Genomic DNA, 144,179 nt, shown 5'->3' on the forward strand with positions numbered 1-144,179 from the left:
CTGGAGTCATCCTTGTAGAGATCTGAGCTGGCTGATGTTATTTGGTGGTGGCATCTCCATTATGGCTTGTACCTTTGCTGGATCCACTTCAATGCCCTTTGCTAAAACTATGTAGCCTAGTAATTTGCCTGATGTAACCCCGAAGACACACTTCTTAGGGTTGAGCCTGACTTGGAATTTCTCCAATCTGTCAAAAATCTTCTATAAGATGCTTAGATGTTCTGCCCGGGTAAATGATTTAGCTATTAAATCATCCACATAGTCCTCCATGAAGGTATGCATCATGTCATGAAAGATTGTTGTCATTGCTCATTGATAAGTTGCCCCTGCATTCTTTAAGCCAAAAGGGATGGCATTCCAACAGTACATTCCCCCAGGATAGGTGAATTCTATTCTATCTTGATCCTCTGGGGCTATCTTGATTTGATTATACCCCGAAAAACTGTCCATTAGTGATAGCATTGCATGGCCTACTGTGAGGTCTACAATTATGTCGATACTGGGCAAAGGAAAGTCATCCTTTGGATAGGCTTTGTTGACATCTCTAAAACCGGTGCAAATCTTGATACTGCCATCTAGTTTAGATACTGGTACGATGTTGGAAATCCATTCAGCATAGTCGATAGGTCGAATAAATCCGATGTCTAACTGTTTCTTCAGCTTAGCTTTGACTATGAGTGCTACATGTGGATTCATCTTTCTTAATTTTTGCTTGACTGGTTTAGCTCCTGGAGTAATGGACAAGTGATGAATGATTAATTGTGGATCAATCCTGGGCATATCTGCATATGACCAAGCAAAGTTGATTTGCTTTTCTTTGAAAAATTGGATAAACTCTGATTTTTCTTCCTCTGTCAAAGATTCTGCAAGGTGTATGTTTTTTGATGCTTCTGTTGTACCAATGTTGATTGATTAAGTGGGCTCAATAAATATGGGTGATCACTCCTAATAATGTTCGGGAAGAGTGTCAAGTCTCCCATCTTTAGGTGCCTTAAAAAGGTTTTCACCCTCAGATGCGTCCTTTGTTTTTACTTTTTTGTGATCTAGTGTTGCCATTGACTGGTTTTCCGCAATAGATCCTTTATTTTGTTCATCTTTATGACTAAGAGACTTGGCACTCCCTTGATTGTAGATGTTGTTACTTTGTTCACTGGTAGACTATGTTTCCGGGTTAACGGTATATAAGTAATGGATAATGAATTCATCATTTGGGAAAATTGGTATGTCATGATTTTTAGGTTCGTCCTAGTCTATGAGGTCAGGAAAGATAAGTGGTAAGGAGTCATTAGGTGGATCGAGATCAGCTATTGTAAGTGTCAGGATGGAGGTATCATCGTGGTTGGCTGGGATATTAAATAAGTTAAGTATTTCGTCAATGACTTTGATGGTATCATCTTCTGTGTATACTTTCTCGTAATGTTGCTGCTCATTTTCTTTGGCATCATAGATATTCTATGGACCAAATTCAAGGAGTTTAGATTCTGTGTCGTGTTCTTTTTGAGAGATGGGTGTATGACTGTCATTTGCAGCAATATCTTCAGTGACATTAGAACAACTGCCCCATTCATAGTCATTTGAATCAGTCTCAGAGGTATTATCCTACATTCTGGCAGTACTGTGGACAGGTATGTTGTAGGGTGAAAATAGGTCTTTGATGATTGATACAAGTCTGATAGTTTTCTCTGATTCTGTGTCAGATCCTGCTTCCACTCTTTGTATTTGTTTATATACTGTCTCTCCTAAGGGAGGAATGATGTTATCAGGAGGTGATTCCTCTTTGTTGGACACTAGTTCTTGAACATGATGTACTTCAGCAGTAGATGCTTCCTTCTTTTGATTGATGGGCTTCTCTTGATGTTGCTTTCGTTCTTGATTTTCACGTTCTTTGCATATTGTCTCTGCTGATTCAAATAGTGCTTCATGTCATGGGTCCTCCTTGTATTTCTTATTTGCCTTCCACTGAGGTTTTTGGTATTTGTTTGGTGTCTTCCTTGGTGGTAGAGTGTATTCATAGCCCAATCCTATTTTGTCTTTACTGAATTGTGAAGGAGGATCCAATGGTTCTGTGATGCCTTCCTGATGTTTACCAATAGGTCCTTTGCCATTGTATCCCATTTGTTGCATGATTAAGTAACATTTTCCATATAGGTGTGTTGGTATAGCTACCTCCATAGTAGTTGCTTTGTCTTCTTCCTCATCCTTATATAGCCAACTAAGGATGTCTTTTTCCTCTGATTCATGTGCTAGAGTGCCTAGTTGGATAAATTTGCCATCAAACTTGGTGATGGGTTGTGTTGCTTGATGTGTTGATGTTGTAGGTAATCCATGAGATTTAGGCGATGCTGGTAAGTTGGCTAAACACAAAGGTTCCAAAGAGTATTCTCCCATGCCTTGCTCTTTGATTTTCATTTTCTGCTTGAAATCCATAGATAGCGATTTAGACTTTTCTTGCTAAATAGTTGGTGCTGAGGAACTTTGTTTTTCTCTATTATGTGGAACCAAGCTGTCTTGGGCTGCCCCCATAGCATTACAATGTTGAAATGGGTTATAATCTATTGATATAGAAATCTCCTGCCCATTGTAGGGGAACTTAACACACTGATGATAAGTAGAAGGTACTGCTTGCATTTCATGTATCCAAGGTCAACCCAATAAGATATTATATGTGAGGTCTATGTCTAAGACTTGGCACATAGTGTCCTTTTGTATTGGTTCTACTTGAATTAGTAACATTATTGTTCCTTTGGATGATCTTTCTTCATCATCATATGCTTTGATAGTGATCTTTTTGCATGGATCAATAGATTGCTCAGAGAAGCCTAATGCACGGACAAGTTTCAAGGTACAGATATTGAGTCCAACTCCTCCCTCTATTAATACTCTTTTGACTCGATGCTTGTAGACCAAGACTTTAATGTGGAGTGGAGTATTGTGTGGATGGCTCAATGAGATATTATCATGCTCAGAAAAGGTAAGGTTATGAGGCCCTGTCATATGAGCCACCATGGCTTGGAATTTGTCAGCATCCAGATCTTGAGGTACATTTGTTTCCAATAGTGCTTGTTTTAAGATGTCCTTGTGTTTTGGCGAAAGTTTTAGCAACTCCAGTATAGATATTTGAGCAAGAGTTTTGCATAGTTGACTAACTAGATCATATTGAATTTTGGGTATGGTGTTTGTTGTTGACGTATGCCCCTTCAAGACATATTTTTGAGCTCAGGTTGTTACATTGACAGAATCATGTTCGCGCTTGCCTTTGATTGTGATGACGTTCACTTGATTATCCTTGGCTGATATATGATTGATGGTGTTATTGTATATATGATTGATACGAGCTCCACGTGTATCGTTTGAGGTTGAATCTCCATGCTTGTTGTAGTTTGGAAGAGGATTCTTAAAGGCTCCATGGTCACCATTTGCCTTGAGACCATCGACTGTTAAATCGCCTTTATCAATCATGTCTTGAACAATGTTTTTCAGTCTCATGCAATCATTTGTTTGATGACCTTTGTTGTGATGAAAATCACAAAAGTGTATCATTCCACCAGGGTGGTTTGATTTGTGGTTCAAAGTTGTTGATCGTTGGTAAGGAGATAATTTTGTTTGCCAAGAGTTCTCTGAATGCTGACTCCAAGGATTGCCCTAGTGGTGTGTAAATGTGTTTTGGAAAGTTGTTGGTGTTACCTCGTGAGTTTGTACTTGGTCCTCGATTAGTGTTATTGCTTTGGGTATTATTGGCGTTGTTTGCGTTGAGATGATCTTGATTGGCATTTGGTGCATAAGTGTTAGTGCCTTGGTTAGCACCTTTTGGATTCTTTGTAGCTTGAGGATTACCTGATAACTCTAGCACTGGTTGCTTGGATTTTGCATCATTTGATTCGTTTCCTCCTTCATTTCCAGTGTTTTTGTTTCTGGTCCAGAATCTGGATTTGTCTAAGTTGTTGTTTGGGTTGTTGTAGCTAGATGAATTTGTTCCTTCTTTGAAAAATTTGAATGTTCCTTTCTTGACACATGCTTACTCTACCTGGATGCCATTTTCAATCAATTTGGCAAAAGATGGTATGCATTGAAGTTTGATAATGTAACTCATCTCACTATTCAATTTGTCGATGAAAATTTCCATCTTTTCTTTTTCGGGCACATCTTGAGGATATCTCGAAACCATACATCGCCAACATTGAAGGAATACCATGAATGTTTCATTGTTTTTCTGCTTGGTATTACAGACATCTAGCTTAGTGATAGTATGTTGAATGTTGTAGGAATATTGAGTTATGAATTTATTGACTAATTCATCGAATGATCTGACAAGAGGTGTGATTTTGAATAACCATTCCATTGTTTGTCCTCCCAAGCTTCTTTTGAATAACCTCATCAAATAGGTGTCAACATGGGCAAATTCAAGACTCATGGTGCAAAATTCTCGAACATGATCATGAGGGTCGTTTTTCCCATCATATTTGTCAAATTTGGGAATATCTGAGTTTGGGGGAAAAGGCACCATGTTTAACCGTCTGTCAAAAGGATAAGGACAAATTTCAGTCAAGGAGTACCGTATTGTTGCACCCTGTTGCATGTCTTGCATTTCTCTTTGCAACATTTGCATTTGCTGAGTGAGAGCAATCAACGGTGCATTTTCCTGCCAAGGGAAGAGTTCTTCCCTTGCATTATTTCTAAGCTGAAATGGTGTGTGGTGGGGTATGTTTTTCTCAGGGATGTTTTGCTCAGGCAAATTATGTTCTGGTAGATTTTGCTTAGGTATGTTTTGTTCAGAGTCACATGCTTCCTCCTCTCTATGTCATTCTTGATAATCATAATGTTGAGATCTTGTCCTAAATATGTCAGTGTCAAAGTCTTCAGGGAGTTTAACTCCTTTGCTTGTGAGCATGAGTAGATATTTTTCTTTGTCATTCTCCATGAGTCTTTCCACAAGTTTTTGAAATGAAGCGCTTTCTTGACACTCTTGGGGGAGTTCCTCAGAAATTTTGGTGCCTTCTAGATTGGGACACTCGAAAGGATTTGATAATCTTTGATCCATGTTGGACTCTGGTTGCATTTCATTTTGTTTGTTTCGTTGAGAGCAAGTGACAATGGGCATCTAGTAGAATCTTTATGTGATAAAAGGAATGAACTCCTCTTCGATGTTTTGTTCAGGGGTTGGTGGTTCAAACCACGGTATGTTGTAAGTGATGCACTCTTTGGGGAATAAGGCCGGATTGATCTTTCCTCCTTGATTTAGGCGTTGATTGAATGTTGATTTTTGACAGCGTGCTCTAATCCTCAATGGTTCCTTGTCAAATTCGTTGGTTTTGTCTTGAAGATACAAGTGGATATGATGAAGGAATGTTTGATGAGATTTGAAGAGTTGGCGATTGATGTATAAAAATTATTCCATTTGGCAAGTTTTAGAGAACTGGGTTGTTTGTTTCCTCAACTTAGTGTTATGATAAATACTCTTTCTTCTCAGAATATGAGGATTAGTCATGCACAAGCGATCAATGGTTTCCTTTGATTTGTTTTGGATTTAGTTATCTTGTTTTGAAACTCAAGTCTTACTTTATCAAATGAAGGTTTAGATGCCCCCTCACGACAAAGCGTGTCAAATGATATGGAATAAGAGCTTTCCCGATATGGAAACCTGATTTTGATAACTTGGAGTTTAAAACAAGTGTGTTTTTGGATAGAAATCCTTTTGATTGAAGGACCTGTTGATACTTGTGATGATGTTTCCTGATTTTGATAGGAGAGATGTGTTTTATCTTGCGACTAGTTTTCAGATTTTGACAACTTTGTTTTACAGAGAACTTGCTTTGGGAATAGTTTTCGATACTCTGTTTTGATTTTCTGTTTGATGAAGTTCAAGCTGAGGAGAGAAAGCTTCCTAAATTGTTTTCAGATTTTTCAAAAATACCTTTTGTTTTTCCCCCTTATTTTCTTAGTTTCTGCTACGCGCTAAGACAGAGATGCAATGCGCTACTAAATTTCCTCAACATGCTAGAGAAAAGACTCCACGCGCTAAGCTGCCCTCTGTGACGCACTAACTAGTTTGTTTTGAATTTGTCTTGGTCTAAAAGGTTATGCGCTAATATGGGCTGCCAATGCGCTAACTGTTGGTTTCTACGCGCTAATTCTTGATCCCTACGCACTAAGTCGTTGCTTCAGCGTGCCATAATATTTTCAAAAAGCGCTAAGTTAAAACTGTTAGTGTTGGATTTTGATGAAGCGCTAAAGTTCATAATGAATGTGCTAAAGTGAAGTTCGAGTGCGCTAAAGGATGGTTTCTACGTGCTAAGAAGTTGCTCTTACGCGCTAAACTGCCCTGATAGTTTTACTTGGTTGCTTTTCTGCAATTTTTGGAACTTTGTTTTCAATGATGATGGATGATTTTCTGAAGTAATAAATGAAAGCACGGCACAAAAGAAGCAACCATTTTTCTTAATCTAAACAATGAGTGTATGTTCTATGAGGATGTGTTCAAATCCCCAATGTTTTAACAAGTTTAGATACAACAACATACAATTCAATTAGACTCTTTATTCAAGGGTCATAAGTAATATCATAGCCCACTAGTCTCGATACTCCGTCAGCTCAAACAGCCTTGTCACCCCCTAGGGGGTGCCCATTTTTTTTCCTTTTGCCAAAAATTAACCCAAAGTGAATTGCTTCACAATTGAGTAGTTATCTTGGGAGATATATGGTCAGCAATTTTGAGGGCGGATTCTTCCCCACCCTTGCACTATGATATTACAAATGTTTGGATACTGACTCGGCTCAAAGTTTCTATATTAAAGTTCGTAATCAGGCTTCCCGTTCGGTTGTCAGTGATAAACTCCCTCAGGAGGCTTCCCAACCTTTAGAACAAAGGCTTTACGTATCTCAAGGATATTGGGGGAAGGCTAATCGTTGCACGCAACCGTTGAAAAAGACTTTCGTCACTTTCCACTTTTGATTCTAGTGGGTTGGAACACTTGGCGTCAAAGTCATTTCCCACTTAGGTCGTTCCCTTCACACCGGCAAAAGAATAGCCTTAAGAGTTTTTCAACCCCTCAGGAAGGTAAGCCTGATAAAGGATTTAATGCAATAAACATTGAAAGCGTAAGAGTGGTCTGGTTTTTTTATCACCCAGTTAAGGGGAGAGCATATTCCTTCCACTTTCGTAGCAAAGCAAACAAGTGTTCTTTTTAACTTTTATTGCAATGATTTGGTAAAATCTATATGGAGATGTTGCTCCACAAAAACATGGTGTTTATTTTATCCCTTCAAAGCAATGATTTTTTGATCTAGGAAAAGAGTCTGGTCAACAAAGCAACTTCGATGTTTGGTCAACAAAAGAAATTGATTAAAAGGAGAAGATCTTCCCTCTTTAATTGCGAATGAATTTGGACATGTGTGATTCTTTTAATTTGCAAAAATTGAAGTGGATCTTTTTATGCACTAAAGGATGGTGAAGTTCTTTTTAAAGCCCTTTGTTTGCAAAAATAGAAAGATTGCCTTGTTCTTTTTAGGGCCCAAAGTAAAAAAATTTCTCCTAAGAAAGCAAGAAAGATGTTTTTTTTTTGTTCTTTTTATTTGCCCAAAATAAAGATGAGTTCAATTTTATTTAAACAAGAATTAAAAGACTTTAAATTTTAACTAACTTAGTTAAGTTAGAAAAAAATTTAAACTATTGTAACTCTTAAGCTAAAACTAAGCTCCACCTGCAAGAAACTTTGTCAGAAATCCTACAAAAAGATCAATTAAAACAATTAGAAAACATTAGCTCTTGTGGACTTCTACAAGTCTATATTTAATCGCGGTTACAATTTAATTTTTTTCTTCTGTCTGTGATGCGCTACACAAAAGACTGTACGCGCTACAAGATAACCGGGATGTGCTATCGGATAGACCCAATGCGCTGAAATGTTTTCTGAAAGTGTTGCTCTATTAAGTTCCCACGCTGAGACCTACAGGAAAAATGTTAAAAAGTATATGCGCTAAGTGATGGTCTGTACACGCTAGGAAGTGAGTCCCACGCGCTGAAAAGTGAACCGGATGCACTGGAATGTTAACCAGATGTGCTAAGGGATGTTCCCCACACGCCGATTCTTGTTTCCCGCGTACCTGCAAAAGTGGTTAGATTCAAAAACCGATTTGATTAATGGGTTTGAGCCCCACTGTGGGCGTCAGAAATGTATGTGGGAAAAGCGAGGCTATGAAACTTAAAATGTGAAAAATGTTGTTCAAAGGGCTTGTCCACATACCCACGAGACTTCTTGGTGCAAGTTATGGAGTCATGAAGAATGACTCAACTTCCCAAGGTAGGTTCCATGGTTCTCTATCTCACAAGGTCCCGCAAGCCAATACCTTTGCTCTCAGATCACTGAGCAAAGTGACTTAGGGATGACAAATGCAAGAATGAGGGATGCTTTAGATTGATTTTAACATGAAATGCATCCTATTTATGCATGATTCTATAAATGAGTTAAACTAGATTATAAGATGACAAGGTTAGTAGCAATACTATCCTAACATGATATACTAGTTAATGATTTAAGCTAATGATAACATAAATACTCTAAATGCTTATTAGATTAATACCTATTATAAAGAGAGGCTAGATGTATTGATTAAATTGAGCATAAATGAGATACTAAAAGCTTGGATGATCTTTTGAAATAGAGGAATGAGAGCTCTGTTTATAGGGAAAATAGGGCAACGGATGGTCAAGATTGGAGGAGTTAATCAAGGGTCGGGATTGAAAGTTATCAATCCATGTTAACAATTTCCACCAATGAAATGATGACAATTGTCAACATAAGACTGCTTGAGAGGAGAGGTAAGAAGCATTAAATTCTTGAGAAGACCTCATGGTTACCTTAGAAGGTTAGGGTTAAGGTTAGGTTAGGGTTATCCAATGGATAAAGCTTTTACCCAAGGGGTAAACTCTTGTGCAAAGGTTAAAGGGATAACCATGGTCAAAGCAATGAATGCTTGCTGAGACCCCTGGGTTAGATGAGGGTTAAGTTAGGCAAAAAGTCTCTAACCATGCCACTAAGGGTTAGTTAACCATTAATGGTTTGGAAGACTTTGGGGACAAATTTGTAAGAGTCCTTCCAAATTTGGGGGTATTCAACAAGTTAGCTTGTTGAAGGCATAAAGGCTTTAATGCCTTTTGAAGACTTTACTCCAAATTTGAGAAGTGACCTCCTCAAATTTAGGGAAAGGGGATAATGGATGGGTTTAGGCTAATTGATTAGGATTAGATGAATTCTAGAAGAAATTAGGAAGAGGGTTAGGATGCAAGTGGGAGATGTAGGAAAATGCAAGTGGGTGGAGAAAATTGAATTTAATTAAAATAAAATTAATTTATTTCAATTTGGTTGCAAGTTGGGAAATTAAATAAATTAGATTTATTTAATTGGGGTAAACTATTTAATTAAATGTTAATTTAATTAAAAAGTAGAGAGAAGGGATTTAATTTAATAAAATGATTTATTCAATTAAATGACATAAAGGACTTAAGTGAATTTAAATAAATAAATTGAATAATTTATTTAATTAAATAGAAGAATGTGAGTGATTTAATTAAATTAGATTTAACTAAATAGAGGAATAAGAATAAAATGAACATTAAATATTCATTTAGGAATATGGTCATTTTTATACCTCTACAGTTATATAAGTGTTTATAGCTACCACTTTGTTATTCTTAATCATTTTCGGCACAAGGAGAAAATTTCCCTCCCCTACTACCTGTTATGTTCCCTAAATGTCGAGATTATGGATGCTATCTCTAATCCCAAGACTAACCATGCTTTACATGAGGGTCTTATGGTGGTTCTATACAACCATATCAAGAACACCACTGTTCAACAAGCTATATATGAGGTATCTGAGTCAGATGAGTATTTGTGTGATTCGGATGATGAAGACGATGAAGGATACAAAATAGAGGCGGATGTCGAGGTGGACCCCCATACCACCGAGTTGAGAAAGCGTAAAAGGAAAACTGGTCAAGAGGACCAAGGTAAAGGGTCGATCCATCGAAAATAGAAGGGGGAGGATGATGACAGTTGGTACGAGGAAGAAGAGGAGAATGAAGATGACATGGAGACAGACAGTGAGGAGGTTCAAATTATCTCAAGCCAGAAGAAAAAGCAGAAGATGTTGAGAGGTGAGGAGTTGGGAGCTAAGAACCGCTTGCCCCTTTCTACCGGCTCCAACGATCAGAGTAGGGGCTTGGCTGGGGAGAATACCCCCAATAAGAAAATTAAGACAACAGAGTGGAAGGAGGTGGGTCTGGAGGTGAACTTGGACCCTATGGGAGACAAGGCTTAGGATGGCTCCCCTCTGGACTTCGACCTGTGTATCAAAAATGGTATGTACTGCTTCAATAAGGTCTTCTTTTGGGTTCAGAAGGAAATAAAAAGCATAAAAGCCAAACAGGTCCAGGAAGCTAGCAATCTTGAAGCTCTGGAAGCTATTGGCACTGAAAAAATCAGCTCTCTACTTGATTTCTTAAGCGAGCTGACTAAAGCTATCAGCAATGCGAAGGAAATTATAAATGCCCAATGCAATAGCTTTCAAACCCTGGAAGATAGAGCTAGGGCAATTGAAAAGAAGATTGAAGGGATTGAGAAGACCCTCAAAAATATTGGGGAGCAGAGTTACAATTTAAAGGTCGCCTCTGATAGTATCAAGGTCCTTATCAGCAAACAAACATGTCCAAGGGGAAAAGGCCATCGGGGACACTACTGAGGAGAAGGATGGAACCCCTGAAGATAAGGAAGTGGGTCCCGAAAAAAGAACACGTGCAAGTACCAGAAAGAAGCAAAACCACAGAAGGGACATTGAAGATATCAAGAGGATTGTTGTGACAATGGAGCAATTGGAGCTGGAAGCTGCCGAATTGCTAAATAACTTCACCTAGGCTTGGTTGTTCTTCTCTGCTTTTTTTGTTGTCTGATGTTTAGTTTCTTTGTGTTGTGTCTTTCTGCTGCTGGGTTTTTGTTTTCGGCCAGTTGTCTTTAATGTGGTTGTTGTCTTTTGTTTTTCTAGTGGACTCTAATGGCTATCTTTTGAATATTTGATGTAAAGGGTTTCAGGGGCCCTTCAAAACCAGTTTTCCCCTAATAAAAAGCATAGAAGAAAACTTAGAGAATGAGTGTCAAGAAAGAAAACAAAAGCCAAATAAAAGAGACTTGATAGATTAAAAAGGTAAAAACAAAGTTATGATAGTAACAAGGCATGGAACAAGCACCACAAAACCAAAACAATCACACCACACAATCAGGACAACCAATATATGACATAGAAAATGATGATTATGATGATGAAGAGGAAGAAGAAAACTTTTTCCTAAATCATAAACATGATCAAATATTGGAAGAAGCTAAACATGTTATAAACAAAGAACAACAAAAATAAAAATAGCATAATACCTACTTCTTAGAAAGAGAAGCCTCTGCATTAAAAAAAATAGCTTCAATAACATAACAAAACAACCTAATTTAAAAATTTAAAATATTTTGTAAATATTGGAACAAATAAAAAAAAATTAAAAACCTCACATTAGAAAAATGACAAAAATAGATAGGTTGTGAAAATCCAAACCCTTATTGATCACCACACACATTAACCACAGAAAAATCAAACAAGTGATATTTCACTTATGCCTAGATGTTAATATGCACCCAAAGAGGTTCTAGGACAACTAGGAAAGAAAACACTAGGTGAGACCTACTACAACATCAGTCTAGCAAATGGTTCGTCAATAGGGTCCATAGGAACTTGGGAGAATGTAGAAGTTAACATATTGCGAGTAAAAAATTGTAGATTTTGTAATCATTACTAATATTAAGACAAAAAAATATTTTAACACTTTCAATGCATTATTAGGGCTATAGGAGTTTGTAAATACACTAATGGTATTGTAGATTCAAGAAAGGAAGAACTATCTCTTGCAAATGTTGATAGAATAGTCCACATACCCTTGGATACAAATATGGATAACAAATATAGGAAAGAAATAGTACCAAATGAACATGAGGATGAAGATTCTAAAATTGTGTGTTTGTTGAAAAAATTATCCAAAATATAATGTATAGAAGAAACCAGCTTCAAAAGAGAAATAGAAGTTAAAAGTAATAATTAAAACACTGGCAACAACGATGTTTTAAATGTTCAAATTAGAGAATAACCAAAGTTAAAATCCTAGAAACTTAGAAGCTTAAAAAAATTCATAGAGTATAGAATAGAGAAAATATGTTGCAATTTATTGTAGACAACACCATTCCATTGCAAATCACAATACAATCATCTAGATCCCATACCACAACCACCATAAAATAATCACGCCTTTTGAACCACATTTCACAAAGAATTTCACATATTGAATTTACCAAAATACTCATGAGTGGGGATATTAACACGCATTAGGAAAATATGAAACAAACAATTAACAAGGAAAACTTGATAGCATAAACATTATAGCATGCACTAATTTGCAATATAGCAAGCTAGTGGAATACCCATAGAGACAATATTCCTTGATGGTATGCTTTCAAAATCTTAATAGAAACAAGATATAGGAAGGGGAATGTGAGTTAGTTTCTAAATATGATGGAATATACCCTTATCGGTAATCTTAGAATGAGTCATTACCAAGAGTTACAACTCCTCCACAATTTTTCTTCAAATTCACGAACTTTCTCTTGTGTCTAATCATATGACTCAAACATTCATTATTAATGATATACAGATTCTTCTCCTTCGGAGCATGTAATATAGTTTGAGAAACCATGAATTTTTTCTATCTTTGTCTTGGTTTCTTCTTCCAAACCTTCACAGTTTCAATCCTCTAATTTATTGAATTAATTTCGCGAGTCTTCATTTTTTATTGATTTATATTTGTATTTAGAAAACTGCTTATTTTAAGGTTGTGTTTCAATTTTCATGGATCACCAATCAATTTTAGTAATGAGGGCTCTTTGACTATCTTGAAATGGTCGAGCGGCATTGGACACATCTCTAGGCAAGGGGTTGACACTGGTAGTCGCTCCAAACTCACCCAATATCAAGACCAAAATACTATATTCCATTTGAAGAAGATATACAAGAACAACTTTCCAACCAATAAATCCATTTCATATGTCTTTAGGACAAGGCACAATTTTGAAGGTGGGGTGATGTTGATAGAAGTTATAGAAAAAGTACCAAAAAACCATTAGAACCTACCATAAATAGTTGTATATGAAGTGTAAAGCACAAGGTTGATTAGGACCAATAAGAATAGCTATATTTTGTAAGAGACACATCCCTAATCTTATGTATATATACCAGATAATAGAATATGAAAGTAAATAAGTAAGAAAATAGAAGAGAAATAGATAATGAAAGAATATTATAAGCAAATTTTTTAAATATATGACAAATATTAATATATATCTAAGAGACAATTAGTTATGGTGCATATTTGTATTTAAATTATGTTTTATGTACATTTTAATTTTGTTATAGTATCACACTTTACTATTTCATATCACTTACCCTTTGATTATTCTCATACTACCATCACCGGGGTATACAAATAACATTAAGAATTCCTAAGGCTCAAAGCTCCACTTTGCTTGCTAGAGCTTATGACGTGAGTAAGCTATTATATTTTGCAGCTTGTTCTAAACATTAAGTGCACTCCTACGCTATCAAATTTCCCTTAGTTAACTTGTTTTCGTACATGTGACCAATAGAAAGTGGAAAGCTAATGCATATGATTATGCACTATCAATCATTTCCCTCCTTTGTTCATTTCATCTATGAAATCATGACAAATATCTCATACTACTTTTTTATATTGTATGATCTAAAATTAGCTCACACATGATTGTTCACATTGATTAAATGACTAAGCAAGTTTATTATTGCTCCCGTCGCAAGAGTTGGTCTAATTGTAGTGAGTGAGATGGACTACCCTTTTCATGTGGAAGAAGTAGGCGAAGGATGTAGTTGATAGTAGGTGTAGAGATCTAAAAAATGATTAATGCATTTTCATCTTGTCATGTCATCGACTTCTCATCTTTTTTATTCTATCGGTATTAATTAAATAAATTTTAATTATTTAGTTAAGCTAATATTTTTTCTATTAATTAAATAATTTTATTATTTAATTATTTCACTATCCTTTTTTTTTATTATTAATTAAGTAATTCATCTTTTGGTCCTCGATAATTAAATAATTTCAAAAATTATTTAATTAGCTAACACTTCCCTCTCAAAATTAGATAAATTCAAATATTTTATTTAATTTTTCCACCTCAAATAAATAAAATTAATATTTTATTTATTTTCTCTAGGCATTACATCCTACTTTATCCTTCCACCTCATCAATCCATGTGCATTATAGGTTCTACCCTCTCTCAATTTTTCTCAATCATTGATCCTTCTAATTAATCTCCACCAATGATCAAATGTTATGTGTGACATATAAATAAGACCTTTACTCGTTCATTTCTCCCTAGCTATCACTTTTCAACACTTATACAATCGTCAAATTATCAAGCATTATCATTATCAAGCATCAAGCCTTCATGCCATCATGATGATATCAAATTTATGCTACAAATTCTAAGAGTAAATCAATATCAAGCATTCAAGCAAATCTCAAGTAAGAATGGAGCAATCTAAGGTCTTTTCTATGGTATTATTGTTTACCATTTGATTTTATTCATAGATCTTATGCTTTATTGAGTGATTGTATGAATGTGGAATGTGGATCTTGCATTGCATTGATTCCATCATTTTGATTCATATTTTCATAATTCACAGTAGGTCGTATGTTTTCTTCATGGATGATGTTATTTGTTGTTTTATATGAAAGAGAGATCTTCTAGATGAGCATTCACACATTTAAATATTCCACAAGGTTTTCTACTTCCATTGTCTCTAAGTGAGAATTTTCTTCTAGTTTTCCTTAAGAATAGTTTCTTATTCTTTGATAATTATAACTATTGTAGCAGGTAAAATCTACATTAATTCTCTCAAGATTTCCTATACTATGTCCAGCCTCAACATAAGATTCAAATGTATAAAAAGCCAAATATGACCTATGATGTTGAAGTGGAAAGTTCAAAGTTTTCCTTGTTTTTTTTATGTTTCTTTTTTAAAAGTTGAATTGTTTTTATGTTTCTTTTTTAAAGTTGAATTATTTTCAATGTTCACAATGAATTCAAGTTGAGGATTCTTCCACATTAGAGTGTTCAAATGTTTGGATGTTTTAATTCTTGACTAAATTTAGATTGGTGTTTTCTTTAAATGAATCAACACTATGACTATTTGCTAGGTAACAAAAATTGCATGGGCCAATATGACAACCTAATGATGGTTTGATAGGTCCAACCTATGACCCATTTCATCTCAACTTTATCTAACTTGATCCTTTTTCTTCCTAGATTTTTTTTCGATTTTATTTAGCCCCTCCTCCAAGTACTTGCACAAATCTAAAGACCTTTTGTAGAATTCGACTGAAAAGTCACTCAAAGATTGTAGGGTCACTTATGTGGCTTAACTTAAGTTTTAGGGCTGCTTAGACAACTAATCGTAGAAAAATGAGTGACCCAAATCCTCAAAAGGGGTGACCTTAACATTTTTTGAAATGTGTGATTGCTTTAGTTATAGCCATTTCTCCACCAACTTATCTCATGGTGAAGAGTTGATTATAGTACAAATAAACCACACGCCCCCTTCTGTATATGGGTAAGTTTATGGTTGTGTAAGTGGAGATGACAATTTGTTGTTCAACAAGATAAGGGAGGAGCATCTTGCACACCTACAATAAATTTTCACATAGTTGAAGAAGTGCAATTTAATGTAAAGGGAACTTGCATACATGGATTTGTTAGAATCAAGGATCATTGAGAGGGGGGGGGGGTGAATTAGTAATCTGTCATAAATCAAATCCACAAAATTATTCTTTATCCACCGGTTAGCAATGTATAACAGTAAAGAACATAAACAAGCAATAAATAAACCACGGATCCACAACACCAAAATTTTTACGTGGAAACCCAGAAAGGGAAAAACCACGGTGGGGCTAGAACCCACAATATTCATATAATATGTCCAGGAGTACATAAATATTACATAGATAGGGATTGCACTTGCATTCAGGCTCACTGCCTAGAGCTCACTGCTCAAATACAATAACTCGGAAGGCTACAACCTTCAGGGAAGTCTCACTAACTTACAATTTGATTACAGTGAGGAAATACAATGAAATGAACTCTGAAATAGCATCTGATAATACCAGAATGAGTTCTGGTTAAGCACTAGATCTCTTACTGTCCTCTCTTTGCAAATACTTTTTTTTTGTCTCAATAAGCTACCGAATTATCTATGAACCAAATGCGCATGTGAAACTGCACTCAATCACACCAAAACTAATCACCACAATAGTAATACACCAAAAACTAGTTGCCAATTCGATCTTATATATCTGGTCTTAACAAAAAAAATCTCCTTCAAGTCGGCTTCAAGAAGTGTAACGTGTAGCTTCAAGTCGGCTTCAATATTTAACAAAACATAGCACCAGACCAAAAGAATATAATCACACACTTCCTAGGGATCTTCCCATTCATCGAGATCACAAAATCAATCACCAAAATCACCGCAATCATCAAAAATATTTTCGGACCAAAACATTACTGAGATAGCCCTGAATTACCGGTTAACTTCCTACTGGTTAACTCCTACTTCCAGATAGGAGGAATCATGACCGCCGAATCGAATCTCCAAGAAGAGTTGCCATCAATGACAACCCTAGACCAATAAGCAATTACCGAAAGTCACTGGATGAGTGTCAATTGCCAACAATCTCCCCCTTTGGCATTGATGGCAATACCTGTGAAAAATGACTAAGTGTTGAAACCTATGAAACCTGTACACCAAATCAAGTATAAAAGAATTCTAAGGCTCCCCCTTAGATCAACAACCCAAAAATCTGCATCACCAAACTGTACACTCCATACACAATCAGCCTATGCATTTTTCACCTTATTTCTCCCCCTTTGACAGTAATGTCAAAGATAGGATGTGCAACTAAATATTTTGTACATATATACACACACCGAATGATCAAATATATACATGCTTAAGTAAATCTGCATATGCAACCTCTAGGAACCCAAAATATGTATTCCAACCTACCCGTAATTTCTCCAAAATTGAAACAAAACCATTCAAAACATAAGCATGGAATTATATAGCTGCAATCTCAGTTGGAGTCTCCTGAGACATATTTTGAATGCAGTCCATCTTATGGTACACTAAGGTGTCTAACCAAGGGCCAATTAGGTTCCGGAGTTCACCAGTCTGCCTAACCATTTTCTCCTTCTCCTTCTCAAAATTCCTAATCTTCTCCATAATTGTCAAATTTTGGCCTTCAATACTGTAAGTTAAGTTAGCCATAGGGTCATAAGCATGAGAAATATGAGCTAACTGACCTCTACAATTATCTATCTGCTTGTCTATTTTAGTAATAAAATTTGTCAAAATTAGACAAGACTTATAAATTTTATCGCCTTCCATTAAGGCCTCATCAATTAGTTTTAATTCCTTATCAAGTTGGGCCTTATCATTGCTAATCATTTGCAAAAATGTTTGTACTTAGGCATATTTGAATTTTTCCATAGCCTGCCTAGTTGATGCGTTGGTCAAAGAATCAAACTGAGAGAATATGTGATCTATTAAGTTCTAGAGCTTACTAGATGAACTGGCATTAGCATCAAGTTGTAGTTTCGGTACCACCTGATCCAAAACTGAAACTATTTTCTCAATGAGTCTCTTCTCTTCTGATTCAAATTGCACTAACTCCTGACTATCTTGTGCTTAGAAAGCACCAACAACAATCATCCTTTCTGTCGGAGACATTTGATTGAATGGCTTGTCAAAAATGATGTTAAATTGAGGAAAGCTCCCTTGGCTTTGTATTTTTGATGTGTCAATTGCCATGAGGATCAGAATTTTTGTTACCTTACCCTTCCCTTTATCTAGTTTCTCTTGTTCTACCTCTTCCTTTTTCTCAGCCTCCTACCATGCATTACCTTTATTCTCTATGGGTGCCTCTTGTGCACCGGTGTCACCACTTGGGGCACCAACCTCTGCCTCAGCTGATTTTTCATGTGCCTTATCTGCCTCAACTTCTACAGAATCCAAAATTTGTTGCTCTGCAACATCCTGAGTGTCCTCCTCCTTATTTACATCATGCACCAGAGCATTCTCTAACTGAGTGGTTGTGTCATGTGAATCGGATTCTACAAGTCGGTTCTTAGTGAGAAACTTCTTCCAGATTTCACTTGTTTCTCTCCTTATTTCCTCTACTCTCCCTACCATTAGGCTGTTGACCATGTGTTTGCTCTTGAATTCCTTTTTATTTGCTAACAAAATCAATCTATCAATTTCTTCAATAGTGATACTAGTGCACTGATTGACCAATTCATTTTCCTTTATTTCGCTATCCATCTGACTTGCAGACTTTCTCCTAGCATTAATCAGACTATACAGATCTTTCAAAAGATATTTTTTTAATTCAATTAATGCTTTCCTAAATACATCAATATACAAAACTGCAGCTTCCTCAATCCGCCTTTTATCCTCATCATCCATATTTTCATAATATACAGAAATGTTTTTCAAATTTTCATCTTTAATAATTTCATCTATTAATTATTGAGTAGACAAAGGAGGAATAATATGATACTTGGTTTTAACTGTCTCCATCTTACTGGATTCAATTGCCCTATCCATGTCTGATTTAGTTCTTCCTCCTCTCTTAGTCTTTCTTATCAGAACAGGATCATACTTTTCCTTTTTATCCTTCAACCCTTTCTTCTCAGCACCGGATTGAGGTTTCTAGATCACCCTTGCAAATTCACCTTTCTTTGGGGCCTTTGGAATGTCTGCATCTGACTTGGTTTTAGATGCCACCAGGGAAACTACAACATACTCTCTGGGGTTTCTGCTTCATCCTCAGAACAACTTTTCCCTTAGCAGATGAACCAGAGGGTTCTGATTCAATCGGAGGTGTCTTCACCGGAGCGGGAGAAGACCCTGTCACCTTTTCTTTGACTGGATCTAGTGCAGTCTTTTGTTTCTTTGCCTTTTCTTTTGTATCTCTTGCAGCTCTGACTTTTTCTCTCGGGTGACCTTCCTCAATGAGGATTTCCTCCACTATCTTAGCCACCTTCCTTTTTCTTGTCGGTTCAATGAACTTGGTGTGCAGTTCCATTGATTTTTCTTTGCAAGTCCCAAATTTTTCTTCTTTAGAATCTACCGAAGCGTTCAACAGGTGTCGTGCGTAGGCATCTAAAGATCATGCATCAACCTCATAGCCCATAGCCATGATCCACGCCGACTGGGGCTCAACTACCTCCATGAGACATTCATCTTTATTTACCATAAAATAGATTGTCCCCTCATATTTCTTGACAATTTCCTTGGGGATTTTGACCCTTTGCTTCATCTTGTCCTGAAAAGTTTTGAAGTATGCCCACAATGCAGCATTTTGATTGTCCCTAGTCCTAAGATTATCAAGACCCTTCTTTATTTGTTGGGCCACTGGTCTGTTAAAAACCCATTGTACTCTACCGGTTCCGGGAATCTGATTTAAGAAGTAAAATGCTAGACAGATAACCAAGGAACCAAATTTGAAGACATGCTTTTTGTCTTGCTTAATTTTATTCAAATTTATCATCAATTCCTCCAGCAAAACACTACACAGATCATAATGAGCATCTTCTTTAACCATCTGATAGGCTGCATGGATGGTTGTATCGGATACTAAATTCAGTCGGTTAGATTGATATACCTTATAACCAATGATCATCGTAGCAAACTTGACATCATCATCCTTGATTGTGTTAGGATAACCGGTGAACAATTGAGAGGGGGGGTGAATCAGTTGTTAACAGATTATAACTTTTAATCCACAATACAACCTTAAACAAATCAAGTACTGGTAAAGTGCATACAGATGTTGGTAGGAACAGATATCAGTAAACAATACAACTTAACAATCAACCAGATAATCAATGCAAAGCAACCATACCACATAACACCATGATTTGTACGTGGAAAATCCGGAAAGGGAAAAACCACGATGGGAAGCCTACCCACAGTTAGATGATACTTTTGCAAAAAGTATGTGATACAATGAGGGGCCTGCACATGCAGGAAGGCACACTGCCTAGAGTGTGTTGCTCATTACAAAAGAGTCTCACTGACTACAGAGAGGCTACAACCATCTCAAGATAAATGGGCAAAAATCCAATAAAGTGAACTGCCAGAAATAACATCTACCATGCCTGATTACAGTCTCGGTTAAGCTCAATGTTGGAGGACTAAATCCTCTTTTGAATCCAATCCGATCACTAATGATCGACCAACTGCTCTGCCTGAATGATATTACAATATTCACACATTACATTCCTTGACCATGACCTTTTCATAACCATGATACATTACAAAGAGTTTCTACCTCTTATTTATACAAACCCTAAGGCCTAAACCAATTAGGTCAGCCACCTAAAAGATATTACAATAAGATCATTACATAATTCCTTATTACAATGATATGCCATGTCCGCTTAAGACCAAAACAACAATAACAATTCCATAAATCATCTCGAAACATCTCGATAACATGTAGAGTGCAAGTTAGCATGATACTGGTCCATAGCCTAGATAGCTACCAGACCTATTTTGGGTCCACCATGCCAAAGCAATGTCTTCAAGCAGTTGAAGTATGATCAAAGAACATCTTCAGCATCCTGAAATCCATGAATAAAATGGACCGACACCAATTATGCGTCCTGTCATGATTCCTCAATGAAAGCTTTGCCGGTAAAGCCTTAAACCAGTGTCGGTAAGGGTTTACCAGACTGTATGTTAGCATCCGATTACCAAGACAATATCAAATGACCAAAACATGATCATGGAGCATATAACACATGAAATCAAACATGCTTCACTGATCCAAACATGTCGGAAGTGACCAACAAATAGTCTCTTATGCCGGTAAAACTAGATCGTCTACTGGTAAAAATGCCCTTAGATACTTAGTTTGACAAATAAAAATTCCTTTGTCAGTTTGATTAATCTACAAACCTAAGAAAAAAAAATCATCTCACCAATCATGGACATTTCAAATTCATTCTTCATGTTGTTATCAAATTCCATGCACAATTTATCTTCTCCTCCAAAAATGATATCATCAACAAATGCTTCAATAATCAGAATATTATTGTCAGTGATCTTATAATATAAATTAGTATCAGCACTGCCTTTAGTAAAACCAAGCTTCACAAGATATTTATCCAACCTTGCATACCAAGCTCTAGGAGCCTATTTCAAACCATATAAAGCTTTCTTCAATCTGCAAACCATATATTTATCATCTATCAGTGAAAATCCATCAGGCTGCTCAATGTAAACTTCTTCTTCAAGCTCAGCATTCAAAAATGCACATTTAACATCCATTTGATAAACCTCATAGTTCTTATAAGCTGCATAGGCAAGAAATAGTCTAACAACTTCAATTCTAGCTACAAGTGCAAATGTCTCACCATAATCAATTCCTTCCATTTGAGAATATCCTTTACAAACCAATCTAGCCTCATTCCTTACAACTTGACCATCCTCATTCAGTTTATTCCTAAAAACCCATTTAGTTCCAATAACATTCTTATTTTTAGGTCGAGGAACTAAATACCAAGTCTCATTTTTCTCTATTTGATCTAATTCATTTTTCATAGCCTTTAACCAATGTTTATCCTTACAAGCTTCAATAACAGTTGCCGGTTCAACTTGAGAAATAAGACATACCTCTTCATTTGCCAGTTTTCTTCTTGTCATAACTCCCTTGTTCCTATCTCCAATAATTTGATTTTCAGAATGATTTAATCTTACATACCTTGGTGTCTTTTGAACTTCAGGTTCACTGCTCTAATCATCAGCCACAGTTGAATTTTCTAATTGTGCCGGTGTAACTATCTCAACTTCCTGTATAGGTTGAAGCATTGTCGATTCAGTTATGATCATTTCCACTATTGGTTCCCTGTCATATGATATAGAATGATTTATGTATTGTTCATCCACTTTCACATTAGCATCTCCACAATTTTCTGCAATCTTTTGTTATAACATCTATATGCTTTGCTCTGAATTGAATAGCCAAGAAATATCTCTTCATCGCATCTAGGATCAAACTTTCCAATTGAATCATCTCTTTTGATATAGCATTTACTTCCAAAAATTTTGAAATATTTAACAGTAGGTGTATGTCCAACCCATAGTTAAATGTGTAGACTGTTGTACTCACTGCTTCTCTACAGTAGATATGAGGCAATTCGACTTCCATCATCATAGATCTAGTTGCATCCAAAATGGTTCTATTCTTTCTTTCAACTACTCCATCTTGCTGAGGAGTCCTAGGTGCAGATAGTTGTCTCCTAATCCCATTTGTCTCACAATAACTGTTAAATTCATGAGAAGTGAACTCACCGCCATGATCTGATCTTAGACATTTGATTTTCAATACAGTTTCAGATCTTGAATTTCTCAAAAGCTTTAGACTTCTCCCTTAGAAAAGTCACCCACATCATTCTAGAATAGTCATCAATAATCAACATGAAATACCTATCACCTTGAAAGATTCTAGTCCTTGTTGGACCACATAAGTCAATGTGAATCAAATCAAGTAAATCATTAGATTTATCAAGTATGCTTTTAAAAGAACTTCTAACTTGCTTACCCAATTGACATTCCTTGCATACCGGATTATGAGGCTTCATAATCTTAGGTATATCTCTAACTACCTTAGTTGAACTGATCTTAACAATACAATCAAAATTAACATGACACAACCTCTTATGCCATAGCCAACTCTCATTAATATGAGAAATTAAGCATGTCTTATAACTAGTGTTCAAGTGGAAGATATTACTTCATGTATGAATACCGGTTGCAATCTCCAAACCAGTCTTGTTAATGATTTTGCACTTTCTATCTTTAAACTGAAGTTGAAAACCCTTATCAACCAATTGACCAACACTCAAAAGATTGTGCTTTAAACTTTCTACATAATAGACATTATTAGTATTATGCTTTCCATCCAAAGAAATAATACCTCTACCTTTGATCATACATGCCTTGTCATCTCCAAACCTCACTTGACCGCCATTGTATTCTTGCAGGGACAGAAATTTCCCTTTATCTCCAGTCATATGATGTGAGCATCCACTATCCATTACCCATTCATCCTTATCTTCAACTTTTGTTGCCAGGGCCTTTTCTTCATTTTTGATAGCCAGTTCCAGTTCATCTTCCTTCAAAGCATAGAACACCCATTCTTTTCCATTGCCATATTCACTAGCAGAGTCTTCTGTCGGTTCATCTCCAGAGTCATCAGTTACTCCTTCCTCATCTTCTATGTAGCATTATTTACTTTTCTTGAATCTATATCTATTTTGGTTAGGCTTAAAAGATTTCTTAACTCTTTCCTCAAACCTTGCATTCCTTTTAGTACATCTAGATGCAAAATGACCAATTTTATTACATGCAAAACATTTAAAAGGTGTTTTTCCTTCATACTTACTTCCAGTTGGTCCTTTAGGTACTCTTCTAGCAAATAAGGCTTCAAGTTGGTCAAGTTCTTCATTTTCTTTCCTCATGTCTTCCAATTATTTGGCATCTAGGGCTTTCCAATCACTTTTGCCGATAGATGTTGATGATGCATGAAAAACAAGTTCAGACTTTACAGCTTCAGAAGATCCAAATTCAACAAGCTCAAAAGCAGATAATTTCCCAATCAGAATGTCTCTGTTAACTTAAGTGTTTGCCATTGTTCTTAACTCATTAATTCTACTTGCCTTTATCTTGTAAGCTGGTGGAAGGGCTCTCAAGACTATGGAAACTATTTCATCTTCATTTAGAAATCCTCCACAACATTGAATTCCCATAACAATCTCATTTACTCTTTCCATAAATACAACAATTCTTTCATTATCTTCCATTTTCAAGTTTTCATATCTTACCTGGTAACCATCAAGTTTAGCAATTTTGACAGTAGGGTCACCTTCATTCAAAGTTTGCAATTTGTCCCACATAACCTTAGCGACAGTAAGTGCACACAAGAGGGTTTCTCTAGTTCTGCAATCATTTTCAATATTCTTATCCAAGTCTGTAGGAGCAGGATTGCCAAATGCCAGATCATAAGGTGTGTATCCTTTCTCAATGATCTCCCAAATATCTTTGCCAAGACATCTAAGATGAGTCTCCATTCGAATTTTCCATATCCCATAATTTGTTCCATCAATCTTAGGGATTTCTCTTCTAAAAATAGTTGTCGGTGGATTAGAAGTGTTAGTTTCCATAGGATCTACCTCAAGCAGTTAAGCTTCTGCAAAAGAGGACCAAAGTTCTAATACCAATTGTTAGGATAACTAGTGAACAACTGAGAGGAGGGGGGTGAATCAGTTGTTAACAGATTATAACTTTTAATCTACAATACAACCTTAAACAAATCAAGTGTCGGTAAAGCACATACAGATGCCGGTAGGAACAGATACCGGTAAACAATACAACTTAACAATTAACCAGATAATCAATGCAAAGCAACCATACCACATAACACCATGATTTGTACGTGGAAAACTTGAAAAGGGAAAAACCACGTTGGGAAGCCTACCCACAGTCAGATGATACTTTTGCAGAAAGTATGTGATACAATGAGGGGCCTGCACATGCAGGAAGGCACACTTCCTAGAGCGTACTGCTCATTACAAAAGAGTCTAACTGACTACAGAGAGGCTACAACCATCTCAAGATAAATGGACAACAATCCAATAGAGTGAACTGCCAGAAATAGCATCTACCATGCCTGATTACAGTCTCAGTTAAGCTCAGTGTCGGAGGACTAAATCCTCTTTTGAATCCAATCCAATCACCAATGATCGACCAACTCCTCTGCCTGAATGATATTACAATATTCACACATTACATTCCTTGACCATGACCTTTTTCATAACAGTGATACATTACAAAGAGTTTCTACCTCTTATTTATACAAACCCTAAGGCCTAAACCAATTAGGTCAGCCACCTAAAAGATATTACAATAAGATCATTACATAATTCCTTGTTACAATGATATGCCATGTCAGCTTAAGACCAAAAAAACAATAAAAAATTCATAAATCATCTTGAAACATCCTATTAACGTGTAGAGTACACGTTAGCATGATACCGATCCATAACCTAGATAGGTACCAGACCTATTCTGGATCCACCATGCCAAAGCAACGTCTTCAAGCAGTTGAAGTACGATCAAAGAACATCTTCAACATCCGGAAATACATGAAGAAACTACACCAAGACCAATTATGCATCTTGTCATGATTCCTCAATGAAAGCTCTGTCGATAAAGCCTTTAACCAGTGCCGGTAAGGGTTTACCAGAGTGCATGATAGAATCTGATTACCAAGCCAATATCAACTGACCAAAACATGCTCATGGCGCATATAAAACATGAAATCAAACATGCTTCACTGATCCAAACATGTCAGAAGTGACCAACAGATAGTCTCTTATGTCGGTAACACTAGATTGTTTATCGGTAACCAAAACCTATCTGTCGATAATCAACCATAACAGCTAGTGTTGACATCAATGACAAAACATCAATGCAACACATAATCAATTCATCCATAATGCCAACAGATTGTGCTAATCTTCATCTAATGCTCATCAAACTCTACACCAGTTAACTTGTTGACCGTAGGGTTTGTGACCTTCTGAAGCCCTGGCTTGTCACCGATTTGATTCAAACAGGTTACCACCTTAATTACTTCTGGAGTGATCTTGTAGGGTTGGTCAAGTCATATAAACTCTGCATGAACTCTTCTTAACCCATTCATTTTCATTGAATGACGAAAAGTTAATGAACTGGGTGAAACCCTTTCTCCGCAACTGCACCAATTCTGACTTGGGTATATCGATTTTGTCCATGATACCGTCGGTATAGAGGGCCAAAATATCCTCAATGTCAGTTTCCTCGATCTCACAGTGAATGTGTGCCCTTATATCGTCAACATGCAGAACTATGTGTGGAATGGAAGAGAAAGCTCCAATCGGGTCGTCCTCCATGGATTTGTAAGTGTGCTTCTTAAACACAGGATGGGTTTTATCCTTGACCTCAACAAACAGTGGTGTAGAAATGGAAGAAGAGGATGCCATTTCAAATTTTCAGAAATGCTCTTCGATAAATAGCTCAACTGACTGTTGAATGCCCAAGCTCTGTCGGATCGCTATTAGCTCTCTGATCGCCTGGAAGTCTTGATCGCCTTGTTCTGCAGCTCGAAAACACTATTCACAAAGTGAAGAATAACTCTCGTATATGGCATTTTAACTTTGCAAACCCTAATTTCACTTTGAAATAAATGCACCTCAGATATCCAATCAGATGCCCTGTTTAACTACCGGATGCCAAAATCAGTCATCTGAATTCTGGATATCAACTAAAAATCAATTCCTATCATTTGTAATGCATCTACTACAGATCTCATAAGGGGTACTGCAAGATTTGCATGAATTTGCCTCCCCCTAAGGCCAAAAGCCCTAGTTACCAGATGAAGGTTTTGCACCGAATTCAAGTACAGATCCACCATCTGCCTTAGATTCATCCTTCCTTACCCACATCTTCTTATGCTGATCTCTGATCTCATCAACCTTTGCCTTCCCCTTTTCATCTGATTTGTTCTTGTCTACCAGAGCATTATTTTTGCTTTTGTAGTACTTTGCAATGTGACTGGTTTTGTTGCATGCTCTGCAAACAACATTATTCTGCATAGGTATGAAGTTCATCTGATTTGGTCTTGTCTTGCACTGATTAGAAATATGTCCAAACATTCCACAAGCATAGCATCTCTTGTTTTTAAAGTTATTCATTACTACTTTACACATATTTGACTTGTGTCCAAAATTATTGCATATGAAACACTGACCAGTAAAGGTAGGAACATTATTCATGTTGTTCATCATTCCATTATTCATCCTACTTCTGCACTAACTTGCCATATGACAAAACTTATTGCAAGTAAAACATCTACCATTGAATTTATGAGCATTAAGTTGTCTTACCAAAGGATTCTTGCTCTTCTTCTGATCAAGTTTTGCATTGCCTTGTCTAGATCTGAAGGATTCACCTTTCTCAAATCCTAGGCCTCGCATGTCCTACGCTATGCTTAAGGCTATCATGTCAAACAGGGTGAATGTTGGAGGAATATGTGACACACAATAATAAGAAGGCAAAGATAAATAAATCTACAATAAAAGCATTGAATATTTGTGAGAATATGAAAAGAATGATTAGGATAAATACTCATCTTGTCAATAACAGCTATTTTCATAGAGAAAAGTCACAAGGTCAAGGATTAACCAAGGGATAGATGGAAGTAGAAGAAGCACACGTTTGTTGTGTAGAAAAGGAAGGCAATGCAAAAGTTGCCTTGTGAGTAACATCACATAAATCTAAGAAATGAGGACCTCCTCACAAAAGATAAGTGGAAGGCATGCCTAAATGACATAATGCGGAGAGTGGGGATTTTAATATGGGAATTTTTGTTTTTAATAGTTTATGTGTAATTGTTGTAGACACCTAAAATTGTCCTAGCTTAATTAAATAAATATTTTATTTATTTAATTATTTTATCCTAAGTCTTTTATTAATTAAATAGATTTTTATTTAGTTCATTAATTCATTTATCCTTTTCTAGCCTTTCTCTATTTAAATAAATATTTTTATTTATTTAAATTATTCTTTCCCTAAATTAAATAAATATTTTATTTATTTAATTGGTCCCACTTCTTCTATCTTTATTTATTTAGTTAATTCATTATCTTTTTCTCTTCATGACACATGTCATTTATCTCTTAATTTTCCTTTACCTACCCCCCTGATTATTTTATTATTTCTTTTACCTACCCTTTAATCCTAGCCGACCATTTATCTTTTCACCTCTTAATCCTATCCCTCCATTTTCTAAAGTGTCTTCTATATAAGAGGATTATTTTATCCTTCTAATCCTAATGCATCTAATCAATTAGCTAGCTAATCAATCAGTCAATCAATCTTCAAGCGATCAACCGCCTTTACAATCACAATCCATTATTTGTTGAGCTCTTGTGCACAATACAATATCTGAGAGCAAATATATCAAACAAAATCAATGGAGATAGGAGACAATGGAGATCAAACCCTACTTGGCATGTGAATAGTATTATTGTTTCAATTTGTTAATTTGCATGTTCTTAGGTTTCTTTATTGGTGTATGGTGAATATTTTATTGTAGAACTAGGATTGTTTGTGGTTGGATCTTTGTGGTTTTGCAATAGTTTCTCATCATTATTTTTCAACTCACACAGTTGCAACAAAAGGTGGTATATGTAATGAAAAGAGTCATGATGGTTTTTAGTGGAGGTGGACCATTCATCCTTCAAAAAAATAGGAAAAAAGAAAGGGAGCCAGTTCACAGAAGAGGAGGTTCTCTAATCCAACAAGAGGTTGGGAGAAAAAGAAGAAAAATGTGATGATTTGCAAAGGTATCTATTTTGGTGGAAGGGAACATCATGCTTTAATTCTGGTTCACCCATCTAACCCAAACTCTAACTAGATGTTTGATACAATAACACCTTGAATAGAAGCAATCCTACATCACCCAAAAAAAAGAGTAAGAGATGAGTTGTGAAATTTCTTATTGTGTTAGTTCTCTTGAAGTTTGTTTTCAAATAAATAAGGTTTGATTTAAGAGGTTTAATTTTTTTTTAAGGAAGAATGATGTAAACTAATAACTTGAAACCAAGGGGCAATGAGTCAAACTATTGCTAATTTTAGAAGTGGTTTGTCATGAATTAGTATTTTGGAGAACGATAATTACTTGCATGTTATGTATGGAGAGAGAGAGAGAGAGAGAGAGAGAGAGAGAGAGAGAGAGAGAGAGAGAGAGAGAGAGAGAGAGAGAGAGAGAGAGAGAGAGAGAGAGTTAAATTAGGGGCTTTATTAAGATCTACAGAGAAATCAAATTATCTTCCATTGTATCGAAAACATGTATATATGTACAATAAGATAAGAGATAACCTGTGCATTTTCCACCAGTGACAGGTTCAACAAATTACCACCTCAATTCCTAAATATGCTACAAAACAATAACAAATCAGAACAAACGAAAACAAACAATACAAGGGTGGACAATGGTGAAATATGCCAACATTCCCTCCTTATTACATCATTGCTTAAAGTACTAATAAGAGAATCTTGAAAACTTTCAAACTTCACATGAGCAAGAGGCTTGGTGAAGATATCAACATGGTGTTCTTGTGTGGAGCAGAATTGAAGTTGAATATTGTTTTGTCAAACATGTTCTCGTATGAAGTGGCATTCAACTTCAATATGCTTGGTCTATTCATGAAACATTGGATTACAAACAAGCTTGAGAACACTCCAATTATCATAGTAGAGGACTGTAGGTTGATTTTGTGGTACACCCAATCCTTCTAATATGTGGCATAGCCAAACTGCTTCACAAACTATTGCACGATATTCTACTTCTGTTGAAGAACGAGCAACTATGGGTTGCTTCTTATTTCCCCAAGAAGTAGGACCAGAACCTGAGAAGAAAACAAATCCAGAAGTAGATTTCCTATCATCAATTGAACCTGCATAGTCTACATTTGTGTATCCTATCATGAAGAATTGATCATTCTTTTTATATTCCAAACCATGATCCATTGTACCATGTATATACCTTAAGACCCTTTTTGCTACTAGCTGATGACATGTCTTTGGTTCTTGCATGAATCATGAAAGATAATTAACAGGAAAATTGATATCTGATCTAGTATATGTCAGGTAAATCAAACCTCCAATCATTTGACGATAGAGAGTTGCATTCACCCAAGGAGATGAATCAAATGTGGATAATTGCAATTTTAATTACATAGGTGTATACATGGGTTTTGAATCCATCATTCTAAATTTCTGAACCAATGTCTTGGCATATTTCCTTTGAGATACAAAGATATGGTGATTAGTTTGCCATACCTCTAAGCCTAAACAACAATGAAGTAGCCTGAGATCTGTCATATCAAATGCTTTCTTGAGATCATTTTTGGTTGTTTCAACCAATGCTTCTGAGCAAGTCATCAACATATACATTAATGGTCACAATATCCCCCCCTTGATCCATGAGGTAGAGATTTGGATCATATGGATGACTAGTGAAACCATGTTGTAACAAATGTTCATCAATTTTAATATACTAGGCTCCAAGGGCCTATTTGAGACCATATAGGGACTTAACAAGCTTGCATACCATTTCTTCTTTACCAGGTGCAATGTATCCCTTTGGTTGTCATATAGACCTCTTCCTTAAGGTTTCCATTGAGAAATGCACTTTTTGCATCCATTTAATACAATTTCCATCCAAATAAAGCAAAAATCATTCTAATGGTTTTTATCTTTGTTGTGGGAGCAAATGTATCCTCATAGTTTATCCCTTCTTTTTGGGCATAACCCTTGGCTACAAGTCTACCCTTATGTTTATCTATACTATCATTTGCTTTATACTTAGTTTTGAATATCCAGTTACATCCAATTGCTTTCTTACCAGGTGGTAGATCAACAAGCTCCCAAGTGTTATTTTTCATCAGAGATTGATACTCTGCCTCCATAGCCTCTTTCCAAGGCTTTGATTCAAGTGCTTCCCGAGCAGTGGACAACTCAAAATTATCAATGACTAAAGTCATTACAACAAAGTTTACCTCATTGTGAGCCATGCTACGAGTCCTTGGACCTGAAGTGGAAGTGTTTGGGACTCCATCTAGCTTTGCATCTCGAATGGTACTAGTGTACCATTTTGATAAGGGTTTTGTGACATTGGTGAGTGTTGATTGACTATCAACATTCCCATCATTTTTACCATCCATGTTGAATATAGGAGCACTATCTGAAGTAGAAGATGATGTGGGAGGAGAACTTGCATCATTCTTCTCATAAAAAATAACATCTCTACAAATGTAAATCTTCTTTGTCTTAGGATCCATAAAGCGATATGCCTTAGATTCATTACTATATCCAAGAAGAATACATTGCATTGATTGTTCATCTAGCTTCTTCCTTTTTTGTTTAGGAATATGCATATAGGTAGTGCGTCTGAACACACAAAGATGTGAGATAAAAGGTTTTACTCTTGTCCATGCTTCCTCTGGTGTGATGCCATCAAGGGCTTTGGTTAGTGCACGATTCAAAAGATAAATTGCAGTGTGTACAACTTCAACCCAATATGTATGCTCTAGTTGAGAATCTTTCAACATACTCCACACCATCTCCATGATGATGCAATTTCTTTGTTCAGCAACTCCATTTTCTTAAGGTGTGTATGTTGCAGTCAATTGACGTCAAATTCCATGTTCCTTCATAAATGCGAAGAATTTTGTGCTGGTGTATCCCCCCCCCCCCCCCCTGATCTGAGCAGAGGACACAAATACAATGATTCGTATCTTTCTCTACATGAGTGCGAAACTCTTTGAAATATGAGAAAGCTTAATCTTTATGCTACAAACAATATGCCCACATTTTCCTTGTGTGATCATCAACAAAAAGGTAAAAGTACCTATATCCTTTATGAGTAGGTGTCATAGGGCCGCATAGATTGGTATGCACTAGCTGCAAGGGTTGGCTTGCACGATGCTCACTAACATAGAAGTGTGCTCTATTTTGTTTTCAAGCAATACAGCTAGAACAAATGACACTCGACTTCTCAAGTGATGGAAGCCCTTTGACCATGCTTTTCTGACTGAGTTTTAGCAAGTAACTAGTGCTCAAATGATCAAATCTATGATGACAAAGCATAGAAAGATCATTGTCCTTAGTCACTAAGGCTTGATTATTAGCAATTGTATCAAACCTAAACATTTTGCCAATCTCGATAGCACTGGCAATAATCTTTTCATTTTAAGACTTATCTCTGATAAGACAAATCTTTTTATCATGATTGCTATTGAACTCATTCCTAAGGTTGTGGTCAAGAAATCTGATTAACAAAAAGGAGATTTTTGGTAAGTCCTGGCACATACAAGACATTAGTAAGCCTACAACAGTTTATGCCAAACTTCAAAGTGATGTCACCAATACCTTTGATTTCAATCAAATTATCAGATGTGATGTCACCAATACCTTTGATTTCAATCAAATTATCAGATGCAATGTATACAGAGCAATCAAATTATCTTCCACTGTATTGGAAACATGTATATATACAATAAGATAAGAAATAACCCGTGCATTTTCTAGCAATGACAAGTTCAACTAATTACCAACTCAATTCCTAAATATACTACAAGACAATAACAAATCAAAACAAACAAAAACAAACTATGCACGAGTGGACAATGGTGGAATATGCCAACAAGCTTGTGTATGCCTTGTGGGAAAAAAATATTTTAAGTTGAATAGTAAGGGGTACAGAGGCAATTTTTTAGCAATAGAGAGGAGACTTATGTAAACGGTGCTAAGTTTACAAAATAAAAGATATTCATGGTATATTTGTTTTTTATTAGGTAAGTATTGGAGCTATGAACTTGAAAGGGTTTCAAAAGACTCCAAAACCTTGTACATCAAGAAAGCCCACAAATAAATGAAACAAAAACACACAAAGAAACTAGCCTTAAGCCTAGAAAGGTCCTTGGAAAACAAACACCGGAACTACAACAAAGAGGTAGTCAAAACCACAATCAAGGAGGTTTGAAACCAAACCTCTCTAGAGAGCTCTAAAGTAAAGTCTAACTTGATTGGGTCACCCTACCTTTCTTTGAAGAACCAATCTCAACCAGAGTAAAATCATTTAGATTAGGTTTTTCCTCCAAGGGGGATCCCCTCAAGTCCTTAACAATACCCATAATTGTTAGGTCCAAACCCTTAAGTAAATTCAAAGAAGAATCAAATACCAAAAGACACAAACATCTAGTTTTTGTTTGCCATCAAGGGAAGACCCCTAAGTTTTTCCTATGAGACATTTAAATGTGAAGTAGATTCATTTCCTTTAAAACTAGTCACTAAGTTTCTATGACCAAATGAAGGAAATGTCCTTTTAGACTGAATATGGAGCTTCTCTTTGATATCTTGGCACAAATGGGAAAAATGTCTACCTGTATGGCAATGAAAGCAAACCAATGAGGACGACCCAATGGATTTTTTGCTCCCAAACACCCAACTTGGAGTGTAACTTAATAGTGTTTAGCAATAGCTTATCGATATCAACAAAAACACAAAATTTGACAAAAAAAAACAAGTGTTTCATTGCTTTCATGACATTGTTAATAGCTAGAAATGAACCAAGGGCATTAGGAATACCTCTTACGATTTCTTCAGCCCAGTCTTCCAAAGGGAGCTCTGGTAACCTTACCCAAATAGAGACCTAGTTAGATTTTTCCTTGGTAGCATCAAACACAATAGTCCATTTTTTCAAGAATATGGTAAATTTGCTAAAGAACCAAGACCCTCCTTGCAATATGCTCATGGCTCCTCAAAGGATTGGAAGGAGAATAAGAAGAAATCATCAAGAAATTTAGCCAATCAAAATTGACCAAAAATATGCCATTTTTTAGAAGCCCAACTACAAACAACATCAATATTAAGACAAGAACCTGAGAACCTCTTTGTGAGGGCATTCCCCATGCAAACAAAGGCTTTGTCAACCAAGGCAACACAAATCCTCAACAAGAAGCAAAAGCAATCAAAGGCAAAATATGCTTCACCCTAACAACAAATAGGCACATGAGTGGAAGAACCACTGAGCATTGAATCAATAATAAGAACCTCAACAAACATGGAAATACCACCAAACACTGGTTCAACATAAGGAACCTTGGCCACACATTTGGCATACGCTTGCGTAATCCCTCCACCAAGGCAACTCCAATCCTAGAATCTTGCAAGAACGAAAGGATTTGAGGGGGACTAGAGGACCCAACAACAACAAAAGGCACTTCAATATAGATGTTACCCTTCCTAGCAACAAACAATAGGAATCCAAAGTGTAGTGATAAGACAACCCCATTGGATCATGTTGTAGTGCAATCACCACACATGGCCCCCTCATTCACAAGCCCTTCCTCAACAAGATCCTTGAACGGAAGAACAAACACTTGGGAAAGACGCCCTTTCTTAAGCCCAGCTCAAGACAACCATTCGAACTCTCTTCGAGATCCATAGGTGCAAGACGAGCAGCCACAAAGGTGATGAGCACATGCTTATACTAAAAGGGAGAGAATCAATATAAGACAAGCTTTTACTTTTTCAATACTTAGCAACCATAACAATATCAATCACACAAGATCTAACAATTATGCAATACAAGAAGAACGCGAGATTTATGTGGAAACCCTTGCAAGAGAAAACCACAACAAAATATTGCTTATATAAAACTTCTCTTATAAACTCCATAGGCACCAACCCACATGAGACATCAATCCTCTTTCAAATGATTTGTAGGCACCACCCACTGGAAACACCAATTCCTGCAACTAAACACCAATTTAGTAAGAGACGCCAATCTCTTCTATGGCAAGGCACCAATCTCTACAAATCTGCTCAAAATCTCTTCTCAATCTTGCTCAAAATACTCTTCACATGTCTGCTCAAACTTTCTACTCAGATCTGCTGAGACTTTCTTCACAATTTTGCTCATAAAAATCTTCAACAATCTGCTCACAAAATCTCCTTCAGATCTGCTTATAAATTTGATTTAGATCTGGTCCAATATGCTTAAAAGTTTGCTCTAATATGCTTCAAAAATCTGCTTTAATATACTGCTGTAATCTTTCTCTTGATCTCCTCCCAAAATCTAGCCTCAAACAAAATATCCAATAGAAGATTTGAAACCCCCACTCTGCTCCCACTCACTATCTTTTGTAATGTTAATTGTATATTTACTATATATTTGTTATAGCTTACAGTGAGTTCTTTTTAAGTACTTTCTGCAGTAAATCCTTGTAAATGCTATGTACATTCCTATTTGTCTGTCTAGTCCAAGTTAAATGAGTTAAAATATAGCTGTACGCTCCTTTGGCATAAGACTTCTGATTCTTGCTCTCTTCCTCATTAATAATTTCCAGGAATAGAGTTTTGTTTAACATTAACAGGCAAGCTGAGAGATGCGTCTGCGTCACTGAACCATAACTTAGACTAGCATGGATATCTTATATATTTCTCTGTAAAAGAAGCAAGAGATATTATTTTGAGTTGAATAACAAATTCAATGTCCAATATTTTCTTTAATATTTCAAATGGCATTCTCAGGTAACGCAAAAGACAGGAACTTTCCTGACAAGCTAAAGGCATCAATTCAAGTCCAATCCACCAATCGTATGGATGCTACACTTGCCCACAAACAGTCCCTCCACAGACAATTCACAGGCAACCGTTCTCAAATCTATAAGACATTCAAGAAATAGTGGACATTCCGACCCCAGGCTTAAATTCATAAGTCATTTCCTCAATGCGGAATGGTATATTCTATTTCTTACAACTTGCATTACATGCTCCCTCATTATTTTTGTAACTGGCCATGACAGTTAAGATGCTATATGATCAGCCTATCCATGACAGACTGAGAAGCATTATAAGACCTGTTTTACTTCTTGAAATTTTATGACAATATTACTCATAGTTGTAACTCCTCGGTAACAAGAATTTTTTTTAATCACCAACATTCGTTATGACACCTTAATATCTTTGACCAATGACTCATGTTCTGAACACTTTTTTAATATAAGCAATCACTTTGTTATCCCAGATTCAAGCTTAGAGACAACAATTTGATTGTGAAAACTGCATCCAGTTAGAGTCAGCCAAAGATTTCAATGCAATGCCTAGCAGTTTTTTCACATCTTATTTGGAAAGACAGAAGATCATACAAAAATAATTTTCATACTAAAACATTTTATCCAAACAGACATTTAATAGAACATTGTATTAATTTGTCAGATCAGGTTCAAGTAAGCAAATAAAATTCAGTAGGTCTCAACCTGCAACAAGTATGTGTTAAATGCATCTGTTAAACTTTTTCTGTTCTCGGTTTTTGCTTCATGCATGGTCAGCTACATCCAAAAGAATCACAGTTACACTTTCAGGATGTTTCTACAGTGTATCCACACAAAATCCAAATTGTATGACGTGGAAGCAATGGCCATGCCCCGTACATATGTAATTTGCATTCATCATTCATGTAGCATTCAATACAAACTTGCGAGAGTTTCAAAAAATATAACTAAAGACTAGAATCAGTACTACTAATGTGATCCCTCTGGTAGCACCAATATAAATCCAACAATAAAAACGTCAGGAAACAATCAAGTTCTAAACAGTGGGCATAAATGAAATCAAATCAACTGAACAAGATGAATATGGTTTTTGGGTGACTCTCCAAACAAAATGATCAAAGCTAGCAAACTTGCAAGATTTTAGCAGCAGAGGACTAAAAGTTAATCTATCAAGTAATCAAAAGGTCAGGATACAACCAAGTTGCAAAACAATGGGCTCAAAAAGAAAACAAAATTAAACAAGATGAATAAGGTATTCCAGCTAACCCTTGAAACAGTCTAGATCAATTATCAAAGATACCATGAATTGTAAGTATCTCTTTACTGAAAAAAGTTGGCTCTTCTCCAATTAATGACGATGAATAAGAATGCAGCAGAAAAATTTCACACGCCTCAATGGCATGAATAATTGTCCAAGATTTGCATTATTAGTTATAATATACCAATAAAAATTTTGCAAATCAGTTTCTTAAAAAGCCTCTATGGTGCAATATGTGCAAGAACTTAGATTCTTACAATCAATGTAAAAAATTATTCCTTAACACAATTTGTAAAACTACATTCCAAATAATCCTCACATAAATGAAATGGTATATCTCAAAACTTTTGTCAAAGATTGAGAAATAGATTACAAAAAGGAAAATGAATACAATTCCCAAAATTGATGGGTTCAAGCAAGAGAAAGCTTAAAATGTACTTAACATCGAAACAGAAATTTCCAATCTTGTGGTGGCATGCACAAATCTAGCTCCAATCATCAGTAGTTGCTTTGGCATATCAATGAATTTCCTCTTGATCATATTACTCTTGTCTAAAAGATGGTTCTGACAATATAAACTCATTTCCTGGACTCGCAGATTGCAAATCCAGCTGCCTCTCTACATGAACCCCAGAAACGCAAGTCTCATCTATAAATACATCATTCTGTTTGGGGATCTGACATACAGTACTAGCTTTCCTTTTACGGGGTTTCACTGAAATAAGTCTAGCAATCTGCAACTGAGTATCCATAATAACCTGAGCTCTTTCAAGTTCTAGTTCTGCTCGTCTAGTCTCAGCCTCAGCATGTAACCTTTCTGTGTCCTTGTACATTTCAATCTTGGCTTGCTCCAGCTTCAAGAACAATTGTGCAAATGATCTGATGTCCATCGCCATGTCACTCTGAATTTTTTTTTGACACTTGACTTGGCTTGAACCAGCCTCTAATGCATTGCTATCAGTTTTTTCATTTTTTGTAACAAGGGCAGGGCTTGTATCACTCTCAAAGCCACCACCATCACCGGCCTTTCCATCTTGCTCAATTGCAAAATTGGGCTGACGAATAAGAACGTTATGTTCTCTCTCAAGTTGCTGCTGAATAATGTGAAGGGTGTGACCTAAACTCTCTATTGGAGATTGTTTGGCGAACAATTCAACATTCTTTGCTTCGGAGGCATCTCCACTTGCACTGTCTTGAGCTTCTTCATGAACCACAGCGTGATACCCTGCATCCATACCCCCAGGAATTCCAGCTTTAAGAGTTGGGCAACGCAGCATTAGATCCATCCTGGAAAAGAATGGCCACTCAGAGCAATTCCGGCTCTTATTACTGCAACTCTCAGCTTCAGATCGATACTTCTTCTTCATGCCCTCAATTTTGTTCTTGCATTGAATTGGGGTTTTCATTGTTTGCATTCCTCCTGCAGGAATCGATACAAGTGCAGACACATCTTCCCAGTCCCCCACACGAAAATTTCCTCTGTTCCTATCATTCCACTTAGCCTCATATGCATTAAGAAGTTCATGTATGGCACCATCACTCCATTCACTTTTCTTCAATCTTTCCTCATGGTCCTTGAGCTTGCAGTCGTGAAGCGTGACAAGCTTTGAAGAGGCATCATCATTGTTACCTCGGTCCATATACAGAAAACTTGCCATCAATACGAAACGCTGATAGCAATTCACAAAGAGCTGGTAATGGGTAAATTCCCTAAAAAATCCAAACTCAAACACAACTGTGAACTGAAGCCATCAGAGAGAAATACGCCATGCGGAGTAAGCCCTAAAATCAAATTGAAAAGATCATTACCGTGAAAATGCCCATGACTCTAACCCTAAATCCGAAACAAATTTCAAGCCTTTATTCAAAAGAAAGTGCCCCACGGATTTGAGTATATAGTGGGGTATAAAGAGCTTCACACCAAAGACCCAGGTTCAGATCTCAACAAGTAGGGATCTCTTGTAGTGGCCATGAAGACTCTGAAAGTAGCAATCCATTTATGATAATGCATTGATTAAAACCCACCCCTATGTTTCGCAATGGAAAGATCTTGAAGTACAGTCGAATGCAATCATATTAAGGAACCAAATCCAACCCATGACTACAATGAGATGGCCCACATTTTACACCAAACTTTAGCCCCCAAGGGTCAGCTCTGTTGACTAGGCCGCCTGTTCTATGTGCAGTGCTTATAAAAAATAAATAGATAAATACATAGGAAACCCTAACTCTTGAATCATTTCATTTCTTACAAAGCACTAAGCTTAAGAATTAAAAATACCTTGCAGAAGAAGATCTTCGTCAAGCTTTTAATCCACAAGCTTCATGAAATCCAAAGCTGAGTAATGCCAGATCTTCAGCATCAAATCTAACTTCATGAATGTGAATAAGATTCCGATCATCTCAAATTCAGCTATTGAAATAGTTTACTCTGCTTTGCTAAGGTGAGCTACAAAAAGTAGAATCATTGTTTCCGCCATCAAATCCCCGAGTAGTCAAGCTACGGTTGTACAAACGAATTTTGAAAACAAATTTTCTGCATCAAATCCCCAGATCAAAATTGATTTAGTATAAATGAATGAATGTTTTTAATAATGTCAAATCAAAATTGATTTAGTATAAATGAATGAATGTTTTTAATAATGTCAGAAGGCCAAACAGTCTATGGGACTCCCATAGCTAGCAAAAAAGGTATGCAAACAATTTATGGGACTTCTGGATAGCTAGTAAAGAAGGCATGCAAAACCCGAACAAATCCAAACTGTTAAACCTCTTTCTCCTTCTCCCTCTGCATCTTGGATCTTCTGTTGTGTAACTTGATTAGAAAATCTGCAACTTTTGGTATTTTTTCTGTCAAATAGACTACTTAAGGTGTTCACATTTAGTGTCTCAACATACCTACTCCAGATGTCACTGTAGGCTAGGCAATCCATGATGTAATGTCATTCAATCTCCACCACCCCTTGCGTACAATATCTACACCTTATATCTTCCCATTCCTCTTTGGGCATCGTCTATCTCCCAGTTTCACATCTAAGTTGATGTGCGCTGGTCCTTATGAGATGGTAATTTGATATTTGATATTAATTTGTTGGTTTGGTGTAAATAGTAATTATAATGTGTAATTTCATTATAGAATTGATATTAAAAATTTATGATTAGTGAAAACTTATATAACGTAAATACAGTCATGTCATGACCTTTGTCTATTCAGGCATCATAAATGAAAATCTTGTTAAGAAGAATTAAAAAAAAACTAAGTCCCTCTTTAGTAAGATTTTCATTTCTAATGTTTGGATAGGCGTTTCCCACATCATGAGGTCTAATGCTGGATATAATCATGTAATGTAGTATAAGCCATATTATGCGTCCTGGTGTAGGAGCACTTAGTTGAGCAAAACTCTCCTTTTTGAGTAATTTGTGATTTCATGTTTGTAATGTCTTTTGTCAAGTTTATAATGTTTTAGGTTGTTGTGTGTCATGTTTAATGGTTTTGATCTCATTTTGGGTTCAAGAGGTCAAATTTTGCCTTTCAGGCTTTGAGTTGACAATTTTTGCCAAAAATGTGCAAAATTGCCAAAAAGGTCTTCCAATGCTTTCCAAAAGCATTGAAAAATGTTTGATAAGTGTTTTTAAGCATGTCTAAGTTGTTTAGACAAGTTGATAAGGTTAGAGTGTCAAAAATGTCTTTTGGAGCAAGAAATGTTGTCATTTGGGCTTGCAAGAGTTGTAAAAGTTGTCATTTTTTTTACTTTTCTTGCAAAATGAAGTTGTGGAAGCCTCATGTCCGTACTGGACTTGATAAATAAATTGTTGGACTATAAAAAGACCTCTCTTTGCCTTGAAGAACGTTGGTGATTGTATGAGCAAGAGTTTCCTAATAAAAATCATGACATTTTGGCTTTATTCACTGTTTTTTTTTTCCTTTGGTGTAACAGTCTGTACTGTAGCTTCATAGTCCATACTATACCTTTGGAAAGTGTGCATAGTAGTTGTACAATACTCTCCAAGTGATTGTAGCACTGGTTTCCTTTGGCAATTTGTTTGTACAAAATTATTTTACTTTTGTGTGCTCACTGCCCTATCAAGGGTTTGAAGTTCCAAAATGCCACCACTTGACTAATCCAGGTCTGGGATCCCACAAAATGGATTTAGTCAAGTTGGCACTCATGTATATAATGTACATATGCTTTAATTTATTCCAAAATTGTGTTTGGAAGGAGGACTTGAGTGAATACTAGGCAAGTATTGATTAATCGGCTAGTAGCATGATCAAAAACTCAAGATTTGCACCCAAAAGAAATTTGGAGTGAACAAGTGTATGAGGCAGAGGTCTGGACATATGGCCAAGGGTTTTTAGAATCACCTTGGTTTGTTAGAGCAGCTCATTCCTATTAAATATTCTCTTTGTAAACAAAACAGTGAGTTCACTGTTTTTGTGAATTGTGTTTGTCAAATGCTCATGGAATGCTTCAAAAACATCATCCAAGCCTTGTAACTAAGAAGGAAATGTAATAGGAAGATTGGTTAGTGTTTTGCAGACCTCATTGAGGTATATTTTCAATTCAAACTCCTTATTATGCAAGTCCCAAGAGGTGGCAGCAGCTGACTGGTAAAAAGACAGCATTTTGACAGTGACAGTGGTATTCCACTTCCTTTCTCAGATGTGTGCCAAGTGTTTGGCATTATGTTTGCAGGAAGTAATAGGGGAAGGCTTTATTTGGTGTGGCAGAAGTCTTAAGCCAGTTTGGAGGCTTGATTAGTGGAGTTGGGAAGACCTTTCTATGTTCTTTGGTCCAAACCCTACCAAACCCTTCAAAAGTGCCACAAATAGTAGACAGTCATGATTTTGCACTAATAGTGGCCTAAACCATGGAAATCCACTAGCATATACCTTAAAACTATCATCCAAATCAAGGTTGTTGGAGGAGAGACCCATCGTAGAGCAGGACAAGCAAAAAAGTGTCAATTACCCCTCCACGGGCTAGTAGCCTTTTGACTGCATAACACACACTTTTTAGAACCTGATTGCAAGGAGGAGTTTGGGGCTCATGAGACTTTGTGTGGACACTTTAAAACAGTGAACCAAATGACAAATAGGACCTTGGAAAGTGCATAGCCTCAGTTGGATTTTTTGACCCTTGGTTGGTGTATTGAGCAAGCCAAAGGCTATGGGCCTAAAACTCAGTTTGGTTGTCAAACTTGAACAAAACCTTGCTGCCCCTACATGACCATGTTGGAACTGCCTGTTGCATACTGAGAACAATAAGTTGAATGTCCAGTAAGCCAGAGATTGAGAAAAGTGTAGATGGGAGAGGTGAGTAGTTGGAGTAAGTTTGAGCATGGGTTTGAGCTATCACCAGAAAGGGAGGTTGTTGGTGAAGACTCATAGAGAGACCTAACTATTGCAACTAAACTTGATATTGGCAAACATAAGGAGCAGACATAAACAATACCTCTTGTTTCCTTTTATGGCCTTTTGACTCAAATTGGCCTTTTGAGCACTTACCTAGCAATCTCCCTATCACAGTGGTCTCAGAGCCAACAAAAGATTCAGGAGGAAAGGAATATTAGGGAAAACATGGTGACTAATGCAGAGTGAGCCAAGAAGGTTGAAGACCAAGAAGAGGAAAATAGGGCACTCAGAGAAAGATTAGATCAACTAGCAATGAAACTAGCTGAAGTAGAAGTCAAAACTGAAAAAGTCCATGATAAGGTTGGAGATCAGGGTAAAATGATGGCAATAGAGGATGAGGTCCCCATGCCTAACCCTATCATTGAAAAAGAACCATTCTTGAAAGCCTTGAGAGCTATGAGTGGTAAAACCTTAGGGAGTGGCTCTTTTCAGTGGGAAGATGGATCCAGATGCTCTTATAGAGTGGATTGAAGGTCTAGAAAACCATTTTGAATGTGATGGAGTAACTGAAGCACAAAAGGTTAAGGTAGCAAAATCAAGGTTGAGAGGGGCAACTTTAACTTGGTGGAAGTTCATCCAAGAGGAAAGGGTGAAAGAAGGTAAGCAGCCACTAGCCACCTGGAAAGCAATGGTAGCCAAAATAAAAGAAACCTACCTTCCTGAAGACTATGAAGTACAACTTCACAGGAAAAGACAAAATTTGAGACAAAAAGACCTAGATGTCAGTAGCTACACTGAGGAGTTTCAAAAACTGTGCATGAGATCCAGAGTAGTAGAGGATGAGAGTATAAAAGTGGCAAGGTACTTGAATGGGTTAAGATCGAACATCCAGGAAGAGATGAGCTTGTTATGCCCACAAACAGTACACAAGTGTTATCAACTAGCACTTAAGGTGGAAGAGAAAGGTAGGAGAAAGAAAGAACAAAACAACAGAGGTAAAGGTAGGGGAAGAGATGGTAGAGGCCATAGAGGTAGTTTTGGGGGAAGGAGCATAGATCAACGATCCCAAGGAGAGTCTAAAATTATAGAGAAAAGTGGGGATTCTCAGAGCAAACCCAAATATAGGGGTAGGGGTTCAAGCAACCCAAGTAGGGGTAGATATAATGGACTAGGTAGAGGGTCCTACTTCTCAACCATGAAGTGCTATAACTGTCAAAAGTTGGGCCACCCAGCCTATAGATGCCCAGAGAAGCCTAGTTCATCCTATGGTGGTGAGAAGAGGATAAACTATGTTCAGGAAGATGGAGGTAATACCAGAACTTCAGCATTGAGCCACCTAGCTTTAGAAGATGGTGAGATTTTAATGATCAAGAGAGTGTTAATGAAGAAGCCACACAGTACAGAGGTCTCACAGAGAAGAGCACACTAGTACATTCGGGTCAAAATTTTGATGGCAAATCGTCGGAATTCCGACACAATTTTGTCACACTACTGACAAAAAAAGTCATCGAAAACTTTGTGTCGGAAGTTCTGACTATCCTTGTGGTCGTCGCAATTCCGACATCACCTCCAACCTTTCGGACGGCCGCCATGGATGCTCATACTCCGAAAGAATACCGTCGCGATCTCGGCCTATCATCAGAATTCTGACTCCAAAGGGTAAAATTTTGATAGAGGAGTGTCGTCGGATGCACAGCATCCTCGTCGGAACTCTCCTGGAGGCCATCATGCACTCCTCTGTCGGAATTTTACCCTTTGGAGTCGGAATTCCGACGATAGACCGATTTTTCAAAAAAAAAAAATTTATAGAAAAAGATTGACATTGGTATCTCTCTTCTATCTCTCTTCTCTATCCCTCTCTACTATCTCTCTTCTCTCTCCCCTCTCTAGGTCTCTTTCTCCATCCCTATCTTCTTCTCTCCCTCTCTACTTCTCTTTCTCTACTCTCTCCAGGTCATTATCTCTTCCTCTCACCCTCTCTCTCTCTCTCACCTCTATAGGTCTCACCTTCCATTCCTCCATCATTACCCATGTTGTCAAGTTGTAAGATATTTCCCAAAGTACTTGGTTGCTAGGGTTGATTTACTTAAGTGTTGGAGTCGGATTTAGATGAGACCTGCATGATTAAGCTATATTAAGTGATCAAGTCACCAAGATCTCAATTGTAAACATGACTAGGTTCTAGGGTTTTAGGGTAGCATAGGTCAAGATTGAGGTATGGTGGTCAAGAATTACCTTCCAATGACAAAAGACATCCAAATGATGAAGAATGAAGGCGATGAACTCATAGAAGTTTGGAGGAGATAATTTGACTAAGTTAAAATTTTGTTTAAGTCATGGTCATGATACTAGCTTGCTCATCAAGAGCAATTTGTGCGAATGAACCCTAGAAATGTGCCCATGCTAGAGAAGCAAGAATTCCAATAAAACCTAAGGCAATGCTAGTAAGGGGTCAAAATTAAAGAATTAGGGTACAAAAAATTAAATTTGGCTAAGTCGAGATGTTGCTCAAGGATGACCTAAATCATGGAGTGTAAATCAATCATGAAACATGAGAATGGATTGGTCTTGACCCAAGCAACGTAAGTCCCCCTTGTGATTCCAGCAGATATCACATCACAATCATTGAGTCTATCTACAATATAAAGTCAAGACCTGACTATTGGAATCTTGGAGTCATCCCATTTGATCACGTAGTTTAGCACTTGGGAGGATTTTGTTCAAGAGAGGATAGAATACTTAGTATTTTATTTTGTGTTGCATAGTGCATAAAAAACACATCAACAAAAACCATTGAAAGGTTTGGTTAAAGCCTTCGAATCACAATCTCTACGAGAAGCTATCAAGAGTGCCCAGAATTTGGAAACTTTAGTATCCAAGAACATAATTCATAAGGCACCACTTTTAGAGCAACCAAAGAAGCCTATCAATGTAATATTTTATTTACCTTGGATATGTTTTATCCTAAGTGTGATATTCCACTATTAAAAAGCTTAATTAGGTAATATTTTTACTTAGGTAGAATAAGATAATGAGTTGCACATTCTCCTTCTTTGATTGAGATTCTACTTTTTCCTTGTCACAAATTTGGAAACTTGGATAAGCAATTTCTTTTTTTGGTTTTCTACCTCTTCATGATCCTCATGGATTTGGAATCTTGGAAGCTATATATTGTAGGTTTTTCCTCGATTAACATATTAAATGAAACTATTGTGAGCTTTCATATCTTAACATACCAAGGGCTTAAGTTTGGGGATGACAAGGGGATGATGAAGGGGGCGGGGTGGGATGCAAATATATATACAACTTAAAAAATTAATTATAAAAGGATGTGTATAGAATAAGTATAACAACTGTAAATAAAACTTTGCCACACTATGTAAATTTTACAATAAACATTAAAAATATGTCAATGATTGCATTGAAATTTAAACATTAACAATGGTGGTAGAGTTTTGGAACTTTGGGAACAAACTAAGAATAAGTATAAGAATTGTAGATGAAACTTTGGCATACTAAGTGTTTAAACTAGTCAACATAAAAAAAATGGAAACGATTGCATTAACAATAAGAATGGTGGGTAGAGGTTTGGGGTCAATGGGTAGTGCCCCTTGTGGGGGGTTTGGGGCAGAGCCCCCATCAAGATTAGGGGGCATTTCCAAACCTTTAATACGGATGACATTTTCACAATAATTTCACCATTTTTGTTTAGAATTGGAGTTTCTAATTGGGGGCCATGAGAGACTCATAGGCATCCTCAAGATGGTCAAGAGACTCCTTGGAGTCCCTAGGATGTCCCTAAGTGGTGCGGCAAGGGGATGTTTCCCCTAAGTATTGCATCCTGAAAAAATAGGTATTTTGGAGGGGGGGAAGGGGTCCCCATGTTTCAATGGTTTCAAAAGATTCTAAGTTTTTTTTTTATCTTGTCATAACAAAATATACTCCTCTTGCATCCTTGGATGATTTGAAAATTGAAAACAATTTGACAAGAAAAAACTAACTTCTAAAGTTTAGACTTAGTTTTCTTTTTTTATCCAAGTCACTACAACATTTCAATTATCAAAGTAGGTTTTTTTTGGTGGTTTTGAAGCATCCAAAAGGCTTGAGAAATTCAATATTATCTTTCATTCCACCAAAATTGGAGATCAAGAAGCATGCTCACAAACAAGGATTTGTTTGTAACTTAAGGCAATCGACTAGTTTTTGGGGCATTTTCAGGTCTAAAGAACCTACCATTGTGTCAAAAAGGCCCATAAGACCCCATTTTCATCTAAAACTTGTCTCTTTTGGTTGTAGAAGCATTTAAGGAAAAAAAAATCACACAACCAATGATATGCCTATACCATACATATTTGAGTTAAAATAAAAATAAAAAATTGACAAGGTTTGGAGACCATTGAACAATTTGGGAGATTGCTAATACATACACTCAATTTATAAAGTCTCAATTTGATGTACTTACTCTTCGAGAGGCCTATACAAAAGCATTTTGTAATTGCGAACTAAGATAAATTTCCATTTTTGGTAGTTTTCATCATGGATTATGGTATTAAATTCTGACATTCTATTGTCAAGATAAATTCAGAGAACCATTTGTACTTGAAACAAGGGATAGTGAAAAATTACATTATGTAGGATCTCCTACCCTATCTCATTGAATTCATTCCTACACCAAGTGACTATGAACAAAAGCATAGGTATTTAACAACAATGACATGGTCCATGGACTAGTGATCCTCCTCTTGATACTCCATCTACAAATGAGAACATCTCTTATACACGTTGCTACTTCAGAATTAAAAGTTGCTTCTTCTAGAAATTTCCATGATTCTTTGCAATAGGATTATATGTCTTCTAGATTCACCTGGCCACTAGGACACATTCCTATCAAGCATCTTTACTTTTTTGAAAAGTAGACCACATTTCAGATCTAGATGACACCATAATGACTTTGATTTCCTCTTGCAAGATATTCCTCCATCATGTATTGCTTCATCGAAGTTCAAATTTGCTTCTTCAAGGGCTCTCAATGATTCTCTATATAGGATTCTTCGTGTCTATGAGATCCACTTCTTTGGGAGGCCTACTTAAACATTTCACATCTATTTGTGGACTCTCACCTTTCAAATATTGATGAAACAATTGAGAATATTTGTCTTCTCATTGATGACAATGCCCATCGAGTTACATCGTCTCCCATTGTAAATTCACTTGTTCTATCCCCACCATATCATGCAACATGACACATTCTATTTCACATTAATTAAGGTCTCACACTTCAATGATTGTAGTCCTTGAATCTTCTATGGAACAATCACAACTTAACATCAACATCAAGACACATGAGTCGCTTCAAAAACCATACATCTGAATTCCTTTCTACATTCCACTTGAATGGGAATTCAACAATTTGACAACTCAATATTTCCATATTGTGAAAGGAAGGTGCATCATTTGTTGCAAATGAACCTACTACAACATTCACCATTCAACATTTTGCATTGCTTTTCTCTCTTCTTTGTGGAGGCACCAACTTTAGGGGATGGGGTGGATCTATATTATCCTTCACATATGTCACTTGGGATGGAGTTTTGTCCTACGGATTTTCTAGTCTCTACTTCGAGAGGGTACACTCTCTTTATAATTTGGGGTATTTCATATTTTACATGGATACCTAACCTTGTGACCCATTTCTTCTTACCTCAATTGCACTTAAGGGGGTGTGCCAATGTACCATTTTATTCACCAAGTGGATATGTTTTATCGTAAGTATGATATTGCATTTGTTTGTTTAGTTTACTTAAGTAATTTCTTTTAACTTGAGATAATGACTTGCACATTCTCCTTCTTTCATAGGATTATGTTTTTTTTCCTTATCCTCAAAAATTTGGAAACTTGGATAAACAATTCCTTGTCTTTTGGTTTTCTATCTCATCCTCATGGATTAAAAATCTTGGATTTCGAGTGAAGATATTGTGAACTTTTTCATTTTCTCTCTTATGAAATCAACTATGTTATGCTATTTTGATTTTATTATCATTTATATTTAACAATTTTAAAAATGTTATCACTTACATTAATTTCTAGGTTAATATTTATTTTGTAGATTCTAATAGAATTGAATACCATACCCAAACAATATCTAGTATGACTAGTTAGTTACAGGCTAGGTTCCAAGCGTACTTGGTAACACAATTTTTGAGCTTGTGTTTGTTTATGATTTAACAATTGATGCATCTAGCTTTGCTACGCATCTACTTTGAATACAATGAGAGGGTGATTTTGTCTAAGCCAAGAGACCCTGCTATCTAATATGACCCAAGAAAGATACTGATATTTTACCTTGGAAATATAAGCCTTTTGTAAGTATAATTCAATGAATTGTGATAATAACTTAAAACGAAGTGAATTAAAATTTGATTGAGTTCCCCATTGTATTTTAACAAATCATCTAAGAAGATGTTCATTCCTAACAATTTCCAATTCTCTTTCCAAAAGGATGAAAAAGAAGAGAAAGGAACTAATTAATGTTGGGATAGAATTTAGAAGACCTATGTTTTGTGTCTAAAAGCTACTAGCCTAGAGAGCATGGAAACAATCTGAAGTCATGGGAGAGAGTTTCAGTTCTATCTCCAAAAATTATGTCCAGTACTCTTGTATTGAATTTTTAAATCCTTCTAAGTTTAAATGTTCACGAGGAAACTCTAAAATTTTAATAAAATACATAAATGAAAACCAATTTTGTTTTCGTTGGAATACTTTTGAAAATCACATCACCTCAGTAATTGAACTGTAACAATAAGATTGCATACAAAGTGTAGGTTTGCTATGAAACATGCTAAAAGGGTTAAACTATTTCAATTAATAAAAACACTGGAACTATTAAACAACAATAGCTTGTTGGTAATCAAGATTTTGGACTATACCCACATTTTACACCTTTTCATACAGTTGCAAAGAATATAGAAAACATGTACGTGGAACTACAGATTCCAACATATGTAAAAATACAACAATCTAAATAAGAATGGGAAGCATGTGGAGAATGGTTAAGACATGCATAAATAAAAGGAAAACAAAAATCTCTCAATGTGTATCACAAACAAATCAAGGAAAAAAGCTTTTAGGCAGGGGACCAATATGATCATAAAAATTTCAAAACTTCCAAAGTATAGAGCATTTGAGATTTTACAGAGAATGCGCTAATTCAGCTTTATTCATGATGAGGCATATTCACAACTTTTGCAGTCGCACCATGGTGTTATTTGTGTTGGCTCTGTTGGACCCTACAATTAAGATTCAATATACATACATTATGCAATAAGATTAACTGTGCAACATAATGAAATATTGAAAAGTGTGTTATCTTATTGAGCTTCGCTTTGTTTTGAGAATAGTTTAATATTCTCTACTTAACAGGGCCAACCACGTGAAGGTGGAAGCTCATTTGGCCCCTCCCCCCCCCACTAACATCACTCTAAATTCCCCGTTAACATCTAACATTCATTCATTCTTTCATTCATTCTTTCATCCATTATTAAAATATAACATTCATTCATTATCACATAATGTTCATTAACACATAAAATTCATTAACTTTCATTAACACGCAACATTCATCAATAATCATCAACACATATCATTCATGAACATTCATTAGCACATAATTACATTCATTAACACATAAAAATCAGTCATTATCAAATAAGGTAGATTACAATCATTTCTTTCTTTGTTTTTTTTTTGAAGCTATGTAAAGTCTAAGTGGAGCATCGTCTTCTTCATCATTTCCCCCATCTTCGGATGTTCTGCCCTCTTCTCGTGCTCTTGATGTATGCCTAGTCCTATACAAAGGATGAGGATGTTGAACCAAAGGGGGGTCCTCTGCAATAACAAAGAATTGGGTTAAATTCAAAACATTTTTTTATTATTGTTACAAGTATTTCATTAATTTAAAGAACACAACCGTTACACTCTTTACCTGATGGGGCCACATCATCTTCCACATCATTTTGTCTAGCCTCAACCTCGACATGCTGAACACCCTCTAGATCCTCTGGAGTTGAAATATGAAACGTTACATTAATCAATACACCAATTGCAATTAAATTTGTTTAAAGGAATAACAGTAGTCCTCTTTACCTGATTGGGGAACATCACGTTCCTGATGTTGTCTACCTGGATCATGCTCCACTTGGTCACCACCGACTACATGCTCTAAAACATTAACAATAAAGGTTACATTAATTACAACACTAATTTTCAATTTAAGATGTTTAATTGTATTAATAATTACATAAAAAAAATTGAATAGCAAATGAATACCTCCATTACTAGGATACACATCCGGACCTTCATGTACAGGTTTTGTTCCATGATTATCATGTTGCATTCCAATGTCACGCGTAGTGTTATCATTGCTTGCTTATTTAAAAAAAATATAGTCACTTTATGTTGAAACTTAACATCAAATAGATTATTGGTTAAGTATTCAATTTGAAATAATTTTCATTTAGCTTATTTACCATTGTGACAGATGCATCAAAATCTCATGTTTGCCCACTCAATTCTCGTAGCCATTCAGCCACGGCTATATAGCCTTGTTGGTAGCCAATTCTCTTGTCATCTTCTGTGGGCGCTCTATTGAATTCAGAGCCCTGCATTTTTGCTTAGTATTGTGAATTTTGCTTGTATTGTTTGATCAAAAAAAAATTGTTTACAATTTATAAATATTTTGGTGTGATACTTAATTTATTGATTCTTAAAATTCGTGCGGCAAGTTTCATATAACCACCAGAGCCGAGTTTGTGTTGCCCAAGCTTTTCTTGTTTTGCCTTGGTTGCCTTTGACGTGTCACTCAATCTATGAAAAGTTTGAAATATGTTAGATTATATAAATATAATGAATAATTAGTACATATTCACATTCTTAATAGTATCACATACCTTCTTCTAGCGTCTGGTGGTGTATTTTCTTTTTTCCTTTCAATTATCTCCTTTGCATCCAAAATCAGGTCCTTCCACTCCCTCTCTGGAATCATGGGGGGACGCTCATACTTTACGTTCTTCTCTGAATGTGTCCTGTATTGGTCCCTCACATACTTTAGATATGTGCCCATCTTTTTCTAGGAGCTTAGTCTTGTCGAATGTGTCATTTCCAAACAACCCTACCATACGGTTTGTGAGTTCATCTTTTAACTTTTTTTCTTGGTCATTCCACCTTTAAAGCAAAAACAAACCTGCTAGATTTAGAAAGAAACTGAAGCTACCTTTGATATAGTTCAAGAAATGGATAAAAGGAAAACTATTCTAGCAATGATATGAAATCAAAATAGTGGATAAGGGTTAGTTCACGTATGATGTTCCACCTTTTACGTATGGTGGGCCCAAATATCTGCAATGTAATGTCATTAAGATTTTTATAAAAAATATCATTTCCTGCAAAAAAAACATGGGATCATTAGTCCAAAATGAGTGATCAGTAAGTAAATTACAATTAGACTATATATAATAATAATTTTAAAGTACCTGGAACCTTCTGTATCTTCAAGGGAATCAATTCTTCGTCGCTCACCACCAATGTGGCCTGAAACGTTCCCGTACTAGCAATACGGGAAGATCCAAGAAATGATGGTATGTTATCACCAGTAGTCGCCTCTAGCGCATCCTCATGTCCATCTCCTGCCATAGTAAATGAATCCACTATGAAAGCCTCCAAGAAAGAACACTTCAAGGGTAATAAACACATAACGAAAGAGAGAGAAAAAGAGGGATCTACCACCATTGGGCGGGTCAACACGAGCCGGTGCAACAGACAATGTTTGCATGCTACGTGTTGCCGACATTGTAGTCGACAATACATTTGGGGTCGACCTCGGACCCATGTCAGCACCTGAAGAGTAATACATTAAATATATAAAACATTAAAAAAGCAAGTTCACAAGTCCAAAGGAGTGGTTTTAATATATAGAACATGGTCATCACCTGAACTACCCGCAATACCCTGATCATCACCACCAGGATGATGAGCCCTTATAAATTTCTGTAAAAACAACACATACATATTTTAGTTAATGACATAAAAGAGAAAAAAATAAAAACCATTATTGAACTTTTTTTATGATTAAAGCTTTCATTACTGCTTACTTGCAAGTTTTCCACCGTCCGCAACAATAGTTGCACCCTCTTTGTTATCTCATCAGTCTGAGGGCTTATGGTTGCCAAATCAACAATCGCTTGGCTAATTTTTCTAATATTCGTTTGTACCAATTGTATAGGGTTTGCGCTAAGTGTGATGTCATCAGAGCATAACACTGTCGAGCGCCCCACATCCCTATGGAGGTGTTGAGGTACTGCAGGTTCCTTTCCCTTATCCCGAACATCCGTTTGTGACAAGAATATAATTAACACTATCAAAATTACTTCAAAACACTCAAGAAAAGATCACAATGTAATAGTTTTCTTCTATCTAATTTGTACAATTACAATGAGGTTTACCTGCTTTGTAGAAGTGTCGGGACCTACACCCCTATCTGTGCTATGTGGTGGATCCATGTGGCCCTGTCACAAAACAAAAATATAAAAACGTTAGCGAAATGAAACCAATAGAATTAGCAAAAAAACTTAATAATACAATGGTTTATTGGATTCATTAATTGGAAGTTGGCTTAAATGGTATATATATAGTACGTACCACCCCCATGATAGTAACTTTGTTTGTATCTATACAATTCAAATTGTAATCGATTAGCAGCTCTTCCCCTGCACTTATTGATTTTATCGCACATACAAACACACAATTTCCCTCACGTGCCTCAAATATGCAATTGGGTTGCTTATTAGTTGACCCAGGTCGTGTACTATTTATAAAACCTACAATATTCCCTGTTGCTTTTGGCCTTCCATCAATGTATACAACCACTCGTTTACTTTAATCATTATCTTTTTGTTGTATATAATTGGCTAACAGTGCATACCTACGCATACTTTTTTTTATATTGAACAATCTGCATCCAATCATTATAATTGTAACAAGGTCCAACAAACTCCATCAATTTAGCAACTTTGTTGTAACAGACCTTTATGTTGTCCATGGAAAATAGGCCCAAACCATGTAACGACGAAGGTGCTATGCGATATATCCTCTCATTAACACAAAAATCAGTGTTTATTGGAGGAAGTTCCTTGGGTACACATTGTTTCAGTAGATGTTTGTACCTCAAGGACACCTCAATGTCGCCTTTGGTCTCATCATCATAAGAACATGACCCCCCTTGAGCAAGAAAAAATTCCATGCGTTTATTGAATTTTCTTCTAATCTTTTGACCTCTAGTTGATCTCCCTATTTGAGATCTACTACATGTCTCACTTTCCTCTTCTATTCCTGCATTTCCCTCACTCGAGGAAGACACATCTGACAAATACCTATTTGGTCATACCTATGCACCATCAAATGAGAGAGTTAGTTCGTAATGAGAGAGATATTTTGCAAATGAGGGTAATATTGATGAAGAAGTCGGGCATAAAGTTGATGTTGAGATTAAAATTTGAGTAAGTCCAACTGGGGCCTCAAGTGTTGATAACTGTATTAGATTTGTTGCTAATGTTGAGGTTTGAAAAACTGAGGAAGTTTGTTTTTCTTGTAATTTTTTAAAAATATATTATTTCTATAAGGTGTATTGACTTATACTTGTCGATCCATGAGATTGTGCAGGATCCTTGTCAAAGGGGTTCAGGTTCCTGCACCAACAATTGAGCATCATAAGCATTACATTTGTAATTTGATAAACAATAAATACTGCAGTATCATAAGCATCACATATGTATCATCATATATGTAATTGAGAATCATAAGAATCACATATGTATCATCATAAACATGTAATCCATCACATACATATCATAAATCACCATCCATCAGGTAGCTAATAAGTAGTCCACATTCCATAAATAAACACAAAGTTCAAAAAATGTCACATGTATCATCATAAGCATGTAATCCATCACATATGTATTTTAAATCACCATCTATCACATAGCTAGAGGTGCATAATGAATTAATTAAGTAATGGCATTAGAATTCAAAACATAAGAATTATTTATGTAACCATATAAGTCAAATCAATTTCTATCAAGATATCAATATAATAATTGCATCTCATACATTTTATTCATGTCATTGATCTTCTTCTTCATCCAACTCATCATCATGACCATCATCATCATCATCATCATCGTCATCATCATCATCATCATCATCATCATCGTCGTCGTCGTCGTCGTCATTGTCATCATCATCATTGTGTTCGTCATCGTCATCGTCATCACCATCACCGTCACCATCACCATCACCATCACCATCACCATCACCATCACCATCATCATCAGCAGCAGCAGCATCATCATCATCAGCTTCTTCTTCGTGTACATTTCTGTCAGGAACATCATCGACTAACTGTCAATCATGATCATCATCTATATCATCTTCTACTTCTTTGGTATCTTCTTCTTCCATCACATTATACATTATCGGCCTTCCTCTTGGATCATGTCTAACAACAAATGACCAACCCGGTTTATGTGGAACCTTCGAGTAAAATACCTGCTCACATTGACTTCGAAGAACATAGGGCTCATCCCCAACTCGTTCAAACAACCTTGTATTAACCATTGTAAATCTATTATCATGTTCGATAACAGTTCTATCATGATCATTTTTATTCAGTCGTAGCCTATACCATTTGACGATGAACAGAACTAATTTGAAGGAATTAAAGTCACACTCAAGTATATCATCCAAAATGCCATAGTATTGATTTTGAGACTCTTGAGGAGGTATGTCATTTCTAGATGAAATATTGGTCACCTCAAAGACTGCAGTTATCCCAGAATCACAAGTTTTCTTCGTGTCATCCAACTGTTTGATGCGAAATTTATGACCATTGTAGCACATAGCCTTGTGGTGTTTGACCTGCAATATGTCTAACATATTAAAATTATTGCATCATGAGTTGATAAAAATATGGGTGATTAATTAAATTATACGTACATGTTGATCTCTTAAACCATATGCTAAATCAATTTCCCTTTGTGTAACATTGGAATCTCCATTACGATGAGCTTCTTTAACCAATGAAGCGGCATCATCCCATGTTAATGTGCGACCAGAATGTTGACATCATTCAATCCACACCGTCATCCAATCAAGATTGTTTGCAATATACCAATGTAGCGCATCCCACTCCCGACCAACTGTACAAATAATTAATAGACCACTTACAACTGATTTATTTAGAAGATGAAGAATTAATTTACTACAATAACATCTTATAATTACCTCTCACTTTCTTCAATCTACCTTTCCCCATCAAGTGCTCCCCTTCGAATTTATTAATGGGGTTGGGATCCCAAATGTGTTCTACGTGGATTTTTGTTGCAAACTTAGGAAGATATTCAGTAATGTACACCATAGTTTGGTATACCATATATCCCTCCACCATAGAACCCTCAGGATGTGATCTTTGTCGAACCAAAGCCTTCAAATATTTCAAGTGCCTCTCAACCATCCACATTGACCTAGTGTGTATAGGTCCACACAATTCGATCTCCTCAACTTGGTGTATGAGGTAGTGTTCTTCTGCATTGAAAAAGGTTGAAGGTAGACACTTTTGCATTTCACACATTAGATGAGGGATTTTTCTCTTCCAATATTTTATATCTTCCTTGTGGATTTCTTTAGTTGACAACCACCTAAATGAGATTGAAGATGCAAAAATATATAAACGAGACTTTACAAAATAATATACAATATATTGCATAACAAGTAAAACAAATGGCAAATATAATATCTATACAACAAATTGAACAAACATCACTACTTACCTCATGTATTTTCCAAGATCATATATGACTTGCTTGATATTATTGTCGAAGTGGTCTGGGAGAGATAGAGGTAGAACGTACTACAACAATTATAAAATGATCTTTTCATTGTTTTCTAACATAATACAATGAAAAGTGCATGCGCAGTATACAAATATATAGTAAATACACAAGAACGCGAATTACCTTAATGAAGGTATGTCAATCATGAGTTTTCATCCCTGGCCCAATTTCACTCTTCTTTGATATGAGATTGTTTATGTTCGCAGCAAATCCTGTGGGAAATCAAATTTTTCGTATGACTTCTTTTATAGAATTGCTTTGTTGCTCCGTTAATAACCAAGGAAGGGCACTTATATTAATCTGATCTCCATTGCTATTTGATTGAATGACATTTTTCATTGCATGATTGGATTCCACAATGTCACTACAAATTTTGACAATTTTTTCTTTGTCACGCCTTCCATCCAATATTTTCCATAATGTCTTTGTTATATTCTTTCCAATATATATTGTATCAAACAAATGCACAATTTGTAGCTGCTCGTAGTAAGGCAACCTACTGAATTGTCTGGGATAACTTTTTAGTCCCTTTGGAAGGTGGTCATCCATGCCTTGACGACCTTCAATATCATCAATTACATCATCAATAAACAAAACATGATAGAAAAATTCAAATTCCAAACATAAACCATTAGATGGAATGACATTACCTTGATGATTAATTCTTTTATATTCCAACTTCCATAAGTGAGGAGTCATTCTTCATGGCTTTGATGTAGTCTCTTCTTTCCCGTTGAAAAGATGTTTTTCAGTATTCCGGTACTTATGATTTTTGTGAAGGAAGTGCCTATACTCATCAAACACCTGCTTTCCTAAACTTTTTGAATGACGGGATTTCATCTTTGGACCACAAACTGGACATGCAAATTTTCCCTTTGTTTGAAGACCTACAAGATAATGTATAATTCTATTAAATCTGTTAATTTTTATAATTATAATTATCATGCGCAACTTGAACACTATAACGTACCACAAAAATGTGTTAGCCCTGGGGCATCATGTATTGTCCATACAAGCATTGCATGGAATTGAAAATTGTCTTTGTCCTATTGGTCTAGAGATGTCATACATGGTCACACCATTCCATAACTCCAACAACTCGTCGATAAGAGGCTCAATAAATACATTCATATCTTTAACTTGGTACTTGCCTAGTGGAATGAACAAAAACATTACATAATTATTATGACCATTTTACTGCAATATTTATAATTAGATGTAGATTACTATTAAATGATAAAATACCTGGAACAATCATTGCCAACATTACGTGCTCCCTCTTTATTGACATCCATGGAGGAATATTATTGTTGATAACAAAAATAGGCCACACCGAGTAAACAGATCTCAACTCTCCAAATGGATTGACACCATCCGCTGCCAATGAAAGCCTGAGATTACGAGGTTCTTCTTTAAAGTGTGGCCACTTTTCCTCTATGTCCATAAATGTTGAACCATCCACAGGCATTCAAATAATGTCATCTCGACTTCTATTGTGTGCATGGTAATCCATAAATTATGCCAAGCTAGTGCACCTGAATAATCATTGCACACGTGGAATAATGGGAATATAACGAAGAACCTTGCAAGGCACCTTTTTTGTTATTTGATCTGTTCGATATCTACTGATATGACATTCAGGGCATTCTGTTCCAAATTCATGTTGTTTATGATATATAATATGATCATTGGGACAAGCATCTATTGTTTGATACTCCATTCCAATATCTTTCATAATGGCAGATAATTCTCGGTATGAGCGAGGTAGAATATTTGATGGTGGTAAGAAAAACTCACCTATCAATCTACAGCCAAAAAAAAAAGTTTGAGGTGTTAATATAAAGAATATTAATGGTACATGATTCACCATTTATTAATTGTAATGACATGTATGACACACCTTAACATACGTGAGATTGTTATGTTGGATAAACCATTCATAACCTTAAAGTTCACCAACAACAATACAGCAAAGGGAAGAGTTGTTTGGGAGCCTTTGTAAAGGGGCTCATATGCCTTCTCAAGAAGAGGTAAATCATGAACATCAAGGTCATCCTGATCATCATGATTAGCTGTGCCAGTACTAAATGTGTCATGGATCAATGTATTTGTACCATCATCTTCAATTGTGTTTTCTGGTGCATGATCGTCATCTTCCATGGGATCATTATCTTCAGCTTCGATATTCACACCTCCATGTTCCTCCACTTCGAAAACCATATTCTTCGAGTTGTGTTGGTCCATATCATGTGCCCTGGGGTGCTCGACCTAGATAAAAATGATCAACATAAATAAACCATGATCACGATCTCATTATCAAGTGATTTCTTATGTATATAAATTGTTAAAATGATATAATGAACAACTTACCAGTGGATGATAATCATGTCCCCCTTCAATGTGACCATGCTGCCTACAATGTTTCTTAGATGTTTTGATTAGAAGTCTTCTAGTCTTTAAGCCCTTACAAATTTTGCAGGGACAATAACATTTCACATCACCTTTTTTTTTCAAGTTCGACCATAATCTAGCAATTGTCTCCTTATTTTGTTCTTTGCTGATATTATCTGATAGGGTCTTTCTTCACAGGCTATGGAAACTTCAGTGCAAAAGCTTCACAAAAATTGCAAATCGAACCAAAACCATTTAACTCTTCTTTTTCATCTTAAAACATTGAACTTAATAGAGAACGTATTTAATGTAGCTGATTGTGTGAATTTCTGAGCATTGTGTCTCCAAATTCTTACTAAAAGTTTGCCTGTTGTAGACTTTCTAAGAGACATTTTTTAGTATTCTAAGCCTTGGTTCTTGTATTTTCACTAGTGATAAGTTGGAAACTTTATGGCAGACCTGTAGCCAATCGATCTAATTTTGACAAATTATACACCAAGCAAACAGGCATCTAGAACTAGCATTGTTTGCAGGTCACCCCTGCCCTATGCCATGGGTATATGACTACCCAGAACTCTAGTTTAAGCATCAATCCTAGAAATGATCGGTATATGACTACCCAGAACTCCAGTTTAAGCATTAAGTTACATCATTATTGACCTTACTTTGGGATGCTATGTATGAGATTGGAACCTTTTGTAGGGTGTGATCAATGCTATCATAAATGCAAAGCCAAAACCATTTTGATGAGATCATAATCCCACTAATACTATTTTGCCTTGTTAATTTTGCACCCACAAAAATGATAGAACCAGATATAATATGCCATCAATGCCCATATACCGACAATGCTCAAGATGAGCCACTTAGAGGTAGAGTTTAACCACTTTCCATATAGGTAGATTATCTCTAACCTCATTTTACCTATAGGTAACTGATTAGGTTCATTTTAGAGTCTTATTTCCAAATATGTACCTCTATGTTAGCTTTTTACTTTATTATTTGCCTGTTTATGCTTAATCTTGTCAATTTTTTTATAATTTTACTTAGTTCTTGCATCTTCAATGAAATTATATCTAATCATATCCAATCACATCAAAATGGAACAATTAATCATATTGCTAGTCTCTCCTAGAGGAATTAAATTGAACCAAATTGACTATTCCCCAATAAAATGTTTTGAAATGGTGAATGTATAAGTTTGTAGTTTACTTTCCTAGACAAGGACCCCATTTCGTCAACATTTCACTATGAAAGCATAAATATTTTTTCTTGAAGAGATCATCTTACAAATTATGCTTCAATGTATAACACATTTTCATAATCAATCATTCGACTTCACATGGATAAAAGAATTCACATATTCTAAATCATGATCTGATGATGTGAACAACTCATATGCAACTATATGGCATGCAAAGCATTTATTTTAACATACACTTATTCATCCACATTGTAGGGATAACAATACAAGGCTCACATATTGGTCTAAGAGGATGCCATGGTCTCACAAAGTAACCAAGAACCATATGAAATGATGGTCTTGAATCCACACACAACTAGGGAGGATCCATACGATTATGTATGGCTTCCCCCTTGTTTGTTTAATGGGATTAGCCTCCAAGACATAGCCGTCAATAATCACTAAGAATGTACAAGTGGATCGTAGCTACCCATACAACAAACACTTACCCCTATCCTCAAATTTTCCCAATGTTTGATTCCTTATATACACTCATCCAAGGTTATCTATGTCGATCTTGGTGAGGAATCACATCACAACAAAGAAGGCAACATTTAAAAATAGCAAGAGTTTCACTAAACTACCAAAGATCATAAATATTGAAAGAAAGAAAAAATAGTACCAATAATAAGTCAAATAAATGTGTTCAATTCCAATAGCAAATCAAACATAGCCACAATAACTACACAATAGAGAAAACTCACAATAGTGATTAAACTAATTCAAACAAGATAAAATAAAATTGTTGGCCCATGCAACAAAGATGAGAGATCATCAATAATTGAAGGAAACTTCACAATCCTTAAAAGTGCACATTACATAACTATACGACTAGAAATTGTGGCTAAATAGAGTGAAGATTCATCATGACTCCAATAATAGTCCCTCATATGTGCATTTGTGTCATGAACACAAAAACTCCCACATGGCATGGCCATGTACCTAATGGAGAAGACATGCCTAGGCTACATGCCCAAAAAACATGACTATAATAATAGTCCCTCATGCATGCATTTGTGGTCTGCACACTACAAATCCTAACATATCATGGCAATACACCTCATAGAGAAGACACACCTAGGGCCACATTGCACATAGCAACGTGCCTCACAAAGAAGACATGCATAGGGCACATGCCACATAGCAATGTGTCTTATGGAAAAATGTGCATACATTCACACACCAAAGCTATATGTATACATCATGAGGCACATTCATATGTTATCAAACACAACCTATTGTATCTAACATGAGTTCCTCTCTACATGTGTGCAAATCTTCCAACACTAATCACCACTAAGAAGGAATAATATAAAATGCATCTTCAAATATTTGTGTGTGTGTGTGGAATTGTGTCTTTGAACCCAAATCGCTACCATCAACAACATGTAACCATCACCTACACTATATCAAAACATAAGTATGGTGTGACATCATATCTATTTGCATAATGTCAAAACACATGCAAACATGAAAATCATCATAGCATGACAAAAATCAATCTCCACATGTTGGAACAAAGATATAAATAAGATAATAGGGTAAGAGGAAACCCGTACCAAGAACCACATACCAACTATCGGCAATGCCATTAAGATAAATGTAGGATAGGATACCACTATGAGCCATCCAATGGTCCATTCTATGAGGAGAACTAGGGGATACTATCTTTGAAAGGTGTGATCAATAGAGATAATCCCTACTAATGCCACAATATGTCACCATAGCTTCTTGAGTTTTCCATTCTTCTACTTAACACCACATTTATTGAGTTCCTCAACAGCAAGGTTGGTTCTCAATAGGATGCACAAACATGCAAACACACAAGCATGGTTTCATCATACTTGTACAACAATACAAATTCATTTTTCTAGTTAATTACTTAGTGTAAAAATAACTCCATTACATGACATAGGGCAATAAACACCATAAGTTTTCAAATAAACTGCCCAAACATCAATTGGAGTTACCCTTTCTAAGGTACAAACATAATTTATTTATAACTTCAAAATTAAAATAATCACAATACATCCAAATAAGTTCAATAGTGCATGGAAATAGACAACATGATCCATAATTAAACCCATAAATTACCCTAATTGGATATGCTAATAAAATGGTGTCTCAAATAATAGAGATTATGTTGGACCTATAATAGAGATCTAGACTTTGTTTCATCATACACAAGCATGGTTTCATCATACTTGTATCCAAATACACCATCCATAGATAGGTACTCAGCACCACAATCTCATGGGTACCCTTTTAGCTGAATTTACCCTATAACTAGGTGAATCTACCCTTGTATCATTCCTTGATCTAGTATGTCATTCCACCAATCAATAATTTTTCCACATTCTTGGGAGAATACACTATCCCTTAGGTGAATATGCCATATCCTTAAATGAATCCTCCTTGTCATCATCCTAAGTCCTCTTTTTGTTAAGTCTTATCCCTTCATCTTTAGGAAAATCCACCTATCCTTATGTGAATCTACTTTCTCTTAAGTGAATCTATTTCACATAAATCATTTATCTTATCCATCTTTCTTATGCAAATGGTGAGTTTTTCCTATCCTTAGATGACTACACTCCCATTTAGGTGAATCTATCTAGTTTTAGTCTCCTTCCATTATTTTGTCCAAATTTGTATCCTCTAGTTTACATGAATCTACTTGTTCTTAGGAAAATCAACCCTATCATTCTAAGGAAAATTCACCTTGTCATCATCCTTAATCATCTACCTTTCAAGTGTATAGTCCATCCATCCTTGGGAGAATCTAACATATTATTGAGTTCAAATCCTCATGAAATACAATCATGTTTATCTCAATGCAACGTTCGCCAGCATCCTCCCTGCGTGTGCCAAAATAGGAGCTTTGGAACAAGGTATGGACATCCATCAAAGCATAATCAAAGGGGGTTTTTTGTCCGAAATTAGTTGCAAATGCTCCAATAACAAAAATCACAAAATGGGGTAGCATACACACAACATGTGAACTGTATGACGGAATACCTCAAAGAGATATCATTTCATGGAATTTTAAGATCATAGGATATGCACAAAATGGATTAATTCGCAAAAAAAAACCAGTTGCCCTTGATTGCGAAAAAAAATTAGTTGCCCTTCATTGAAAAACAAAGAGTTCCTTTGATTGCAAAACAAACCTTACCTTGCTTGTACAGAGATCGCTCCGGCGGGGGAGGGGGGGGCAGGGAGGCAAGACGGTTGCCGCTTGCTTCGATCGGTTTGCTTTCAAAATGAAAATGCATTGTGTTTTTTTTTTTTTAATAAAATGCCCGAGGTCGTTGGAATTCCGACGCACACGAGCATTTTTTTAAAAAAAAAATAAATTCACACAATGCTCCTTGTCCGTCGAAAACCTCCATCGGAATTTGACCCCAAATGTATTAGTGGCATTGTTCAGGATTAAGTATAAAATCATGGGAAAGGTGTGTAAGGTTATCATAGACTCAGGGTCCACAGATAACATCATATCAGAGGAAGCAGTGAGTAAATTGAAACTACCTAGGATACAACACAAGGAGCCATACAAAGTCACATGGTTAAATAAGGGACAACATGTGTTAGTAAATGAGCAAGCCTGGGTGGATTTCCACATAGGTGGATATATAGATAGGATCCTATGTGACATCCTTCCTATGGATGCTTGCCACCTACTGTTAGGTAGACCATGGCAGTTTGACCAAAAAGCACACCATGATGGGGAAAGAAACTCCTACTCATTTCAAAAAGATGGAGTAACCTATCAAATTCAATCGTTTAATGAAGAAGGAGAGAGCGGCAATAAAGTGCCTAACATCTTGTTAGTAAATGAGAAAGAATTCATAAAAACACTAAAAGAAGGTGAAGGAGTGGGATTTGCACTCATAGTGAAACCCAAGGAAGAAAAGGTAGAAAAGAAAGTTGAGATACTACATGAGGTGCAGCAAATCCTTGATAACTTCAAAGCAATAATCAGTGATGGTACACCTGCAACTTTACCACCTCCTAGAGCCATTAGCCATCAAATTAATTTCATACCTAGAGCCTCTTTACCAAATAAGGCAGCGTATAAGATGACCCCTGAACAAAATGAAAAGGTAGCAAGACAAATACAAGAACTCTTAGACCAAGGGTTGATTAGGAAAAGCATTAGTCCTTGTGCAGTACCTACAGTGTTGGCACCTAAGAAGGGTGGAACATGGAGACTTTGTACAGATTCTAGAGCCATAAACAAGATCACCATCAGATACAGATTTCCCATACCCAGGATAGAGGATTTGATGGATTGTTTGGGGGGTGCACAATATTTTAGTAAGATTGACTTGAAGAGTGGTTACCATCAGATAAGAATCGAAGAGGGGGATGAATGGATGATAGCTTTCAAAACAAATGAGGGTCTCTATGAGTGGCTTGTCATGCCTTTTGGACTCTCTAATGCTCCCTGCACATTCATGAGACTCATGAATGAAGTTTTACATGATTTCATTGGCAAGTTTGTTGTTGTGTATTTAGATGATATTCTTATTTTCGGTAAGACTAAGGAAGAGAATTTGAAGCATTTAGCTATTGTTTTGAGACAGTTATCTGATGAACAGCTAACCATTAATCTTGAAAAGTGTGATTTCTTGAAGCAATGGTCTATCTTGGTTTTGTTGTATTAGAAGGCAATCTGAAAATGGATCAATCTAAAGTTGCAGTAATAACCAATTGGCCAACTCCTAAGATAGCCAGTGATGTCAGAAGCTTCCATGGTTTGGCACAATTTTATAGAAAATTCATTAGGGGATTCAGTGAGATTTGTGCTCCAATGTTAGACACCATCAAAGGAGGTGTAAAGGCAAAATTTTGAGAAAATTTTCAAATCTTCATCGAAAGTTGAGCAAAAAATCTTTTTCAACTAAAGAAAATCAATCAAATAAGACCTCATCGCTAGGGGCATCTCAACTTCATCGCTTTATATCAAGTTGAGATTTCTCGATCATCTGAACCAAATCAATCTCTAGGGGCATATCAGTTTCATCACTTCATATCAAGCTGATATTTGTCTTTTATCTGAATCAATCTCTTTATGTTAATCAGTTCCATCGCTTTTCATCAAGCTGATTTTTCGTTTAAACTCAATCAAGGGTTTAAAGAGTATCTTCGATCATGCTAAATCTAAACAGGTGTTACGTTTTATTCGTTTCTTGATCAAGTTGAACAGTTTATCTTCATCGTATCTTGATCAATCAAGGTCAAGATCGATTTTTATCATCACTCACTATATCTAAGTTCAATCAAGTTCTAGATCAATAAGATCCGCTTCTTGATCAATCAAGTTCAAGTTCGGTATCTTTTGTTTTCTATCGTTCCCAAGTTCAATCAAGTTCCAGAACAGTATCACGTTAATCAAACTTTATTCAGCTTTGTTGCTTCGAATCAAACTAAACACCTCACTTTTTTATGTAGTTCGTGATCAATCAAGTTCGGAACTAGCATCTCCTAGACATCAACTATTCTTTGAACCAACGTGCTGCTCGCACATTAATTCAAAGAGGGGCAAATGTAATACCCTAAAAATGGTCATCTAAACCATGGGCCCCTAATCTCGACAACGTCACCAAGGTCCTAACCAAAGGCAATTAAATAAATCTTGAGCACACAATTAATTCCTAAAATCATCAAATGTCACATGGCAAAATCAATCAACCAATATTAATTAAATATTTATTTAATTAATTAAATCATTCCAAGTAAATCATTTTAAACAATTATCTTATTTATTTTAATTAAATATCCTAGCATATTTAATTAAATAAATCAATTTGCCATTAAATCATCAAAAAGAGGAATTAATTTAATTAAATAAATCAAATTACCATAAATCTTCAAAAAAGGAAACAAATCAAGAAAGAGGAATTAATTCAATTAAATAAATCAATTATGAGCACAAATCTTCAAAAATAGAAATAAATCAAAAAAGGAATTAATTGACAAAAAAGAATTAAAATTTGAGAAAAGAAATCAATTGGAGATAATCTTGAAAAAAACAAATTAAAAATTGATGGATAATCTCAAAGAAAGCAATTAAAACAATTGAATATCAAAATTCAATGAAATAGAGAATAAATCAGTTTTTCTCTGATTTTAATCTTAATTTTAGTTCAATTTCCTTTAAATCAGTTTTTTTTTATTTAATCTTAATTTTAGTTCAATTTCCTTTAAAACTAAGAAAAACATCCAATCACATCAATTCACCTGGATTGTGCTTCCTCTTGGAAAATCTTGACCACTCATCATCACTTGATCTCAACCGTTGGTTTCTTTCTGAATTTTCTATAAATTCATGCTCATCTCTCATTCAAAGGGAGGCTGGAGAATATATTGTTATTATACTATTTTTGCTCTAGGATCTCATTGAATATTGCATATTAATTATTTCATATTGATTAAATCATTTAGTTTAATATTGCAAAAATTTTGTTAGATTAATATTGCTTCCATCTAGCATTCATCATGTTCATATAGATAAAATCCTTCGTCTTGATGTTGTCTAGTCACTGGTATTGCTAAATAATCTTAAAGCAATCTTATACTCGCATCTTTTAGAAGGCAATGGGTCGATTTGTTATGGTTTATTTATTCATTGATTATATCTGATTAACCATGCATGTAATGACTTGATAGAAGTGTTGTGTATTGCAGATACAGATACAAGTCCACTTTTCACACACCACAAACCGGTCTACAGGTAAAAGCCCTTTTGAATTTGTTTATAGTATGCATCCAAGGGGTATAATGGAGTTGAGGGATATTACTAACTTGCATCCTAAGAGTGGAACAACAGATGACATGGATCAATCCACGAAGGAGGTTCATGAGCAAGTGAGAAAAGCTCTTCAAGATACCTCCCAAAAAGTCAAGGCAAGAGTGGATCCTACAAAGAGAGATGTTTAGTTTTCCATAGGTGATTATGTGATGGTTCATTTGGACAAGGAAAGGCTACAAAAGAAAGTTCCAAGCAAACTTCAGATGAGGAGAATAGGCCATTGCAAAATCTTAGCTAAGTATGGGTCTAATGCTTACAAAGTTGATTTGCCTACTGATGTTTCTTTGTCTCCCATTTTTAATGTTGCAGATTTGATTGCTTTCAAGGGGAAGCCACTTGAGGAGATTCAAAGAGTTTCAGATGTTGCACAATCCCTTTCTGATCTATCTCTGCCTTCTCTTTCTATTCCCCAAGCAGAACAGGTTATAGACTCCAGGATTCTCAAGAAGACAAGGAATCACACCTACATGGAGCATCTAATAAAATGGAAGGATAAGCCTATCTCAGAGGCCACATGGATACCTGAAACTAAATTTCAAAATTTTGGCATTCTTTCTTCTTTTCTGCCTCAAGGAGTCACATGACTTCTTTGTTTTTGGGGGAGTATGGTGTAGAAGCACCTAATTGAGCAAAACTCTCCTTTCTGAGTAATTTGTGATTTCATGTTTGTAATGTCTTGTGTCAAGTTTATAATGTTGTTTTAGGTTGTTTTGTGTCATTTTTAATGGTTTTGATCTCATTTTGGGTTCAAGAGGTCAAGTTTTGCCTTTCAGGCTTTGAGTTGACAATTTTTGGCAAAAATGTGCAAAATTGCCAAAAAGGTCTTCTAATGCTTTCCAAACCATTGAAACATGTTTGATAAGTGTTTTTAAGCATTTCTAAGTTGTTTAGACAATTTGATAAGGTTAGAGTGTAAAAAATGTCTTTTGGAGCAAGAAATGTTGTCATTTGGGCTTGCAAAAGTTGTAAAAGTTGTCATTTTTTTTTACTTTTCTTGCAAAATGAAGTTGTGGAAGCCTCATGTCCATACTGGGCTTGATAAATAACTTTTTGGACTATAAAAATACCTCTCTTTTCCTTGAATAAGGTTGGTGATTGTACGAGCAAGAGTTTCCTAATAAAAATCATGACATTTTGGCTTTATTCATTGTTTTTTTTCTCTTTTGGTGTAACAGTCCATATTGTAGCTTCATAGTCCATACCGTACCTTTGGAAAGTGTGCATAGTAGTTGTACAATTCTCTCCAAGTGATTGTACTATTTGTAATACCCTAAAAATGGTCATCTAAACCATAGGCCCCTAATCTCGACAACGTCACCAAGGTCCTAACCAAAGGCAATTAAATCAATCTTGAGCACACAATTAATTCCTAAAATCATCAAATGTCACATGGCAAATCAATCACTCAATATTAATTAAAAATTTATTTAATTAATTAAATCATTCCAAGTAAATCATTTTAAACAATTATCTTATTTATTTTAATTAAATATCTTAGCATATTTAATTAAATAAAGCAATTTGCCATAAATCTTCAAAAAACGAAACACATCAAGAAAGAGGAATTAATTTAATTAAATAAAGCAATTTGCCATAAATCTTCAAAAAAGGAAACACATCAAGAAAGAGGAATTAATTTAATTAAATAAAGCAATTTGCCATAAATCTTCAAAAAAGGAAACAAATCAAGAAAGAGGAATTAATTTAGTTAAATAAATCAATTGAGCACAAATCTTCAAAAATGGAAATAAATCAAAAAAGGAATTAATTGACAAAAAAGAATTAAAATTTGAGAAAAGAAATCAATTGGAGATAATCTTGAAAAAAACAAATTAAAAATTGATAGATAATCTCAAAGAAAAGAATTAAAACAATTAAATATTAAAATTGAATGAAATAGAGAATAAATCAGTTTTTTCTTGATTTAATCTTAATTTTAGTTCAATTTCCTTTAAATCAGTTTTTTCTTGATTTAATCTTAATTTTAGTTCAATTTCCTTTAAAACTGAGAAAAGCATCCAATCACATCAATTCACCTGGATTGTGCTTCCTCTTGGAAAATCTTGACCGCTCATCATCATTTGATCTCAACCATTGGTTTCTTTCTGAATTTTCGATAAATTCAGGCTCATCTCTCATTCAAAGAGAGGCTGGAGAACATATTGTTATTATACTGTTTTTGCTCTAGGATTTCATTGATATATTGCATATTAATTATTTCATATTAATTAAATCATTTAGTTTAATATTGCAAAAATATTGTTAGATTAATATTGCATCCATCTAGCATTCATCATATTCATATAGATAAAATCCTTCGTCTTGATGTTGTCTAGTCACTGGTATTGCTTATAATCTGAGAGCAATCTTATACTCGCATCTTTTAGAAGGCAATGGGTCGATTTGTTATGGTTTATTTATTCATTGATTATATCTGATCAACCATGCATGTAATGACTTAATTGAAGTGTTGTGTCTTGCAGATACAGATTCTCATACCACTTTTCACACACACACTATTGGTTTCCTTTGGCAATTTGTTTGTACAAAATTATTTTACTTCTGTGTGCTCACTGCCCTGTCAAGGGTTTGAAGTTCCAAAATGCCAACACTTGACTAATCCAGGTCTGGGATCCCACAAAATGGATTTATTAAAGTTGGCATTCATATATATAATGTACATATTCTTTACTTTATGCCAAAATTGTTTTTGGAAGGAGGACTTGAGTGAATACTAGGCAAGTATTGATTACTCGACTAGTAGCATGATCAAAAACTCGAGATTTGCACCCAAAAGAAATTTGGAGTGAACACATGTATGAGGTAGAGGTCTGGACATATGGCCAAGGGTGTTTAGAATCACCTTGGTTTGTTAGAGCAGCTTATTCCTATTGAATATTCTCACTTTGTAAACAAAACAATGAGTTCACTGTTTTTGTGAATTGTGTTTGTCAAATGCTCATGGAATGCTTCAAAAACATCATCCAAGCCTTGTAACTAAGAAGGCAATGTAATAGGAAGATTGGTTAGCGTTTTGTAGACCTCATTGAGGTATATTATCAATTCAAACTCCTTATTATGTAGGTCCCAAGAGGTGGCAGCAGCTGACTGGTAAAAAGGCAGCATTTTGACAGTGACAGTGGTATTCCACTTCCTTTCTCAGATGTGTGCCAAGTGTTTGGCATTATGTTTGTAGGGCAGTAACAAGGGAAGGCTTTATTTGGTGTGGCAGAAGTCCTAAGCCAGTTTGGAGGCTTGATTAGTGGAGTTGGGAAGACCTTTCTATGTTCTTTGGTCCAAACCCTACCAAACCCTTCAAAAGTGCCACAAATAGTGGGCAGTCATGATTTTGCACTAATAGTGGCCTAAACCATGGAAATCCACTAGCATATACCTTAAAACTATCATCCAAATCAAGGTTTTTGGAGGAGAGACCCTCGTAGAGCAGGACAAGCAAAAAAGTGTCAATTACCCCTCCACAGGCTAGTAGCCTTTTGATTGCATAACACACACTTTTTAGAACCCGATTGCAAGGAGGAGTTTGGGGCTCATGAGACTTTGTGTGGACACTTTAAAATAGTGAACCAAATGACAAATAGAACCTTGGATAGTGCATAGCCTTAGTTGGATTTTTTTACCCTTGGTTGGTGTATTGAGCAAGCCAAAGGCTATGGGTCTAAAACTAAGTTTGGTTGTCAAACTTGAACAAAACCTTGCTGCCCCTACATGACCATGTTGGAATTGCCTATTGCATACTGAGAACAATAAGTTGAATGTCCAATAAGCCAGAGATTAAGAAGAGTGTAGATGGGAGAGGTGAGTAGTTGGAGTAAGTTTGAGCATGGGTATGAGCTATCACCAAAAAGGGAGGTTGCTGGTGAAGACTCGTAGAGAGACCTAACTATTGCAACTAAACTTGATATTGGCAAACATAAGGCGCAGACATAAACAATACCTCTTGTTTCCTTTTATGGCCTTTTGACTCAAATTGGCATTTTGAGCACTTACATAGCAATCTCCCTATCACGTCCTAATTTGACACATCATATGAGATGTGTTGAAAAGCATTATGAGGGTTGCATTTGGGTGAGCGGTGAAGACCTAGGCTTTCTTTAATTGCAACTTAAGCTTCTATAATGTTGATGTACAAGATCCCCAACTTACCATGCAAATGATGCATGATACAAATGATCTAATGAGATGATGTGTGTGTTTAGTTTTTCATTACATTTGAATTTTAGTGAAAAACTCCATTTCATTAAAATATTAAGGATCACACAAAATGTTGAGTTGGAAAGATTTTTAATATGTGGCAACCTCTTTAATAATTGTAACAACATTCCCCATCTCAAAATGAAGAGTATGGAGCGAATAAATTAATGTGAGGTCTACATATTCAAAAAAGTGACTCACATGATGTAATGTCCCCTTCCTAAGCAATAACCGCTTGGCGACTCAACCTATTCAACAAGCTCTTGTAGGCTAATGTGATTGGATTAGGGAACTCTTTGGGACTTGGAGACCCTACATTTAAGCTTATTTGACTTTTATAGGTGTCGTCTTGAGCTTAGCTTAGTAAGATATGCATTATGACACTTTTTGGGGCAGTTTCAAACAATGGTCCATTTTTATAATTTTTAGGAAGTGTTAGCATGGGCATCGACTTGGTCAATTGGCAACGGATTCACTTTGATATGGTCAATGATTGCATTTAATGTTGATATTTTGGTGATATATGGTGATTAGAGGAATTATTTTAAATAATGTAAATGCATTAAGTTAAATTAAATATTTAACTTAAAGTTATTTTAACATATTAAAGTGATTTTATAAATGTTAAGGAGACATAAGGAGTCACTTTTAGAAGTGAAACTAAGTTATTTTTAAAGGGGGTGCCTACATGGGAGACAAGGAGTTTTTATTAAATAAAATAAATATTTAATTACCAAGGTTCGGTGTGAGAATTAGAGGGAGAGATAAAAAGACTTGTGGGGCTCATTTTTGGCACTCATTCTTTGAAAATTTGATGAGAGTGTATTGTTGGTTGAATGGAATTCTTCCAAGGGATTATTGAGGATGAAAACCTTCATAGAGGACATATACTACAAAAGTGAGAGATCTTTCTTTGTGGATTTGTAGGTAGTTTCATACAGAGAGTACGTTGGAGCTTATTTGTAGAGATTTTTAGTTTGAATCTTCGCATTGTTTGAGAGGAGGATTGATTGATACATTTATGAGAGAAAGGAGCAGATAAGTGGATATTATTTGTAGCTCATTATTCATACTTGTTGGTTGAACCATCTACTTAGCTAGAAATACAACTTGAGCAGGAGTTTGGGAACTAAACACTTAGGGTTTGGTTTGATTTTAGGCATGGTTGGTAGCACCTAGGGATAGAAAATGAAAGTTCATCATTCATTGTGAGAAGTGTAGATTTGAATGGATTGGAGACATTCTCAAAACCTTAGCTTGTTAGTTTAAAGTTTGTTTCAGATCCGAAATGTACTGCAGCTTCTAGGTATGTTTTTAATATCATTTTGAATCTATTTTGCCTTCTAGGTATTGTTAGTTTCTTTGTTGTTTCACTATCCAGACTCTATAATATACTGAAAGTAATTTCCATCTTGTGGGTATTTCAAATGTTGAGTATTTTGGTGTTAATTTTCTATAAGAAATGCTGCAAAAATTGTCTATCATTGCATCACTGTACTATCTTTAAAAAACCCTCACATTTAGCATTTAGAAAAGAAATTAAACAAAAAAAAAAAAAAAAAGTAGGGTGCATATTACACATGATCCACAAACCAAAGAAAATAAAATAAGTGATGACGACATGGACCACTCTTAATATATGTACAAGCAACCACACATGATAATGATGGATATCATACTCTTTAAATATCATGCATATAATCTTGTAATGAATTAATGACTTGGATTACTCTTCCTTTTTAGGATGTGCTACAAATATGAAAGGTCTAGCTCTTTCTAAAGGAGGCATCTCTAAAGAGTGTGGACTACAAATTAGAAGATTTAGCAACTCTCAACATTTCTCTACATATGTTGATTTTGATTCTCTAGTTATGTTGAGTGAACCCTATAAGTATACGATGTTACACTGAGAGTCCCCACTCATCCTTGTCCTTACTTGTGATAAAATCCTTCCCATCTATGAGTTTCTTGTTGTGGTTGTGTGTGTAGTGTCGTAAATTGTACTCCTTTAATTATGAGCCCAATTTCACACTCTCCTTAGCACTCATTTTATTTTTTCCATTCCTCTAAGCATTTTGGGTCTATTACTTGCCTTGAAATAATCATCCATTTAAGAATATGAGTCCTATCTTATTTTAAAACATCATCACGTTCCTATTTGGGCCCTTATTTTAGGTGTGTCCTTTCTTCTATTTATTTAAGTCTATTTGGGTTGTATCTTATTTTAAAGTTCAAAGCGCTTTTTCCCCAACTTAAAGGTCATCATTTCTCATATAAATTATAGATCTAATATTAGGGCCCTGTTATCTCGTTTCCCTTAAAATTTCGGCCTATTTTGTTGGGACAATGACAATTGTTGTCATCATCTAAAGCTTTTTGGCTGAAATTTCAAGAGGATAAAGTGTTGACCTTGACATTTCCAAATCTATACTTGAATTTGGGATATGACTGTTGTAAATCCACAAAAAAGTGAAAATACCTTGAGAACCTTATGTAAGACATTATCCTTTATTCACTTTATCATCTACAAGTTTCAATTCAAGAGTAATTATTATTCTTCAAGAAAAAAAACTAAGTTCAAGCAGCAATAAGCTACAACAAGGCATCTACAAGTATGTTTTCATGGTATATTTTTTGATGATTTATCATGTTATTGCATCAACATATAAAGAACTTATCCTAAGAGCATTGTATCATCAATAACGTCATTAAACTTGAGGTAATATTGTTCTAATTTAGTATATTACTTCATATTTCTATTTATTTCCTAGTCATCATTGATATAAGGTTAATTCTAACCCGAGGTTTGACTTAGGCAAGCCCCTATACAACCCAACAACATTTTCCTCCTCTTTTGTGCATTTGCAAGCTCAAAAATAGACTTCGGATTTAGACTAAAGGTATATGAGCATAGTGCAGACAGAGATAGATGCAACCAGAGAAATTTCATAAGAAATGAGGTGGACGGTAACAACTAAATCCATAGTTCATGTATTTCAAACTAAGGTTTGACTAGAAGGTGGCTTGAAGGCTCCAAAGACCAGTTGGATTCTTGTCTGCACATGAAGACTTGTTTGGACTAGGGCACATAGCTATAGTGTTTAGTCAATTTGAGCTCAAATTTATATCACAAGTTCCGCTCTGCATCCCCTTTTAAATTTTGTACATCTCAATTCATTTCCAAATCATTTGTTTGTTTATGTTGTTTATTGTCAATTTTGCACTATTTAGCCTAGTTCTTTGCATCATTTTCATCTAATCAATCAAAACGAAAGAGAATAATCAATCAACCATTATTCTTAACTCTTCTAAGGGTTTTTAATTAGGCCCATTGGTTCTTCTCTTATGTAATTAGTGGGAATGGATTTTATTCCTAGTTTGCATATTTAGACTAGTTAACCCCATTTCCACTACATTACATTTTGGTGAACCCAATTCTTCTTACATTTGCATAACCTCTAATTTTCAGTTTCAAATTTAATTTTTGCATGAAATTCATTACATACATTGGTTGAATATTTCTTTGGTTACATTTGTGTTGGTTAATATGACACACTGTTGAACACACCTTAGGACTGAGGGGGGGTGGATCAATTTGAATCTAATACTTAAACTTTATTGCTTAATCCAAAAAATCTTTAGCCTTATTCTTATCAACATCAATGAAAGATATAACAATGAAACACCATGCACAAGACAACACCAAATTTACATGGAAAACCCAAACAAGAAAAAACCATGATGAGAGTCAACTCAGAATATATGAAATGATTACAATATAGTTTTAGGCTCACTGCCAAGGAAGTGCACTGCTCCCCAAAGGACTTGCAAGCTATAGCGCACAACCCTAGGGAAAGATACAAATCTTGCAATCTGGAGATCACTTCTCTAGAGAAGCATACAACGAACATATGAATCAACAACAAGTAAGTCTTCAACAATACTTCCTCTAACAATCTCCAAACATGAAGTTATCCTTGAATCTCTGTCTTAAGTGACCAACTCCATAGCAATCACCACACATTGACTTTGTCACCACTGACTTCTGAAAAAATGATATAATCATGTAGGCACAAAACACATATTGATCCACACCCACATCTACACTCACTCACTAACACCTTAAACATCAATTTGATCTTATATGAACTAGTGAATGGACCAATTATAGATCCCGAACCAACAAATTAATAGCCTCGAGTTATTGACCTTGAACCAGTTTAAGGTTATCCAGTTGCAAATCCATTTACATACATACATATGTGTGTATACATATATATATCTATACATATATACACACATGCATACACACACATACATACATACACATACACATATACATAAGTATATGTATATGTACATATATATATATATATGTGTGTGTGTGTGTGTGTATACATACATATATACACATATATATATACATATACATATATGTGTGTGTATGTGTGTGTGTGTGCGCGCGCGTGCCCACACACACACATATATATACATATATGTATATGTTTTCAGGAGTAAAATTAATCATTTGTTAATTAGATTTAGAAGAGTGAATCACAACTCTAATCCAATTAAAATTAACTCCTAAATGAAAATGAAATACATCAAATCAATTGAACATTAAATAATAATATAAAACTCCCTCAATTGATCCAAATTGTGTGATAGGTGGCTCTCAAGTGTTGCACTGGGATTCCTACATATGATAGACATAATTATTTCAAAGATAGTGATTATGTGATTCTAGGAAAATTGATGTGAAATGAGATTGAATGTATAGATTTTCAGGTGAGATGGGGTGAGATTTGGAACTGAAGTGTTGATTGATAGATCACTGATTTTTATTGATCAGTTAAGTTGATCGATTGATCTATTGACTCATTCGATTGTGTTTTCAGGGGTAAAATTAATCATATATAATCAGATTTTAAGAGTGAATCACAACTCGAAACTTATTAGAGATACTCCTAAATGACAATGAAATAAATCAAATCAATTCAACACTAAATAATAATATAAAACTCCCTCAATTGATTCAACAAATTTTCCATTGCTCTTCTCCAAATTGTGTATGTAGGTGGCTCTCGAGTGTTGCATTGGGATTCCTGCATAAGATAGACAATTATTTTGAAGATAATGATTCTAGCTTGAAATTGGGAAATAAGCCTTGATTTTATATATTTTCAGGTGAGATGGGGGGAGAAATTGAACTAAAGTGTTGATTGATAGATTACTGAATTTGATTGATTAGTTAAGTGGATTGATTGATCTGTTAACATGATAGATTGATTTGTTAACTCATTTGATTGATCTGTTAACAAGATTGATTGGATAGTTGACTCAATTGATTGACTAGATGACTGAATTAATTAGGAAGATGACTGAATTGATTAGCCAGTTGGCTAGATTGATTGAGGAGAAGACTGAATTGATTGATTAGTTAGAAAAGGTGATTTGGAGTGAAAAGGGGGGATTGGAGAGTTAACTGAGTTAACTGATTGGTTAACTGATTTGATGAACCAGTCTCGATTTTCAACATGTGTTGTAGGAGATTAAATTGAAATTCATTTTCATTTTGATTTGAATTTGAAATTGGATTTTTGAATGCTGAAATGCACATAAGATTTATTGAAATGCAAATTTGGTGAAATGTTAATTTGATGAAATGAAATTAATTGAAATGAGTTGAAATTCAAATTTGGGGAATTGGAAGAAAGAATTAATTAATTAATTAATTAATTTAAATGAAATTATTTAATCATTAGAAATAGAATTAATTAAATAATAAAGATTATTTAATTAACGAAATAATCACAATTAATTAAATAATTAATATTTGAGATAGGGTTAAATGATGAAATGATAGAAATTAGATAATTAGTAATAAAATGAATAATGATGATTAGGTTAGTTGAGAAGAATTAATTAACTTAATTATATAATTGAAAAATTATTCAATTAATAATACGAATAATTAGCAATGATCAATGAGACATTTTAAGGTGTCTACAAATTGATATGTTAACAAGATTGATTGGATAGTTGACTCAATTGGTTGATTAGTAGATTGAATTGATTAGGGAAATGGCTGATTTGATTGATTAGTTAGAAAAGGTGATTGGAGAGCTAACTGATTAGTTAATTGATTTGGATGAACCAGTTAGGATTTTCAACATGTGTTTTAGGACTTTGAATTGCAATTCATTTTCATTTTGATTTGAATTTGAATTTGGATTTTTGAATGATTAAATGCACATGAGATTAACTTAAATTTATTGAAATTAAGATTTGGTGAAATGAAAATTTGAGAAAATGATATTAGATGAAATTAGGTGAAATCTAAATTTTGGGAATTGGAGGAATAAATTAAATTAATTAAACAATTTAAATGAAATTATTTAATCATTAGAAATGGAATTAATTAAATAATAAAGATTATTTAATTAAGGAATTAAATCATGATTAATTAAATAATTAATATTTGAGGAAGGGTTAAATGATGAATTTATAAAGAGATGGAAATTAAATGATCAGTAGTGTGCAAGGTGATGATTGAGTTAGTTCAGAAGAATAATTAGATTAATTAAATAATTAAAAAAATACTTAATTAATAAGACAAATAATTAGTGTGATTAATGAGACATTTTTAGGTGTCTACAGTGTATGTGTGTGTGTGTGTGTGTGTGTACATATATACATACATATATAAGTATATGTATATATATGTATGTATATAAATGAATATGTATATGTATATGTATGTGTGTGTATATGTATATATGTACAAACACACACACACACACACACACACACACACACACACACACACACATGTAGACACACACACACACACACACACACACACACACACACACACACACACACACACACACACACACATATATATATATATATATATATATATACACACACACATATATGTACACACACACACACACATATGTATATGTATATGTATATACACACACACATATGTGTGTGTATATACATGTACATATATATATCTGCTCAGTTTTTTTTTAATGAGGTTATAAAGCAATTTTGTAGTTTTTTTTGTTTTTTTCTAAGGGTTTGAATATATATATATATATATATATATATATATATATATATGTGTGTGTGTGTGTGTGTGTGTGTGTGTGTGTGTGTGTGTGTGTGTGTACATAAGAGTATATGATATGTTTAAATGACATTTAAAATTAAGTTGTTTTTTTTTTTGGATTAAATCTAACTACTATATATTTTCCAAAGCAAGCTACTTTCCTACATTATTACAAATGTAAAGCCAGAAAATAGAAGGAAACTCTTTCTTTATTTTTGTAAGAATAACCTTTTCTATATATTAAAATGCAGAACACTACCTAGGTTTAGAGTCAGACTTGTAAAAATTAATCTCATGCTAACACTCATTTAGACTTTAATGGAAGGTGCGGATTTAGGAACTTTTTCTTTTCTCCTTTCAAGTTGACATTTGAAATAACCATCTAGGAATGAAAACTAACTATGAGTTTATAACAGAATGTAAATAATGCAATACTAGTTTAGGAATTGCATAGTTTCATTGAATTTTCACATTATCTTAAATCTAAAAAGAACAACTCAATACCATTTAAAAGTAAATCTTTTTCTAGCTTTGTACTTTTATCAAATAAAGTTTACAAGAAACTTAACTACACATTTCGTGTCTCTCTTTCTTTGCTTCTAGGTAAATAAACTCAATGGAACAAATAAATTCTTTTCACATAATCTTTTTTTTTTTTGAAAACTCAATAGTAGGAAAGTGAAATATATAAGTTTCTTTTCCCTATTACAATCTTTTTTCAAATTTCACAAAACATATAAAAAGGAACAAAATCTGAAATATTCATGAAGATGCAACTTGATAACATTCTTCAATCAGCTACGTAGGTAACTCTTTTTCTTCCATCTTCTACAACCAATATGTAGACCTGCAAATAAAAGAACTTTTTTTGGTTGTGATCATGGAGGCTCACCTTCCAAGCTAGGCCTACAAGAGGCCACCCCCAAGCTTGGGAGAACTAGGTACCAAATAGGTTACAAACAAGCTTTAACACTCATATAGTTTTCAGAATACATAGAGGAAACATTCAACACAAAAACTCCCAACCCAAGCTTAACACATAGTCATAAAATGATATTTTCAAAGAGGAGTGAAGGTGGACTAGACATTGGGAGATCTGCAAGTACATTACAATAATCATAGCCATCACAAGGCCAAAAACCTCCTTCCAAACTTGGTCTCTCGTGACCATAAAATTTTCGTATGAACCCCCAAGGCTTCAAGCCAAATGCTCCCCTTACGACCCCCAATTTTAAAAAAATTAAAATGCAGCAAGGATCCCAGATCCTTGTATCCCTCTCTTCCCAGAAGAGAGACTCTACACCCTATGATTTTCATACTCCCTTCACCCCAAGACTACTCTGCCCTCCCAAGGGTGAGTTTGGTCTTGACTCCCATAAACAACATTCATATGAAAGCATACTACAATATGCATCAACTCAACCAAGAATCATAATAACAGAAAAACTCAAGTCACAAACAAATGCATTTACAACAAGTATATTTTCACATAAAGCAACAAGAATATGCATTTAAATTCGAAGGGTGACAATAAACCAACCTCAACTCCTGCAAATGGAATGTGCTATGAAGATTTTATGAAGAGCCTCAAACCCAAGCCAACAAGTTTTCCACCAACTACAAGCTTTTTCCTTAGCTAAAATTTTTTTCCTTTAAATTCAAAATCTTTCAACAACTCTTGATCTCCAAGATAGGAGAGTGGGTGGTGAATTCTAAGTTTGAATTTTTTCTCCTAAGTAGACTTGTTGACGAGTGTTTTGACACACTCACCAACAGTCGGGTAGTTTATATGAACACTCACCACCTCTCCTGAAAAGAAGTAATTTTTGGGAAACTAACTACTCCAAGGTCTCTATAGTCGGGTCTCAATGACGATGGACAACTCAATGGTTGATGTGATTGTACCTATCAAGGGGCCTACTGGTTGAAACAATTTCAAATTACCTACTTTTTTTTCTTTGTATTTTCTGATTTAAGTTCTCTAAAAAATAAACAGCAAAAGCTAGATCGGGGGAACAAGGAAATACCAATGAAATCAACAAAATAACAACTAAATGATCCACACGGTTAGAATTTCATAACCTAATATTATCAATATTACTAAATCATCATTCAAATGACGAACTCCACAAAATATATAAAGTCAGACAACTTCACATACCAACGGAAATGAATATCATCAAACCAATAATTACCCTATCAATTTAATCCTCATATACCATTTACATGCACAATATGATTCATAAAATAACAAAGTATCCAAAAGAACTATTTGTTGATTCAAATAATAGAAGTTACCAGATAATGAAGAACATAACCATATAGAACACACAAGTAGATCAGGCAATCCACAAGTTGATTTTTGTATTAAACTTCAAAGAGTATCACAAAATCTTCTAAACTCATAAAAATCTGCAACAAAATCTCTACAAAAATCTCTCAATTGGACCTCAAATCATCAATTCACGGATCCTTACAATAAATCAAAATTTCTAATTTATACAGTTTCAAGTCCTAAATTCTAGGAATTAAAAGTTGTCTAAACTAAATGTTACCAAAACAAGGAGTTGTAGTTGACATGCAAGTCTCTGCCTTAAACTCCAGTGAAACTAGCAATTAACTATTACTACGAAACATGCATTCTCAAAATTTGCCATTATAGTCATGCAGAATTTTGCCCAAAAATTGAAGTCGGTGTTGTGCAGCAGTTGAACTCACATCTTTTGTGGTAATCAAAAATATCTTCAAAAAGCAATCAAAATTGCATGTGCAGCAACTATATGTTCATCCTCTGCTCCTTTTATATCTCTTATAATTACTAATAAAACATGCAACTGTGTCTTCAGGAGGATCAACAACATATGAAATCTAGAACTCAGACTTATTCAAATTTTGATTTGCCTGCTCTCTCCTATCAACCAAATTATCAATCACTCCCTCCTCATGTATACACTGAGAAGTAAAAAATGAGTACCTATCCATTAACCCTGTATTAAACTATTGTAGGTGCAAAATGATAAGCCGCATACTGGTCCCATTGATCTAGCAGTACACCTTCCTTCAGGCGACCATCTCTCAAAATATCATGACCCTACGCCCCTAGCAACTTATTTACAAAATTCTCATATTTACCTATTGAATTCAAAATGGGAACATGTGCCTCCAAAATCTTCGACCTACACTGCTCAAACACTTCTATCTTAAATTCTATTACAAAAATATAACACTGTAAACTATCAAAATCATCTCCCCCAGCAAATCTTCATTTTTACACACTTCTTCACCCAAGGCCAACATTTCATTCAAGTTTTTACACTGCTTGGTGAAGTCTCTAATTTTCACTTCCCAATTTGCCAAGCAGCCTCTTATTGATTTTTATGTATTGAGGACCTTTTCATAAATTCTAATTGTATGTTGTAGAAACAGTTTTACCTTCGAGATATTATCCTTAGCCCATGCTTTTGTAGCGGTTGCTACTTTTCTTATTTCAATTAAAGTTCTCACATCACCTTTTGGGAGCGATGATGTGGACGGTAATGTGTCATCGGCCCTTGAATCCAAAGGCTTCCCCATCTCCACGAGCAATTGTTTATACTGTTCTAACCTCGCCTTTACCTGCAGTTGGGAGTTATGCTCCTTCTCCATTCTACTTCTGACTATGCTAGTAGCAAACTTTAAAGTGTCAAGATCTCCCCACTTTGTCTGCTTCCCAAGCCTAACCTATGGTACTTGATATGTAGAAGTACCTTCCCCTTAATTCTCCATAGGGGATGCGATATCAATGATTACTTCAGCGGAGCCAATTCTAGATAAATGATGAATTGTTTTGGCCTTCTTTTCTTTCTTCGGCTCCTCTGTAATAGCTTGTTATAGTGAGAGTTTGGGCAATACCACCTTTTATTTCTTATTGAAAGTGAAGGTTAACCATTGTGGTGTTCCTTCCTCTGTATCTCCTCCTTGGGTGGTTATTTGCGACATCACTCTTCCAACTTCTTGTGATGGTTCCTTCTCTTGTTGCTTCTCTTGTTCTGCATCATGTGTATCAGGAGGATTTTGGGTCTCTTCTTGGGTAGGAGGCACTGGGACAGTGAGTTGTTGTTGTTGTATGAGCATTTGTTGAGCCACGTTTACTGGTAAAGTGTCATCAACCTCATGTTGTTATTGATATTCTTCTAACCTCTCACTCACTTATTTATTAAAATCTTTGGCCGACTCTTGTCCTTGTTGCTCTGCTTCTCCACCTGTGATATCTTTCAACAAGTTTTCCATATCTCATGGAGTGAGAACAAGTCTTTCATCATGTTCTTCATCCTGTGCTTGTCCCATTTCCCCTTCTCCACCTTGTTGTTTCTTTTGTAGACCTTGATCATCCATGTTCATGGGGGTTACCTGTGTAAGTTCTGAAAACTTTTGTATGGTCAGCCCCCTTCGTTTCTCTGCACTAGAAGGAGTCATTATTTTCCTCTTCTTGGGCTCTACCTTATTTAGTGCTGGCTCAGCCTCCTCTTGGTCTGAGTCTGACTCCACATTATGAATAATTACTGTCTCCATTATGGGAGTCATTGAAGGAGCAAGCATCTGTGAAACAACAAAAGGTAGGGTGACCGTTGTTGTAACCAATGGTGGAGGCATTGTTGTCACATCTGGTGGAACAGATGCAGTTGATGTGGTGGCGGGTGTTGTTGTTGCAGAGGTAGTAGCAATGGTGGTACGAGTGGTGGTAACTGTGGTAGTGGTGGTGGTGGTGGGACTGGAAGGTTGAGCTTCTAGAGCAGGTTGTTCTATTGTTATTGCAACACCTTCAATAGCGGGCCTGACGGGATGAATTTCTGCTTGTGGTGTGGCCCCTAGGCCAACAGTAATCCCCAAACTCACCTGTTTTTCCAAGTATTCGGCTTCTTTCATTTTTTCATTCAACTTTTGCTTCAGTTCTTCCATGGTTAAAGCAATTTCAGCTTCTTCCTCCAGGTCTGTAGATGTATTCTTCCTTGATTATGACCATGTCCTCCTTGTATATTCCTTGTGTATCCTTGATTGAGGATTGTCAGTCGGGATATTCTTTTGTTTCCCTTTGGAGGCAACCGATTTGATCCTTAGACTTAACCACTTCTTAGTTCTATCTATTACTAGTCGAGAGATGGTATCAATATCTACAACTTCTTGCTGCGACCATCTGATTTGGGGGAGCGACGTTTTATCTATTCCTTTTTCTTTATACATAGGATCCAGCAAAATACCATCATCATGTAATTGTTTGGGTAGGTTGGTTTCAATACCAAAATCCCTTATTTGAGGAACAATGAGGCAATGATAGTATTTCTCCCTTGCCTCAAAGCTATCCTAGAGATTGGCCCAAAAATCCTCCAGGGCAGGCTGATGTCCTTCATACACTTTAGGCATCAATCCTTTTAATTTATTGTATGGATCATAAAATTGTATGGCATAATTGAAAGGCTTTAACTATAGTTCTTGTAATTATTTCTTAGCAACCTTGCCACATGAATCTTAGGACACGAAAAGAATGATAAACTTGAAGGGAAATCTTCACCTATAACACCGGTCTTGTGTCTTGAGGACAACAAGTTCTACAAATGCACCATTTGTCTTGCATATTCTAACAAAATTATTCTATTTGTACAATACCTGGGCAACAAAAATGGTTCACCCGTGAACCCACTCACCCTTAGATAGGTAGATTGGGAGTTCTATATGAACCAACACCCCCATTTCTTTACTAACTCCATAGCTTCTTTGCTTAGCCTGAATCCCGTGTCACCTATTAGTCTTATAAAAATGAAAAACAAAAATGCATCATTTATTCTCTTATAATGCATTCAGGATTCTTTTAGTGGCAACTAGGTGTAGTATTCCCACACTACATTTTGTCCTTCTTCTTCTCCCAATGTGCCCTCAATCTACAGCCCTATAAATTGACCGGATCTGGCTGCCACCCAAACAACATAAGATGTGAATAAAAATTTCTTTGTGTTGTGTACTTCCTTGAGCTGGTCTCTTATATTATCTGAGAAAATTTGAGCTCATTCATAGTATTGTCGCCCGTCCAAAATTGTTAGCATGAATAAAAACATCCATGGTTGAAAGTGTTGGTCGGAAGGTTTGTCGAAGGCCTTGCTAAGCATTATTATCAAATCTCTTTGTGGTTCCTTAAAATCCTGCCTCAAAATCTCATTTGCCTTTAAGCCTGTTTTGATTTCTTCCTCGAGCCATTCTTCATTCATTCTCTTTTTACATTGGCTCATATTTTGGTTCCATTCCCTTTCTCCATCTTCCTCTCCCTCTAATAATACCTCCTTCCTTGTAGGAATCTGGAAAACTAGGGCCAACATATCAAGGGACAAATCTATCACCACCTTTCCATCTGCATCGACACATTGCCTGGTGTCAGGGTTGTAGAAGTGTGCCACTTGCATGATAAATTTAGGTGCCTACATCGACTATAGGAAGACAGTTGCCTCTACCAAGCCAGATCTCTTAATTTTCCTATATTCTGCACTTAATCTGAGCTTCTCGAAAAAAAATTCAATATCCTCGAGCTCAATATGCCCGATCTCAGTGTCTATTACCCATTGAGTTGCATCTTCCAACTTTGAGGCATATGTTCGCCCTTGATATTGGTACTTCATTGTGATCGGCAACTTCTCGAGATCTTTTGCCTTGCGAGAAGATTCCATTAACACAGCTAAACCTGCAAAACCAACCAAACAAGCATCAAAAAATACCCAAAGAAACAACACTACAAAAGTAGCTCACTTCGGGACTCCGGGATCCTGAGGTCCTGAGGTGAGAAAACAAAACAAAAGGGGACCAATTTGGGAACTCAGGAACCCGAGTTTCTGAAGTGGTCAAACAGCCAATAGGACCAGCAAAATCGGAATCTTGGGAACCCAAGGTACCGAACTCACCAAAAACACAAAAAGGGAACCACTTCGTGAACTTAGAAACCCAACTTTTTGAAATGGTCAAACTATCAACTAGGAAAACAAACCTAAGACTTCAGGGTCCTGAAGATCCATGGGAGGATTCAAACACGCAATAGGGAACTTTGGAGGACTGAAGTCCCGACGAACTAAAAAGATGAAGAAGAAAAGAAGGTTTGGGACCCCGGGACTACAGGGTTCCGAATCGAATAGACAAGCAAAAGAGAAACCAGTTCGGGAACTCAGAAGCTTAGGTTTCCAAATTGGTTCAAATAAATTACCAAAAACCACAAAAAATCACCATTTTGGGAACTTGGGAACTTGGGAACCCGGGTTTTTGAAGTGGCGGAAAACAAACCAACAATCCCTATTTTGGTAATTCGAGAACCTGGGTTTCTGAAGTAGGGTAAAAGAAAACAACCAATGGAAAGACTTATCATTTCAGGAACTTGGAAACGTGGGTTTCCAAAATGATAAGACAACGAAACAAAACCCCTAACCCAGAATCTCAGGAACCTGAGTTTCCGAGGTTAGGGCAAAACAAAAAATCACAAACAAATCAAGCAAAATCTAAGAAAACCAAACTAAATCGAGCAAAAGCTAACCTAAACACACAAGAATTCATAGGAAGGAGGTGATAAATCCACATGCCTGGCATGAAAAATGGAGACCGTGTTGAATCGGGGGCACGAGAGTTCGATATTGCAAGGTCTGTGCTCTGGATTCACAAGAGTGAGTGCACAAATGAGCTTCAAAATGACCTCCAATCCTATTTATACCCCAATTCAACACCACATTAAATGCACTTCGAGAACCTGGGTTTCCAGAGTGGCATAACAGGCAACGAGCTCGAAACCTCGGGAACCTGGGTTTCTGAAGAACAGACCAGAAGAACAACTCAGGAGTTCAAGAATATGAACTTCCGAGGCAAAAAGGAAAACAAAACACTTGGGGATTCGGGAACCCGAAATTCCGAAGCAATGCTTCGAACCAAAATAAAGAGAACTCGGGAGTTTGGGAACCCAAACTTCTGAACAGGAAAATAGAAAAATGACTCAGAACTTCGGAGACCCGAACTTCTGAGTCAAGGCAAACAAATGAGAACATAAACGAACTCAGAAACATGGGGACCTAGACTCCCGAACAAAGAATAGGAAACAAGAAAAAGGCCACCCTGGGAACTCGGAAACCCGAACTCCCAAGGTGATCAAAACAAAAGCAAAAAACAAAAGGAAAATGAATAGAAAAGGACAAAAAGAGGACCCATATTTTCGTGGGAATGAAAATGATGGGACTAGATATACGAGGCATAACAAGACTCTTCTCACACTTTCCAACTTCCTTGAAAAAGGATGGTGAGAGCTCATAGGTTGGTCTTCCCAACCCTCTTACAAGGTTTCTAAAAGAGGAAACTGAAAAGGTAGGTGTAAGGTGGGGAAGTGCATTCCAATGCAAGAATAGAAGGTTGTCTTACCAAAACTCAATCTTCTAAAACCTGATTTTTGTCCATCTAGAAAATGTCACTTTTGAAGTGACTTGGCGATCACATGTGAGTGGTTTTGTGCCCAAAAAGGTCCCTTACCCATAGGTATATCAAGTGGACCTTCAAAAATGACGTAACCTCAATTATAGGAGTTAGTTTGACCCCCCAAAAACCCACCTAAAGTTTACCTACGGTTCAAACTTGATTTGACCATACCAAGGGCTCCCTAACCAAGTTGCCTTTTGGGAAAACTAAATGAGGTTTAAAAAATGCATAGGTTTTCACATTTCCCTCTCAAGGACATGTCACATGCCAACTCACAACACATTACAAGTGTCAAGTGACACCATAAAATACAACTCATCAACATACACTAGACATGCCCTTTCAAGGTGGAATAAATTAAAATTGAACAAATTGAACACACAGACATGCATTCACTTATACTAAAATAAACATTAAAAATGAGGTATTGTCTCTCCCATGTATTTCCATGTTCACGTGGATTAATATCCTGCACATATCAATCCACACGTCAGTGGGTCCAAAACAATATGCATACATATATGAATGAATAGACTTTTAAATACATAGCATCCAATTTCACATATCATGGATTGATCTCCTAATCGAAGAACAATAAAGATAGAATCCATTTACTTTTCCTAACAATCCATATGTGACCATTTAATCAATTGCAACATCATTGAAATCATATAAAGCAATCATCAATTAGGCATGCATACATGAATCATAACGTCATCAAAATAAGTACTAAAATCAAATATAATATGGGATATATCATATCCAATGATATCAAATCATCTGTCAAATAGTCTCTAAATCCATAATGCATCAAAGTAATGTATCAAATGATAAGTCTATAGTGAAAATAAAGAAGTGCTATGACGGGCTCAGGCTAGGGCCTCACATCCTACAATATCGTGTCCATTTTTTGACCAAAAATCAACATTTTTCACCAAATTTTCACTTTCCAACACCTATAGCAACTAAATTGTTAAGAATTTGAAATTGATGTGAGCTAGTGAGTTTTTAGATTTTGTCTATATATTATAAGTATATTTGTTTTAAATAATAAGAAATAATTCATGAGTTTGATGTAAATTTGAATGAGGAATTCAAGTTACAACACCTAGTGTGAGGACCTACAGTACTGTGGAAGTTGGACAAATTGGCAAATCTCGTGAGAGTTGTGAACCTTCAAAAGTCATGTTTATTCATTTTCCAACAAAATATATATATTTATAATAATTTTAATATTCATCACACCCTCAAAATAAGAAGTGAACAATTGGGTGTGAGAAAACAACAAACAAAGATCAATTTTCAAAAAATATACTTGTAATTGACTACCCTGAACTTTGTGGGGGCAGAACTTTTAGCCCAATGGAAAAAATGTGGATCTATTTATGCCATCAACAAGATCTCCAAGAGTTGTATTTTCAATCCCTTAAATCAAATGCCTTTGGCTATTCAATTTAAGGGATCAACAACAATTTTGATGTCAAATTCCACTCCAAAGACCTCCAAAAACATGATTTACTAGAACTTAAAAAATAGCAAATAATTGAATTTTTTTATATTTTCCTACTCTACTTGCACCAACACCTCCAAAGCGTTCCAAATTAGACTTTTTTATGTAACTTTAAATAAAATAAAAATTATAGTTAACAATATTTTTAAAAATGTTGTTGCTTCAGTAAAGCATAACTTTATTTGTAGATCAAATTAAATTATAACATTTTAAACATAGATTTTTAACACCAACATCTAGTATATGTATATTTTTCATAATTTTTGGTTGCATAGTTTATTTTTTGTAATTTTTTTAAGTGATATTAACTATAATGGAGATACAAGTTACTTTGTTTTCTATATTCATCCAAATTAATAGTTTTTTGTTGAAATAAGGACATCAATACCTAGTGCATGGATATTTAAAATTAATAATCTCTATTTTTTCTATTTGTATGTGAAAAAAAGACCTTAATGTTTGATGAAAAACTACATTCATAGGAAATATAAAATAAATATATTCAAAATTATATGGAAATCTTATAATAAGAGCTATATACTTACAAAATATGTCTCCTAAATCACTTGGTTTGATCCCCTAGAAGGTGAAGTAAAGGTGTATTTTTGTTAGCATTTTGATAGGTGTGGAGGAGACTTGATTGAGGGTTCGGATTTAAGTTTAGTGTACTTCTACCCAAGGGGGTTTGATCTAACCCTCTTCAATTATAACCCTTTAGATAGAACCCCTAAAAGCTTTAATTATTAAATTTCTAAAAAAATATCTAATTTAAAGAAAAAATAGGATGGCATGTAAGTGGACATAGTATTGTGGACTGGACCATAAGTTAAAGGTTCAACAATGTCTATTATCTAGAAGAAACTTAACACTATTAAGACACACATTAAGAAGTGTAAGAAGTGGAATGGGGGGAATTTTGGTAATATCTTCATCCAAAGGAAGATATAGAGGAACATGATAAGAAGATCCAAGTTGAAGTGATGCACCAATTTCTATATAATAAAGATAAGCAACTGTTAAGCTCTTAGCACTCTCCTTGCCAAAGAGGAAGAATTTTGGAGGAAAAAATATAGAGCTTTATAGCTATCTAAGGAAGACAATATTATAAAATTCTTCCACCCCTCCATGCCCGAGTATAAAGGCAATGACAAGATCAAGGAGATTGTTAAAGGAAATACGAGAAAAAAATCAAATAATTTAGAGATTAGAGATGAGGTTGCAACCTTCTTTGATTCACTCTTCCTTGGATGGAATGGTGCTAATCTTATTCTAGAAGTGAAGAGTCTCGACTTAATCCCTTTTATCATGTCTTTCATTGATAATGAATTTTTTTAGGTTAGGTTTCTAAGGAGTTAAAATGTGTTGTGTTTTCATCAATTTTATTTTAACATTTTTGGTTCATAAGGATGTGATAAATATTACAAAGAGTTCCTTTCATTTGGTAAGATTTTGATGAAAATTAATAATTATTTTTCTTATATTGGTTTCAAAAAAAAATCAGTGCCTTAAATTTAAATACTTACATCCCATAAGTATTTGCAATACCCTCTATAAGATCTTTACTAATGTTTTGGCACTAAGGATTCAAACTTTTCTACCCTCAAACATCTCATCCCAATGATTTTTCTTTGTATTTGGTAGAAAAATCCTTGATTCTAAATTAATGGTTCATGAATTTACCCACTATATAGTGGACAATGGAAGTATTGTGCAATAATCCTCAAACTAGATATGAAAAAGGCTTATGACTAGTTCTTGGTCTTATAAAAAATGAAGGTAAATAAACAATATTAAAATTAAAATTTTATTCAACAAGTCTAAATTTATTATGTATGATACCAATAGAGATTTAAGGAAACACAAACCAACAAGAACAAATAAATCATCAAGTATAAGAGATTTACACAACACAATATTTATATGGGTAAAATCCTTTTGAGTAAAAAATTATACTAAAAAAGGAGGTCAAAATGTATTATCATGAACTAAGAATACAATACAATCCCTTACGAGTTCTTTCCTACATTCAGACTGACAAAATTTGTGTACCTTTGTAACCTCACACTTCTCTACTTTGTCAAGAACCTGTATAATAATTATGAATTATATTCTTCTAAATCACCAAAAATAACATCCAAACTTAGGCAAACAATCATGCCTCAATTTTGGGAAAAAAAATTTGACATGATAAATCAAGACTTACAAAAATGTGTTAGGAAAATGTGTGGTGTACACTTTGCATAAAGTTATGATGTGTGCCTAGGGGACCTCGAAATGTGTGCATCACATGGGATTAACATTCTTGGGGCCACTTTATGTGTTGTATGTAACATTGTGATAAATATTTAATATGGAATTGCACGTTAGAAAAGTATTTAATTTTGGAAAACTTTAGTACCAAAAAGTATATGTGTGGGTTAATGGTCTATAATCTCATGACTTAGTCACGTGATTTTATGTAATACCACTTGATGGTTTTATGCAAGGTTATGCCTATAAAAGCAATTTATGTAATACCACTTGATGGTTTTGTGCAAGGTTATGCCTATAAAAGCAAGCACATGGATAGTTATCTAAGGTTGGTTGATTTGGCTAAGGAGTTGTGAGAGCATCTCTTGGTTGTTGTTGTGAGTTTTTGAATCATGGTATATGATGTGTGATTATATGATTGTTCACATGGAGTGCATATATAGATCTTGATTTAGAAGTGGTCTTAGAGACTCTAAAGATGTATTGTAATGAATTTATCATTGAATAATGCATGAGATATACTTTTGGAGGTTGGGTTTTTCTCTCTATGAGGGTTTTCCTAGGTTATATCTTATGTCATATTTTATAGTATGTTTTCTATTATTTTGTATATGGATTTTGAATACTTTTTTACATAGATCCATCTATTCGGGTTATGTGGAAATTGTCATGTGTGGCTGAAAATTTCCTAACAAAAAGTAATTGGTAAAAAAAATAATCTCTCCAACTTGGTCACCTTTATTTTTAATCCCTAAAAATATGAGACACTCCAATATGGGAACCTGGTTTAAAATTATTACCTCATCTCAAAGTAGAAGGTGATTTTAACCAAAAATAATATATAAATAATTATGACTATCAATGGACCCCACATCCCTTATAACTATGTTTACAAATAATCTTAAAATAATTAAGTACATAGGATTTACAAGGTTGATGCTACCTTAGTCCTAATAGTCTCCTACTTGACATCACACATTGTAAATGTATCCTTTGGAAAACGTAATCAACTAAGTACAAGAAATAGGGCCTAGAGCCTCTCTGCACCAAGTGAACTTTTTTGTGCTCATTGGATTGGTAAGATATTCTACAACATTCTCCTTAGTGTCAATATTTTTTAATTCAATCTATATATTTACAATCATTTCCTAAACAAAGTGATACTAAACATCCACATGCTTAATCCAAGCATGATACATAAGATTTTTTTCTAAACAAAATACACTTTGGCTATCACAACCAATCCAAATTGTCTTACAATCAAAGTTAATACTTGAACATGCCCTTTTTAACCATATTGTCTCATTAGGACATGGATAGAAGCCATATAATCTTATTTGGTAGTGGATAAAGCAACTATGGGTTGCCTCTTACTCATCCAACTCACATAACCTCCAAACAAAGTAAATACATACCCATTCTAAAGTGGACCTTCAACTATCCAAGTGATTTTCCCAATTTATATCAAGAAAACCATATACATCCAATATCTTATCCATATTATTAATACTAGAATAAACCAAACAATAATTAAAAAAATAGCATGTAAATGTGAGAACTATCTTCACATAATTCTAATGCTCTCTATCAATGTTAGACATAAACCTGCTCAATACTTTGACTGCTTCGAGGCAATACATGGCCTATAGCAAACCATTACATACATTAAACTCCATATAGAACTAGCATATGGTAATTTAGATATATACTAAAAGTAATCCTTAGTTTTAACAGGTATGTTTGTGCCAATAGGTAAAGGAATTTGAACTAGCTTACAGTTATAAAATTAAACCTGTGTCAAAAAATATCAACATACTTATTTTGAGATCACCAAAGCTTTATGTTAATCTTATCCATCTTGATTGTAATTTCAAATATGTACTTAGATACCCATAGATCTTTCATCTCAAATTCTCCCAAAATTTGAGCTCTAATCTCACTAATCATACCATTTAAGTTAGTACAAAATAACATGTCATCTACATACAAAGCAGTTCAATTAGTATATGATCACCAATGCACTTGGTGTAAACATAGTGATCCTCTTACAAAATTCAACTCCAAAATAAATGAATCAAATTTTTGATACTTCTTCAAGGTGATTATTTTAAATCATATAAAAACCTTTCTTTTTTTGGAATAGAAAAATATCTTTAATCTAAAACTAAATGTAATTTTTCTTTGACCTCAAAACCTTGTGGTTGTTACATATAAATTTCTTCTTCTAGATCTACAAGTAAAAATGCAGTCTTACTGTCTATTTTTTCAATTTAAAAAATATATTAGAAAATGATTTACCAACAAGAGAGAATATTTTATAGAAATCAACTCCCTCTCTAGGAGTAGCCCTTGGCCATCAATCTAGCCTGGAACCTCTCCAATGAACCTTTTTTCTAAAAAAATCCTTGTATATGCATTATCCAATGGCATTATTACCTTTGGGAAAATATACAAGATCCTAGGTGTCACAAGAGTATAAAGTCATAATCTACTCTTGTATGGATTTCTACCAAGACTCACTATTAAATTCTAAAATAGCTTCAATGTATGATGTGGGTTCATCATCAATACTAAGTAAATAAAAAACAAAATAAATATTTGGTGGGTTATACCTAACAATTAGATTCTATTATTTTGTGGATCTTCTCAAGGTAGGAGCAAGGGGATATTTGGTTCTTTTACACTCTCAATCAAAGGGGAATTTCACATGTCAATCTGCCCTAATTGTCAATACTTGGTGGTTTACATGGCTACTTGGACAAAATAATGAAAATATCCACAAGAGAGGATTTAAAAATTGTAGCACTACAAGATACATTGATTTATAATGATGAATGTTTGTGGAGAACCCCACATGATGGTAATTTTAGGTGGTACATGTTGGGAAGTCTAACAAGAACAAAACAAACACAAAAAAGTAAGAAATCACTACATAAATTAGATCCATAAAATTTGTTTATACCATACTAAAGGTAAACATCGGGTAGTGACAAACTTACAAACAAAGTTCCCATAAATATAAGGATATCCATCTCAATCATTAGTAGTGCATATCAAAATTTTGGTAGATGTGCTTATTCAAGATACACATTAAAAAATCCATCCTCCACTAAAATATCAATGTGAAGATTCAAAAGACAAGGGTGGAATAGGAGAGAAATAAATGTGCTTCTACCGATATGGTGTTGGAATCTCATATCAGCACTTTGAAGAATATAGAAGGTGACATCAACACACTTTACTAGTTTTAATTCTAGTGGCCTAACCTCACAAAGAATATTAGGGATAAAATAGATCACATTGAAAATAGATTCTTCAGGTAGCGACTTCCTATTACACAATGAGGGATATCAATGGAAAAATAAGAGCACCAATGGAAACACTCCATGCACAACTACAATAGTTACAAGATAAAAGGAAGTAGGTGACGAACCAATTTAAATAATTAAGAAAATTTGTAAGCCTACAATTAGCACACACAACTAGTCTCACAAGGGATGCACAAAATTTGGCCAAAAGAATCCTAATTCCTGCCACCTTACCTAAAGAAAATAGATTATTGTCTCAAATCAATGCACAAAACCATCTACTCTAGCAAAAAAAAGTTCAATGGGATAGAACTTTTTCCCATCTCAAGGTAATATATAAAGATATCCTTCTAATAAATTGAGATGATAAAGATGTATTTAGGATAAGATAGTTTTGAAAGGGGTTATGATGTTAGCGAGTGTATGTAGTCGAAATCGGATCTAAATCTAGAGTGCAAACTAGGAATTAAGTCCAATTACATTAATTACATTGGAGAACAACCAATAGGCCCAACTACAAACCCTTGTGAGAGTTGGCAATTGATAAATTTTTCTCTTGTGTGTTTGATTTATTGGATGTGATTAGAGATTGAAAATGCAAGAACTAGGATAAATAGTGCAATATTGACAATAAACACCATAAACAGACATGCAGATGTGGAAATCAACTAGCATGTACAGATGTGAAAAAGGAATGTAGAGAGGAACTCATGGTAGGATTGAGAGGGGAGGGGTGAATTAGTCTAGATCTTATAAATATTGATCAAAAAAATTATAAATAATTTTTAACCATTCTACACCAGTATTAAAAGGCATCAACCATCGATACATGAACACCAATTTTACATGAAAAACCAAATAGGGACAAACCATAGTGAGAATCATTCTCACAAGATAAATAAAATTGATTAAAATATTTTAGGATCACTTCTAAGGAGCATCATGCACCCGATGGACTTTGCAAGACTAAGGTGCACTACCTTAGGGAAAGATACATGGACTTCCACAACTGAAACACACTACTTCAGGGCAAGATGTAAAGAGTTACCAAGAGACCCATTGTCTTTTAGCAGCAAAAATAATAGCAAAACTAATATGAGAAGAATCTCCTAATCATGAAATTTTCCTTGAACCCCTATGTCAAGCATTAAATACCATGGCAAATACATCTGATATCCACCACTATCTCAGAATATTGTCATATTTAATATATCACCTTAAAAGCTTTTCATAGACTAACTTTCACACATTTGTAGTATAAAATATGGTTGCATATCATTCACATTCACTTCACATCAATTCACACTCTATCCATACATATCTCATACATCCACACTACTTAAATATAAGTTAGATCATCAAAAACCTAGTTGAGGGTTGACCACCAGACAAAGTAAACAATATTGCACAAAATCAACCACTCAAACCAAAAACACCCAAAGTGGTCCACTCCAGGAGAAAGAAGGGACCCCACTCCATTAGAATACATTCTTCCAAGTCAAATCCAATGAATTGCACATGCTACCACATCCTCCAAATTTGACACCAAATGTAACGTGTAGATAAGCAATAAAACTTAGCAACTAGTCAGCCAAAAACATCTTCCAATACAAAATACCTAACGTAGATCTCCACACACCACTATGAGACTCATAACAAAATTCTAACTCACCCTCCAATATGTAATTGAACTATAAATTATGATCCAATCAATATACTTAAAAACATATCACATTTGAATACACCAAGAATAGACCAACATAACTCACTTGCAGAACATAAACACCACTAGAGAATTAAACTGAAATATTACATGAACCAAATAAACATGTCCACCAAATCATAACACAAGATTCTACAAATTTAGAGGCCACCAAGCATTTTTCAGACCAGTCTAGTAGACACTAACTATCAGAAAATAGCAACAACAAACTTCTACCATTCGCGAAACAGGAAAAAATATAATCTTCACTATGCAAAGCATTCTACCACTGGGGCATTAAGTACTCTTTTCTACATATTGAACTTTCCACAATTGTAATTTTTTATATAAACTCCACCAACACATATTCAACATCAACACAACAAATTCAACAACACCCGATAGAGAAACCTGCAATAGTACAAGGTCATATCCAAACCAAACTCAATCCGAACCACCAAGTTTGGCATCAATGACAACATAACTTAGATTTCCAGCACCTCACTATGGGAAAACATTGTGGATAGGTTCCCTATTTGAGGTAACTCTTCAAGTTCTAAACAAGAATCCAACTAAACTCAAAAGCTTCCTAACTATCTTTTGATCAAACTACATGACAAAACACCTGGAATATGGTGCCAGGTGCCCTAGTCCTTGGCCTTTCTGATGTCTAATTACCTCTCTCTTTTTCTGCACTATCCTCCTCTACCTTCAATCTAAGTCCTAAACCTGTTTCTAAGCGTGCAAATGCACAAAAGTAGTGGAAAATGGTGTTGGTTTTATAAGGGTTTGCCTAGGTCAAACCTCAAGTTTGTAATTAACCCTATAATGATGAATTGATAGAAAATAAATGCTAAATTAAAATGATTATACTTCAACTCATGATTCAATGCTCTTAGGACAAGTCCTCGATGTGTTGATGCAATAAGATGATAAATCATCCTAAAATCCATCATGGAAATATAATTCACAATTACTTGTTGTAGCTTGATGCTCCTTATGCTCATTTTTTCGCTTGAATTGGAATGACATCTCTTGAATTGTAGTAATGAGATAATGAATTGAATTAAGGATGACATATTACATACAGTTATCAAGGTAATTTTACTTTTTAATTAACTTAAAATGGTCACATCCCAATTTTGAGGATAGATATAGAAATATCAAGGCCAACACATTACTCTTAAAAAAAAATAGCTAAAAAACCATCAAACACTTTAGACTTATCTCTAGTGTCCTAGCAAGATGGGCCCAAATTTCAAGGAAAGTTGAATACCAAATATATAATTTATATTAGAATTAACGTTATTTGGGGGGAAAAGTGCATCAAAAATTAAAATAGGATAGATCCCAACTAAGTTTAAAATGATATGGAAGAAAAGGTTTCAAAATGCGTAGAGGAATGAGAAAACTAAAATGAATGCTAAGGAGAGTATGAAATTTACTTATAATTAAAGGTGTACAATTTATAACACTACATTCAGTCCCCCCTTTAGCAGGAGTATGAACTTACGCTCATACTTATTGTAAAGTAGAAATGAAGTGAGAGATAATCTGAGATCAAGACAAGATAGTGATGGGATAGCACTAAGTTTGAGGGATGATCAAGCCCTCAAGTTTAGGATCCTATCAATCCATATAAATAACCTTAAAAAATACATAAAGAAAACAAAATGACTACTAAAACAAAAAAAAAGTTCCAAGTCATCTAGTTTAAGATACCTTGGCATTAAAAATGTCTCAACCGCTAATATCATTCTCAACATGTTATTGCAAGAGCACACATGAATTTATAGAAAGAAAAAGGATGTACAATAATTAAGAGGAGAAGAAACAATGAATTCCACTTACCAAAAAGTTATATTATGTTGGGTGGTTCATGTATAGCAACAAAATAATCACACTAGAAAGCCACACTTTACTGGGTAATCAATATCAAAGATGTAAACAATAATGATAACCAACACCTGCATAGGCCTGGACAACAATGATCATACTAACAAGCCACACTATACTAGGTAACCAAGAATAAAGGTATAAAGATTGATAAACATGCCTTAGAGTGCACTATATAACACAAAACCACCACTTCAAGGGCATGTCAATGAATTACCACAAGTAAAAAGGAGGCCTCATATGCCCCCCTTAAGATATCAAAATACCTCCATGTTGATATCTTAAGGAAGACAAAAATTTGCATCAAGGATAAACACATTCAACACCATGAAGATATCCTTAACAAGAATACATGTGCTCCAAGCTAGGTAGAAAGATCCTTGTATGGGATTCATTTCTTTAAGCAATGATGAGATAGTTGTAAAAGAGATATCATGCAACAAAAGTAAAGGGATCCTTTTCAAGGACATGCTATTATAAAATAGGGAGGAAGAGATATTTTCCTAAAGATATCTACCTCCAAAAAGAGAGGACATATTTAATGAAGATCACATCTTCAACACTAGAAGGGGAAGGAGATCAAGGATACACACCTTCCCTATTAATAAGAAAGGGGATTCTTTGTGAAGGATTGCACACTTTAAAACATTAATAAGAGATAATTTATAAAAGACATATTCTTTCAATCAAGGAAGAGGCCCTAATCAAGGATACACACCTCCAAGCAAGGATAATATCCTCATGAAGGACAAACAATTTTATGCAAGAAATGACATCGTTATAAAAGATGCAACTCAACAAAGGGAAAGTGGATCCTAAGGAAGGAGGAATGATTGAATACTATTATTTCCCGCTTGTGTAGACACAAGAATAATTAGGCTATTATGTGACAAGTATGATTGTACATGAAATTATACTACCATAATGACAATAAGACCCTAAAAGATAAGATAGCAATGTCACATAGTGAGGAGCAACATAATGAGAACTTAAATGAGAACTTAAATGTTATTTAGAAGGGATAATATGTAATGCCCACCAAGAATACCCTAGAGAAACTAATCATCTAACTAGAAACCTAGAGATAAATTTTTTTTCAAAGGTCACAACAACACATAAAACTTAAAAGAAATACATACATTAAACTAATATGATCACATAAGCTTAAGCGCATGGGCGGAATTATTTATAATATTTAAATTTCTTTCCCTAGGGTAACTTAATGACATTACTTAGATACAACACAAGTAAACACGTGTAACAAATTAGTTAACATTGATACATGATTTACCCCTACTTAAACTAATGTTCATTTCATTATATAAACTATAGGAAAGTAACCATTTAACCCATTGAATTACTTATTCATGAATTATATCATATTTAACACTTCTAACACATCAAGTCTATTTTAATATCCAATTATCAAATGTTCCTAAGTTAATAATCCTAATATACAAGATTATCCGTAAATCCCTAAAATATAGCCGATACCTTTTCTATATAAAATATTTGACATAAATCATCATTACATTACATACAAGATTACATTTCAAATATACAATATCCACTGTAAATGTAAAGTCACAATACACTATTTACATGTATGATATCCAAATTACATATTACAATGATATTTCATGAACATGAAGAATAGATCACATATGCTCGAAGAATCCATAGCACAATAAATAAGAAGACGAAGAAACATCATTCACACACATGAACAACCAACGAGGAATCCCAATAGAAGAAGGCATCAACAACCTCACCATGTGGAACCAAAAAGGTCCACCCTCATGCTCTGAAGAATGACATAAGGCCCCGCACACATCACTTGACCTAGGCCGACACCTATACATCCAAGGGAATACAAACATTCACAAATAAAAGACATACACAAGAACTGAGACACCATAAGACATAGGCTTGACCACAAAACACAAACTCATCAGAGGCTTATGCACAACACAAAGGTTAAGGCCCTAGGAAACACATAGGGACAAGTGTCATCACATGCCATCAACATGGGTTTCCCTGGTAGTCTGACCCCTCTTAGAACTCCAAACCCTGATGCCCATTAGATGCACATGCGGTACCAAAAAATCCTTCCATGAAGGCAAGGAAATCAATATGCCATACAAGTCTTCCCAATCTCATCCTAAGTCTAAACAAGCACTCCAAGCCATGAGATCCCATCCTTTGTCTATACGAGCACATGAGGCATGTCTGGGGCACCAACAATTATCTTATTAATGTGTGTTCAACCCAAACCAATTCATTTAATTTAATGTTATCACTTGATTAACCAACTCTCAATTAAATTCACTGGTATCCACTTGAGGGCCTCAACACCCACTTGAGAGCCACTCCCCCTAATATGCTCCTAAAACCCAAGGTACAACAAAAGGAGTGCAACAATATATAAAGAATCATTACAACACCATCTCATGGAACAAATATCTCATAAACTAAATTAGGACTTCCATAAGAACCCAATCATCATAGGGGTTAAGTCTTGAATCAACAGCATATGCATAGCCACTAATCCATTATCATCTAGCATGGGATTCAGCCTATGTACACCAATCCAAATACAAAAATTCACATAAACTAAACCATAACATCACTTATGGTCCATAAATATTTCCCTTTAGCCAATAGATCACAAAGCACCATCATAAAACCCAAATCAATGAATGAGCACATGCAACCAAAATAAAACACATACGACCATCACAAAAAATCATGCAACCTTTGAAAAATTACCACAGCAAATCATAAACTAAGCCTATGTTTTGACCCAAATCAACACAAATTTCAAAAATCAATCAAAAATGGAAAAACTGAGAAACAACACCTTTGTTATCTCTTTTAGCACATTTGACACTTCCTATGGCACTTTTACACATTCTTTTAGCACTTATATAACACAAATTAGCACATGTATTGTTAGACACAATACACCACTGAGAGAGGGGTGAATCAGAGGTTCTTAATCTTTTTCCCTTTACCTAACTTATGTGTGTATACCGGTCATGAGAACTAACATAATGCAGACTTATCGGTTAGTGAGGAGACTAATCGCAAATGCAATCACACACAAAGAGACATCACATTACACTAGCATGTACGAGGAAAACCCAAGATGGGAAAAACCTTGGTGAGCAATGTTGCTGGAGTATACTGCTCCAATCCAGCCTCACAATCAAATATGTTACAATGTTTTAGGGCTATGACCCAAGGAGAACCAACCCTGATTTAGTTTATGGGCTACAACCCAAAGGAGCTACAACCCCTGCACCGAGCTGCAACTCAGTGATCTCAATGATAACTTCAATTACAAAAGTAGTTATTTTGTTACAAGTGAATCTTGTAACCATTTCATATACCTTACTCTGTCGGTGAGACACCTTCTCTGCTACATCAGTACACCTCTTCTGCTGCTCTCATCTGTTGTTGTAATGCTGGTAAACTCTACCAATTCACCTCTATTCTTCTTCTTTTGTGTTGGATCTCCTCCTCACTATTCTATTCTTCAGTCCTCTCAACTGCACCTACCAATTCACCTCTCTCTCTGTTTGTTCTCACTTCTTTCAGTTGCTATGCTACTCTCCATGATACTACTCTCACCCAGTTCTATCCCTGCCTTCTCTATAGTTACCTTTTCTTCTTTTCTACCGGTATGGACACTACCGGTTTTGCACTTCTACCAGTTGAACACTTCAACCTTGTTCTCCCTCACACTCAGTCTCTTCTCTATCTCCTTGAAGAGAACTTGACTGATATGCTATCACATGTAGTAGCACTATCTTCTTCTATTCAATAGCACTTCACAATCTCTTTAGCTTGCATATTTATATCCCAGTCTTCTAGCCAAAAGCCAATTAAAATCACAGGCGGTTAGGGTTTTCTCCATCGATCACGAGGCACATTGAATCCAATCAAATCGGATCAGATCACAACTTAGAGATGACCGCCTGCACATATCCACCATTTTCATGCCTTCCAGAACACGCCTTCCTATTTCAACAACCTGAAATCAATCTGTCAGCAGACTTCTTAGTCAATCACCATTAATGGCATGATGGACTGCTTCAACTACTTTGATCTGCTTGATCAGTCTATCCTTGATCCTCTCTTGTCCATTTGATCTCGATCCGTGCACCTCTGCAACTCCACCTCAAACTTAGCAGTCACCATTTATGTCGGACCAACCTCAACTACCTCATTGTCACTCTACACTGACCTGTGCAAGATTGCCAGTTCACCTCCACGTGGCATTACTGTCAGTATCTACCTCATCATACTGCTCTGTTAGTTCATGTCTAGTCACCGACCACACATATAACCGGTTTCATCTATCGGTTAACAAACCCTACTAGCATATAACACCTTATCGGTAAACCTTCATGCCAACACCAGCTTAATCTTGTTGGTGTATTACATCAATCGGGCATCAACCATGTCGGTCCTAAGTAGCTATCAGGAGTAACTCAACATGTGTAACTCCATCATATGAAGGTCTTCCACTTTTTCATATTCTGCTCACAGTTGCATGTCGGTATCCTTATTTACTAGTAATTACCTAGATGACACGATGTCATCATCCTCCATTAGATCTGCACTAGTGGCAACTCAACACACCTTTTTCAAATGCTTATTAGGTGTGTATCTCTTATCACACTCTCCTTAACCTTCAAATTGTTGCAATCCTCTTTATTAGGTGAGAACTGTATCTTCCTTGTTTCTTCTCTAATGATTCACCGGTTGACATAACATGTAACCTATCATCCATGCAGATTCTGGTAGATGTGTCAGTCGGTGGACAACATACTTTCCTTCTTGCCAGTGAGACACATTGATGACACCAAGTCATCACACTCCAACTGTTCTGCATCAAACTTCCTTCAACATCCTGGTATCACCATGTATATTCCTGAAGACTCACTATCATCCTTCTTCACCAAACCGGTTCTCCTACCAACTGATTTGTCAAGATGACAAACACGCCATCTCAACTCCTCATTCTTCCTTCACTACCCTAGTAGCACATCTTATTTTCACTTTCTTATCTGGTGTGCATTTCTGATCTCATGCTGCAGGGGCTTCCTTATCTTCCACTTGTACATCTAATCTCTACATTCAATCACTTGTCTATCTCAAAGAATCATTTTGTCAGTATAAATAACATTATCAAGGAGAGGATACATATTCAACATGACATATGTCCCAGTGGTTTTCCATATATCATCTTGCACATAGAGGCAACATACTTTGTCAACCTATCACCTAGCTTGTAATAGCTTCTTCATCCGGTGGAAGTCCTGCTAGTTATCCTTACACTAGCAATCTAGTGGCCTGCACAAACTTCACCTCCAGTGTTGATGTGATCCAATTAACATTCCACCACTTCAGCACAATCAATGCCCATCATGTAGTCTCTTCATTCTGGTTGTATGCACCACCATATCAACAACCCTTTTACTGAGTGGAGTGGTCACTTTACTGCACCTCTAGCATACTGGTACATGTCAATTCTTCCTTCTACATGAAGATGGTCACCGGGTTGTCACCGATGACATCACATCATATCTTCTCCCATGTCGGTCCATCTTTCATTTCGGTTGACATCAAAATCTAATGCCAACAGCCTCTTGTTTACTAGTTGACAATAATGTCAGTGATACCGGTAACATCCTATATCAGTTGACATCAATGACAACACAATGCCAACATGTATAACATAGTGTATTGCATGTACAACACAATGTAATGCATGTATAACATAATGTAGCTCATTTCTAATTTGTTCTAGCACATATGCTCTCTGTTCTAGCGCATATGAGACAGAGACAAAATCACGACACATAAAACAACTTAAGTCCTTCTACAAACTCCAGATCGATTCTAAACCTAAAAATGACACAAAATCATTAAAGAAAATGGAGTTTCTATTCTAGAACATGATTGAAAAACTCAATTCTCAGAAATTCAATACACAAAACAATCAACTTAAAAACAACCTCATATTAAATGAAAAGAACACACCCATCTCAACTAAATAAAGAAACACTCAAATAATAACCAAGATTTTCTAGCACATGAAGCACAATAAGTAAATATCAAACAAACATGTATTTTCCTTTGAAAGAAAAACATATGCAAGAGAGAAAAAGGAAAATTCAAAGAGCACTAACTTGGAAAAGAAGAATTGGACAAAAGAGTCGAGAAGGAGATATATCCATGATCAATCCTTCACACCATAAATAACACACAACAAAATCGGCTTCTCTAACACATGCACAACCACTAAGCAACCAAGTAAACTCTCCAATTCCACACTCCAACATGCACAAGAAAACTTCCTTAACCCAAAATCAAGAAACAACCTTCGAATCCAACATGCAAATCTTTGATACAACATGCAAACCCTAAAGGTATGATTCCACAATCTCTGAATTTTGAAAACATGAGTACTACTACCATTTTCATTAAAAAAACTTCTGAAAACCACCCTTCAAAACAAAACCCATGCAAAAATAAAAAAGAAAATGCCTTTCCAAAAGATTGAGGACTCAAAATAGAAATTTCTTATGCGAACACAAAAATCACTCCACATCCTCATTCAAAAGAAGAGAAAAAGGAAACAAATATTAATTACCAATTTACAGCTCCAAAATATCCATCAAACATAAAATAAACAATTAAATTTATAAACAAAGATAAATTCTCAAATAGCATAATTCCATAAAATAATCATTAATATTATATTATATGCTCACAATTAATATGTATGCATATATCTATACATGACACTATTTATTAGTTACACAAAAGGGCCATGTATAATAATATATTTATTATTGACCTCAACCATATAATATCAACCAATCTTAAAATTAAATGAAATACATAAAACTTAGACCACATAGAACCCAATAAGATGACTAAGGCTTAAACACTAAAACTGACGAGACACCGACTAGGTTTAGAATATGGTAAGGCCTTATGTCACCTCCGATAAATTGCCACTGGGATTAAAAGCACGCTCAGTCTTGTGGAACCAGGTGGATTCGATGCCTAGTACCTACATCTTTCATAACGCCAAACATCTATACACAACATATACATAAACATAAGATACACAAACAGGTGAAAGATAATTACAACATCACACCCACTCATATATGGGTGATGTGACATCGTCCCTTTCACATCCACAATAGTAAGACATCATAGCAATGTCATAACATAATAAATAATATCAACATCATCTACATCTAATGTAGACACTAAATTAGGGTTAGCACAAGATAAATCATCATAAGCAATAAACATGAACCACATCTCCTAAATAGTGAATAACCATGAAGCTAATCACAAACCTAACTTCAATAATTAATCTTGAATATATAATCAACATCATCATAGTAATAAAAATGAATATTCTAATATCAAATAAAATATCAATATAAGGAGTGAAACAAGAAGCAAGGAGTATCACGAACACAAAAAAGTCCATAAGTATCTAATACATCCTATCATAAAGGATGAATCAAGGAAGGGAACTACATAATATGAGGGTGCAACTCATTGTCACCAGTTATTTGAATGATACTAGTTATAATAAGTTGTTGAATTTTAGTCTCCAAGTCAAGACATTGATTAGTGGAATGGCCATGGATTTGATGATATTTGCAAAAAGAAGGATTGTCCTAATTTTATTTATATTTTTTTCTTCAATTTTTCAAAGGTAGAGTAATCAAGTTCTCTTGAAGAATATTATATTACCTTGTTGTGATGAGAAGTTGGGAAAAGAAGACATATTTTCATTAGACAATGGGGGAGTGGATGTCGAAAAAGGAGGAGGTTGGAAACCTGAAGCTTCTTTAGAAAATTATGATGCAGATTTCTCATGAGCCTTAAAAATTTGTTGCAGACATCCTAATTCATATCTATTGTATCTATGTTTAGAATCAAATATCCGCATTGAAATTTCTAGAGAAGAGGGTTCATTCTTAGTTTGAAAGTTTAAAGAACCCCAATCATCATCAAGACATGTGTTGGAAGAAGAGGTTTGGAATGGATTTAGAATAAGCTTGGATGAATTAAACACACAGATCCTTTAAGGCTTCATACTTGAATGGGGGGGACCTTATTTTTTCCATTAAAGGAAGGTGTAAAGCCTAAAGGACCTCAATTATCTTCTAAGAGAGAATTATCAATAGGAGAGTGTGCTATAGAAGGAATTGTAGTATGAAAGGGAGATCTACATATTAATTTATCTTGAACAACATCATAAGGATTAGAATCAACCTTGATTGTTTGGATTTCACTATCATGTATGAATTTGATTATGCAATGAAGGGTAGAATAGACTACTTTCATAGTATAAATCCATGGTGTACCTAAAAGGAGGTTATAATTGCGAGTAGTGGGCATGACATGGATAAATATGGGTAAATTCATGGATGCTAATATAATAGGTATTATGATTATACCAATTGAATTTCTACAAACATTATCAATTCCATGAACATAGAGATAATAAAGTTGAGTGATAAAGGTATTTGCTTTTATCTTACTTAGTAAACCAATACTACAAATATTAAGACTTGAAAAATTATCAAATAGAGTATATGCCTTATTCCTAAACCAGTGATGAACATAATAATAATGAAGGGATCATATTCATTTTAAACTTCCAAAGAAGGTAACTCATTTTGGGAAAACACAATATTAGTCTATTTCATAATTCATACAATCAAGAATGACTACTACATCACTTGGTCTAGTAGAAGGTGAGACAACTACATTTTATAAGACTTCTTAGAGAATCCATGGTATGTAGGTGAAGTTTTCTAAAATACCAAAGGGATATCTTAGTTGGAGAAGCATGAATTCTCTCAACAAGACCATAATCCTTACGAATATGTTGTGAAAGATGAGGTGGTGGAGGAAGAAAAGGTTGAGAAATAGGAAGAATATTTGAATCTTGCTTATTGTTTCAAGTGCTACACGTGTGAGCTTCTACATGATAATTAGGTTGTTGATTCACCCCACCTTTAACAATAATAAGTGGTTTGCTTTGAGGTTGATAGACATCATGACAAAGTGGACAATAGTTCCAGGCTTCACATGACTAGGACTATGAATAGCATTGACTTAATTAGGTTATTTATCCTCTAAAGCTTCATCTTTAGGAAAGAGAGCATTGCAAACATCACTAGATATATCTTCCTCTTGAACCAAAAATTCTTCATTAATAGGATCAATTTTGGGAGAGGGACAAGTATGGTTCATCGATACTTCATTTGTAGAAGGGATGCCATTAAACTTAGCATAAGGTAAAATGTCATGAAGGGATGTCTTAATGGAATCATCCTCTAGCTGTAAGGTATCCTTATGAGTAAGACAAACGTTAGGAGAGGGACAAACATAACTCATTAATTATTCATCTCTAGAGGTAAAGGCATTTAAATGAAAAGAATGTGAAGTATCACTAGGAAAGGTAGTAATTTTCAACCAATGTATGCAATGAATTTCTTAAAATTTAAAATTAGATTTAAAACTTAAAATCAAAAGTTATGCAAGTGTAAGAAGAGTTGGGTTTGCCAAAATGCAATGTAGTAGAAATGAGATCTAAATTTATAATGCAAACTAGGAATCAAACCCAATCCCATCAATTACATTAGAGAAAAAATAATAGTCCCAACTATAAATCAGGGATAACCTTAAGAAACCCCCCCCCCCCCCGGGCAACTGTGTAAAATCCTGGCGAATCAGACATTATTTTCGGGGGGAAATTTTCATATCGATGGCAAAAAAAAAATTTTAAATGTGGAAAAAATTATTTTGTATTGGCGATTTTTTTTCTAGGGTACGAAAATTCTATAAATTTATGGCGAATAATACCTATTTCTATGGGGAAAATATTTATTGTGGGAGGCAAATAATTTTTGTTAAAAGGAACAAATATATAATTGTATGAGCGAAATTTTTTACTCCGAAGGAAAAATTATTTAAATGTATTGGCGATTTTTATCCACCGCTTGAAAATTATTTAAATGTATTGGCGATTTTTTTCCACCGCTTGAAAATGATTTAATTTGTTTTGGCAAATATTTTGTTATTTATGGTACAATATATAATTTATTGGTGATTTCATGAATTCATTGTCATTAATAGACAAGGCACATCACATCACATCAGTACATCACATCGCATAATACATTGAGTCCGGACTTTGCATGATGTATCAATAAGTGTGGCCTCTTTGACACGTTAAGGGTGACACTTACCTAAAATATATCAATGATTTTAAACCGTTCAATGATCTAGATCAATGGCTGAAGTTTTATTTCGGCCCAATTTTCTGAAGAGAACATAGCTCACCAGAAAGTGCTCAGAATGGAATTGGATTCAATAGACACGTATCAAATGTCACGAATCATGATCGATAATTTTGTTCATTTAATATATATATTTTCACTAATTGCAATCCACTCTGTCCCCACGACTTCCAATGTGATACTTGCCAATTTGGTATTGGTTCATACTTGTTTCCATTTTCGCACAATAGTGAATTTATGGGAAAGATTTGCAGAGATACGAAAGATTTTAAAAAATTTATAGTAGTTAATACAGTTAAAGAAGTAATTATTACAATCAAGAGCTTCAACAATTTATATACAATCTCTTCTTCTTTCATCTTCAATTAGCCTTTGTCATTTGGTAGATAAATCGTCGGAGCTTCAACTCATGCTATTTTAGGTTTATAGGCTCAGGTTGTTTAATTTGTTAATCTGTTTTCTCAAGATGGACACTCCCATCCGCTTGAGAAGCATTTTTGCAGAGGACCAGAGGGCCTTTCTAGGCTCCATTAGAGACCCAACCCTCCAATCAGTCTACAATGAGGTTGGGTCGTTCACCAATGAGGTTGTGCGGATGGTGTTGGGCAGAGAGTTTCTGTGAAACGAAAAATAGGTACCGTGTTAACACAAACATTACATCCTGCTTCTTAGCGTCTCTTCTGGACCTGGGAGGAGACAAGGTGGATATGATGATGTTGTTGAGGAAGGTTTTTAAGGAAGACTTCCTTGGAGACGACATTACTCTTGTCGTCCTTGCAGAAGTAGGGGTGGGGATTTCTTGGGCAAGTGAATTATCCAAGCTTCTCCTCTCTAACCAAACAGTGTCAGTGGCTAGGCAACCGTTTCTCCTAAACCTGAATGTAGAGTAGTTGGCACATCACAGGAAATGGGCGTGGATTGGTAGGGACTTCCTCTGGAAATATTTCCTCCTGGACCACTTTCCAAACTACATGTGGCTTGAAGAATTCTCTCAACTTATGTTGTCTGAAGAATTCTACATGGAAGGAGGGCCAAATTCTTAGGGAAAAATTGTAAACAATTCCACTACCTGTGCCCTAGCCCTGCCCCCCTGTAGTTTTTTTTGCCAATATCCTCGAACCCTAACAGGCTCAGTGCCAGTGGCTCACTCATTTTGGCTTTTAAGTTTTTAGGGGACTCAAGTCTCAGATGAAAAAATTGTAAATTTCAAAAGCATAAATATTAATGATAATTTTTCAAATTCCAGTTTGTTTCAGGTTGCCTCTTATAGTCTTATGGATATAAAAATGCTTTCTATAATTCTATTTCATTTTTTTAAATTATTTTCTTTCAAATGCTTTTTGTATATGATCTATGTTATTTCAATTTTTTTTTTTTTTTTTTTATCGATAAAAGGTCAAGGCCAGAGAATTTTATCAATTTAAAAAATAGATAGATTTACATTTACACCTCCATTCGATGTGGGCACCGGTAGGAAAGAATGGAGGGAAGAAAACCTTCGGTTTAGCCCAGATCCCTAAAGGATCAGAAAAATTAAGAATACAATACAAAATGGAGGTACAAGATCACAAAGGGAACTTGTCCAAAATAATGAAGATTGTATGTAGAAATCCTTTGTGTAAAGTTGAGCAGCGGATTGCCCATCTCTTGGGGTTATGCTGCCATTTGTGGGTGACAATACTTGCTATTCCTGAAACATGGGGTTAAGCATGCTCTACTCCTTATGCTGCACAAAATCTTGAGAAAATCTTTCACCAAAATGTTAGGAAAAGGAAAAACTGAACAGGTCAACTTATACAATATATCATACCTGCCTGGATGGTCATCTTGCTAGGATACACAACTCAAAATATTAGTCTCAAAAAATCTCCAGAAACATAATGCGAGAGAGATTACCCATCGAAGAGCATAAACTTAATAAATATTAACAAGGCAAATTCCATAAATATTTCTGCAGAGAGATCGTTGGGAGCTACCATCCTAGAGAAAATGGTTCGAGAGCCTTCAAGGCCCTAATTGAGTGTCATGGGAAAGCTTTAAGTAAATCAAGCATGCCCTTAAGAATGTTGAAAGAACCCTTGAAACTTCCACCGACATCAGAATCCTAAAAGTTATCGCCCAAACCAAATCCATCGGATGTACACACTAACCTCTCATCGAAATGTCTAGTTTTATAGAAATGGTACACCTATTGAATCGAAGAAACCTATCGATGTTTCATCGATAAGATGATTTATCGAATAGACTTGGGCCTCGATGAACTTCAAAAGGGACTTATTGAAAGCATTATTTTTCATTGATAGAAGGAATATCAAAGAAACCAAAGGAGGTTTCGTCGATGAAGCAAGGCTACCGAAGAAACTACGGTATCGGTAGGACATGTAATGAATTCACTGAAGAAGGTAGTTCTACCGAAATGATGAGATCGAAGAAACTGGGGATGAGATCGAAGAAACTGGGGAAGGTTTCATCGATAGGGTTGTTCGAGAGAAGAAGGGTGTCGAAGAGATACTAAAGTTATTGGCCGACAGAGACAGTTTCATCGAGAGATAAAAGGTCGATAAAACATAAGAGAGATTCATTGATATAAAAAGGGTATCAAAGGAAAGGGAACATCAATGAACCTAAGAGGGACTCATCGAAAGCATTGATTCCACCGAAAGAGGATATCAAAGAAAGCAGAGATGATTTTCATCGACGGGAAAAGGCTTCCGAGGAAATAATACCATTGGCGCAACATGAAGGAAACTTACCGAAAGAAGCATTCTTATTGAAAGAATGATCATGATCAAACAGAAGGAAGCTACATCGATAAAAGATATCGATAAGAATATGAGTTTCAAGGAGGCTAGAAGGCATGTTACCGGTGTGTGTGGTTTTACCGATGCAATTTTATGGAGGAAGATTACTAATGAGCTCATCAATGAAAGATGATAGTGGAAGCAAATCATCAAAAGAAAGATGGCCTCAATGAAACAATAGACCCATTCATCGAAGGAGTGTAGTGATGTCGATAGAAAAAGTGTTTCAGTGGAAGGATAAAGGAAGTTACCAAAGCCCAAGGTTTCTTTGACATGAGACACAACGATGTCTCATCGATATAAAAAGGGTATCGAAGAAACCTATTGATGTTTCATCGATAAGATGATTTATCGAATAGACTTGGGCCTCGATGAACTTCAAAAGGGACTTATCGAAAGCATTATTTTTCATTGATAGAGGGTATATCGAAGAAACCAAAGGAGGTTCCGTCGATGAAGCAAGGCTACCGAATAAACTACAGTATCGGGAGGACATGTAATGAATTCACTGAAGAAGATAGTTCTACCGAAATGATGAGATCGAAGAAGCTGGGGAAGGTTTCATTGATAAGACTGTTCAAGAAAAGAAGGGTGTCGAAGAGATACTAAAGTTATTGGCCGACAGAGATAGTTTCATCGAAAGATAAAAGGTCGATGAAACATAAGAGAGTTTCATCGATATAAAAAGGGTATCGAAGGAAAGGGAACACCGATGAACCTAAGAGGGACTCATCGAAAGCATTGATTCCAATGAAAGAGGATTCTTGAAGAAAGCAGAGATGGTTTTCATCGATGGGAAAAGGCTTCTGAGGAAATAATACCATCGGCGCAACATGAAGGAAACTTACTGAAAAAAGCGTTCTTATCAAAAGAATGATCACGATCAAACAGAAGGAAGCTACATCAATAAAAGATATCAATGAGAATATGAGTTTCGAGGAGGCTAAAAGGCACGTTACCGATGTGTGTGGTTTTACCGATGCAACTTTATCAAGGAAGATTACTAATGAGCTCATCGATGAAAGATGATAGTGGAAGAAAATCATCAAAAGAAAGATGGCCTCGATGAAATAATAGACCCATTCATTGAAGGAGTGTAGTGATGTCGACAGAAAAAGTGTTTCGATGGAAGGATAAAGGAGGTTACCGAAGCCCAAGGTTTCTTCAACATGAGACCCAACGATGTCTCATTGATATAAAAAGGGTATTGAAGAAACCTATCGATGTTTCATCGATAAGATGATTTATCGAATAGACTTGGGCCTCGATGAATTTCAAAAGGGGCTTATTGAAAGCGTTATTTTTCATTGATAGAGGGTATATCGAAGAAACCAAAGGAGGTTCCGTCAATGAAGCAAGGCTACCAAAGAAACTACAGTATCGGTAGGACATGTAATGAATTCATCGAAGAAGATAGTTCTACCAAAATGATGAGATCGAAGAAACTGGGGAAGGTTTCATCGATAAGACTATTCAAGAGAAGAAGGGTGTCGAAGAGATACTAAAGTTATTGGCCGACAGAGATAGTTTCATCGAAAGATAAAAGGTCGACGAAACATAAGAGAGTTTCATCGATATAAAAAGGGTATCGAAGGAAAGGGAACAATGATGAACCTAAGAGGGACTCATCGAAAGCATTAATTCCACCAAAAGAGGATATCGAAGAAAGCAGAGATGGTTTTCATTGACGGGAAAAGGCTTCCGAAGAAATAATACCATCGATGCAACATGAAGGAAACTTACCAAAAGAAGCATTCTTATCGAAAGAATGATCACGATCAAACAAAAGGAAGCTACATCAGTAAAAGATATCGATAAGAATATGAGTTTCGAGGAGGCTAAAAGGCATGTTACCGATGTGTGTTGTTTTACCAATGCAACTTTATCGAGGAAGATTACTAATGAGCTCATCGATGAAAGATGATAGTGGAAGCAAATCATCAAAAGAAAGATGGCCTCGATGAAACAATAGACCCATTCATCAAAGGAGTATAGTGATGTCGATAGAAAAAGTGTTTCGATGGAAGGATAAAGGAAGTTACCAGAGCCCAAGGTTTCTTCGACATGAGACCCAACAATGTCTCATCGATATAAAAAGGGTATCAAAAGAAAGGAAATGTTGATGAACTTCAGAAAGGACTCATCGGAGATAGTAATTCCATCGATAAAAGATATCGAGGAAAGTGGAGATGGTTTTCATCGATGGGAAAAGGTCTTCAAGGAGATAATACCATCGGTGCAAAGGGACTCACCGAAAGAAACATTCTCATCAAAAGAATAAGGTCGATTAGACAAAAGGCAGTTACATCGATAAAAGATATCGATGAGGAAATAGGTTTCGAGGAGGCTAAAAGGCATGTCTCCGATATGTGTTGTTTCGCCGATACAACTTTATTGGTGGAAGATGACAAGAGAGGATAAAGAAAGGCTTCAGTGAGACAATAGTTCCATTCATCGACAGGGCATAGTGATATCGATGGAAGAAGTATTTCGGTGGAAAAATAAAGGAGGTCACCGAAGCCCAAGGTTTCATCGACATAAAAACCCGATGGATATCAGATAGGAAGTGGTGAGGAGACAACCCTAGCGACCGAAAACAGTATATCGATGAATGAAGGAACTACGTGATTGAAGTGATATTCGAAACAAAAGTGTTAGTTAACGATTATATGTTGAGAAGCCAATATTTAAACTGAATGTTTGTCTAAGTATCTATACAAAAATACAAGGGGCAGGAAGACGAATAAATAAGGGGGTTAAAACAGAGTTTGGGCAAGAGAAACATAAGGGGATGAAAGGAGGAACATGCTAACGACCACTTAGGACATGAAAACAAAAGGGGGGTTGTCTTTGTAGACACCTAAAATTGTCATGTCTAATTAAATAAATATTTTATTTATTTAATTATCTAAGCCTAATTCTTCTATTAATTAAATAAATCTTTATTTATTTAATTAATTCATTTATCCTCTTCTAGCCTTATTTCTCATTTAAATAAATACCTTTATTTATTTAAATTATCCTTTTTCTAAATTAAATAAATATCTTATTTATTTAATTTAGAAAAAGGATAATTTAAATAAATATTATCAAACTTATTCTATTAATTAAATGAATCTTTATTTATTTAATTAATTCATTAGCCTTTTCTACCCATGACACATGTCATTCATCTCTTAATTCATACACTACCTACCCCTTTCATTATTTTATTATTTTCTCTACCTACCCTCTAATCATAGCCGACCTCTTTTTACACCTCTCAATCTTATCCCTCCATTTCTTATAGTGTCTTCTATATAAGGAGATGCTTCCTTCATTATCAAACCCTGACTAACTCACTATGCATTCAGCCCTGATGATTACTCGACTACACTATGTTTTTGAACTTTCATATGCGATCAAGCCTACTTGCAACCACATTTCTGTTCTTTGTTGAGCTCTTGTGCACATATAAAATCTGAGAGCAAATATATCAAGCAAGATCAATGGAGATAGGAAGAATGGAGATTCAAACCCTATTGGACATGTGATGGTATAATCTATGTAATTTCATTTGATTTTCATTGTCTTAGGTAATCTTCATATGTTATGGTGGATCTTTGTTGTTGTTAGGCTAGGGTTTTGTGGTTGAATTCATTTAGTCTTTCAATATTGTTGTTTCCACTTTCACCAAATACATTTTGGCACGCCCCATGGGACATGGATTTTTGTTAGATCTGTGTTTTTTGCAGATTTTTCTAACCCTATATTGTTGTTTTGTAAAACAATTTGGAGAATAACCTTGTGCAACTAGGGTTTTGGACACAAAATCAAGATCTTGGAGAGATTTGATCATATCTCACAAATGGCTTGGAAAATTTGCACCAAATTTTTTTTGCAGGTTGAAGACAATATCAAGAGCTCGCAAAGAAAAATTCAGATCTATTGGAGCATATTTTAATTTTCTATGAATTTTTTATGAATTTTCATAAAAATATAATTTTGAGAGCAAATGAGAGAATTTTTCAGATTTTCTTACATTTTTGGAAATCTCTCATAATTATACATAGGATCTGTTCTTTGTGATTTTAATTTTGATGCAAAATATTTCCCTAAAAATCAGATCTTTAAAAATTAGGTTTTTTCCTTATTTTGATCAGATCTCACAAACGACTTCGAATTTTGGAATCAATTTTTTTTTTTGCAGGTTAGGAAAATTATCAGAAGTATTTAGTAAAAATTTCAGATTTTTTGGATCAAAGTTTCATTTTATATGAATTGTTTATGATTTTTCATAAAAAATTAATTTTGAGAGCAAATTAGCGAATTTTTCAGATTTTCTTACATTTTTGGAAATCTCTCATAATTAAACATAGGAGCTGTTCTTTGTGATTTTAAATTTGATGCAAAATCATTCCTCAAAAATTGGATCTTTGAAAATTAGGGTTTTGTATTATTTTATTCATATCTCACAAACTACTTGGATTTGTTGCAGAAATTTTTTTATACAAGTTTGGAAGACCATCAGAACTCTCCAGTAAAAATTTCAAATTTTTTGGATCGATTTTGCATTTTATATGAATTTTTTATGATTTTTCATAAAAACTTAATTTTTGGAGCAAATTAGCAAATTTTTTGGATTTTATTACATTTCTGGAAATCTATTGAAATTTAATAGGTTATCTTTTTTAATGATGAATCAGATCTTTGAATTGGTCAACAAAACGCATTGTTGAAGGCCCCTATTTCACAAAGTCTTTTGGATCTAAAATTTACCTAACTTGTGTGCTTGCAGGAAGGGGTGATCATTTGAAACAATCCAAACTACTAACAAATCTTTGTTGTAGGACCTTGACAAGGATTTTCTTTTGATCTTTATTGTGTGCCTTATTTTCATAGATTATCAAACACTTTAATTGGTGCACTAAAATTGAACCAGTGTCCTTTGTGTCTTGGGCAATAGGCTCTTTTTGTTTAATCTTTAGAGGGCCTGTCTCCCCGTGTGGTCATTAGGACTACTAGTGAGGAGAGAACAACCCAAGTGGTAGCGAGGAAAACCCACCTCTTCCGAACCACTATAAACAACTATATTCATGGTGAAAACTATGGATAACGTGTGCTAATTAGTTCATACCGACACTATGTCTCCCCATAAACCCGTTTGATCAAATTTATTTGATCATTTGTAGGGCGTAACCCCTACCGGCTGGGAGCCTTCTGTATTTACAGAGCTGAAAGTGTCGCATGTATGGCCACATGAGCAGATGCCCTTACTAGCACCTTTTTGTTTTAGAAGCCAAAATCCTTCTAGTTGTTGGGGCAGGAGGTCGGACCTCTAGTAGCAGCCCACACACATATGGTTCTTAGTAGAGATACAAAGTTCACCATAGGGAGTTTTCATGGGGACTGATGCTTGGCTGCCCTGAGAAGTGAGTGCCAAGGGTGGAGCCAGTGGGGTCAAGCATCTAAGTATCCACTCTGAATAGCGTAGCCTCGGGGGAAACTCCATGTGGGATCAACAACTATTGTCCTGGCCAACCATAAGAATTGTGCTTGTCTTATTTTGAACTATCAAACATTTAAGACCAAACATCAAAACATTGTGTCTTTTGTGTCTTCAAGTGTATGCAAAACAAATTTTACATCAAACAACACACTTTTCTTTGAGTCAATTTTGAGTCTAAACACTTGCAAACATTGAGTCCTCATCAACACTATGTCCTCTTGTCACGAAAATCAGTCAACAAATTCAGATTTGGTCACAACAAACAACTTCACAAATTGGAAAATTTTACAGTCCAGTAAACAAGAGCAATCAGTTTCAAAATTCTTGAGCTTCCTAGGTTATCTCTCTGGGTTTTCATCTAGCATTCAACCTACCTTTGGGTCTCACAAAGTCCATCATTGCTTTACACCTTACATTACATTCACATTTGTCTAAACTTGAGTCAAAAGGTCACTTGCTTGTCCTCATCATACTTTGTCAACACACTACATACAACAACATTTTGCTAAGTGGTCCCTCATCAAGGTCTATCACCTTTGGGTCTCATTTGGTCTTACTTAGAGTCAAGGTCAACTTACCTCATCAAGAGAAACTATCATCTCTTTGGAAGCCACGCCTACTCTACTATATACATACCTGGTCTTACACTTTGGACATTGCAAGTACACCTCAGATTCATTTACATTCCATCCAACTCTTGGTCTTCCATACTCTTTTCCATTTTCATCTAGTCTCACACATCTTGGTCAAGACCTAGTCCATGGTTGAAACCCATTACCAAAAATCTAGGAGAGAAGCTAAAGAGGCTCAAGAGTCTGCAAACATGAGTTCCTATGAGTATGACAATGATATCTTTTTCAATTCTGATCATACTACATTACCTGACATGGATGCTTATAGAAACATTCCAAATGTTGAGAACATGGACACTATAAACAATAATAGTATACACAATGACAATATGGACAACATTTCAGTACATTCAGCAGAAGTGGAAGACACCATTATGGATCCCCATTTCAATAGATTGGTTGAGAAAATAATGAGCAGAGATAGACAATACTTCTTACAAGTGATGGCACAAAGTGGAGCCAAGATACCTCATGATTTTGACATGTCTCAAATAATGGAAAATGAACCTTTGCAATAAACTTACTCCAACATGGATCAAAGGATGCCTAATAGTGGAGGCAATAGAGGACCACATCTTGTGTCTGAATCACCATCATCTTTGTTTCAAAAACCAGAGGTCCCATACACACATGGTCAAGCATATGATACTCACCTTCGCAGACCATTATGGAAGTCTTATGCAGCAAAATATACTCAATCACATACCAATGCTAAGGACCAATCACCAAAGCAATTGGATATTCAAAAGCATGCTCAAAATTTGGACACAAGGAAACCCCGCGTCAAATTTGGGGGCAACACACTAGAACAAACTCATGACATGCCTATAGATTATGGTATACATTGACAAAGCAGATATTTCGTTCCTCATCATGACTCTATACCAAGTGGTCCATATATGCAACATCATTATAGACCTCCTCCATATGAACATGTGTATGATCAATATCATCCATATATGCAACATGCTCCTCCTCCAATCAATGCCTCAAGCATGGGGTATGGTCCAAGAAGTTGATCTCCACCTAAGAGCAATTTGGAACAGAAAATCAAGGACTTACAAAAGAAAATGGAGGACATAAATACACTGAAGCCAACTTACACAATGAGAGACATATGTCCCTATCCATTTGACAAGAGCATTCCAATGCCTCCATTTCCTACACACTTTGTGACACCTAAGTTTGATAAGTATAGAGGCAAAGGGGATCCTAAGGCACATATAAGACAATTTTTCACAACTTGCATTGAGGTAGCAGCAGAAGAGACATATTTGATGAGATTATTCCCACAAAGCTTAGGTGATCAAGCTATGGAATGGTTCTCCCAACTTCCACCTAGAATTAAGTTATGGGGTGACTTAGCAAAGGCATTTATACAACATTTCTCATATAACATAGAGACAGACATATCATTCACTACCTTGTGCAACACCAAGCAAAAAGATGGAGAACCTTTTTCATCATTTTTACAAAGATGGAGGAATCTAGCCAACAAATGCTCTTGTGAAATTCCATAAAAACAAATGGTAGAGATGTTCACCCAAAATGTTAACAAAGACATTGGTTATGATCTAAGAAAAGCTTGTTTGTCCACCTTCAAGGACGTCATTGAAAAAGGCTTAGCAACAGAGAAGGTCCTAATTGAACAAGGAGTCATTAAGATATTCAAGGAAAACAAAGATGACTTTAAAGGAAAAGATAAGCCAAGATTTTGGAACAAAAACAAGAACACAGTCAATGATGGTGTTGTTGATGCCAATACGATATGACCAAAAATTATTTTTTCTGGATCAAGCTCTAATAATCAAGTGAATACTCAAACAACTTCAAAGTCACGAAGGAAGTACACTCCATTGGGAGAACCACTTGAGTCAGTTTTCAAGAACCTAGTGGCAAACAAGATAATCACAATTCTGGATCTGCCTCCATATGAGCCAAAGGTTAAACCAAATTGGTGGAATGATGATGAGTATTGTGAATTTCATAAGAGCAAAGGTCATAAAATAGGAAATTGTCATCGACTAAAAAACATCATACAAGATCTCATTGATAGAGGTGACATTGAGATTGAAGGACACTCATCCAATCAAGAACATGAAATGTTTAAAAAACCATTCCCAAAACATGACAAGGGAAAAGCTAAAGCCACAGATGACCAAACCAACTATACCAGAGCATCCTATAACTATGATTCAACTGTTAATCATATTTCAATGGACAATTATGTCTCTACCATTATCATCAAGGACAAAACGCCTGAGAATTCTACCCAAAGACCCAAGATTGTCCTAAAAGGCATTGGATCTTCTTCCGAACCTACCTCTGAATGTAATGTTACAACTCATTGAGGTAAATTCACTTTGCAAGGTGCTCCAACTAAAAACACCGCTTCCTCATCAACCAAACCTCCGTATGACCTTGTAGAACAGTTAGGGAAGACACCGGCGCTTATCTCAATCCTTGAGCTCTTATGCATATCCCCTGCATATAAAGCCATTGTTGATAAAATCTTGAGAGACACTGTCATCCCCACTGATTTGAATGTGGACCAGTTTCAAGCCATGGTGGGATACCTTTCCATTCCACACTCCCTTACATTCACAGAAGTCGACGACGCCTTCGTAAGTCAACCACATAATGCACCATTACACATTGAAGCCTTCCTACACAAACATTGAATAAAATGAGTCCTGATAGATGGAGGAGCAGGTCTAAATATTTGTACATTGAGCATTATTAAACAATTGGGATATTCTGATAAAGTTGTGAATTCTACAAACAAAATTACCATCAAGGCATATGATGATGAAGAACATTCATCCAAGGGCACAATCACCTTACCTCTCAGAGTTGGGCCAGTTACAAAGGATGTGGTTTGTCAAGTCCTTGATTTAGATCTCACATACAACATACTTTTGGGACGTCCATGGATTCATGAGATGAGCGCAGTACCATCAACATATCATCGATGCATCAAGTTTCCACACAATGGAATTGAAGTTACCGTCAAAGCTGATCCAAATCCATTCATATATTGCAACAATCTGCGACCTAGATCAGAAATAACAATTCTAGCCAATTGAGAAGCTATTCCTTCATCAGCATATGTGGATCCAGAATCATTAAAAGCTTCTACATCCATACAAGCAGAGCTCAAAGAAAAGTTCAAGATTAAAGACATGGGATGTGGTGAGTATATATTTCATGTTGATCAACTCCCACTATCTCCTAAGGTATTGAGTTGATGGGAACAATCTATAAACAATTTTCAAGGAATTGGGTGTGAACCACCTAGTGTTGTGGCTACTAACTTTGAATGCAAATCTCCTATAGTGGTGCAAGCATCTCTTGATATCAATAGTCCTAAGAGCGGTTCTAGCAAAGAATCTATTGAGTGTATCGCCAGACTTCTTGAGAACTCACATAGCCTTACCATTTCATCGACTCCTTCCATTTCGAGTCCTCTCCCAGACTTGGATCAACAAGAATTACAAAAGCCCTTACTCATTGGGGATCAAAAATCAAGCTATGAACAAAAAAATCTAGAAGTTAAAAATAAAGAAAAGTCCTTTAGTCCAAATCAAAATCAAAAGCTATTGGACTCTACAAAAATCAAAGTCAAGGATAAAAATCCTATGAAAGAAAAAGAACAAGAGATGATCTCCCCTAATATCAAAATAACTGGGGGCAAAAGTTCTAAAATTTCAAGTCAAAAAGAATACTTGTTGATCCTAAGTCTCCAACATGTCATGATACTTTCACTTCTTTTCACAATCATAAGCCTTCATAACTCATCGACTTGTTCCACACATCATTTCCCTTCTGGCGATACATCATGGACCGAAGGACTTTGTTGTCAGGGATGCCCAAACTTCTTTAGGTGACATGCATACGGGCTTGTGTAGTCCACACACTAGTAATTCTATCTCAGTTCCTTCATCAAGGAAGACAGTCACTCGAGCTACACATCATTCAATCAAGGAATAATGCAGCTACAATCATAAGATAAAGCCTCGCACATTCGAGGTGGGTGACTTAGTTCTCAAAGAAAATCCTAAAAATCAGCAAGACAGAGAGAAGAAGGGCAAGTTCGAACCAAATTGGCTTGGTCCTTACATCATCACGACAGTCTATGGATCCAATGCATATCAGCTCTCAACCACAAAGGGTGAACCTTTGGAAGATCCTATCAACAACATGCACCTTTGCAGGTTTTACACATTGCTCTTCAGAGTATCCTAATTCAAAAATACAAAAAAATAAAAAAAATACAAAAAAAATCATAAAAATAAAAAATCGTTACTTGGTGAAAACCTGGCAAACAAGCGCCTTGTGACAAAAAAATAAAAATAAAAAATAGAAAAATATAGAAAAATATTTCATCCAACGGCGAAAACCACTTTGGTGGCGCCCTAGGCAAGTACCATGGTGAAAACTAGGTCACCGATGCCATGTGTAGAGACAGTGCTCCCCCCTCCTTCAGGATTCAATTTCATCCTTCACTTTGCACACACTCACAACCTATCCATCCATAATAAAACTTACACATTCTCATCATGGCTTGTTATTGACCTACCTAAGATTAGTTAGCCATTCATAATAATCCTTCCTTTTCACCTTTTTCCATCCATAATAAATCAGCTCCTATCTGTGGCTAAGGCAAATCCTACGTCTAGTGATGGGTGTGGAATTGAGAGCATCACACGTTTCAAGGAGTACAATTTCTTCCAGTTTTATTCAATCTGTCCGCACAAAATCCATAATAAAGCAACACTTGCATCATCGATCCGCAATAAAGTTCCATCTTCTCTGCAATAAAGTATCAGTTGCATGGATTCAGTCAGTTTTAGATGAGACACGGCAACAACAATGGGTTTCAACAAATCAAATCTTTCAACAAACTCAGACAACATATGGTTTAGTGCTATCTATCCTTTGTGAAAGTAAACATTGTGACCACAATCAAATAGACTTATACAAGTGACAAGAGACACTAAACTTGAGGACTTTAGTGGATGTTGGTGTCGAGTCTTGGTTTTATTTTGTTTTTATCATTTGGTGACATGTCTTTTAGCTTTTCTAGGATGTCTCTGACTAGAGATTCTATCTCCAGGATGTCTTTGACTAGAAAGGCGAGGATGGGGTATCGTCACCTATTTTTCTTTGTTGTCTATGGATTGTCTCTTAGTAATGCTATGACTTGTCCAAGGATATGAGGACACTGAGAGTCTAGTATGAACTGGGGCATTCCTTGTTTTCAACTATCTTATCTCCATGCAAATGGGTACAATGACTTTCTGGGTCGAACATATGCCTTGATTGTCATAACCTAGTTGCCATAATAAAGCTCAATGATGATAACGCACAAGAAGTTCTTTCACTTTCATATCTTCTATCTTCCATCCCCATTTCTTGATTGACTTCCATCATCCTTCTGGAGGCCGTGTAGCCTGCTATCACAGGGCTAAGTATAATGACACACCAAAAATATCTACATTTCATGTAGTTGCACCTGCATTACCACATATAAGCATTTCATACATACATACATATAGATATCACAATTTCATCACATCCTGAACACAACACATGTTAGCAATCTTACATTTTTATCATGTAAATAATCATTTGCATTATCATATTCATCTGCATTTCATACATTCACATTCACATTGGCATAACATATTAAAAACATAAAAAATCAAAAATATTGCATTCATTATGTACATATTTGCATCCATATCATAACCATCACATAGAAACATACATCATGAAACAAATCATCACATAGGTACACATGCATATAGCTTCCACAAGGATGAATCTCATATATATATCAAAATCATAAGTGTCATGATACAACGATGTCAAAATCATATGGCTACAAAATCACCCAAAGGTGTCTACATCATAATACAAAATGGTACAAAACTGATACATAGGGAGCCCTCTATGGCTATGATGAACTCCCTCACTCGGAGCCGGCTGGCCTCAATGAAGTTTGAGCCCTGGAAGGACCCACCCCAAGATCATCTCTCCTGGCCCCTGTGTCCTCTGCAGCCACTCCTCATGTTGCCCTATCCGAACAAAGGAACCCACTGATCACTCCTACTAGCACCGCCACTAGCACCAATCCTATATGTGTCATTGTGTCCCATGCCACATGTCCAGCCCTCATCTCCAGTCTTGGATCCTGAAACACTCATCTCAATGCATGCCTATCTTCATCTCGACCATAAGGAACTAACTCCCCATCGATTGGTATCCTCAAAATCCTGTATACATCCTCCAAGGTGACTGTCATCTCACCCATCAGCAAATGGAAAGTACAAGTCTCTGAGTACCATCTCTCAACCAATACAGTTAGCAATCCCATGTTCACCTGAAACTCAGGCACTTACAGAATGAATCTCAAACCCATAACCTCAATGGCAGCTCGGTCCTCAAATGTCAGCTTCGGTCGTAACCTCTGAGCTGACGAGAATCTCTCCCATGACTCCAGCATAGGTAGGTACTCCTGCAGTCAAACAAATCAACCGTGTCAGTCAAAGTGGCATTCCCTATTCATCACAAAGTGTTGTTGTTTATCCTAGCGGTACTCCCTGTTCATCACAAAGTACTACATTTTTTTGCACTCCTTGTTCATCACAAAGTGCTGCTTATATTTGCACTCCCCATTCATCACAAAGAGTTGCTCATATTAGTACTCCCTGTTCATCACAAAGTACTATGTCTTGGTACTCACTGTTCATCATAAAGTGCCTAGATCTATCCTAGTCTTCCCTAGAGGACCTGCTTGAGTGTATCCTCTCAGCAGCTTATCCAATCGACAGCGTATGTTTATCACAGAACTGCTGATTTGCCCTAGAAGACATAAATGCACATTTTTGACACAAACGCACATTCATGACGCAGACACGCCTTCCCATTTTTACCCTACTTGACATTTTTTCTAGACATACCTAATGCACATTTATTGCACTACCTAGCATGCATTTATGACAACAATTAATGCGACAAAGTACAAGGAGGTTTTGTGGTACTCACAGACTCTCCTGCATCTGCTGGCCTCTGAAATCGGCGAACGCGATCGAATCTATGCACCAATGCCATCGCTGCTAACTGTTGCTGCTCTATTCTCTCTCTGCACTCTGATCTCTTGGATGTTTGGATGACAATGAGGATGTATTCCCCTCATGGTCTATTTTATAGACTGCCCTCACCCTGGCCCTAGTCCTAGTCTCCCGAGTCAGTCTTCTTTATCCCGTGACTCTGTCACTCTATCCGGTCAGTCCATTCTAGCCTTTTTTTTTTTCTTATCGAGAGATTGTTTGCGATCTTTCCAGACTATTTCATCCAATCTCTCAAGGGGGCATATCATTCCCATCTTGGGGCAACTTTGTATCAGTTCATATTATCTTCTTTGAAACAACGCTACAAGCTGCATTGTGTCAAAGAGGGGCAAAATGTAGACACCTAAATTTGTCATGTCTAACTAAATAAATATTTTATTTATTTAATTATCTAAGCCTAATTCTTCTATTAATTAAATAAATCTTTATTTATTTAATTAATTCATTTATCCTCTTCTAGCCTTATTTCTCATTTAAATAAATACCTTTATTTATTTAAATTATCCTTTTTCTAAATTAAATAAATATCTTATTTATTTAATTATCCCACTTCTTCTATTAATTAAATGAATCTTTATTTATTTAATTAATTCATTAGCCTTTTCTACCCATGACACATGTCATTCATCTCTTAATTCATACACTACCTACCCCTTTCATTATTTTATTATTTTCTCTACCTACCATCTAATCATAGCCGACCTCTTTTTACACCTCTCAATCTTATCCCTCCATTTCGTATAGTGTCTTCTATATAAGGAGATGCTTCCTTCATTATCAAACCCCGACTAACTCACTATGCATTCAGCCCCGATGATTACTCAACTACACTATGCTTTTGAACTTTCATATGCGATCAAGCCTATTTGCAACCACATTTTTGTTCTTTGTTGAGCTCTTGTGCACATATAAAATCTGAGAGCAAATATATCAAGCAAGATCAATGGAGATAAGAAGAATGGAGATTCAAACCCTATTGGACATGTGATGGTATAATCTATGTGATTTCATTTGATTTTCATTGTCTTAGGTAATCTTCATATGTTATGGTGGATCTTTGTTGTTGTTAGGCTAGGGTTTTGTGGTTGAATTCATTTAGTTTTTCAATATTGTTGTTATCCATTTTCACCATATACAGCCTTAAGGTGGCACAGACAGGAGATTGATGCCATCAGCTCCCAAGTTGGCCAACTCATCTACTCTTTTATTGCCCTCCCTATAAATATGATTGACTGTGAACCTATCCAAATCTCGACATAAGTCAAGAGCTCTTGACAGCAAAGTATTTAGTCTCCAATTAGGCATACTACCTTTCCTCAAAGCATTGACAATTATAGCCGAATCTCCTTCAATTTCCAAGTTCTTAACTCCTAGTTTCCTACATAAATGCAGACCCTCCACCAGGTTCATAAGTTCCACCCAATTATTGGTGTTGATGCCAACCGGAGAGGAAAGGGTTGCTAGTTCCTTGCCTTCCCAATTATGAACAACACATCCTATCCCTGCTTGCCCTGGGTTGCCACAGGATGCCCCATCAAAGTTTAGCTTCACCCAACCATCGCCTGAGGGCTGCCATCTGCATGCATCCCTTGATCGAAGACTAGCAATAGGACCATCTCATACAAAGGGAGGAAAGGATAAGCCTTCCCAACACTTTATCATCTTTTCATCCCAATAAGTGATAGAGGCATTCTTCAATGTGTCTGATGATAGTCGGTTGTTCATGAGCTCAATGATAGTTGACTCTATCCTGTTAATGATTTTGGGAACCTCTAGTTTTTCATTCTTAAAGAAACATCTATTTCTCTCCTTCCATAGTTCCCACATAATGGAAGAAGGAAGAGTTGTCCATAAACCTTCAAAGAGATAGCCACATCTGAGGAGAGGCCATGCCTTGAGCATTCCAAAGATGGTGTGGGGGAAGGCCACAAACCATTCAAGTTTGATTGTGAACCAGATCCAACATTTGTGAGCAAAGGGGCAGTTAAGGAGGATATAATTGGTGTCTTCCTCATCTACCTTGCAAAGAGGACATCTGCTAGGGCCCTCATACCCCATTCTTCTAAATTTGTCCGCAGTTAGGAGCTTATTCTGAACCGCAAGCCAAGAGAAGATACTTGCCTTAGGCAGACAATATTTATCCCAACAAATTTTCAAGGGAAGCTCAGTCATAGGTCTTAAAAACTATTTGGAAATGAGAGAGTACCCATCCTTGGAGTTGTATTCTCCTCTTAGGTAGCCATCCCCAATGAGCTTGTCCTCATTCTGACCTAAGGCAATGTTCCTTGATTTAAGAATTGCCATAAGTTTTTGTTTATCCCTTACTGGGATATCCTCATCTTCCTTCTCAATCCACTAACAACCAGCCCCATCCTCTGAAGGGGAGATATAGTTGTTTAATAGGGGTCCTCTATGAGATTCAAAAAGGATATGAGTAGCACCAAAGTCATGGATATTATCAATAGCCTTATATCCACCCCAAGAATCTGACCAGAAAAGAGCTTTATCCCCGGACCCCAGGTTCCAAGTAAGTTTGTCTAAGATAATCCTCTTGCAGTCTAACATAAAATTCCATTGGCAGGACCCTCTGGGAGGGTTGGTTTCTCTGAAGATTTGGATAGGATTCCCTCCATTAAGGTATTTGTGGTGCAGCAAGCAAGCCCATTTGAGGTGGGGGTTATGAACATCCTCCAGACCAACTTGGCACCCAAAGCTTTGCCCTGATCATGAAGGTTTTTAATGGCAATTCCTCCTTCTTCTTTAGGTTTACATATCTTGTCCCAAGATATGAGTGATATTTTACGATTGTCATTAGCACCTTGCCAAAAGAAAGTCTTGAGATGCTTGTTGAGCTCTGCAAGTTTAGAAGAAGATAAATGTTGACAGGAGAGTTGGTAAATGGGCACAGCTGACAAGACCGATCTAACCAAGGTTTCTCTACCTACATATGAGAGCCATTTTCCTTTCCAAGTGTTAATCCTAGACTTGATTTTATCAACAAGTTGTCCCATAATTTTGAGGGTCTTCGACCCTTGTCAAGGGGAATGCCTAGGTATTTGCAAGGAAGAGTTCCTTCACTAATCTCTAGGACATTGCTAATCACTTTCCCTAAGGAAGGGTCTATGTTGAACATAAAAACTGCAGACTTGGCTAGATTTACCTCTTGACCCGAGGCTAGCATATAGGAATTAAGGATGCCTTTGAAGGCACTTGCTTCCCTTACACTTCCCTACCCAAAAAGCATCGTGTCATCAACAAATTGCTGGTGGGTAAAGGGAGGGAGGCCGCTAGTAATGGGGATTCCTTGGATCCCACCTTCCTCTTTGGCCTTAGAGATGGATCTACCTAGGGCTTCGGCCATGATGATGAAGAGGAAGGGGGACATAGGATCTCCTTGCCTAAGCCCTCTTGAGCTGCTGAAGAAACCTTCCGGGGAACCATTAACCAAGACCAAGAATTTGGGGGTGGATATACATTCAAAGATTAGGTTGATCCAGGATTTGGAAAATCCAAAGGCCTCCAAGCATTTGCATAGGAAGCACCAATCAACTTTGTCGTAAGCTTTGCTTATGTCTAATTTGACTAGCATACTTCAGGCCTTGTTGAGTTGGACCGAATGAATGGCCTCTTCGGCTATAATAACCCCATCATAGATTGATCTATCTACTACAAAGCTGGTTTGTTCTTCGCTAATGAAGATTCTAGAGTCTAGCTGCTAGGGTTTTGATTAAGAGTTTGTACAGAGTGTTGCAAAGGGCTATTGGTCTGAAGTCATTAAAGCTTTCAGGATTCTCTTTTTTGGGGATGAGAGCTAAGAAGCTATTGTTGATTTCTTTGAGAATCTTACCAGAGTTCCTAATACCTTCTAAGGCATCTGTGATCTCTGTCCCCATAAAACCCCAACATTTTTGGAAAAAACTAGTGGGAAAGCCATCCGAGCCCAGGGCCTTGTCGGGATTCATCTTCATAAGGACAGATTTAACCTCCTCCTCAAAGAATTTCTTTGATAGGATTTTGTTGTGGTCATCGTTAATGAGTTTTGGAAGATTCAATAATATTGAGTTGAACTCTGAGGTTGGAGCCTTCAATATTGTTTAAGATTTTATCAAAAAATCTTGCTGCCTCGGAGGCAACATCATCCGGTTCAGACAGGATGGAACCCTGGCAATTCTTAATTTTAGAAATTTGATTGACCCATCGCCTCTGCTTAGTACTATTGTGGAAAAACTTAGTATTTTGGTCCCCATCACTCAACCAAGTCTCCCTCGATTTTTGTTTCCAAAAGATCTCTTCATTTGAGAGTGTCTTTTCATACTCAGAGAGTACAACCTTTTCTTTGAGGAAGAGATGTTCATCCATCCCCTTCTCAAGAACCTCAATGTTAAGATTCTTAAGATCATTTTCTATTAGGAGTTTTTTATCAAAAATATTTCCAAAATTAGTGTTCCATTCTAAGAGCTTCCTTTTGATAAGCTTTAACTTTCTTGTGATAATAAACATCTTCGAACCAGAGAAAATAGAGCTTCTCCACCACTTCTCAATTAAGTTTAAAAAGTTATCATCTCTGAACCACATGCTCTCAAATTTGAAGGGACATTTTTTAGGGGAGTGGTCAGATAATAAGATTAGTTGGAGTGGGAAATGGTCAGATCCTGCTAAAGGGAGGGGTTCTACATTCAGGGTAAAGTTAAGCTCTGAGAGCCCTCCATGGATAAAGAACCTATCTAGTTTCTCAGCAATGTTGCAGAAACCAAGCCTTCTATTATTCCAGGTGAAGGCATTATCTGTCGTCTGGATTTCCAACAAGGAGTTCCTATTGATCCAATGATTGAAATCTACAACCGCTGGAGGAAGTTTGTTGCTACCTCCTCTTTTGTCTGCTACCTTAGTGATAGCATTGAAATCTCCCCCAATGATGCATACATCATTTGGGAAACTTCTGAGGAAAGACTCCAGTTCCACCCACACCCTAGCCTTATCCCTATTTTGGATAGGACCATAAACTTTAATCAATTTGAATCTTAGGTTATTTTTATAACTTAATACTTCTCCTCCCATCCAATTTTTCTTAATCTCTAAAGGTGTAAACGAGATGAATCTAGAGTCCCAAATGATGGCTAAGCCCCTTGAGGCCCCTGTTGCAGGGGAGTGCTTTAGTTGTCTAACACCTAGTTTTTTCTCAAAAAGGGCTATATTAGAGGAGTTCATTTTGGTTTCTTGGACTAACATTATATCTGATTTAGAATCAGAGATGCAACACTTTAAGATGCGTTGTTTGTTAGGGGCACTCAGACCCCTAACATTCCGAGTTATGATTTTCATGGCTCTGTGGGGAGGAACTTCCCCTCCCCTACATTAAAAAGAGTAGATATTTTAGGTACTGACCCTTGGCTTCTCCATCCTTTGATCTTAGTTCAGCAAGGGATCTCCTACCTCTTCTCTTACTATGTTTAGCACAGTTAGGAGAGTCTTTTCTTCTATCAGAGCTGAGAATGCCTAGACTATTTGGGTTATCATTTTCCAAGTTATCTAATGCGACAAAGAGTTCATCTGTTTCTAAGTTGACTCTAGTAACATCCACTAGATTTTTGACCAAGAGATCCCTTTGTCTTTCCAACTCCTCATCATCACAGATTTCATCAACCAATAGGTCCATGAGGTCGTTTACTACTTCTTCCCCTACAAAATTGGCAATGATTTTAACTTCCCTAGCCACTCGATCATTCTCAGATTCTACAATTGGATTAGAAACAACCTTTAGAGATGGAGGGCAAACCTCTGCCTCCTCAAAGCCCTCCATACTTGAGACTAGAGAGATTGGTTGACCCTGTAAGGATGCCAATCCTGGATCCGAGGAAAGCCTATCTAGCTCTGCTGATTGCTCAAAGGCAATTAGTTCCATTAAAGGGGGAGACCCCAAGGGACTCAGCCTCTCTGGTGGAATGAGAGAGCTAGATGATGACAAATTTGTCAGGTTGAGCTGCTCTTTCTAGGGGATAACCTCATTGATTTCACCATCTTCCAGATCTCGATACCCCATAAGAGAGTCAGCTATAGGTGAATTTATAGTTAGTAGTGAAGGAAGAGGGGAACGAGAGGGCTTAATAGGGGAGCTATGAGGATATAGGTTAGAGGTAAGATGATTAGGGTTAATATCAATCTTATAGCCCTCTAGGGTAAAACCCCCTCCTTCCACGAATCTGAATGGAGCGCCATTAGACTTGAGCAATGATACAGGGAAAGGTTTCTCGGAGGGGATCTTCCTTGGCATAGAATCTTTGAAAGGACCATTATAAAAGGGTAATTCTAGGGTTAGACAAGATTTATCACATTTCAGAGTTATAGGCCCTAAAGATTTAATGTTAATATTCATTTTAACGATTAAGAGCTGGTTAAAGAAGCTTAGGGCTGATTTTTTGACTTCTACAAATTTACCTATTTTGTTGCCTATTATTCTTAAAAAGTCATTATTGCACAATTCTACAGGGAATTTATCAAGTGAAATTGCTCTACTAACCATGCGGGAATTGAATTGAGATGGGAGAAAGAGAGGTTGCCATTCCCAGCAATCAAACCCTAGACCTTTAAATTTTAATATATCCTCATTAAGAAATGAATTTCTAAGATTCTAATTACCACATTCAATGGCTAAGAAATTATCAGGAAGGATGTCAATTTTTACCTAGTTATTGAAGGAGGATGACACCCAGTTAGCAATTTGTTCCAAGGGGATCCCCCAACCTTTCCACCGAGCAAAGATCATTCTATCATTGCAATGCATTTGATACCTAGCCTGAGTATAATTATCAATTTCAATGACCAACTTGTTAGGAGTAGCTGGGGAATTTGAAGGTAGATCTGACATAGGGTGCTTAATTTCCTTAGAATTGTGACAGCCAGAGGTTTCCATCTCCTCTGATAATTTGCCTAGGGATTTTTGTGGAGGAATGTAGTGAGTAGAGGAACTCTTTGGTTGGTTAGGTTTTACAAAACCCTTCTCCCGACAATGATTGGAAATCCTTTTGAGGTCGTTTGGTTGCCCTAATGCCCTTCTGCGGCTAACCAAATGCCAATCCTAATCCCAGCCTTTGTAAAGAGGAGGGGGAGCCCTAGCCACATTAACCAAAGAGTATTTTGTTTTTGCAAAGAAGGCCTCTTGATCACGGATCCGTGAAATGACCCTACCAAGATCCTCAATCCTAGAGTTATTAGCCAAAATAGTGAATCGATTAGTAGAACCTCTGTAATTTCCCCGCAGTGGATAAGAGCACTCGAAAGAAGATGTCGATGCATTGCACCTCTTTTTCACATGCAGAGACATATTTTTTCGCTTCCTCGTGGTTTTATCAAAAAAACTTTTGTATTGTCAAAATATTTCAATTACTTGTTAAACAATGGAAATAAATTTAACACTGTGATCTTTTTTATGTAATGCTATAAAAAAAAATTCAGTTCGTTCCATTAATTATTTGTACATTGATTATGGTTGATTATAATTTTATAAATATATAGTCATTCAAAATACAAAATTTTAAAAGTTTCAAGATACAAAATTTTATCGGTAAAGGTTTTTTCATTCTATTAATTAAAAAGTTTCAAGATACAAAATTTGCAGTCATTCATGCATAAACGCAGACAGAGAGAAAACCATAGTGCCCATAGCTTATAGCAAGCAGACAAAAAAACCAGTTCATTGCCGATAGGTCGCTCACTCAGTCTCACTATCCCCCTGGGTCACCTCCTCCCAGTCCCTTCCCTCCTCGGAGGTCAATGCTTTCCCTTTTGCCGCTTCAGCTTTCATTTTTGGAATGCAGTTTAGGCACCCGAAGTCGGAGTTGCCCTCCAAGCTTGCTAGTAGCTATATGGCCCTTCCTTCTTCAGCCCTATCTCTCAATTCCCTACCAACCTCCATCCTTGCCACCACATGCAAAGCCTTCAGGACTTCATCCACCCTGGTTAATTTCACAAAGAGTTTCATCGCTTCCCACCCCAATCAGGCACGTTCACGACACTAGTATTTGATTTCATCCTCTGGGCCACGAATAAAAGGAAGCAATTCCTTCTAGTCTTCCCCTTCCCTAATTTGAATGCCAACTCCCGGCACCACCCACTCCAAGATTGAATCCAGGTTAATCAAAAAATCCCCATCAATCAATTTGACCAATGTGAGTTTTACCTTTTCCACCTCCGGTTTGAATTCACAGGCCCACGCCAGAATCAAAGAGTAAACCTCCATGTTAGTTCGATACCAGTGACTGATATGTGCCACCTCCTCCACAAGCATCAGTTGAGATGTCGGCCACAACTTCTCCTCCTTAAACCTGAACAGTCCTTGCATCCGTTTATCAGATACTTTGCCCAAAAAGGGCACCAACTTCTTGTCTGTTCAAAGTGTGAAATTGGCCTCCATGGTCACCTACAATTTCAAAAGAACTTCCCCCAAAAAATGTCTTACAGAAGCTACGAACTACAGATTTGTTCTGCTTCAAAGCAAAAAATGGTACATAGATCAAAAGGTAATAAATTCTGCCTCCGTCTTATAGGTCGGGTAATGAATATGTATGATAAGGAATCAATACCATTAGATCAAGAAAAAGATTTCTTGCCATCCTCCCCTTCCTCCGTTCGTGCGACCTATCGCAGACAACTCCTTCTGCAACAATTAATCGCCACCTTGGCATTTGTACTTTCCAAATTTGCTCGCCTTAACAGGTTGAGGACTGCACATTTTTTTAAATTAATACAGTAAATTTATGATGAACTTTTATATATATTTTTTAACTATTTTTTAAAATTATAAATCGTAAACATATTTTCAAAGAATTTTGTTAAACTTTAAATTAATATTTTAGATTTAATATTGAATGTTTTCGTTTTTATATTAAACTTTTACCTTTCAAATTGTATATCAAAATTTATATTTTTATTTAGTTATTTGTTTTATTCTAGAAACTAAGTTTCATGTTTTATACTATTTTTGAATTTCAAATTTTTACAAATAATATTAACATTATATTTAATAGTTATCTCAAACTATTGCACATCTTTAAAATTTAAATGTCTCTTATTATGGGACCGACGACATCTAACAACACTCAAGTTCTCAATAGGTATCATCGTCTGTCAGATGAGCAAAGATCAACGGCTTAGGGTGGATTTCAGCCTGAATGTGGAAAGTGACCACATTGGTGAGAACTTCGCCCGGAATTGAACATTTTAAATTTAATTAAATATAATTAAGTATATAGTCTATAGACTATAAATCTCTTTTTCGGGTGGAAGTTTAAAATGATTAAATAGACTTAAAAAACAGACCCGAAAAGTGACCATTTTGTAGACTTATTTTTGGCACCAATTGGTCCAGGAGCACCCTTCCAAGCTCTCCCTCCTTCTTGTTTTGTTGGTGTTATGCTTCTTTTGAAGCCTTTGTATATAAAATAATGAGCCATGTGCTCATAGGTCCTAGTTAGGGTCCTAATTGAGATCTTAAGGGTTATAAGTCAAGATTGAGGATTTCTTGAAACTTGAGGGTATGTGTGCCTTGGATGTGTTTAGGGGTCCTTTATAGCATGGTGGTGTCCTTAGGTTGGCCCAATGTGGGTCTAGGAGTCATGAAAAGCGACATTGGGAAAGTTGCTCAAAAGTTGCAAAAGTTGCATGACAACTTTTCCACCATGATGTCCAACTCTTTAGGTTAGTGTGGAAAACCCTAGTATGGGCACACAGACTGAGGTATGGGTAGTATAAGTATTTCCAAACCCTAAGTTAATGGGTTGGATGTCAGACATTGTACGGCCCTAGCAAAAAGACCAGACTGAGACTGTAAAATTGTTACCAGTCAGTTTGAATGAAGCAACCAAGCAAGTTAATGGATTGAGATACATCCAACACTATGTGGAATGTCTTTCATGGTGTAAATACTTTCATTTCAAGCAACTACTTTAGGTGTTTATTTGCAAATTGAGTGTGTTTGTAAATAGTTTGTAAATTGTCTTCTTACTGTCTAGTTTTGGATAGGATTGTGTAAATAGCTGCATAAATCCATTCCCCATTGTGGAACCACCATCAAACCATGGGGAATGAGAGTGCAGACCTTGTACCATACTGCAAAACAAGCAGGGCCCTGAAAATGTAGGGAGGCCATCAAGAGACCCAATCCTAGGCAAGACTGAACAGTGCCTGGCTAGGAGAGGTTAAGTTTCAGAGGTCTTGGAGAGCAAGGTTGGATAGAGGAAAGTACACCCTTTGGAGGAGGTGTAGAGGAGTGTATGAAGCATAAATGCTATGAAGGAGGAGCCTCCACCAATCTAGACAAAGTGGCTAAAACACAAAACACTCACTGTGACCCAGGCAGACCACAAAACCCTCACAAAACCCTTAAAAACCCCAAAATTCACCCAAGGCACTGTACGGCCACTTGGAGGCCCAAAACCTAGAAAATCCTTGAGCCCTTGCCAATTGAATGGTAGTCTATTTTGGGAGTTTGGGTTGTGTATGCATCGTTTGTGAGAGAAATCCCTAAAGGACCAGGTAGGAGGCCTAATTGGTTCTAATCCTTGTAGCCCTGTTTTGTAAGCAAAAACACAAAACAGTGAAACCGGTAGAAAGGATGAAGGTAGCAACTTCTTGGGGGCACATGGAGGGATGTAAAACATGGTTTAAGACTTGATTTAACCTTGCTAAGACCCTGGAAGGTGTAGAACAAGCATAGCCCTTATTAGCCATAGTAAGGGGTTTTGAGTCTCATGAGTAGGTGAGACCTTAGGACCAGCAAAGCAACTCATTGGTGGGTGGATTGGGCAAGGTCAGGGGATTCCTCAAGCAAAGGAAGTCCTAGAGACCCTAGGGTGTGAGGAGAACACCAGGTCATCCAAGGAAAGGATCCAAGAGCATAGACTAGGCTAGTCTATCCCAAGCACCAACCCATCAGATTGGTATCAGAGCAAGTTAAAGACTTGTTGGACTGTGTATGTCTCTATATACTGGCGAATCAGCAGGTGAGAGCAGAATGGTCACTAATGTAGAGTTGGCTAGAGAGGTGGAAGAACAGAAGGAGAAGAATAGACTCCTTGAAGAAGCTATGAGGGAGATAAGGGATAAACTATAGGAAGTGGTGGATCAAAGGACACAAGGACCTTGGGATGAAGACACCAAGGGTAAAGGCAAGAAGATTATAGACATAGATGACATTATCCCTGAACCAGATCCCTTGTTCAATGAAGAACCTTTTGTGAAGGCTATTAAGGCCTTGAACACCAAAGCCTTTGAAGGATTGCCACATTTCAGTGGAAGAATGCACATTGACACTGTTATGGAATGGATTGAGGGCATGGAAAACCACTTTGAGTGTGAAGGAGTGACAGAGGCTCGGAAGGTTAAAGTTGCCAAATCAAGATTAAGGGGAGCAGCTTTGACATGGTGGAAGTACCTACAAGAAGAAAGAGTTAGTATGGGAAAGCTACCTATTGCAAATTGGAAAGCTATGGTGAGTAAGATTAAGGAGAACTACTTACCAGAGGATTATGAAGTCCAACTTCATAAGAAGAGACAAGGATTGAAGCAGAAGGATCTTGATGTGACCTCCTACATAGAGGAGTTTCAAAAGCTATGTCTTAGATCCAAAGTCCAAGAAGATGAATCTATTAAGGTGGCTAGGTATCTAAGCGGCCTAAAGTGGAACATTCAAGAGGAGATAAGCCTATGGACTCCTACTAATATTCAAAAATGTCATCAACTTGCTACCAAGGTAGAAGAGAGGAACAAAAGGAAAGGAGACTCCAATAACAGGGGTAGAGGCAGAGGTAGAGATCAAGTGAATCACCGAGGTGGTTACCAAAGCAAGGCAAATGAGCCAAGGAACCAAGGAGAAACCAAGTTGACTGAGCATGGCAGTGAAGCCAATCTCAGAGGAGGACATTCTAGAGGAAGAGGTGCACAAGGTGGTCCAAATAGGGGTAGAGGTACTGGCAGAGGTAACTCCTATTTTGCAACAATGAAGTGTTACAATTGTGGACAATTGGGACACCCGACATATAGATGCCCTGACAAGCTTACATCATCAAACAATGGAAAGAGGGTTGCATATGCACATAAAGACTCTTCAAGCAGCAAGACACATGAGGTGGACCATATTGAATCAAAGATTGGAGAAAATCTGATGTTCAATAGGGTCTTGATAAGACAGCCAGAGAAGAATGAACCCAAGCATAGGAGATCATTGTTTAGGGTGAGGTGTAAGATTCTTGGTAAAGTTTGCAAGGTGATAGTTGATTCAGGCTCAACTGACAATATCAGATCAGAAGAGGTAGTCAAGAAGTTGAAACTCACAAGGATACCCCACACTAACCCATAAAAGGTGACATGGTTGAATCATGACCAGAGTGTGCTAGTCAATGAGCAGACTTGGGTAGAGTTTTCTATTTGAGGATACAAGGATAAGATCCTTTGTGATGTGTTACCTATGGATGCATGTCACTTATTGCTAGGAAGACCCTGGCAATTTGATAGGAAGGTGATCTATGATGGAGAGGAGAACTCCATTTCCTTTAAGAAGGACAGCAAGACCTTCAAGATTCAGTCTTTGACAAAGAATGAAGAGGGAACTTCAAGAACACCTAGTGTTTTATTGGCTACTGGTAAGGAGTTGTTAAACTTGCTACATGAGGAGGAGATAGTGAAGTGTGCCATCTTTGTGAAGCCAAAGGAGGAAGAAGACAAGTTGCAGGCAGAGATACCCAAGGAGGTGAAGCACATGTTGCAAGAGTATAAGGACATAGTGAGTGATGGAGCACCTGCAACACTCCCACCAAGAAGGTCTATAAGTCATCAAATAGACTTTGTTCCCGGTGCATCCTTACCTAACAAGGCTACATATAAGCTCACACCTAATTAGAATAAGGAGGTAGCAAGGCAAGTGCAGGAGTTATTGGAACAAGGACTGATTAAGAAGAGCATCAGCCCATGTGCAGTCTCGGTAGTGCTAGCATCAAAAAAAGGAGGTAAGTGGAGGCTTTGCACTCACTCAAGGGAAATCAATAGGATTACCATAAGGTATAGGTCTCCTATTCCTAGAATAGAGGATCTAATGGACTGTTTAGGAGGGGTTATGTATTTCACCAAGCTAGACCTTAAAAGTGGTTATCACCAGATAAGAATTAAGGAGGGTGATGAGTGGAAGACTTCTTTTAAAACCACAGAAGGATTGTATGAATGGCTTGTGATGCCATTTGGACTCACCAATGCTCCAAGCACCTTCATGAGGTTGATGAATGAAGTGTTGAAGGATTTCACAGGCAGATTTGTGGTGGTGTACCTAGATGACATTCTCATCTATAGCAGAACCAAAGAGGAGCACCTTGAGCATTTGAGGTTAGTCTTAGAGAGGTTGCATGAGGAGAAGCTATCCATCAACCTAGAGAAGTGTGACTTCTTGAAGAAAGAGTTGGTCTACTTAGGATTTATAGTGTCTAAAGGAACCTTGAAGATGGATCCAAGCAAAGTGGAGGCAATCTTAAATTGGCCTACACCTAAAATAGGGACTGAGGTTAGAAGTTTCCATGGATTAGCTCAATTCTATAGGAAGTTTGTGAGGAACTTCAATGGCATATGTGCACCAGTCCTTGAAACCATCAAAGGAGGCCTTAAAACTAAGTTTGAATGGACTGAGCAGGCTGACAAAGCATTTCAATTGTTGAAATAGGAAGTAGCCACAAAACCTATCCTTCTCCTACCTACGTTTGATAAGCTATTCACTTTGGAGTGTGATGCAAGTGGAATTGCAGTAGGTGGTGTGTTGAGTCAAGAGGGAAGACCTATGGCATTTTTTAGTGAGAAGCTTAATGAAGCAAAGAAGAAGTACTCAACCTATGACCTAGAGTTGTATGCATTAGTGTAGTCACTAAAGAAATGGAGGCATTACCTACTCCCAAAGGAATTTGTAGTCTTCACAGACAATCAGGCATTGAGTTACATTAACACTCAAGAGAAGCTCAACAATAGACATCTAAAATGGATGGAATACCTCCAATCCTTCACCTTCACCATCAAGCATAAGAAGGGGCAACTTAATAAGGTGGCAGATGCCTTAAGTAGGAAGTTGTTGACAGTTCAAGAGTTACAGTTGCAGAGCATAGGAATAGAAGGTTTCAAAGACCTCTATGAAGGAGATGAAGACTTCTCATTAGCTTACAAGGTTTGCAAAGAGTTTGAGAACCATTTCCATGGTTAGTATGCAGATTACACTCTCCAAAATGGTCTCTTGTTCAAGGGTAACCAGTTGTGTGTACCTAGAGGATCCATGAGGGAGAACCTCATCCAAGAAAAAACATAATGGCAGTTTAAGTGGACACTTTGGAGTCAAAAAAACCTTGGATTTAGTACAGAGGTACTACTATTGGCCAAAGTTGCCAAGAGATGTAAAGAGGTATGTAGAGCAATGTGGAGTGTGTCAAAGACCAAAAGGAGGATCAAGCAATGTTGGTCTTTATCAACCATTACCAGTCCCTAACAGACCTTGGGAATGTATAAGTATGGACTTTTTAGTAGGACTTCCCAAGAATAAAACAGGTATGGACAGCATCTATGTAGTAGTAGATAGATTTTCCAAGATGAGTCATTTCATTCCATGTAAGACTACACATGATGCTAGCTATGTTGCACATCTCTTCTTCAAAGAGATTGTTAGGATTCATGGACTCCCTTTAAGCATTGTTTCAGACAGGGACAACAAGTTCATGGGTCATTTTTGGCAAACATTATGGAAGAGACTAGGAACTAACTTGTCATTTAGCTCAGCTTACCATCCACAAACAGATGCTCAAACTAAAGTCATCAACAGGGTGTTAGGCAATTTGTTGAGGTGTCTAACTAAGGAATATGGTCAGACATGGGACCTAATCATTCCTCAAGCAGAGTATGCATATAATGACAGTGTGAATAGGACCACTGGTAGAAGCCCTTTTGAGGTTGTGTATGGCAGACATCCAAGGGGAGTATGTGAGTTGAGAGACCTTAGTGCTTTGGAGATGAAGAGTGGGCAAGCAAAGGACTTCACTCAAACCATCAAGGAAGTTCAAGAGCAAGTTAAGAAGGCCATCCTTGAATCCACTCAAAAACTGAAGGCCAAAGTGGATGAGAGAAGGAGAGGAGTTCAGTTCAAGGTGGGTGACTATGTGATGGTACATTTAAGCAAAGCCATGATGCAAAGTGGTAAGCCTACCAAACTATAGATGAAGAGAGTAGGACCTTGTCAAATTCTGGCAAAATATGGTGAGAATGCCTATAAGGTTGATTTACCTTCAGACTTAGCCATTTCACCAGTCTTTAATGTTGTTGATCTGGTAATGTACAAGGGAGAGATAGCAGGGCAGACTGAGAACCAAGCTAAGGTATTACAAGACTTGGATGTAAATACCTTACCTCAAGTGAAGAAGCCTAAAGTAGAGGAGATCTTGGAATCAAAGGTGAAGAAGTCTACTAGACACCAGGTCTACATGGAGCACTTAGTGAAATGGGTAGATCAACCAGTATCTGGAGCTACATGGGTGGAGGAGAGCAGGTTCAAGACACTTGGAATAGACCCGGCTCTCATTTCTTCTTCTTTTTCTTAGTTGTGTGCAGAGGGGGAGTATGGTGTAGGAGCACCCTTCCAAGCTCTCCCTCCTTCTTGTTTTGTTGGTGTTCTACTTCTTTTGAAGCCTTTGTATCTAAAATAATGAGCCATGTGCTCATAGGTCCTAGTTAGGGTCCTAATTGAGATCTTAAGGGTTATAAGTCAAGATTGAGGATTTCTTGAAACTTGAGGGTATGTGTGCCTTGGAGGTGTTTAGGGGTCCTTTATAGCATGGTGGTGTCCTTAGGTTGGCCCAATGTGGGTCTAGGAGTCATGAAAAGCGACATTGGGAAAGTTGCTCAAAAGTTGCAAAAGTTGCATGACAACTTTTAAAAGTTATCAAGCAACTTTTCCACCATGATGGCTAATTCTTTAGGTTAGCATGGAAAACCCTAGTATGGGCACACAGACTGAGGTATGGGTAGTATAAGTATTTCCAAACCCTAAGTTAATGGGTTGGATGTCAGACATTATACAGCCCTAGCAAAAAGACCAGACTGAGACTGTAAAAGTGTTACCAGTCAGTTTGAATGAAGCAACCAAGCAAGTTAATGGATTGAGATATGTCCAACACTATGTGGAATGTCTTTCATGGTGTAAATACTTTCATTTCAAGCAACTAGTTTAGGTGTTTATTTGCAGATTGAGTGTGTTTGTAAATAGTTTGTAAATTGTCTTCTTACTGTCCAGTTTTGGACAGGATTGTGTAAATGGCTGCATAACTCCATTCCCCGTTGTGGAACCACCATCAAACCATGGGGAATGAGAGTGAAGACCTTGTACCATACTGAAAAACAATCAGGGCCCTTGAAAATGGAGGGAGGCCATCAAGAGACCCAATCCTAGGCGAGACTGAACAGTGCCCGGCTAGGAGAGGTTAAGTTGCAGAGGTCTTAGAGAGCAAGGTTGGATAGAGGAAAGTACACCCTTTGGAGGAGGTGTAGAGGAGTGTATGAAGCATAAATGGTGTGAAGGAGGAGCCTCCACCAATCCAGACAAAGTGTCTTAAACACAAAACACTCACTATGACCCAGGCAGACCACAAAACCCTTAAAAACCCTAAAATTCGCCCAAGGCACTGTACGGCCACTTGGAGGCCCAAAACCTAGAAAATACTTGAGCCCTTGTCAATTGAATGGTAGTCTATTTTGGTAGTTTGGGTTTTGTATGCATCATTTGTGAGAGAAATCCCTAAAGGACCAGGTAGGAGGCCTAATTGGTCCTAATCCTTGTAGCCCTGTTTTGTAAGCAAAAACACAAAACAGTGAAACCGGTAGAAAGGATGAAGGTAGCAACTTCTTGGGGGCACATGGAGGGATGTAAAACATGGTTTAAGACCTGATTTAACCTTGCTAAGACCCTGGAAGGTTTAGAACAAGCATAGCCCTTATTAGCCATAGTAAGGGGTTTTGAGTCTCATGAGTAGGTGAGACCTTAGGAGCAGCAAAGCAACTCATTGGTGGGTGGATTGGGAAAGGTCAGGGGATTCCTCAAGCAAAGGAAGTCTTAGAGACCCTAGGGTGTGAGGAGAACACCAGGTGATCCAAGGAAAGGATCCAAGAGCATAGACTAGGCTAGTCTATCCCAAGCACCAACCCATCAGCAATGTATAATGAAATTACAAGCACTCCAATGCCTAGGTTGCCTGTGTCTTATAGAGATTGCATTCAACTCGGAAGTCAAATAGAATTGGCTGACTGGTTCTTCATGGAAGAATTCACTGTGTTAAGGTTTTATGGATTAGCAGTAAAAGCATACAGACTTCCAATACATGTGACAAAGAGGGTAATTGCATTGGAGTATGTATGACAACTGGAGAGCACAGATAGGCACTTCCATGGTTAGCAAAAGAAGAACATATTTCCTTCCTTGCTTTTCTCATGTGGAGGGTTGGCATTTGAGAGAAAAGCATTCAATGTGGCACATGAATTTTTGACAGGTTTTAACTTTGGTGATAAGGGTCTCTGGCAGTATGATCCAATCGGTGTAGTTCAAGCAAGGCTTAAGAAAAATGGGAACTCTTCAGCATTATGTCAACATGAAAGTAAACCATTGCTAGAAAAGCTTAGAAACATGGACTCCTGGGATGAGGTTAAAGAAGATATGGAGAAAATTGCAGCTAACAATAACATTTTAATAGAAGAAATTTCATCACAAATGATGGCCTTGCACACACAAAGGACAACAAAGGAGGGCCAGGACATCCAAAATAGGAGGTCCTACAATTTCTACTAAATCTGCTAATCCATCTAAGAAAACTATTCCCAAATCAATTCTGCACGAATGTAAAGAGAATTATTGGACTCAAACCAAAATAAATGATTTTTGGACTATGAGGAGGAATCTCGATGAACCAAAGACAAGTGCAGAATTTGAGACCATCGACAAGCATGGATAATTTAGCAAATTGTGGAATATGGAGCATCCCACAACAACACATGACAGGAGTGAAGATGATGATCAATTTGAGGTTGAGGCCACTCAAACAACTACTACAGTCCCTAAAATATTAGGTGCAGTCCATGAGGCAATGTAAGACAAATATAGCAAAGGAGCAAGCATTGTGGAAAAAATGATTTTTGAAGGTGGTGGTCTAGGTCCCAAAGGAGAGGGCATTTGGTATCTACTTCAGGTACAACTTCCATCAGGGTCAAAATCAAAAGGTCCTGTTAAACCAGTCATTGGACTTGATTCTTCAGATTCATCATCGATAGGTACTACTCATTACCCTTAGGGTCCACCTACATTTGTTTCAGGTTCAAATCCATAACCACCACCACATCATGGTATTCCCATTGGTGGTGACTCAAGTGCCATTGCCACTAGTGGAGAATCTGGGGATAGTATTCCTATTATTATTTAGTCAAGTGTCATTGTGATTGGTGGGGTTGGCATGGGTACTACTACTGGTACTAGTTGTCTTGGTGTTGGACAAGGGCAACAACAAAAAATCTCTCGCAAGAGGCCACTGGTGGTAGATACTCAATCTCATACTATTGAGAACCCTATATCAAGTGCCACTGACTCTACAAATCAATCATTTGCAGCTTCAGATCACACACCTCAAAAGATTATGAAAACTACACATGAAAGTGTCAGTGGGAGTGGGATAGGATCAGGAACTGTTGTTGGTAATCCTAGTCAAGCATTAGTTAAAACCACAGGAATAAGTGGAACTGGAGCCTATGGTATTCCTATGTCACCTTTCAAACATTCAATTGCTTTAGCAAGCCAAGATTTTATATTTCGTGATTACTATGAAAAATATGAACACACAACAAAAGCAAATCAACAAAAAAAGAAAGCATTTCATAGGGTTTCCCTGACTGAAGTTGTAAACGAACAACCTGCAAGGAACAAGGTATTTCCAACATATGACCCACAGAAAGATATGATGGAGTTCATGGTTGTTATGCCCTCGGCCCCAACTAAAGATAAAAGTCCACCACACAGTTAGATAGATCCCTCTGAATTTCAAGTTAGCACCCTCCAAATGGATTTTTCCAAAGTACATAATGTGGACAAAATTAGTGTGTCAAAAAGGACTAGCGAAGTGGTCTACACTTCACTGCTAAAGGTGGAGAGAGAAAAAAATAAACTGGAGAAACAAATAGAAAAGTTACAGGCAGACCTGGAAAATGAAAAAATCAAGGAGGAAAGTAGCAGATAGCAAGTGCAATGATTTACAAAAAAGGATAAAAAATTCAAGCTCTGTAGTAGAAATTGCATAGCAGGAGAAGATGGATGCAAAATTGAAGGACCTGATAGAAAAAATGGCTAAAAACAGTAAAAAATTTGATGAGGAAAGAGCCAGTTTTAAAAAATTATAAAAAATTTATGAGTCTACTGCTGCCGAAATGAGAAAATTACAGGACCTATTGGATCATGGGAAGGAAAAAGAAAAACATTTGCAAGAGGAAGTAGAGGAAGAAAGAAAAAAATGTGCACAAATGAAAGAAGACCTACACAATGCAAATGATAAAATACAAACTTTGGAGGATATATGGAAAGATAATATGAAAATACAACGAAGTATATACAAGAAAACATTTGGCAGCAAATAATGCAGAGGAGTGACAAGTTGTGTGAATGGTTTCAATTGACTGAAAGTCTGAGACTAATTTATATGAAAATCAAAGGGCACTATGAGAAGAGCACAAATGTTTATTCAAAAGAGGATATGGAAAAAAAGATTCTAAAAGTAGTCTATAGTTCCACTGACAGCTACTTGGCATCCAAGGGAATTAAGAGCCGCATTGATGCCACAATTAAGACATCATCTATCATTCAAAAATGCCAGAAGCTAAGGGAAACATTAGAAGTTATAGAAAATTGTGGAAAAAAGATCTTGAAGCTGCAAGAAAAGAAAAATAATTTGATTAAACTTGGTTTTCCTAAGACCGTTGACCCATCAAATAAATTCATTAGAGAAGAATCTTACAAAAAAAGCATGGATATAAAAGTGAAGTCTGATTTAGACTTGCTTCCAAAGGACACAACTCCCCAAAGCTTTCTGGAATTCATCCAACCATTTACAACTCTAAATTTGGTATTGGATAAAACAGTGATGTCAAGTAAATCTTCTAAATATGGAATGTTGATGAAGTTGGAGTTGACTTTCCATAGTTTACAGAATATTGACCTTCCATCAGACGAAGAGTGGAGCACCCTACAAAAACTAGCACAAAAATCTTAAGAATCATAGTATGTATTGCACAATTTTCTTCTTTTACTCTTAATTTCAAGGTTTTAGGTTTTTTTTGTTTGCTATTTTGCTAATCCAGCCTATGAATCTATGATGCACTCGCTATTGCTATTTTGCTAATCCAGCCTATGAATCTATTTTATGAATAGGAAAACACCAGCACTCGCTATTGCTATTTTGCTAATCCAGCCTATGAATCTATGATGCACAATGCAAAACTTCAGCCAATAAATTTGTATTCTCAAATTATCCCTTGCTTTAACATTTATGCATTTATCTATTTATGATTAGTAGGTTTTAGGCACTGCTATTATCTATGTTTAATTTGTCATGGCGTGAATTAATATTTAATTTTGAACTCTTTTTTTTTAATAAGAGACATCAAACATGTAGTAGATGTTAAATTGCTAATACGGTCCGTGATGGCCATATAAATATGGGTTGAGTTTGTGATTTTGATGTTCAGTCTTCACATGTTGCAAACTTGCAATTCGACCTGAAGTTGTTGTTGCTCCCTTGTTTCTATAAAAGGGAATTCAGGGTCATTTGCAAAGGGTTCTGAAACTTTGTATTCACT

General features: G+C 36.1%; 1 protein-coding gene across 1 annotated transcript; it reads right to left on the minus strand.

Moving 5' to 3' along the window:
- Window positions 1-36,949: 36,949 nt before the first annotated feature.
- Window positions 36,950-39,249, minus strand: LOC131071434 (trihelix transcription factor ENAP1). The gene is made up of 2 exons (XM_058007262.2): window positions 38,943-39,249; window positions 36,950-38,443 (listed from the first exon to the last, which is right to left on the minus strand). Exon 2 carries the CDS (start codon window positions 38,317-38,319, stop codon window positions 37,204-37,206), a length of 1,116 nt encoding a protein of 371 aa, XP_057863245.1. The 5' UTR covers window positions 38,320-38,443; window positions 38,943-39,249; the 3' UTR covers window positions 36,950-37,203.
- Between the last annotated feature and the right edge of the window lie 104,930 nt (window positions 39,250-144,179).

The sequence above is a fragment of the Cryptomeria japonica genome, chromosome 6 (assembly GCF_030272615.1).
Source record: "Cryptomeria japonica chromosome 6, Sugi_1.0, whole genome shotgun sequence".
In the NCBI taxonomy this organism is placed as follows: domain Eukaryota; kingdom Viridiplantae; phylum Streptophyta; class Pinopsida; order Cupressales; family Cupressaceae; genus Cryptomeria; species Cryptomeria japonica.

Bases quoted from the DNA above. Each gene is read 5' to 3' on its own strand.
- LOC131071434 (XM_058007262.2), bottom strand. From the start codon at position 38,319: ATGGCAAGTTTTCTGTATATGGACCGAGGTAACAATGATGATGCCTCT.